Source organism: Triturus cristatus, chromosome 4_1 (genome assembly GCF_964204655.1).
Source record: "Triturus cristatus chromosome 4_1, aTriCri1.1, whole genome shotgun sequence".
In the NCBI taxonomy this organism is placed as follows: domain Eukaryota; kingdom Metazoa; phylum Chordata; class Amphibia; order Caudata; family Salamandridae; genus Triturus; species Triturus cristatus.
Window position 1 is genome coordinate 126,221,353 of NC_140585.1, and position 144,179 is coordinate 126,365,531.

Genomic DNA, 144,179 nt, shown 5'->3' on the forward strand with positions numbered 1-144,179 from the left:
TAGCTTCAGGGATTCAGATTCAGTGAGGTGTGTTTCTTGAATCATGGCTATGTCAGCCTTCAATTTAGACAAATGAGATAATACACATTGCCTTTTAATCGGAGAATGTAAACCTCGGACATTCTAAGTAACAACATTTAAAGTCATCTAAAAGTGATTGAGAAAACGAGCAAAATAGGACCAGATAAAAACAGTAACCTTAAAACAAAGTACCCATGAATGACTGCAGATAACTGTATACTAAGTTTGAAGATATTGAAAATCAAAAACAATGGAGAAAAATTGTTGAAGAAAGAGAGAAGAAAAGAATAAAAGTATGAAAAGAGAGATAGATGATATAATACTACATAAGGAAAGGGAATGAGAAAGAATACAAGAAAAGAAATGAGTACTGTGAAATATGGTGTGATTAAATAAAAGGTTGCAGGCTAGGATGAGAAAACAAAAGGGACATCCAAGAAGGAAGTAAAAGAAGAGATCAAAGACGAAAAGGAAAGAAACAGAAAGAAGAAATGGAGGAAGATAACATACCTACAAATATCGACCAAGGATGGGGAGGAGGGGTGAAACCACATGGAACAAATGGCATGGCCAAAGTCGACGGAACGAAGGGCGGGGAGGAATCACGCCATTAAAAGACAAAACAACTGTGAGCGACAGACATCCACAGATCTAAAAACAAGGATAAAACAGAATCAATGAAATAAAAAATAAAAGTTATCATAACAAAATACACATTTAATCAATTCACCTAGGCAACAACACATTATAACAGAGAACTTCAAACAATAGGAGAAAACATAAACAACCAAGGACCAAGAAGGTCCTAAAACTCTAATAAAATTAAGAATTATTTGAAGATAAGGCTTCCGTAAAATCCATGTTCTCCAACTTGCATGAATTGATGAAGCTCTGTAGTCTTACTGGATCCTCGTAGGTAGTCGTTCTATTTTTGTAGGTGACCTTAAATAGGCAGGAATGAAAGAATCCATAATGAGCTCCCAGAAAGCGTGGAAAAGGGCTCATATTTAGAAATGCCTTATGTCTGTTAGCTGTAGCTTTAGCATAATCCTGTGAAAAGAACAAGGTCGAGCCAGAACATGTTATGCGTCGAGATGCTTTGGCAATAAGTCAGTGGATTCAAGGAAATACAATATGACACCTCTTGGTCTCTATGATGAAGAAGCAGTGGATGGTAATCGTCCAAGTCTATGAGCGTGTTGAATATTTAGAATGGGGTCCTCCGGCAGATGGAGCAGCTTAGGGAGAAAGGATCTGAAAAATGCGAGGGTATCTTGACCCTCAACCCCATCTGGAAGGTCATAAATACGTAGGTTATTCCTCCTGTTGCGAATTTCGAGGTCTTCAACCTGTTTCTGGAGGATGGATACTTGAGATTGGAGTGCATTGACTTTAGTGTCCGTGATCCCAAGAGAAGACATGTTACGCTCAACTGCTGAGATTCTCTCATCCATTAGGGACCAGTTGTCAGTGAGGAATTGTAACTTAGTGTTGGTTTCTTCAATAAAGGGACGAAGGGCTCGTATTTCTTCCAGCCATATCTCCAATGAAACAGGGGAGAAAGATTTTGGTGGAGACGGAGGATCTTTTTTAACACGTTTTACACTAGTCTTTCCTGCCGCTGAAGAAACATTAATTGTTGGGTTAGGACTTTTTGTTAGGGAAGATGCGGAGTCTTTCATCTTGGAGAATTCAGTGAAAATCCTTGAATTTTTAGTGAAGGATTGCTTGGAATGCGAAGAGAGGGGCTCCGATCTCCTATGTCTCCCCATGATATACCAAGTGCTTGTTAGTGTAAGCACTACGACCGGACTGAAAAGTGAAAAATTCAAATATGGGATAAGAATTACTAAGGGTTTCCGTCCAGTGAGAGCATTGTAGGCAGATGAGGATAACAGTTGTCAGCGCTATGTGGCAAAAACATAGTGCATTCTGTGAGGAAAATACGGGAGGAGCTGAAATAAAACGGCGGTAGTCGATTTATTACACTGGGATCAAAAACGTCTTCATCTGGGAGCAGGTTAATATCGTCTACAAAAATAGCAGGCGAACAGAAACTGTCCCATACTGAAGAGAGAGACTATGTATCACTGGTAACAAAAGTGCTAAAAGACAGAAATGCGGGTTGTTTTATAGTTTTCCTAATGGAAGCACAACGCCGTGAATGAACGCATAAGCATAAAATGGCGAACGTAGTGTTTCCACACCATTAATGTCGACACTCTCAGGGGAAGGCAGAGTTCCAAAATAAATAAAAAATCAGAGTTACCAGGAATCCTAGTCCAATGAGTTCATAATCAGCACTGAAAATTAGCAGTTCACAGCATTACGGGCCAAGGTAACATCTCACGCTGTGAGGAAAATGCGGAGCAGAAGAACGCAAAATGGCTGCCGTAACTTTACTGCAAGGGGACTGGAACCAACTTTGTAGAGGAGCAGGTATGAAGAGCTGAAACCAGAAGCGCTGGGGATTACAACATACTGCAAATATCTTCCGACGCTCTCAGCACTCTTCTAATAACATTGAGGTGGTGAGATAGTGCAAAACCACCGCGTCGCTCCGAGGAGTCTCACTCGGGTGCTGCCATGTTCCTTGGGCATCAAGCCACGCCCCCCTAAATGCTACTTTCTAACTATGCCTACAGAGGTAGGACATGTGCAGAAAAAGGAAGAAAGGTGCAGAAAGAAGCAAGAGATATGCAGAAAGAACCAACAAAGGTGCAGAAATTGGCCTTGTTGCAAAGTCATCCGGTGCCCACAACTTTTTGCTGACTGGTACTGGTGGTAATTGACTCTGACTAACCAAGCCCAGAGCCAGTGCTATGCTGAAAGACACTTAGAATAAAGTGAAATCTCCTACATACACTAGGGTACACTATGGGTTGGGGTACCCCTGTGATTGGCATGCCCTCCCCTTTAAGGCCCTAGTACATAATAGGGCAGAGGCATTAAAACTACCTCTAACTCAGAGGTGCAGAAAAAGGCAAGAGAAGTGCAGAACGAAGCAAGAGAGGTGCCAAAAGAGGCAAGAGAGGGGCAGAAAGAAGCAAGTGAAGTGCAGAAAGAGGCAAGAGAGGTTCACAAAGAGGCATGAGAGTTACAGAAAGAGGCATGAGGGGTGCAGAAAGAAGGAAGAGAAGTACAGAAAGAGGCAAGAGAATTGCTGAAAGAAGCAACAGAGGTGTAGAGAGAAGCAAGAGAAGTGCATAAAGAGGCAAGAAAGGTGCAGAAAAAGAAAAGAGGGGTATAAAAAGAGGCAAGGGGGTGCAGAAAGAAGCAAGAGCAGTGCAGAATGAACCAACAGAGGTGCAAAAGGCGTGCAGAAAGAGGTAGGAGAGGTGCACGAAGAGGCAAGAGAAATGCAGATAGAAGCAACAAAGCTGCAAAAAGAGGCTAGAGGGGTACAGAAAGAGGAAGAGAAGTGCAAAAAAGAAGCAACAGAGGTGCAGAAGGAGGCAAGAGAAGTGCAGAAAGAGGCAAGAAAGTTGTAGAAACAGGCAAAAGAGGTGCAGAAAAAAAAGAGCAGTGCAGAAAGAACCAACAGAGGTGCAGAAGGAGGCAAGAGGGGTGCAGAAAGAGGCAGGAGGGGTGCACAAATTTGCAAGAGAGTTGCAGAAAGAAGCAAGAGCAGTGCAGTAAGAAACAACAGGGGTACAGTAGGAGGCAAGAGGAGAGCAGAAAGATGCAAGAGCAGTGCAGAAAGAACCATGAGACGTGCAGGTAAAGGGAAGAAGGGTGCAGAAAGAGGCATGAGGGGTTCAGAAAGAAGGAAGAGAAGTGCAGAAAGAAGCAACGGAGGTACTGAAGGAAGCACAAAGGGTGCAGAAAGAGGCAAGAGAAGTGCAGAAAGAAGCAACAGAGGTACAGAAAGAGGCAAGAGTGGTGCACAGAAAGAAGTACGTGAGGTACAGAAAGAGGCAAGAGAGGTGTAGAAAGAGGCAAGAGAGGTGCAGAAACAGGCAAGAGAAGTGCAGAAAGAGGCAAGAGAATTGCTGAAAGAAGCAACAGATGGGTAAAAAGAAGCAAGAAAAGTGCAGAAAGAGGCAAGTGAGATGTAGAAAGAGGCAACAGAGGTGCAGAAAGAGGGAAGACGAGTGCAGAAAGAGACAACAGGAGTGCATAAAGAAACAAGACAGGTGCAGAAAGAAGCATAGGATGTGCAGAATGAAGCAACATGGGTGCAGAAAGATTCAAGAGAAGTGCAGAAAGAAGCAACAGAGGTGCAGAAAACAGCAAGAGAGTTGCAGAAACAGGCAAAGAGATGCAAAAAAGGGAACAGGGGTGCACAAAAAGCAAGTGAGGGGCAGAAAGAAGCAAAAGGGGTGCAGAAAGTAGAAGAGATGTGCAGAAACAAGCACGAGAAGTGCAGAAAAAGAAAGAAAGGTGCAGAAAGAAGCAACAACACCCACATTTAGCAATAACTGACAGATGACCATTCTAGGTTTGCAAAGGACCTTCCACCAGGCTGTCACACTTTTTGCTGCATTTTTGGTAACGTTTGAGCCTTTGGAGATAGAAACTAGGCTTTTTTTGTTCAAATCTACAGATTAGGCAGCAGATGATGGATTATGTGGCTAATGCGGAAAATGTATAATTGTGCGAAAGTCGGTGCAGCCAAACAGTCGCACAATTCCAGTGCCCCTGCTCATACTTCTGACTAGGTCCAGAAGTGCTCCTCAGTGATTCCTTCTTTTTTTGTCTCATTGACTTCACAATTTAGCTTCTATGGAAATGAGGAAGATGAAACCTGAGGTTACCACTCCTCAACACAGACTACCATACCACATAATTACTCTCATACCACATAATCCCACTCCACATAATTCCTATACACTAAATACCACATACTTTCAATCCACATAAGTTTACTGCACAACATACCACATAATTCCACTACACACAAAGTACACCCACTCCACTCCAAAAAACATTAGTAAAAAACTTTTTGATTTACAACGCCAATAGCTCTAACTCTTGCAAATTTGAGACCCATTACATTACAAATGCTTCTTTAACTGGTAGTCGCATTGGTGGAGAAATGGGGCTGGGCTCAGGAATTCCGCTGAGCAGGACTTACAGGAGGTACCAGGGGGGATTCTTAGCCCCAAAGTCACTCAGGAGTATCGTGGACTTCATCCTTAACCAGTACTGTGCCAGGAGGCGCGTTTGCAGAGTGGTGGAGAGAGGGGGCGTGGCCTCCGTAGACCTCTTAGCAAATCCACTGTGTGGGACTTAGTGGCAGTAACAGAAGAAGTAGTTGGCCCCCAAGGACAACCTTGTAGGCCAACTACCCCTCCTATTACCTCCAGTAAGTCCCACACAGCACCACTGCTAAGTTCTCATAGCAGGCCATGCCCCCTTTCCCCACCACTCTGCAAACGCACTCCCTGGCACGCTCTTGGAAGTGGATTAAAGTCCACTTTGCTGCTGGGAGTCCTTAGGGGACAACAAGCCTACCTGATACCTCCAGTATGCCCCAGATAGTGGGATTGCTGATCGGTGGACACAGGCCACGCCCTCTTTGTCCACCACTCTGCAAACAGGCCTCCTGTTGCGCTCTTGGTTGGGGGATGAAATCCCCTTGTCTCCTGAGGGTCCCTAGGGGCCAACTAGCCCATCAGGTACCTCCAGTAAGCCCCACACAGCTGGATTGCTGAGAGTGGTCTGAAGCCATGCCCCCTTTTTACACCACTCTGCAAACGCACCGCCTGGCGCACTGCTGCTCGGGGGATGACGTCCACTTGTTTCCTGAGTTCCTCAGGAAACAAAAGGACCTCATTGCCCCACCAGCAGTACCCCAAGAGGCGCATCTGCGAAGTGGTGTAAAAAGGGGCGTGGCCTCGGACCACCTCTCGGCAATCCACTGTGTGGGGCTTACTGGAGGTTTTTGGTGGACTAGTTGGCCCCCAGGGACCCCCACTAGCAACAGGGACTTAATCCCCCAAAGCAGTGTGCGCCAGGAGGCGCGTTTACAGAGTCATGCAGAGAGGGGGCTGGGCCTCCGGCAAGTTGCCAGTTTATTTTTTCTATTTTTTTTATGTTATGGGTGGGGGGCTGAAAATTTCTGGAGAGTGGCCGCAAGGCCCCCCTCCAGAGGCCAATTATGGTCTCGGGGACCCCATTCCCCGGGGCTTGGCCAGTCTTCTGTTAAAACATTGTCTTTAAGGGGGGGCCGTGTGGCCCTCCTCCTCAGGCCAATTATAGCCCTGGGGACCCCATCCCCCGGGGCCGGCCTTCCATTTAAAAAAATATATATATTTTAATTAAAGTGGAGAGGGGCTGGGTGGCCCCCCCTCCCAGGCCACTGAACATAATTAAGATTGCCCCAGGGAGGTGGCAGTCCCTGGGGCAGCATGGGGGGGGCAGGAGCCCCGCATGCATTCTTTCAAACAAGCCCCGGGGAGGTGGGGGTCCCCGGGGCTGGGGGGGGGGGGAGTGTGCCCTCCGCATATTATTTCAAAAGCCCCGGGGAGGTTTCGGTCCCCAGGGCTGCAGGGGCCTGCGTGGCCCCTGCATACATTATAAATATTGCCCCTGGGACCTGGCCCACCCGGGGGCCTAAGTACAACGAAGTGCTTGTTTTTTTGTTTTTTTTCTCTGCCGGATTACGGATGATTTTTGGGGGGTTTTTTAAGTGCTTTTTTTGGGCCTGTGGGTCCTTGTAAGCAGGTCTAGGGGGCCAGGGTATTTCTACCTTGCCCCCTTTTCTTGTTTTTATACATTTTGTTTACTGTTTTCTTATGACTTGGCTCCCCGTTTGTGCTTGAACGAGTCACCAAGACTTCGAAGAGTCACGAGTTATAGAACTCTTTAGAGCTCTTTTCACCATATTGGATTGAAAACGGCAACAACGTGAAACTTTGAAACCAGATTCTTCGCCTTCTACTTTTTAGTCAGTTCAGTTTGAAAAACACGAGACCCCGAAAATGGAGGCAGCCAGTGTGTGCAGGAGCTGTGAGGATTAACCGCACCCACCGCACCCCACAACTGTACAGCCCTGAACCCCACTCTGAGCTGAGCTGCACCCACTGAGTCCGCACTGAGCTGCACCCAGGCCCGGCTGCAGGAAATTTTATTTGGGTGGGCCAAGGGTGCATTCGGGTGGGCCACTGCGGGCTCGATTTGTCTCTTATATGTCTAGGCAGGCCTGCTTCAAGGCCCTCCTTTATCTCTTCTTAGTCTTACAAGGCCCAGAAAAACGTACTATTTTCCAGATCTTTTTCTAAATATTTTCACTCTCAAAAAGTGTTTTTCCATGTAATGTTCCTTTGACGGGAAGACGAGGTTTCTGAGGAGGGAGTATCAGGCAAGTAACACTTCTCGGGCTCCCTCTGTGCGAGCCTTCAGGGAGACTCCCTCTTCATTACTACCTGCACCTGACCCCGGACTCTGCAACGCACTCCCTTACAGGCTCCCTCTGTGCGAGCCTTCAGGGAGAATCCCTCTTCATTACTACCTCCACCTGACCCCGGACTCTGCAGCGGACTCCCTTACAGGCTCCCTGTGTGCGAGTCTTCAGGGAGAATCCCTCTTCATTACTACCTCCACCTGACCCCTGACTCTGCAGCGCACTCCCTTACAGGCTCCCTCTGTGCGAGCCTCCAGGGAGAATCCCTCTTCATTACTACCTGCACCTGGCCCCGGACTCTGCAACGCACTCCCTTACAGGCTCCCTCTGTGCAAGCCTCCAGGGAGAATCCCTCTTCATTACTACCTCCACCTGACCCCGGACTCTGCAGCGGACTCCCTTACAGGCTACCTCTGTGCGAGTATTCAGGGAGAATCCCTCTTCATTACTACCTCCACCTGACCCCTGACTCTGCAGCGCACTCCCTTACAGGCTCCCTCTGTGCGAGTCTTCAGGGAGAATCCTTCTTCATTACTACCTGCACCTGACCCCTGACTCTGCAGCGCACTTCCTTACAGGCTCCCTCTGTGCGAGCCTTCAGGGAGAATCCCTCTTCATTACTACCTGACCCCTGACTCTGCAGCGCACTCCCTTACAGGCTCCCTCTGTGCGAGCCTTCAGGGAGAATCCCTCTTCATTACTACCTCCACCTGACCCCGGACTCTGCAACGCACTCCCTTACAGGCTCCCTCTGTGCGAGCCTTCAGGGAGAATCCCTCTTCATTACTACCTCCACCTGACCCCGGACTCTGCAGCGGACTCCCTTACAGGCTCCCTCTGTGCGAGTCTTCAGGGAGAATCCCTCTTCAGAACTACCTGCACCTGACCCCTGACTCTGCAGCGCACTCCCTTACAGGCTCCCTCTGTGCGAGCCTTCAGGGAGAATCCCTCTTCATTACTACCTCCACCTGACCCCAGACTCTGCCATGCACTCCATTATAGGCTTGATTATCCACTACTCCTCTCCAGTGCACCTTATTTCACAGCTGACCTAGGACCCCAGCCCCATATCAGACACTATCGGGCTCCACTTTCATCTTTCCCAGTAAAAACATTAGTAAAATCACCTTCAAACTTAAAACATTGAATATGGCAGTAAACATAATGAGCACGCACTTTAAAGTATGTTCCACAGTAGCCCTTATGACCCGACTGCTAATTAAATAAACAAAAACAGAAAGGCCATGACCGGGCCGGCTTTAGCACTGATGCGAAAGTCTTTTTTGGCGCCGCACCAATAACCTCTTTCTCCGTAAATACCTTCACTACCACCTTCCAACAGTGCCCCTCATCCCTCCATGGCCCCCTTTATTAACCTCCTCCTCGGATTCCCACACTACCACTCTCCACTAGTGCCCCTCATCTCTCTGTAGCCCATCCTCCTCATGACCTCCTCCTCAGACTCCGTCACTACCACCCTCCACCAGTGCCCCTCATCTCTCCCTAGCTCCCCCTCCACCCAATGACCTCTTCATCGGATTCCCTCACTGCCACCTTTCAACAGTGCCCCTCATCCCTCCATGGCCCCCTTTATTAACCTCCTCCTCGGATTCCCTCACTACCACTCTCCACTAGTGCCCCTCATCTCTCTGTAGCCCATCCTCCTCATGACCTCCTCCTCAGACTCCCTCACTACCACCCTCCACCAGTGCCTCTCATCTCTCCCTAGCTCCCCCTTCACCCAATGACCTCTTCCTCGGATTCCCTCACTACCACTCTCCACTAGTGCCCCTCATCTCTCTGTAGCCCATCCTCCTCATGACCTCCTCCTCAGACTCCCTCACTACCACCCTCCATCAGTGCCTCTCATCTCTCCCTAGCTCCCCCTTCACCCAATGACCTCTTCCTCGGATTCCCTCACTGCCACCTTTCAACAGTGCCCCTCATCCCTCCATGGCTCTCCCTATTTACCTCCTCCTCGGATTCCCTCACTACCACCCTCCACTAGTGCCCCTCACACTGCCACCCTCCAACAGTGCCCCACATCACTCCATAGCCCCTCCCACTACCTCCTCCTCATATTCCCTTACTGCCACCCTCCAACAGTGCCCCTCATCTTTACGTAGCCCTCTCTCTTATGCATTTCATTTGTTGTATAGCGCTACTCATATCAGGGTAGTGTGGATTAGTACTTTACACCACATACACATTATACAGAGACAATGAATCATACAAGTATGTAAATCAGTCTACAGGGAATGTCACATAAGCCAATGAGGGGTACTATGTGTAGGAATTACATGTCATCCATACTGGTGGCCAGTATATTTTAAGAGGGTTTGGTCTGGAGAAGCACAAACTCAGGATTTAACGAGTATTCCATGGGGGTTGGCTTTACTGATAAAAATGTATATCTGCACAAACATACTCATTTTAGCAACATTAGAATAAGGAAAGACTGAGAAAGTTCTAACTATATCACAAAACAAAAAAAAGGAAAGTTCTAACTATAAATGTCATGTTTGTATGCAGCTCTTTGATGACAGTTCATTGGTCACTGTCCTGTGTTAGGATTGTAACTTCTGAACTGCAAGTAACACAAGGATCTCTGTGACAAAAGCAGTAACCCACTGAGCTTCCACATAATATACAGTTAATCTGCATTTAAAAACTACCAAAAGACAAATGGTTGCTCTCCAGCGGATCATTAATCACCAGAGTTATCGGGGCATTCTGTATTGTCTTATTGTTGTCCTGCATCGGCCATGATAATGATGAAAACTGATTAAATGAAGCGCACACGAAGTATGTGTCCTGCTGGGCCTGTGCAGATTTTAAAAAGAAAAACAAATTGTAACACATTCTCTTACCTACCCCAATAAGTCAAACTTTGTGTCTCAGCCTGATGTGATAAGCAGCTGCAGGGGTCAGGAAAGGTGAATAGGAATAAACAAACTTATTTTCTCTGCTGCATAGAAAAAGAAATATCCACGCAGCAGAACAGTAGACATAGATTACCCTTGTCGTGGAAGCAAAGCCTCGTTAACATGTAAATGGTCTTTTAAAGACCTTTGAAGTACTCGCCTGCGACTGTGATAATCTCTAAAACTGCCTGTGTGTGTGCGCCCGGGAAGCTGTCTCGGTGCGGCCTGGGCTGACACACACGACGGGGGTAACAAAGGGGGGGGGGGGGTTAATAGTGTAAAAGGTCTTTGCATCCAGGGTCCTGAGTCATCTTTAGAAACATCTCTGACCCCCCCCCCCCCTCCCCCCCCAGGAAGTTTTGTAACTGTAAAGACAGAAGTCATAAATCTAGAAGAGACTCTGTGGGAAGCTGCCTTTTCATAGGTTGGAGAGTGCGTAGGAGTAGCTATGGAGTATGTCAGGATGGCCGAGCGGTCTAAGGCGCTGCGTTCAGGTCGCAGTCTCCTCTGGAGGCGTGGGTTCGAATCCCATTTCTGACAACATTTTCTGCGACTCGTATTCACTGTTTTTTACCCCAGACAATGACAATATTACTGTTATTACACAAGCATTGGCAAAGACAATCTGCCTATCCGAGATCTATTGGGAATGTGTCATATCCTTGTTTCGCGTTAGTTTGTTTCCTCGACCTCACTGCGGGACTATTCACTGCTGGAGCAGAGTTGATTTGGTTCAAAGGAGATCGAGGGGACCCAAAAATTCAGGAAAAGGACTGCGCACCCATGTACTCTGTCAAGCTATCATTTGGCGGGCAAGGATTCACACCATCTGTGGCATGTCCCTCACTCCTGGGTAGAGAGATGTTAACGGTTAATAAAGCCCTCAGCCGGGAGATAATCCTAGAATCGTCCAACAAGGCAGGGCCTGGAGTGCTTGCCTAAAATACCAGCTCGAACACTTATAATACAGAGTACTATGGGAGGCAGCAAAGGGCGGGGTGCTTCATTTATCCGAGCCCCAGTCTGCCAAAGGCCCACGGGCGTGCAAGCGAACACGTCATATGTACGCACAGGCAGGCCTATTTATTCTATTTACTGAAAATATGGCGAAGGTCAAAAAAAGATTTTACCTCAAACATTGGAGCTAGAATAGTAAACCGCCCTGTCCTCGAACAGCTGAGGGTAATTCTGTGGGTATACTCAGCGTAGCCACTGTGTCATGGGCCCTACTCACCGCAAAGCAGGAAAGGGAACCCTTTGCTGCTGCTTGAATGATAAAATACAGCAGTAACCAGAGCCTCTGTGCCCCGGTGCCACCGCACCTGCTGCACCAATGAAAGCTACGCCCTTGCCACTCCTCCGAGTTTCAGGGGAGGAATACAAAAGGAGGCTCCTGCAGGAGGCATCGGCAGACAGTAGTTAGAACTGCGGAACACCTCATTGAAACATTGATTGTAGTGCAGGCCTGGAGTGCCGAGTTACACTACGGATTTATATACAGAGCGAGGACGTCGCTTGTGAGCCCTTTGCGAATAATATTCATTTTCCCTGTTACAGATGCTTGGCAGCACCCGGACTGCCCTGTCAAAACGTAATACATTCTTGCCCTGTCCATAGAACACTACTCTCCGTAATTAATGAAAACAGGGCTTCTAAGGTGTCTGAGCCATGCTCCTGTCACCCATCCTTAGACATTCCGGCCCCGGTGTGCGCGCCACGCCCTGAGCGGCGGCGCGCGACCTGTGACACAGAGGCCCTTCCGCCTGTATCCGCTCCAGTGCTCATGGCATCTGTACATCACCAGTTTATTGCCGCTCAGCTCTATTTTCCATTGTTTCTACCAATTGCCAGGGGGGTAATGAAACTTGAGGGGGCCCCCCTGCAAAGCACATGGAGCCCCCCCCCCCCCCAGCGGCCTGGCCCACCACCTACCACTTTGCCCCACTGCCCAAAAATCTGGTATATTTTGATTTGAAACCTCCAACATTTAATGAAATGCCTCTAAATCGTCTTGCTCAAAGTTCTAATGAGAAAGTGGAAAAAGCTCATAACATATCATCTACGCCATTTGTAACAATACTGTCAAAAGCAGATTATTTAACTGCGGCAGCAATCAGAACAATGCCAAAGAGCGGTCTTATTGTCTCAGGAACTGCCTGTAGCTGAAGAGCAAAGAACAGCTATGAAGGGCCTGAAATAGAATTGACATGAATGGACAATAACGCGAAACTATGACAGACAAACCCAAACCTGCAATTCCATAGACTCGACTGACAATATACATGAGAAGTACACAAGCTATCACTCCGTAGCCTGTGAAATTCAAGAGAAAAAGACTGGTGAATTATCTGCATGTCACACACTAGCGACTGTCAAGGGTCACAGAAAGTGTCGCAGACACAATAGTCCAAATTCTAAATGTGTTTCCATGTAATATCCAGGGATAGTGATGTGTGTTTTCAATACTGTAACATAGCAGCTGATCGCTAATATTACTGCAAATAATCTCTGTGACACCCTCCCATTTCTCATGTGTGAGGTCCTGATTTGATCCATAAGAAACTATTTTATAGATGTTGCATTAAACACAACATTCCTCTACAAAATGTCTGTAAGACACACATATCACCAATATTGAAAAAAAGCAAAAGTAAGTTACATTTAAAACAATCTGTTCAAGAATCATTTAATGCCATCAGGGCAAGACTCTGCAGAACAGAGATGGTATTATCAGGGGCCCCCCTGAAAGTCTGGTGCCTCATGGGAACAGTCCAGACCGAATTGCCAAGCCAGGTCCTCCCTGGACTGTAAAAATGCATCCTGGGACCGGTTTTTGGGTGTGTCACCCTTCATCAGCCATGCTAGCTTGAATCCAGTGGCACAGTGAGCAAGGGACCCATGTCTGGGCATACCCGTCCGAGCAGGGGAATCCTATAACAGCAGTGGGGTCAAGGAGTAGTGTGGGCCAACGTGAAGAGCTTCCCACCAGGGTAGAATGCAGGCTCAGAGTGGACGATGCGACCTGCTTCTTGATACTAGAACCAGCTTGAGGCTTAAAACTGAAGGATCTTGAGACAATAGTCAGAGGAAGAAACTGCTGTGCCGTGTGAAAGCCTTACGCAGTGTGTGAAGTCATAGAAATCACCATGTAAAACATACATTGAAAAACAAACTGTGCTATTTCTACACGCAGGAGACAAAGGGAGATAGCAGGAATAGTGGAGTGTGAAATATTCCTTTTGTGAGACGGGATTCAGTACACTAAACTGTCAACTTCCCAGGTGCGCTGTGGCAATTTCTTTCAAAATATGCAGGAGCCAAACCAATGTTCCCGATGACTGTACTTTTCAAGTTCTCATAACCAAAAATTAGTGCCTAATTATCATTGAGTAATATAGTCAACGACTGGCAAAATCCTGCGCTTCACTGGCTCACGGCCATGTGCCTAGATTACAGCAAGATCACAAAATAAAATTATGGACGGAGTATTGAAACATTTCAAACACTCGTCCCCAAAATCCATCCTTATTTTGCTCGCCACGTCACCCCATTTTGGACCCAGCCATATGCAAATCACTCTTGACCCTGCTCTCCATAGGGACAATCCAGCCCGAACTGCCAGGCCCGGTCCTTCCTGGACCGGAAACAAGCATGCTGGGACTGGTACCAACCCTCAACTGACAACACTAAGGCCTAAGCGACAAGATTTAAAGAAATTAGGAGGCATATTAACATGGGCTTAATCTCCGCTTTTTTGGCTTTAAAAGCCAGAGAAGCGGAGATAAAAATATCGCCCTATCAACAACAGGGTGCTAACATGCAAAATCTTATGGAAGCTCCCTTTTTCACTACGCTTCCCCTTGCATCTCTAATGAGATGCAAAGTGGGCGTTTCAGAGCAAAATAATAGTAGAAATGTCGCTAAGCGACATTTCTCCTATTATCAAGCTTCACGCTAACCCAGTTAGAGACAAAAAAAGCAGCGCTATCCACGGTTAACGCTGCTTTTTTACGTCTGATAATTTTCAGACTTAGCCATGTAATCCAATGGAAGGTGGATTACATGGGCTATCAACAAGGATATCCCTATCCTTGTAGTTTTATCGCTGCATTACCAGAGATAACCTCCCAAAATGCCGCTATCGCTGGATTTTTTATCGCCTAGGCGGTTAGCGTTGTTAATAACGCGATAACCAGGCGATATTATCCAGCGATAGCGGGCGTTAAAAACATTAACGCTAAGCGCCCTTAGCGTTAATTTTCCCTGTTCCTTGTTAATATGCCCCATGGTTTCCTTGTTGAACCTAACTTCAGTTCTTCATATTGAGGAACATTTACTGCTTTTAAAAAGAAGAACGAGGACTCAGTTGCTTTAGTTAGTGAGTATAAAGAATATTAAAAACGCAAACAAAAAATAAATTGAAATACTTTTTGCTTTAGCTAGACAAAAGATTTAAAGTATCAGGAAATAAATGCTATTTACTACAGGGCTCCATCTTGGGAAAGCTGCAGCTGGTCAGCCAGCTGAGAGAGAGATACAAATGGGATTGTTGATAATCTGGGGGCCCTTTTTCTTTCAATATACACATCTCTGTGGCAAGATTCACAGGTGTCTCGTTCACTACTACTGCCCCCTGCTCTCTTGTTGACTGTATCCGTCAACTAAAAGGGATTGCCCAATCAACCCAGAGAGTTTGGGTCATTTAAAAAACAGGCACATCCCTGGGGGGCTCCTTTTCAAACAGCTCTAAGCAAAAACAGCTTTCGATACCCAGTCTACTATCACTAAGGAAATAAGGACTAGACATGAGTAAAGCAGAACATGGATCATGTGGAAATGGTTACTATATATTCTGTGCAGCCTGTCTTCTATTGGTTTTTGCGAAACAAATGACGCAAAAGCAAATAAAATGAACGCAAATATTTGATAATTTACTTGTAGTATATTTATTGGTATCCCTGTGTACAGATTTGCTCTCACCTACCCCTGGTTCCTTAAATATAGCAGCAGAACCAAGTAATCTAAACACAAAGAAGGTCCCCAAGGAACCTGAGAGAGTGAGTTGAGCTGATGACGTGGAGAGGTAGAGTTCAGTTAGAGGCGATCATTGATAACTTTGGTGAAATGAATACGCCCCATACTATCTTCAGCTGTCTCCTACCTCTGGCGCAAGCATGGTGTCCCAGTCACAGGGTTGCAAGGCTTCTTATATCATTTGTGTATGATTTCATAGCTTGAGGCGTCGAGGTCCTTAGAGGAGAAGTGTGGCTCAATGGTTAGAGCGGCAGACCTCGATGCACAGCACTGGTCCGGGACCAGGGTTCGATTCCTGCTGTGGCAGGGTCTCAGGCTATAAATTCCTCGGACCGGATATTCTCGCCTCAGTGCCTATTCTAATCATGGGTCCCATGCTGCAACTCTGGGCAATAGCTTGCTTAATCCAGCCCCAACAGCGCTGAGATGCCTGGCTTCACCAGGAGTGGACACTTCACATGGAAAGCCAGGAAGGGTTCCTTCAGCGGTATGAGTGCAGCGCTGAGATGCCCGTAGTGGTGATCAGGTGCTATGTAAATACCTATACATTTATGAATCAGCTGACCCGGTTCCTTCAGTCAGTCCTCCAGCATGGAGTGCGTTCGGGTTCTCATTTTTGTTTTATCCTTGTTATGGTTCATGATATTGGGCCTCTCACTGATGACAGTCACAGAACAGGAGTTAGCTAGAAACTAGTAGGCATAAATTCAAGGGATCAAAATTAAAAAAAAGAAGAAAAACATTAAAGTCCACCAACAGCAATGTCTTGTTTTTAATAGTTACCATTTCTTTGACTGCCATGAGCTCTGCTCTCCATAAAAGATTTCTGAATTGGACTGCCACAGGCTTTACTCAAGAAAGTAATTAAGTAAAACAAATCTAGAACCTCGTATCTTAACAGGGTTGGAAGAGTGACATCTCGCTTTCAGTCTGAGTTGGAGCTTTTGTTACATTTTAGTTTTTTTTAGTAGTTGCGACACCTGTACAGATCTTGTCTAATCCAATTGCAAAACTCTTACACGTGGCAGCTAAACTCTTGCATGTATGTTTCTGTTGCACGGCTCCATGCATGGCATGTGCATTACAGCTCTGCGGATGACAGCAGATCAGCATGACCATCTGTGCCCAATGTAGGCTCAGGGGGCGTGTCTATGCCAGCATTACAGGAACTATGGAAATTATTTCAATTCAAATCAATTGTAGGTGCATTTATCATGTGTTAACATCTGAGGTTGGTTACGTATTGTAAGTTAAAGACAATTGTGGCCTCATTTATGGAGGTAGTAAAATAAAAAAGTTTTTGGGAGGTGGTGCACTATACAATGGCGAAGACAACGTTATGGGGCACAGGGCCCCCACCAGGAGTTTTTATAAATCGTCCATCGGTCGACTCTACACAAACAAGGGTGATGTTTTTAGCTAGTTCCTTGCCGTTACTCAAGTTGGGTACATCTGGTCCTATAAGGCCAAGTCTGATGTACTCGGAGGCTTTGGTCTTTCTTCTATGCTAATGAAGCGGGACAAGTCTGAGAACCCTTTTCAGCAATATACGTGCTGGGTGATTTAAATCGTGCGCAGCCACTAGGATTAAATGTGGTGCATACAAAGATCAGACTTGATGACGCTGCCCTTCTGTGCGTGAGGCAAGGATGCTGACGGAAAGGCCCTTTTGTAATAATCCCATAAACAGAACACCCACCTCATAACGGGTGTGCATGCACTCAGTGGCGTCACTAGTGTTGGTGTCACCCGGTGCGGGTAACTCATGGTGTCACCCCCTCACGACTTACCGCATGGACCTCCTCCGCTCCGAGTCCACCAGTGGACACAGTTGGCAAATAACGGGACCATACAGAATCCTTAGTAACGTTCGTAAATGTAGGTCCTATATTTACAAAATGTGCCTGTTAACAACAGTGTGATAATGACTCATTAATCAGGTTGTACAGTGGGCTACCTGCTAGTCAACAGTTTATTGTAATTTATAATATCATAGGTATGGTACTTTGTACTGGTGTGGTGTTCCCACAAACTGGCCAGATTTATTTTATTCACACCCAAACACATTAGCGCCACTTTTACAGAGTTAGCCAGTGAAGTGCTATTTTTGTTGTCTTGGCTTTGTTTTCCCTGGGCTTGGAACTAGTGCACCAATCCTGGAGGTACTGCAATGTGAGGATTGAAAAACAAAATTTGTACTGCTGCTCTGTATCTAGGGATGTTGTCTGTTTTTTTTACCAACCTGCTTACGTTTTGTAAGGATATAAGCAATGGCCATTGAAATGGGTCCATTCAGGGCCCTGTTGTCATGTCCTTAACTTTTCAGGCAAAAGCACTCACTGATTTCTGAACAGTGAGTGTAAAAGCGTTAAGGTAACCATGTTGTTCCTGCTTACATTTCACATGGTTTCCAAAATGTAGCATTCCCTATGATTGTTTGCTTTTTCCAGGATGCTGTCACTTTTTTTTGTAGGCCACATATTGCTCTTGCCCAGTGCGTAATTTAAATTAAGCCGCATCCAGGTGTTTATAGCCGGCAACAATTGGGTTGTAGTTGAAGGCAGTCTGAGTTTTTCTCAGTGGGGCAGTATGGTGTTCAGTGGGGGAGAGGATGTGGCACTATGGCCAGAGCTGCAGAATTTGGAACTGGGGAACCAGGTTCAGTCTTAATAACCAGTCCGCCAGACCACTCTCCTGAGAGAGCTCTATCTCATGCTAGACCTTAGAAGGCTTCGCAAGACATTAGAAGCCCCGGTGTTGTAGCACCAGCAGGTGGACCCTAGCATGACAAGTGTAGGTTAACCTTCAAGGCTTGTCCACCACTATTCATACTGAAGTTCACCTCCAGTCTTGCGGGCAGGCCTATGAAGCAGTACACCCTAGAACAACAGTGACCCTGTCACTGAGATCACAGGGCCCTAGAGAAGGGCCAGCTCTAGGGCGGTGCAACTGGTGTGACCGCACCAGGTGCTGATTTTAGGTGGAGGCATCATTTTTGCAAGTATATTATGGTTTTAAAAGCACTTGGTGCCTCCTTCCTGGCCTCCAGTAATTTTCGGTAACAATAAAAATGTCATGATGACTGAGGATTAATGTTCTTCCTAGAGAGAGATCGGAATTTTGTCTGATGGAAGATTTGACTCATGGAAAGGTAGCTCAGAGGGTTAATGTACCTGCTGCAAAGAACATGTACCATGCAGATCACAAAGTGCACATAATGTAAATAGGCCAGTGGGCTACTGCTTTTGTCAGAGAGATCCTTTTGTTACTTGCAGTTTATAAGTTAAAATCCTAACATAGAACAGTGAGCTATTAACTGTCATCTACTCCGCAGCAACACAAGTCACATTTTTTATTAACTTTTGATACGTTTGAGCTACAAACAATTTATTAGTTTAAATGGTCAGATCATGCTGCAGATCTTGCATTATGAGTCAAATATGGCAGAGCCATTATTATTTAGAAAACATTTGCAAACTAGGATTTTTAGCCATTCATGTTTGAACTGCTGCTTTGGAAAAGGGAGAAGTGCTGATGACAGAAACTCCATGGCTCAGAGACAAATGGCTTGTGCTTCCACATTTTATCGTATTTGGGGACATTCTACGATTAGAAGCTTATTCCACTTTGTGAACACATTTTACTGTCAATAACTCATTATAACCTTAAATAATCATGCGTATCCATTGGTTGATAAAACTGGGCAGTGAAACCAAACAAATACAAAAAATTGGGATGTTTGCGCATTCTGGCCACGCCTCTGGCTCTGCCCACTGATCCAATCCTTGGGTTATTCCCGCCCTCTGATTCTCCGCCCACAGTTCCCCTACTTTTTTCCCCCCACTTCGACCACTGATATATCGTGTTGCTGGATAGTGGGAACACCACACCAGTAAAAAGTACCATACCTATGATATTATAAATTCCAATAAACTGTTGACTAGCAGGTAGCCCACTGTACAACCTGATTAACGAATCATTATCACACTGTTGTTAACAGGCACATTTTGTAAATATTGGACCTACATTTACAAACGTTACTAAGGATTCTGTATGGTCCCGTTATTTGCCAACTGTGTCCACTGGCGGACTCGGAGCGGAGGAGGTCCATGCGGTAAGTCGTGAGGGGGTAACACCATGAGTTACCCCCACCGGGTGACACCAACCCTAGTGAAGCCACTGGGGACAGGGCAGCCACAGGGCAGTAACCGAGTCGGCTGCGGCAGGGCAGTGACTAGAGCGCTCACCCTGGGGCTCATTTACAAGCCCCTTGCGCAGCCGGTACGTCATTTTTTTTTCTATTTTAAAGGTGATGCTCCGGTTGCGCAAGGGGCTGTAGATAAGCCCCCTGTCTTTAGATTCCCCGTCTGCTCTTATCTGCCCCACCTTCTCTGTGCCCCCCCCTCTCACTGTAAAGTGCCTTATCTCTTCCTTGTTTCGGACCCCCATCCTACTCGTCTCAGTTATTAAAACCCGCCCCCCGCCGCCCCGCCCCAAAACTTGCAGGGAAAAGTGTCATTGTGTCTCTGGAGTGCTCTGGTGGACCTTGGGTAGAAGCACTGGCCCTCCCCCATAAAAGTTTTATGTGTATTTCCTACCTACCAGTAGATCCACCCGGCAGAGCTGGCTTGTGTGTGTGTGTAAATATTTACTGCTTTACTAAGATTTTATGTCAGGGTTGCTCCACTTGGCGCAGCCCTGATGCAAAATCTATGGGGCAGGTTTACAAACCCCTTGCTACAGTTTTACGCCACCGTTGCATCACTTTTGTGACGCATCAGTGGCGTAAACAATGCGCCTCTATGCGATATACTTACAACGTGACGCATCTAGTGAGATGCGTCACGTTATAAAGCCCTGCGCTACATTATAGCTACGTCAGGTATAATGTATGCAGGGTGGGCGTTCCGTCGCAAGGAAGCCCCGTAAAAGTGACGCAGTGAAATCTACAAGATTTCACTGTCACTTTTACGTCCCAGCTGCCTCAAATCCTTACGCCTGCTTGAAGCAGGCGTAAGGAGAGACGCAGCATGTATGGTATAGGGCACCCCTGAGCAGTGCTGGAGTTGCGTCGCGCTCCAGCACTGCGTCACCCTTACGGCGACAGATGCGTCATGCATCTGTCTATCCGTGCGCCATGGTGCGCCTCCATGGTGGCGCAAGGGGGTTTTTGAGTCACGCAAAATAACTGGCACATCCCTGCTAATATGCAGGGATGCGCCAGTTATTGTAAATCTGCCGCCTTATTGGGATTTACCAAGACACACAATTCAAGGTATGCGTGGGATTGTATCCCAAAAGTAACTCAGTGGGATGCATAGCGCCGCCTTGTGTTTCCTTGCATCGGAGAGGCACTGCATGCATGGAGCCTGGGCGTCCACAGCATTCACCCCTGCATTCTGACGGAAACCCCTTGCCAATGCTTGTTTATCTTGGGTGTACCTGTATTGAGTTCAGAGCACCTTAGCCTCCCTTCGCCGCTTTAATAAGTGTTTATTGAAGTTACCTGCCAGCAGCCTTTGACAGACACTTTCTTCCTTTTCTATTCTCTTTCACTAGACTGTGAAGTGGAAGTCACGGACCCTCGATATCTCATAATAAAAAGTGTTTCCGCCCGGTCTCGAACCGGGGACCTTTCGCGTGTGAGGCGAACGTGATAACCACTACACTACGGAAACGACATGTGTGTACCTCTCAGAGCCCTGTAAATAAATCTCACAAAAGCGTAGGGCAGTGTTCTTCTCACATTATTAAAAGTTCTGATTGTATCTCTTAAGGCGGGTTTGAAAATTATTTCCTAAAATTATTTCCTAATTTGGTTTTGGCTCCTTTCACCTCAGTCTCCCTTTGTGGTCTTTGTCTGCTCCTGTCCTGCTGCAGCAGAGCGCTCAGCCCATTCCCTCAACAAAATGAATTCTATTCTGACTTTTTATGAAGAAGCTAACTTTTCGCTATGATTAGTAAGTACACCGCTCAGTTTAGGAGACAACTCCGCTCCCAGTCAGCAGGGTGGGAGGGGCTGACGGACCCTTCATCATTCCAGTGCCCTGAAGGCTGCACCGACCCGATCTGAGAGCTGCAAACTCCGAGCCCAGACTGAGCCTCAGCTGCGGGGTGATAACAAGGACTCCGGTCGGTGGTTCTCTCTGAGGTCGTTTCTTTTGCTGTGAATCACCCTCAGAAACTCCCGATGAGTCCGAGGCGTGAGCTATGGGGTGAACGGACTGAAGACCACGGAGCAGCGGGGGGCTCAGTCACCATCAGTGCTTGAATGAGTCCCCAAGACTGAAGAGTCACGAGTTATAGAACTCTGTAGAGCTCTTTTCACCACATTCATTTAAAAGGGCAGAAAGTGGAGGCAGCCAATGTTTGCAGGAGCTGTGAAGATTAACCGCACTCACCGCGCCCCACAACTGTGCAGCTCTGAACCCCACGCTGAGCTGAGCTGAGCTGCACCCTCTGAGCCCAGAGTGAGCTGCACCCAAGGAGCCTGGACTGAGCTGCACCCTCTGAGCCCGGACTGAGCTGTACCCTCTGAGCCCGGACTGAGCTGTACCCGCGGAGCCTGGACTGAGCTGCACCATCTGAGCCCAGAGTGAGCTGCGCCCAAGGAGCCTGGACTGAGCTGTACCCACTGAGTATAACGCACAATCTTTCTTTGAGGGATCTTTTGTAACTTTTACAATTTCCCGTTGCAGTGACACCTTTGCAGTAACAATGCAAAGAAAAAATATGTTTTCCTCGCAGAAGCCAAAGACGACTTTACACACACTATCCGGAGGGTGTGGGGTAGTAAATGACGGAGCTGTGTCCAGTGACGACCCGAGCCTGCAGACCCAAGCCTGCAGTGTAGAAGCTCTTCGTATCCAGGTTCAGAAGTCATCCTTAGCAACATCTCTGACCCCCACCAGCTCCCTGGACAGGAAGTCTTGTTAACTGCAAAGACAGAAATCCTAACGCTGCAATGCACTCAGTCCTTAGATCAGCTGGAACCACGCCCCCCCTGCATTGCTGTGTATGTCAGGATGGCCGAGCGGTCTAAGGCGCTGCGTTCAGGTCGCAGTCTCCTCTGGAGGCGTGGGTTCGAATCCCACTTCTGACAGTATTTTTTGCGACTCGTATTGACCCTGTTTTACCCCAGACAATGACAATATTGCACAAGCATTGGCAAAGCCAATCTGTCTCGCCTATCCGAGGACTATTGGCAATGTGTCATATCTTTTTTCACATTTCAGACATGTTGTACAACAGCTGGTGTGCAAAAAAACGCTGTGACGTGGAACTTTGCTGCGTCATGACACTTTTTTAACATAACCTTCCGACGCAAAGAGGATTAGGATGTCTCAGTCAGTGTCCCCAACCCCCTTAGAAAGCACAGTTTCAAATATGTCCTTTATGCCGGCCCCTGGAGCACTCTGTGTACTTTCTGAAATGCTGTTAACATTGTGGCATCTCTATGACAACAGACTGAGGTATCTAACGCCAATAGGGTCCATGGTCTAACTCCTTAATAAACCCATTTTTAAACAGCTTTTAATATCCCAACTCTATGACAACAAATCATAATGCTGTAAACATACAATTTTTCACATGTCAGATACAGAACCCTGTTGTTACACAGAACCCTGATATTACGCAGTTACATATGCATTTGCTACTTCACGGTGTATGGTGTATCCTGTAAATCAGGGGTGTCCAAGACTTTCACACTAATGCCAGATTTGCATGCAGCATAAGTGCAAGCTTTGTAAATGAGTTCTATTTAGGTTCAATATACGCGGACTTACTGTATCTGGATATCCTCGTAATCAAACTATGATCTTACCACCCTGAACCTACATTGGACACCAATGCATAATAAATATAAATTATCTGAGCCCTGACTAAGTTATCACCCACTGATCCCTGACTGAGCTATCATCTGCTGAGCCCCAACTTGAGCTATCACCCGCTTAGTCCGGACTGAGCTATCACCAGCTGAGTCCGGACTGAGATATCACCCGCTGAGCCCTAACTGAGCTATCACCCCCTGAGTCCGGACTGAGCCATCACCCGCTGAGTCTGGACTGAGCTATCACCCGCTGAGTCTGGACTGAACTATCATCCGCTGAGCCCGAACTGAGCTATCACCCCCTGAGTCCCGACTGAGCCATCACCCGCTGATCCCTGACTGAGCTATCACCCGCTGAGTCCGGACTGAGCTATCACCCGCTTAGTCCGGACTGAGCTATCACCCACTGAGTCCGGACTGAGATATCACCCTCTGAGCCCTAACTGAGCTATCACCCGCTGAGTCTGGACTGAACTATCACTCGCTGAGCCCGGACTGAGCTATCACCCGCTGAGTCCGGACTGAGCTATCACCCGCTGAGTCTGGACTGAGCTATCACCCACTGAGCCCTAACTGAGCTAGCACCCACTGAGTCCGGACTGAGCTATCACACGCTTAGTGTTGGACTGACCTTTCACCCGCTGAGTCCGGACTGAGCTATCACCCGCTGAGTGTCGGACTGAGCTATCACCCGCTGAGTCCGGATTGAGCTATCACCCGCTGAGTCCGGACTGAGCTATCACCCGCTGAGCCCTTACTGAGCTATCACCCACCGAGTCCGGACTGAGCAATCACCCGCTTAGTCCGGACTGAGCTATCACTCGCTGAGTCTGGACTGAGCTATCACCCACTGAGCCCTAACTGAGCTATCACCCGCTGAGCCCTAACTGAGCTATCACCCACTGAGTCTGGACTGAACTATCACTCGCTGAGCCTGGACTGAGCTGCAGCTGCTGAGTATAAAACACAATCTTTGTGATGCATGTTCTGTGACTTTTCTGATTGCCTGCCTCAGTAAATATTTTTTATCCGCAGAAACCAAAGACGACTTTTACACACACGATCCAGAATGTTGGGGGGAGAGTAAATTACGGAGCTGTGTCCAGTGACGAGCCGAGCCCACAGTGTAGAAGCTCTTGGTATCCATGGCCCTGAGTCATCTTTAGAAACATTTCTGAAACCCACCAATCCCCTGGACAGGAAGTTTGTAACTGTAAAGACAGAAGTCATAAACCTATAATAGACTCTGAGGGGGACTGTCCTTTCATGGGCTGGAAAGTGAGCCACAGAGGTACAAGGAGTATGTCAGGATGGCCCAGCGGTCTAAGGTGCTGCGTTTGTTGGAGGGAGCTTTATTTAAGGTTCAAGGGGGCTGAGCACAGAGCTCTGGGAGCCTTCACGGAGTGAGCGAGGGAGTGAGTTAGGGACAATCCTAGTTACTATTGGTCTTACTAAATACATGAAAGGTCGGTGTGCCAGGCACAGATGCTTAAAAGGACAACCACAATGCATGCTAAAAAAGGCCCATAATAAAGACATTTGACCGTAAAATATTCGCACTTCAATTATACAAAATGTGAAGCATATTATGTACACGTCTATTTATATATATAAACCCACAGCGCTATTTGCGCATTCTCATCTGCTGGCCTAAATGCGCACAGAAGGACGTCTTAAAATAACATAGCAAAAAATAAACGTCTTTACATTTCATTTTAACACAGGAAGAGAACAAAAAACCACATTGGAAGGTGTTCTGTTCATAAACCATAATCACACAATACTCATTTCTGAACCACACCAACCCCCAGGACAGGAAGTTTGTAACTGTAAAGACAGAAGTCATAAACCTATAATAGACTCTGAGGGGGGACTGTCCTTTCATAGGCTGGAAAGTGAGCCACAGAGATACAAGGAGTATGTCAGGATGGCCCAGCGGTTTAAGGTGCTGTGTTCAGGTCGCAGTCTCCTCCGGAGGCGTGGGTTCGAATCCCACTTCTCACAGAGTATATTGCGACTCGTATTTAGTTTTTTCCGAAGACAATGTCAATATTACACAATCTTAACATACTTCCGTAAATTGTCGCTCAGCGCCAGGGCACAAGTCCTAAAAAAAGAGGCGGGGGGACTGACCTAGTTTGGCAGTATGCAAGTGACATCAGGCAGTACCCAATCTGGGAGTCAGCTTTGACTGTAAACTGAGTCTAGAGTCTCAATAAACAAAATAGCTGGCAGCTGTTTTGCTCTGATTAGAGTGCTCCAAAGGATCCTCCCGCTTCTTCCTAAACAAACTAGATCATTGGTAGTGGGGAGTCTCCTAAACAGCTGATAGGGAGAGTCCAGAGAATCCAGTCCATGGCGGGCAAGCTAGCTCTAATGAGGCCACGTCAATCACCGGCATCTCCGAGCTCCACTGGCTTCCAGTTACGCAGAGGGTACAGTTCAAGTCGCTATGCATAGTTTTTAAGGCTCTGAATGGTTCTGGGCCCAAGCCACTACAAAGAAGATTTGAGTGGAATGTCCCCTCACGTAACCTCCGTTCCTCCTCAGCCAAACTGGTGAGAGTGCCCAGGTTCAGAAGAGTTAGATCAGGAGGAAGGGCCTTCAGCGTTGCAGCAGCCTCGGCTTTGAACAAACTCCCAGCCGAACTTAGGCAGATGGAAAATCTGCTGTCATTTAGAAAAAAGCTGTAGACTTGGCTCTTTGCTAGTATATTAGTTTTAGCTCTTTTGATCCTTTGCTCTTCAATACACTCAGAGTCCAGCTGTTTTTTACGTGTTCAAGCGCCAGGATACCCGTAGGGTCACAGTGCGCTCTATAAATGCTGATTACTTCACATTACATTACATCACGGCGCTTGACATCACAGCTCACGATATCCCATGTGGCATCACAGAAATTGACATCATAGGAAGTGGCATCACAACCCACGACTTTAATGTGTGCGTGTGATGTAAATCGCACTGACACTCTGCTTTGGGATGAGTGGGCTATACAAGACATGCATTAAAAATGCAATAGGTCTCGCCTTTCATTAAGTTAAAGCCATTTGCTTTGTATACAATACCATTAGCAAAGCAAATGGCTTTAGCTTAATCAAAGGCGAGACCTATTGCATTTTTGATGCTTGTTTTCCTTTTGGTTCCAGTTCTAACCTTATCTCTCACCTCACTTCAGGTTTCCTTGTCCTTCTACGGCCTTGCATCTTTTCAAATGGATATCCCCCCATTGGGTACTCTCCACCCCTGCTGACGTGTTGTTTTATTTATCTAAGAAAAAGGGAGGTTCTGGAAAACCAGAGCCTATGTGAATCACTTTGGTCAAATTGCTAATTGCCGGCTCACCTGTCACTTACTTGGACCCTGTCTACTTCTCGGCGCACCCGCTTCGCGGGTGCCCCTTCGCCCGTCTTGTGGAGGGGATCTCATCTGACACCTGTGAGGATCACCGAGGAAGAAAAGCGGCATCTGGCGTGTAGTAGCAGCAGGGCTGCGAGCGTGCGGGGACTTCAATTCCCAGAAGTCCCTGCAAGACCGACGGAGAGCTTCCGGTCCGCTCTCCCTGCTGGCCCGCCCCCCGCCCTCCTGAGGCTTCAAAACACCAGTCTGTAGTTAGACGAGTGGGTCACTTTGGTCAAATTGCTAATTGCCGGCTCACCTGTCACTTACTTGGACCCTGTCTACTTCTCGGCGCACCCGCTTCGCGGGTGCCCCTTCGCCCGTCTTGTGGAGGGGATCTCATCTGACACCTGTGAGGATCACCGAGGAAGAAAAGCGGCATCTGGCGTGTAGTAGCAGCAGGGCTGCGAGCGTGCGGGGACTTCAATTCCCAGAAGTCCCTGCAAGACCGACGGAGAGCTTCCGGTCCGCTCTCCCTGCTGGCCCGCCCCCCGCCCTCCTGAGGCTTCAAAACACCAGTCTGTAGTTAGACGAGTGGGTCACTTTGGTCAAATTGCTAATTGCCGGCTCACCTGTCACTTACTTGGACCCTGTCTACTTCTCGGCGCACCCGCTTCGCGGGTGCCCCTTCGCCCGTCTTGTGGAGGGGATCTCATCTGACACCTGTGAGGATCACCGAGGAAGAAAAGCGGCATCTGGCGTGTAGTAGCAGCAGGGCTGCGAGCGTGCGGGGACTTCAATTCCCAGAAGTCCCTGCAAGACCGACGGAGAGCTTCCGGTCCGCTCTCCCTGCTGGCCCGCCCCCCGCCCTCCTGAGGATTCAAAACACCAGTCTGTAGTTAGACGAGTGGGTCACTTTGGTCAAATTGCTAATTGCCGGCTCACCTGTCACTTACTTGGACCCTGTCTACTTCTCGGCGCACCCGCTTCGCGGGTGCCCCTTCGCCCGTCTTGTGGAGGGGATCTCATCTGACACCTGTGAGGATCACCGAGGAAGAAAAGCGGCATCTGGCGTGTAGTAGCAGCAGGGCTGCGAGCGTGCGGGGACTTCAATTCCCAGAAGTCCCTGCAAGACCGACGGAGAGCTTCCGGTCCGCTCTCCCTGCTGGCCCGCCCCCCGCCCTCCTGAGGCTTCAAAACAATATCCTACTCCCGCAGCGCGGGACGCAGCCCGGACGAAGACCGGACAAAGAGCGGGCCGTTTGTGGCCGTTCGTGGGCGGCTGTGGTCGGGGCGGGCCCCCTCCCTAATTTGAGCCGACTCGAACAGGTCACATACCCAGCTGGTACTGTGAGTACAAGCGCCTTTGCCAACCGGTGTCCTGTTTACATAGCATTGGTCGCTCATATCTTGTGTATAAACATTGTAGTGTGTGCTGGACATTTTTAGTGATATTTATCTTCCTGTTACAATCGGAGGTTCATCTGTTTCCTATTCTGTGAGTTTGTTCGCCTGTTTGTTCATTCCCCAAATCATGACCTCCTTAAGGTCTGGCAGGAAGGTGGCCAGGAACAGCGTAGGGGGTCAGGTTACAGGGACCCTTGACAATTTTATTACTAGAGCTGCTCGTGTTCTTGAACACGAAATTTTGTTAACGGAAAAAAGACTGTCCCTAGAACTTTCTGCCAAAAGATCATCCCTTGGCAATATTATGTTAGCTGTCTCGCCTGAAAACAGCCAACCTCAACTTCCTTCCACTTTGTCTGGTGATACTTTAAATGCACTGCCGGAAACCCTTGATCATTGCCCGTTGGTGGATATCCAGGAGATAACTAGCATCCCTGATACCAGTGGTGACCAAACCACTGATAGTACTGATATCCCGCCACGTACCACTGACCAGCAAACTACAGGAACAACGATCCAGGTCCCCAAGCCCAGGCACATCCCAAGTAAAAGGAAACGTATGGGAGCACCCCCTAAGGGGAAACGAGCCAAAATCCCCAAAGTGTCCAATCCTCACAAATCTGCACCTACCTGTGAAGCTCAAAACCCTGCTACGTCTGCTAGTTTACATTTGGCATCTGGTGGATTGAAGTCCCCGTTCCCTCCCCCCGTTCAATCCAACGCAGACTCCTTTACCTTCGATCTTCTCAAGCCTATAGAGAAGTTATTTAAATCACTACTCCTCCCATTATTAGAGCGAGTTACGCGTCTCGCCTCCTCACTTGAGAAGCTAGAGGGTATGGTATCTGCTAACACGTCCCTGCTAGAAAAGATTGCAGTGTCTTCTATTGACCATGCAACTTCCTCTAACAATGACATTGTAGATAAATCTAGGCTTGCCTCCACTGCCCATACACCCTTGGATGGAGTACTACCCAGTATCCCGACACACAATGTCCAGGCGGTGGACGTTCCATGTCCTCAGGTTAACATTGAGGTCCCGAGAGAAACAGATTGTAATATCAACCCTGAGGCTGCTGTTTCATATCAAAACTTTCCGTCTATCAATCTCCCACCTGAGTCGCAGCCATATACCATTATAATGGTGGATGTACCCCGGCTTCCTCAGACAAAGTCCGAGTGTCATAGCGACCTAAAGAATAAAGTCTCTCACTGGCTAAATACCAACAGGCCTTTACCTATTGGACTACGGACCGAAATAATGACCGTCCGTAGGGTATGTTGGTTGGGCAATAGAGTTAAACAGGTGCAGGGAGATTGTGTGATCATAAATTTTCGCGACCCGAGGGTTGTTAGGCATATCTGTTCCTTTTCCAATACCCTGAGAGGGACTGGCATTTCTACAGTGGATTTGTCATATTTTTTTCCACACAAACCCACTGTCACTACACGTGATATGTCCTATGTTGGGGAAAGGGTAAATAGGCCTTCCTACCACCAGATAAGGCCGGATTTCCATCTCCCCCTGTCAAACTTCTACACACCTTTGAGTTCATTAGATGGGGTTGACTGACAGTTACCCCATCTGGTAGATTCGAATAATTTGTGGGAAGTTTGTTTTGGCTCAGTTAACCCAGTGCAAGCAGGGAGTGGGTGTTTCCGGGGGGCTCAAGTTGGCTTGGTAAATATGTCTTCAAGTACCCCGTTTTCCCACCCAACTAGTCCGTCCCTCCCCCCCATTGATCCTTCCTTAACTGATAGCGAGACTAGGGGCCCCATTAATATCGATACTACCCCAACTACTAAGGGTCCCGCATCTGAAGTACCATGCATAATGCCACCTAGTTCTATGCCCCTGACCCTGGTTTCGTGGAATGTTGCGGGCCTTGGTACCAGGGTATCTTCTGAAGAATGGGTAGGCTGGGTCGACACCCATGATATCCTGGTTTTCCAGGAGACATGGGCTGTGGACCCGATCTATCTTCCAGGGTATGTGAACTTTTTTAAGGGGGCAATTCGTGGCACAAGGGGCCGCCCGTCCGGTGGGCTCTGTATCTGGGTTAAGCAATCCCTTGGGTATTTACTCAAGGAAATAGCTATTGATAGCCCTGACCTACTAATTATTTCCTTGCAACACGACAATGATCCTGTAGTCCTAATTGTAAACGTCTATAACAGAGGCCTCCCCGGGGGACGTGGCACAAATACCTTTTTATTACTAGATGGGTTTCTGGACACTATTGACACGCATACAAATGTTTTGATTGTGGGAGATCTAAATTGCTGTTTTGAACCTCTGCTCTCTACTCTAGACTCATTAACCTGGGAAGTAGATGCAATTTTAAATATTCCTCCCCTCGATCTCCCTCCTATCAAGAGGTGGACAGAGTCAGCCACACAGTGGATGGGACTATGTATGGAGCGGGGATTCAGGGCCGCCAATGGGAGGACTGCCTCTGACAGGGGTGGAAAGATGACTTTCTCAGATGGCCGACGTTGTAGCAGCAGAATTGATTATGCCCTTGTTAAAATCGAGTTCTGGTTCACTCTAAGGGATATGGCGATATTAGACCGCCCGGAGAGTGACCACAACCCGTTGGTTTTAAGTCTTTTACTTTGCCCAGCCCAGAGAGCCAAACCCTCAGAAATAGTCACTGCGGAAGCCGTTTTAACTAATGATCTACGGCGGGTACGCTGGGACAAAGTTGCAATGGATGCTGAATTATTGTCCAGGATTAGTTCCATGGTATCCGGTGCTCTGGTTGACATTCAGTCTCTTCAGTACACCGAGGATGTGACTGATAAAGCTACATGCATACATGATCATCTTTTCACTGGCCTTAAATCCCTTTTTTTAAAACCTTGTAAGGCCAAGAAATCCGTCACTCTAAAACCATCGTCCTGGTACAATAAAACATGTCGAGAATCTTTTAGCAAATTAAAATCTGCCATTGCTAATAAAGAACCAGATAATGTCAGACTGGCGAGGATAAACTATAAAAAGGCTAAGGCCAAGGCCAAACAGGAGTGGGATAATGATCACTGGAACAACCTTTTGGCTGCCAGTAAGCACCGGAACCTAACCCTCTTCTGGCATACTGTTAAGTGGGGTAACTCCCAGAATAGCCAGGTCCCTTCTAATCATGTCCCCCCGGAAGCCTGGGTGACCCATTTTGAATCCCAATTTTCAGATCCCACAGTTGTCGAGGGGCCTGCCCCAGCTATAACGGGGGACCTCTCCTTTCCCATAACCTTAACTTTTGACTGCGCTGAGGTCAAACAGGCTTTAAGTAAGGTTTCAAGTGGCAAGGCGCCGGGCATGGACTGTGTTCCTGCGGATCTCTTTAAATCTGATACAGTGAACTGGGTGCCCTACATCGCACATTTTGCCAATGCAGTAGCCAGAGGGGCAGATATTCCCGATTCTTGGGGGGGGGCTGAGATTCTCCCCATTTTCAAAAAAGGTGATCGTTCATGCCCGGGGAACTACCGCCCAATTAGTCTTATTGACTCGGTCCAGAAAATTATCGCTAGAATGATCTTGGCACGAATCCAGGCTTGGATTGAGCAGGAGGACATCATCTCTCCTCTCCAAGCCGGTTTCAGACCGTGTACTAGTACCATCGACCAGGCATTCAAATTCCAACTGATTGTCTGGAAAACGGTCTATTTGTGTGGCGGTACTTTATATGCTGCCTTTGTAGATCTCCGGTCAGCATTTGACCTAGTCAATAGAACTAAACTTTGGAGCGTATTGGCGGAGCTAGGGCTTCCTCCAGATCTTCTGAATATCATCATTAGGCTCCATGACAATAACTACGCACAAGTCCGCTGGGGAAAACAGGGCCAGGTTACTGGTCGGTTCAGGGTCAATCGGGGTGTCAGGCAGGGGTGCGTCCTTGCTCCCACTTTTGTTTTTATTGTTTATCAACAGTGTTGTTAAGTACTACTCCAACACATCGACGGACGCTCCTACGCTTGGAGGTATTAAAATCCCACTCCTTATGTTCGCTGATGACACCCTACTTCTCTCTCAGACCCTATCTGGACTACAGGCGGCACTTAATGTCTTTACGCATTTCTGTTCTGATTTTGACCTGGCGGTCAACGTGTCCAAAACCAAATATATGGTTTTTAATAAAGGGAGAGGCATTAAGGGACATGTTTTTATGGACAAAGCTTTGCTTGAGCGTACACACGTTATGACCTATCTAGGGGTAGTTTTTGAAAATAAGTTGGACTGGAGGCCGCAAATTGATGTTCTATCTCTAAAATTTGCCCAGCTTTCTGGTTGCCTAGTTAAAGAACATAAGCAATCCAAGTCGAGAATGATAGGCCCCCCCATCAAAATCTTTAATGCGAGGATAAACTCTGCGATCCTCTATGGTGCTGAACTCTGGGGCTTTGCAGATCTTTCTCCTTTGGTTAAGGCACAATACAAATTTTTTAGATTACTTACGGGCCTTCCATGTTCTACCCCAGTTAAACCCCTCCTGCTGGACCTTGGCTGTCATTCGTTTGAAGATATTGCGAGGTTTAAGCCACTGGCCTTTTGGAGGCGTTTATGGACAGTCCCTGAGCTGGACCTCTATGCAAAGGCCTTCCTTGATGTGCGCTCTATTCTGGGGGCTGGCAACATTCCTTGGTTCAAACAGACCAAGCAGCTCCTGAAATCCATGGGGTTGGTCAACCTATGGACCGACCCGGTTAACAACCCCTTTCCCTCTAAGAAAGACTTCAAGAGTCTCTACTGGTCTATGGTGCAGCAGAAACATATTAATTCAGTTACTGCAGAGTCCTTGACAGGAAGGTTCCTGGCCCAAAAAAGAACCCCATTCCTCGAAGTATACTGGGATACCATCACCAGACCTTGTGACAGGAAACTTTATCATCAATTTAGGGTAGGCACACTTCAGACTAACTCTTTCACCAAAAAGTGGAAGGGTATGTCTAGTGACTCATGTAAAAGTTGCCCTGACTGTATTGATTCTGTTGGTCATATTTTTTTTGCATGTCCCGCCTATGCTGCACCCCGAGCTAAATGGCTCAAGCCTTTATGTCGAACATTGGGCACTAGACAAGGGTCAGAAGCTCTAGAAATGTTGAGATTTGAGCCTAGTGAATATGTTGCTATTGCTGTTGCTAAGTTTTTGGCCTGGGTTTGGTTTATTAGAAACAAGAGGCATTAAGACATTGGTCCATTTTTAAGCACTTTGTTCATGTTTCTTTTTAATCGTGTTTTTTAAAATAGGTATTTTTATCTTTTAATGCTTTGTAAATGTCTTTTATGATGAAATGCATCGACAATAAAGACTAATGAAATGAATCACAGCTGAGACCTAAGGTCTCAATATTCGTAAAGCAAAGTATTTGTCAAATGTAAATTTACATGAAACGCAAACAAAACATGATTTAGTATTCGAAATACAGAAACACCATGATTGTTTAGAAACAAAAATATATTGTTTGTGTTTTATAATTCAAGATATTTGGTATGCATTTGAAGTTTCACATCACTTATAACAATGCATAGCTATTCAAACTAAAGAAAACATACAATGTTAAAAATCCCAATGCATTTCGGGTAATGCCTACCCTTCGTCAGGGGGTAAATACGTACAACACTAACAGTAAACAATTTAGAAAATTTCTTGTGTTGTGTTCTTCTTGACCTCCATACGGAACTACAACAAAAGGCACATATGTGCTGTTAGACATATTTGTAATGACAATAGAATGTTGTAGAATTTGCACTCGAAATAAAGGAAATTAGGGGAAGACAGGAAAACCTGTAGAAAGATTCCCATGCGGTGATGCGGTTCGAAGAAAGAGAAAAATGGGGTATCACCCAAAAGTGAGAACGCAAAATTATGTTTCAAGCTTACCGAGAATATCGGCGTTACCAAGTGTTGGAAAAAGGTCTCTGGGCAATAATGGACTAACCGTCTGCAAGAGGTTATATTTGATTAGAAGGGCAGGTTGCGTTAGCCGTAATGTGTTGCAGAAAATCAAACTGCAAATTTATGTTTCAAGCTTACCGAGAATATCGGCGTTACCAAGTGTTGGAAAAAGGTCTCTGGGCAATAATGGACTAACCGTCTGCAAGAGGTTATATTTGATTAGAAGGGCAGGTTGCGTTAGCCGTAATGTGTTGCAGAAAATCAAACTGCAAATGTTACGTGTATTATAGACTCACCCTCTTCAAGTGTTGGTTGTCGAGAGCGGCGGACGCTGCTCCGGAAATGCGCAAAATGCCGTGTCTGTAAAAGAAGCGACCAGAGAGATTACTCTCGGTTGCTGTAACGTAAAAAGGTTCAGCGGTTTCAAGGTTACTGCTCCGCAAATTAGCGGAACGAATCTTACCTGCTATTTTTAGTCCGTGTATGTTGAAAAAAGCCTCCAAAACTTCTCCCGTTAAGATTTGGCGCATGCGCGTCTGCTGAAACTAGGGGGTTTAAAAAGTGAAAAGGGTCTAGAACAGTGATGATGGAAAGAGGACTGCGGCACAAGTAAAAACCGACGTAATCGGAATAAAATGGAGTGTGTCTAAGAAGATGTGACTGGTGGAACCACCATGTGTAAATTCCAAAAAATAATGCTCTTAGTAGAAGCTGCTTGTCTTCCAATTCACTAGAAATGTGAGAGTTTATATGAGCGAAATATGAAGTGAAAGTGGATGAGAACCTTCACGAGTGACAAAAACAAAAATAAAAAAAATAAAAACTTAATTGCGAGTGCAAATCCTTTACAGATGTACAATATGTTAAAGCCTAAATAAAGCATAATAATTCATAATGATCATTTAGACCATCCGGACACACTGTTCCTAAGAATTTTATCCAATGTGTTTCTCTACGGGCAAGAACATTATTCATGTCTGAGTCAGTATGTACATGAAGACGTTCTAAGATTGTGAAACGTAGTTGTGGAATAGTGTGAGAAGTGTTCACCCAATGTGTTACCAGGGAGGATGTCAAATTACTGTTACGGATCCTACTCTTGTGTTCAATAATCCTGGTTTTAATTTTTCTGCTTGTTTTCCCTACGTATACAAGGCCACACGGGCACTTGATGGCATAGATAACCCATTCCGAGTTGCAGTCTGAAGTATGCTGAAGTTTAATGCCTTTGCCTGTATGAGGATGTGTAAACACATTTCCTGTGATTACGTTACTGCATTGTCCGCAATTGTAGCATTTTCTCATGCCGATGTTCTTGGATATTACAGGACGAGTGTGACTTTTGAGAAGATCCCTCAAGTTCTTTGGTCTGGTATGTGCAAAAAGAGGCGGATCCTTAAACAAGTCTTGAAAATCAGGTTCCTGATCAATTATATCCCAACGTTTGCGAATAACTGACTTGATCTGTGTCGCTTGAGTGGAATGTTTTAGTACAAAAACTTCTCGTTTAGAAGAATTTTTAGGAGTGCTCTGAAGTAGATCTTCTCGTTTTTTTTGGTCAACCTGATTCTTTGCTTCCTTAAGAATGTCCTCTGGATATCCTCTCATTTTGTATCTCTCAAGTTGTTGTGTGATGTCAATATCACACTGCTGTTTGTCCGAAGTGATTCTTTTGATTCTGGTGAGCTGAGATACAGGTAAGTGCTTCTTCAGGGAATACGGATGGGCACTCGAAAAGTGAAGTGCGTTGTTTACATCTGTAGGTTTTCTATACACCATTGTTGATAGGCCACGTGTAGATTTTTGTATCTCTATGTCGAGAAAATGAATTTTCTCCAATTGGATGTCATAGGTAAACTTGATCCTCGGGTTGCATTGGTTTAATTCATCAATGCATTGTTCCAGAACTGTCTTGGATCCTTTCCATATGATGAGAATATCATCAATGTATCTTAAAAAAAGAAGTAGATTAGATTGCCATACTGGGTTTTGCAGAATATGTTGATATTCAAAGTGAGCCATAAAGGTATTGGCATACGCCGGCGCTCCTGGAAAACCCATGGATGTTCCAGTAATTTGTAGGTAATATTTGTCCATCCACGAAAAGTAACTGTGATACAGTGAGAAGTGTAGAAGCTCCAATAGAAAAATGCTTTTGTCTTTAGACTGTGATGAGTGAAGGAGTCTCCATTCTACTGCCTCGAGTCCTTCATTGTGTGCAATAGAAGTGTAGAGAGCCACTACGTCGATTGTGCAGAGTAAGAAATCTGTGTTAAGATGAGGTATGATGGCTTCCAATTTCAAAAGACAGTCAGTAGTGTCCCTGACGTATGTTTGCCAAGATTGAACCAACGGTTGCAAATGAAAATCCAGATAGCGTCCAATAGGCTCATGTAGTGATCCACAACCCGCCACAATTGGTCTGAAGGGTGGGTTCTGTCTGTTTTTGTGTATTTTTGGAAGCATATATATATGAGGGACTTTTGGTGTGGAATGACATAGGAATTTCTTGGTGTTATCATCAATGTTGCCCTCATCCAGACCTTTCTGTAAAATGGTGTTGAGTATTTTTAGAAATTCTTTGGTAGGGTCTTGGTCCATAGGAATATACGTGAGTGCATCTCTTACATGTTCGTTAACGCTTTTGATATAAAAGTCTGTGTCTAGGATTACCAAGGCTCCCCCTTTGTCCGCTGGTTGAAATGTGATAGAGATATCTTGACGTAGGGCATTTAAAATGCGTGATTCATTGATTGAAAGGTTAGAGTATTTAGGTTTCCTGTACGAAATGGATTCAAGGTCTTTTCTGACCAACATTTCAAAGGTGTCAAGAGTTTTATGCGACACAGGAGACATGTATCTACTTTTAGGTCGAAATCGTTGTTCTGTTTGAGGTTCCTCTTCTGTTCTGGGATTAATGGAAAAGAACCACTTCAATCTTAATTTCCGCATGAACTTAAAGAGAGAAATTTCCGTTTCCAAACTGTGAGATGTGTAGGTGGGTACAAAAGATATCCCTTTGTTAAGAACCTTCATTTGTTGAAGACCAAGTTGTTTGTGAGAAATATTCACTACTAAGGAATTGTCTTCTTGGTTGTCCTCTGAGGTCTGCCTGTTTCGGCGGTTTTTTTTGATGTTTTTTCCCCTCCGGGTATGTTTTCGCTTGGTGTGGTGGATTTGTCTGGAGGTGATTTGGAAGAATGGCCCTCGGCTAAAAAAGAAGATGTGCCAGTTGAGGTGGTAGTAGTTTCTTCAGTTTGTTCAGTGGCGCGAGGTCTTGATGTTGCCGCCGGTCTGTGCAATAATAGATCTTGATCAGTTGCCACGCTTTCTTCAGAAGAAGAAGCGCCAGTTTTTTTAAAGGGACGTTTTTGGGCATAAACCTCGGCCCACGAATAGACCTCATCAAGTTTGTAATCTATTGTGTCCCTTTTAAATTTTCTGATTTTTCTTTCGTGTACTTCTTTTGCATGTACATCAAGTCTGTTGTTTATGTCTTCCAACACTTTATGCCAATCTTCTTGTTCAATTTGATTAGATATTTCATCCTTGAGTTTATTAATATCTTGATCTAATTCTTGTAATATGGTGGAAATTTCTTCTATTATAAGAAGTATTAAGTCCAAAGAGCACTTATTTAGGATGGCGTACCACCGAGACATGAATGACTTATTGTATTTAAAGAGCATGGGTCTGAGGGCTATCCTGAGGCCCCGAGGAATCCTCTTCACTTTGTGGTACTCGATAAGCGTAGTAGCGTGGAGACGTTGATTAATCTCTTTTCTCATAACATATTCCAGTTGTCTTAATTGTTGTGCTGTGGTTCCAGAGGGAGAAGAAAACGTGCGTGTGTCCTTAACAAGAGAGTAGATGGATGTGGCTTCATCCAATGAATATGCTTTCGTTTCAGCCTGGTTGGTTGTCAGATCTGCTATGTCTTTCCAAGACATATTTTAAAGAAGGGTGCGGACTACCGGTGACTCAAAGCAGTGATTCTACAGTGGTTGAGTGAGTCTGCACACCTATATGTGTATTCAAGCGTGTGAGTGTTCTATAGCTATTTTATAGTGTTTTTAGCGTGCTTTCACATTAAAGGGGTGTGAGTCTACATCCCAGAGTATAACATGAGAAAAAGGGAGGTTCTGGAAAACCAGAGCCTATGTGAATCACAGCTAAGACCTAAGGTCTCAATATTCGTAAAGCAAAGTATTTGTCAAATGTAAATTTACATGAAACGCAAACAAAACATGATTTAGTATTCGAAATACAGAAACACCATGATTGTTTAGAAACAAAAATATATTGTTTGTGTTTTATAATTCAAGATATTTGGTATGCATTTGAAGTTTCACATCACTTATAACAATGCATAGCTATTCAAACTAAAGAAAACATACAATGTTAAAAATCCCAATGCATTTCGGGTAATGCCTACCCTTCGTCAGGGGGTAAATACGTACAACACTAACAGTAAACAATTTAGAAAATTTCTTGTGTTGTGTTCTTCTTGACCTCCATACGGAACTACAACAAAAGGCACATATGTGCTGTTAGACATATTTGTAATGACAATGGAATGTTGTAGAATTTGCACTCGAAATAAAGGAAATTAGGGGAAGACAGGAAAACCTGTAGAAAGATTCCCATGCGGTGATGCGGTTCAAAGAAAGAGAAAAATGGGGTATCACCCAAAAGTGAGAACGCAAAATTATGTTTCAAGCTTACCGAGAATATCGGCGTTACCAAGTGTTGGAAAAAGGTCTCTGGGCAATAATGGACTAACCGTCTGCAAGAGGTTATATTTGATTAGAAGGGCAGGTTGCGTTAGCCGTAATGTGTTGCAGAAAATCAAACTGCAAATGTTACGTGTATTATAGACTCACCCTCTTCAAGTGTTGGTTGTCGAGAGCGGCGGACGCTGCTCCGGAAATGCGCAAAATGCCGTGTCTGTAAAAGAAGCGACCAGAGAGATTACTCTCGGTTGCTGTAACGTAAAAAGGTTCAGCGGTTTCAAGGTTACTGCTCCGCAAATTAGCGGAACGAATCTTACCTGCTATTTTTAGTCCGTGTATGTTGAAAAAAGCCTCCAAAACTTCTCCCGTTAAGATTTGGCGCATGCGCGTCTGCTGAAACTAGGGGGTTTAAAAAGTGAAAAGGGTCTAGAACAGTGATGATGGAAAGAGGACTGCGGCACAAGTAAAAACCGACGTAATCGGAATAAAATGGAGTGTGTCTAAGAAGATGTGACTGGTGGAACCACCATGTGTAAATTCCAAAAAATAATGCTCTTAGTAGAAGCTGCTTGTCTTCCAATTCACTAGAAATGTGAGAGTTTATATGAGCGAAATATGAAGTGAAAGTGGATGAGAACCTTCACGAGTGACAAAAAAAAAAAAAAAAAAACTTAATTGCGAGTGCAAATCCTTTACAGATGTACAATATGTTAAAGCCTAAATAAAGCATAATAATTCATAATGATCATTTAGACCATCCGGACACACTGTTCCTAAGAATTTTATCCAATGTGTTTCTCTACGGGCAAGAACATTATTCATGTCTGAGTCAGTATGTACATGAAGACGTTCTAAGATTGTGAAACGTAGTTGTGGAATAGTGTGAGAAGTGTTCACCCAATGTGTTACCAGGGAGGATGTCAAATTACTGTTACGGATCCTACTCTTGTGTTCAATAATCCTGGTTTTAATTTTTCTGCTTGTTTTCCCTACGTATACAAGGCCACACGGGCACTTGATGGCATAGATAACCCATTCCGAGTTGCAGTCTGAAGTATGCTGAAGTTTAATGCCTTTGCCTGTATGAGGATGTGTAAACACATTTCCTGTGATTACGTTACTGCATTGTCCGCAATTGTAGCATTTTCTCATGCCGATGTTCTTGGATATTACAGGACGAGTGTGACTTTTGAGAAGATCCCTCAAGTTCTTTGGTCTGGTATGTGCAAAAAGAGGCGGATCCTTAAACAAGTCTTGAAAATCAGGTTCCTGATCAATTATATCCCAACGTTTGCGAATAACTGACTTGATCTGTGTCGCTTGAGTGGAATGTTTTAGTACAAAAACTTCTCGTTTAGAAGAATTTTTAGGAGTGCTCTGAAGTAGATCTTCTCGTTTTTTTTGGTCAACCTGATTCTTTGCTTCCTTAAGAATGTCCTCTGGATATCCTCTCATTTTGTATCTCTCAAGTTGTTGTGTGATGTCAATATCACACTGCTGTTTGTCCGAAGTGATTCTTTTGATTCTGGTGAGCTGAGATACAGGTAAGTGCTTCTTCAGGGAATACGGATGGGCACTCGAAAAGTGAAGTGCGTTGTTTACATCTGTAGGTTTTCTATACACCATTGTTGATAGGCCACGTGTAGATTTTTGTATCTCTATGTCGAGAAAATGAATTTTCTCCAATTGGATGTCATAGGTAAACTTGATCCTCGGGTTGCATTGGTTTAATTCATCAATGCATTGTTCCAGAACTGTCTTGGATCCTTTCCATATGATGAGAATATCATCAATGTATCTTAAAAAAAGAAGTAGATTAGATTGCCATACTGGGTTTTGCAGAATATGTTGATATTCAAAGTGAGCCATAAAGGTATTGGCATACGCCGGCGCTCCTGGAAAACCCATGGATGTTCCAGTAATTTGTAGGTAATATTTGTCTATCCACGAAAAGTAACTGTGATACAGTGAGAAGTGTAGAAGCTCCAATAGAAAAATGCTTTTGTCTTTAGACTGTGATGAGTGAAGGAGTCTCCATTCTACTGCCTCGAGTCCTTCATTGTGTGCAATAGAAGTGTAGAGAGCCACTACGTCGATTGTGCAGAGTAAGACATCTGTGTTAAGATGAGGTATGATGGCTTCCAATTTCAAAAGACAGTCAGTAGTGTCCCTGACGTATGTTTGCCAAGATTGAACCAACGGTTGCAAATGAAAATCCAGATAGCGTCCAATAGGCTCATGTAGTGATCCACAACCCGCCACAATTGGTCTGAAGGGTGGGTTCTGTCTGTTTTTGTGTATTTTTGGAAGCATATATATATGAGGGTCTTTTGGTGTGGAATGACATAGGAATTTCTTGGTGTTATCATCAATGTTGCCCTCATCCAGACCTTTCTGTAAAATGGTGTTGAGTATTTTTAGAAATTCTTTGGTAGGGTCTTGGTCCATAGGAATATACGTGAGTGCATCTCTTACATGTTCGTTAACGCTTTTGATATAAATGTCTGTGTCTAGGATTACCAAGGCTCCCCCTTTGTCCGCTAATAGACTCTGAGGGGGACTGTCCTTTCATGGGCTGGAAAGTGAGCCACAGAGGTACAAGGAGTATGTCAGGATGGCCCAGCGGTCTAAGGTGCTGCGTTTGTTGGAGGGAGCTTTATTTAAGGTTCAAGGGGGCTGAGCACAGAGCTCTGGGAGCCTTCACGGAGTGAGCGAGGGAGTGAGTTAGGGACAATCCTAGTTACTATTGGTCTTACTAAATACATGAAAGGTCGGTGTGCCAGGCACAGATGCTTAAAAGGACAACCACAATGCATGCTAAAAAAGGCCCATAATAAAGACATTTGACCGTAAAATATTCGCACTTCAATTATACAAAATGTGAAGCATATTATGTACACGTCTATTTATATATATAAACCCACAGCGCTATTTGCGCATTCTCATCTGCTGGCCTAAATGCGTACAGAAGGACGTCTTAAAATAACATAGCAAAAAATAAACGTCTTTACATTTCATTTTAACACAGGAAGAGAACAAAAAACCACATTGGAAGGTGTTCTGTTCATAAACCATAATCACACAATACTCATTTCTGAACCACACCAACCCCCAGGACAGGAAGTTTGTAACTGTAAAGACAGAAGTCATAAACCTATAATAGACTCTGAGGGGGGACTGTCCTTTCATAGGCTGGAAAGTGAGCCACAGAGATACAAGGAGTATGTCAGGATGGCCCAGCGGTTTAAGGTGCTGTGTTCAGGTCGCAGTCTCCTCCGGAGGCGTGGGTTCGAATCCCACTTCTCACAGAGTATATTGCGACTCGTATTTAGTTTTTTCCGAAGACAATGTCAATATTACACAATCTTAACATACTTCCGTAAATTGTCGCTCAGCGCCAGGGCACAAGTCCTAAAAAAAGAGGCGGGGGGACTGACCTAGTTTGGCAGTATGCAAGTGACATCAGGCAGTACCCAATCTGGGAGTCAGCTTTGACTGTAAACTGAGTCTAGAGTCTCAATAAACAAAATAGCTGGCAGCTGTTTTGCTCTGATTAGAGTGCTCCAAAGGATCCTCCCGCTTCTTCCTAAACAAACTAGATCATTGGTAGTGGGGAGTCTCCTAAACAGCTGATAGGGAGAGTCCAGAGAATCCAGTCCATGGCGGGCAAGCTAGCTCTAATGAGGCCACGTCAATCACCGGCATCTCCGAGCTCCACTGGCTTCCAGTTACGCAGAGGGTACAGTTCAAGTCGCTATGCATAGTTTTTAAGGCTCTGAATGGTTCTGGGCCCAAGCCACTACAAAGAAGATTTGAGTGGAATGTCCCCTCACGTAACCTCCGTTCCTCCTCAGCCAAACTGGTGAGAGTGCCCAGGTTCAGAAGAGTTAGATCAGGAGGAAGGGCCTTCAGCGTTGCAGCAGCCTCGGCTTTGAACAAACTCCCAGCCGAACTTAGGCAGATGGAAAATCTGCTGTCATTTAGAAAAAAGCTGTAGACTTGGCTCTTTGCTAGTATATTAGTTTTAGCTCTTTTGATCCTTTGCTCTTCAATACACTCAGAGTCCAGCTGTTTTTTACTTGTTCAAGCGCCAGGATACCCGTAGGGTCACAGTGCGCTCTATAAATGCTGATTACTTCACATTACATTACATCACGGCGCTTGACATCACAGCTCACGATATCCCATGTGGCATCACAGAAATTGACATCATAGGAAGTGGCATCACAACCCACGACTTTAATGTGTGCGTGTGATGTAAATCGCACTGACACTCTGCTTTGGGATGAGTGGGCTATACAAGACAAGCATTAAAAATGCAATAGGTCTCGCCTTTCATTAAGTTAAAGCCATTTGCTTTGTATACAATACCATTAGCAAAGCAAATGGCTTTAGCTTAATCAAAGGCGAGACCTATTGCATTTTTGATGCTTGTTTTCCTTTTGGTTCCAGTTCTAACCTTATCTCTCACCTCACTTCAGGTTTCCTTGTCCTTCTACGGCCTTGCATCTTTTCAAATGGATATCCCCCCATTGGGTACTCTCCACCCCTGCTGACGTGTTGTTTTATTTATCTAAGCATCCACGAGGTCACCCCGGGGTCAGTCCTCATTTCAAACTCTGTTTTCTTCTGCTCAGAGAGATGTCAGATATGCATCTTTATCACCCCTCCTCCTCTCACACCCTTAAAAAATCTTCCCTGACCAGACCACACAAAAGAGAGGTCTCTCGTGCCCCATTCCCCAGAGCCCTACTGTCAACAGAAAACCCCACATCGGGAACCCCAGTGACTGCTTGTCCCACCAACAGCAGACCAAGGAGAAGCCACGAGAGCGCCTAAGACGCAGAGTGGTAGCAAAGGAGGGGTGAGAAGACAAGAACAGAGGAGGGTAGATAACACAAGAAAGGGTAGTAAGAAGACAGATACAGTATAGAGGGAAGCTGGAGGGAGGAAAGAAAACAAAAGAAGAGGTGGAGCAAGGGCTGGGAAAGATGAAGAAAAAAGGAGAGCCAGGATATGGAGTGAAGAAAATGAGGGGGCGAGAAAGAGAATTATAAACCAAGAAAGGTGAGGGGTAAAAACAGGGGGAGAGGGGATGTAAGAATAGGTGAGATGAGGGAATGGAAGGTGGGGGTGGGTAGGAAAGAGTATGGATGGACACAGCGTCCCGAAAAGAGGAAAGGGGGCAGACACTACGGACATAGCACGTGCAATGGAGGTGGGAGGAGGCCACGGAGGGGCAGCCTGCATAGGGGTGGAGAGGTTGGTACCAGGAAGTAGAGAGGGTGGTAGGAAAGGGTGAGAGGAGGGAGCAAAAGCGAAGAGGTATGGAATGAATGAGGCAGAAAGTGAGAAGAGGAGAAGAAAGTGAGGCAAACTGAGATAGGTAGAAGAGTAGGGAGAACTACAGTAAAAAGAAGATAGCCTTTGGAGGCATTGGGAATTATTTATTATTTTGCTGAATTTATTTAAAATCTTTATTTCCAGGGGAAACTGAAGATCTGCCAGAGATCACAATGCGTACTTGTACCGACGACGCAGGGACTCTGCCGTGGTTACCCAGTTTCTGGGCAGGCTGCTCAGCCTCTTCCGCCCTGGAAGGAGGTTCTCCATGCCAAGCCAGACATTGGCAACTATACAACGCGTTGCGTATATAAGCTGTGTAATGCACCGTTAGACGTTTTGAATCCGTGTCGTGTTCGTACCTGTAGGTGTAAGTACCGAAGCAATCCTTTCACATTCCCCATAGTGTGGTGAACTGCCGTTTATGGACACCACATTGCAGGGATCAGCAGACCAGAGGCGTAGCTACAGCTTGTGGCGCCCGGGGCTACCCCTCAGGTTGCCGCCCCTCGGGGGACGTGGGGGGGTGCTGGGGAAAAAGGACGGCGAACACTTGAAAGAGGTCCGAGAGACACGTAGTACCGCTTCTAATAGTTACCTCGATCATGCAAGTTACATGCACATACATGACACGGTCCAAGGCTACACAGTTGAATACACTGGTGACCGGCAGTACAAAGGAGAACACACAGACTGCATGATCTATCTGGGGACTCAGAAAAACCGCATGTGAAATCCATCAGAGAGCTGCGTGAACAATTACCTGGTAAGCCCCTCAGCACAATGCAAACATGCACATACATGACACTGTTCGGGGATCCATCATCTACAGCTGACATTAAATGACCAAACATCATGGTCCCCCCATTAAAGCAGTGGGGACGTGCACAAACGTGATGTGCTCTGACTTGAGGTACAATAATGCAATGACGAACTCAGAATAGCATGAACTAGTGAGGGAAGATGGGGGCGGGGTGGTACACATATAGCCTGGCCTTAGTCACACCAGTCTCAACAGTCAGACCCACACCACTGCAGCGAGAGAGTTTCCGCCAAACTCCTAGTGCGTACTGCTTGGTGCCGATCTAAGTCTTAGTGTGTGCAACAGCTAAGTTCAATTCAAGTCAAGGGAGACTTCTAAGATCTCACTATCTTATCACCAGCCTGCATTAATTGAGAGTCGCACTGGTGGCCCACCACAGCAGCAAGGCACTATAGCAACAGCAAAGTATGACCCTGCAGGGTTACAACGTCACCAGCCACCAAAGCATCCAGGCCTATCAACAGTGCCAGCTTCTTAACTGATGTGTTCTCATTCCTTGAGAATCCCAGGCTCCGCCAACTTGCCTTACCAGCACCACCTCATTGCTACAGGACCTCAGCAGTATGGCCTTACCACAGAAGGGCCTTATCAGTGTTGAGGTACGCATGATCTTCCTCCACTAATGCCTTATAAGTGCTTTTGGATTTGAGGTACCATTAGCTTTCCCCAACAATGCATTATCAATGCCACAATAACTACCAAAATCTCCACACTGTTGCTTCCCGAAAATTTTCAGATTTTACACTCATGACAGTGACATGTCTTATAAATAAAAGGATGTTTGTGGGATTACCGATCCATATCATGGTAAATCTCGAAAATGCCTTAATGGTAAAGAAAACTAGAAAATAGCAGACTGGGACCCATGTTAATGAATGCTTGCATCCTTTCAGGTGCCAACCATCACGTGTGGTATTGAGGGGCAAAACTGCCATTTGCATAATTTTCAACATGCGTGTCGGGTGGACTTACCTGTCTGTTCCTCTCCTTTCTTTCCTGTCTTCACACGTTCCAAACAAACAACTGTGGAGATACCTGTGATGCACTGTAGAAGTTCCTCTCGGGTTGGCTCTGGTCCTCCACTGGGCCCTGGGACAAACCTACGAGCAATCACAACAAACGGGGTACTGGTTTAAAACTTTGTCAGCATCAAGTGTGACTAATATCGCTTGCGCTTTCTCAACAAGGTGGACAATCTTGTGCACATTATTGTGTCGGTCTTTTCCTGATAAACGTTGACTGGTCCAGAGGAACCAATCCCAGTGCAACTTTTAACTCTAGAGGCTAATGATTTTCTGTACAGTTTTGATCAATGGGAAGAGCACATTTATGGGTCCTTCGAAAGTTGCAGTGTTAATGCAACATCAATTTCGCACATAGATGGTGTGATGGGTCATGATATTGGAAAACAATTATATAATTTAGCTACATTTTGGGTCAAATATTTCCTGGAAACCATCTGTATAGCCATTTTGCCCGGAGCTTTGTTTACTTTAATAGTTCTAATAGCCTACCTAACTTCCTCATCAGTTACTGGTACCACCAAATGCTCAACCTGTATGTGTCGGGAATGTAATGAAGCCTTTGCTTACCACACCCAAACTAGCTAGAAAGAGATAAAGGTATCACTGTCTAGGACAAGTCTTCATCCTGACATCGGGATCTGTGTAACTAGAAGTCTCAAGATGCCTGCTAACAAAGAAAATAATCTTTAACACCTAAAGAGTAGACAAATACCTTTACCCCCATAATGTGTACTAGAAATGCCAATCAGACTGTATGGCCCAGTCAATCGTTGTGCATAATCTCCGGTCTAGAACTTTTTTCATAGCCTCAAGCCTCCTTTGTGTCCTAGTTGCATGTCATGGTCCACTACAATGCAGTGTTCTGGTTCATATCATGGTGCTTAGAGTAGAGTGCTTAGCGGAAGTCACACTGGTGCACGACACAGTACCTCTGGTGCAATTAGTCAGACTGCAAATCAAAGCGACATTTGTCTTCTTTATACATTGAGAATATATTTCATCACCTTTTTACTTTGTTTAGCCGTGGAAAAGGTTTATGTGGCAGTCAGTCTGAGTAGAATGGTTTAGTGCTAACCAGGACTAAACCTTCCTGTGATGTGATATAATTGGAATGATGAAGCTGTGGCTAAGGTGAAGGAGAACGTTAGTCAGTTGGGTGAGAGTAAGAGTGGACATCGAAGAGGTCTTCATAAGCGTGGTCTCTGGTTAGTACTTAAATAGAGAGCAAGCACTACTGCAGGCGTCTCTCAGGCTTATCCTAAGAGAAATACAAAGTTCATGACATAATAAACTGTTTCAGGAGACTAGACTCAATTCCTCAACTTGAGCACTGCAAACTGAGAGGTGGGCCCTCAGATACCTAGCGCTCAGGTGTACCACCAGTATTCAATATTTTGGCAGCATGGAGGTTACAGGGTTTACCTTGCTTCCCTGATTTGGCACTAGACATGTCTGTAGCACTGAGAGAAAGTGGTGAATGATAGAACTGTGTGGGAAGAGAGCTGAGAGTAGCCCCAGTAAGTGCATGCACTTTCAGGGTGACTGGATAGAAGAGACAGACGAATACTGAGTGCCCTGAGAGAGACTTACTATCAAACAAGCAGTTCATTCACTGCTGTTTAAAGGAAGAGAAATTTGAATAAGTGAACTGAGGGATTTTCACCATGAAGTGAAATTAATGAAGTAGCACACCCAGACTGTAGCCTATTTACTGTACATTAAAAATATTTTGGATTACAACAAGGAGTTATTGGATTAAATAGAACGGAGATTGGGTTGTTCTGATGAGCTGGCAATTTTTAAATGACTCAAGTCAGTAAAGGTATAAATACACCCGATAATCCTCAGATTCTGGGATTTTTTTTCTTGTAACTTTAGTGTACACAATTTTTGATCCCACCTTCCATTTATCGGGCATAATAATGACTAATAATTTGCCTTTGATTAAGTCATAAATTGTTGTACAAATGCATTTGACATAATCAACATATCCTTAATGTTAAGTCTGTAAAGGGCTTAGAGCAAACATACACTTCAAAGAATATTAAGGAACCATCTCAATTAAAGTGTTCAGCTTAAGTATTAGACTGTTTATGCCTTGTTAAGTTAAATTCAGTTTTGAGTGTTTTGTTCCGACTTCAGGAACAGGCAGGTCTTTAATAACTAGTCTGCAAGAATGACACTCTCACTATATGTTTGGAATTACGCCTTTGCCAGTTTTGTAAATGTGAAAAGAGTTTGAGTAGGTACAGCCAGAGGGGTGGTGCTTTATTTTGTTAAGAAAATTTAAACTTGTGTAGATTTTCGCATGGGTTCAATGAGTTTGGTAAACTATGTATTACCTCGGCTCTCGTGCACTGCCAGCGAACTCTCACAATTCAATAATGAGATCACGTACATCCAGGCCAAAAATGATAGAAGAAGCTTTTCACAAACCCTTCGCTCAAGTTGTTTCGGAAATCTCCAGGGGGTGTCAAAGGACGCGGGTGTACATTCAAACAAACTCCTGGCCGTTTCAGCAGCAGATCCGCAGACTCGACAGGGCTTTTCCAAGTTAGGAATCTAAAAGATTTCAGAGCTCAACCCTGGAGAGATAGGGTTGCTGGAAAGATATAAGGAGGCCGACGGCGGGGGGTGTTTGCTGCTGCGGTTAGTGGCGGGTTGTTGAGAGCACAGAACACATCCGGCCTTTTTTGCTGTGTCTGCTGCTGACATTCACTGGCCTCTTGCATGCTCTGGCGCGAGGGCTGGCCAAAAATTATGCCCAGGGCCGTCATTGGTAGCGCTCGCGCGCTACCAATGACAGCCCTGGGATGGACCTTTAGCCAACCACAAACGCGGTACATCGCGCACCGCACTACCACTAAGCTAGGTGGTGGTGCGTGCGCTGCAGGCAGCATTTGCGTTTTGCAAGCAGGTGCGCTTGCAGTTCAAACATGCTGACAGTAGTGTCAGTGAGTGCTGTGTCCCCAAATAAATTATAAAGGCCGCCACCATGGGCCAGTGCCACGCGGCAGCCGCCCTCCAAATAGTGCCGCCTGGGGCGGACCGCCCCCCCCTAGCTACGCTGCTGCAGTAGACACCCCTACCCTACACCTACCCGCCCCCCCCACGGGGACAGCGTGATTATACTTCTTAATCCTTCCACTTCCCATGGAATGCATGCTCCCCGCTTTATGGAGCAGTGCATTCCAGCAGTGGAGCAGTGCCATCTGGTGGTCAAAATACCTGACTCTTTTGCAGATGTATCTTAAAAATAAAATCAGCATGAAATTCCTTCCGTGAACACAACACATACAGTGGTCCAGACCCGGGGGAAAACCACGTGCATTATCGGTGGTGATAGTGTAAACAGAAACAGTGGAGCAGTGGCAACTGGTGGCTTTAATGCCTCCTGGCACCATAGAGGATTGTTGAATATTATGTGCACCAATGTTAGTACGCACGTAAGCAGCACCAAGTTTGTTGGGGGAAGCGGGGCAACCTTATTTGTGACTGGTTGGAACAACATTTTTCACCCCTCGTTCACTCATCTAAGAGCTCCACAGTAATATGGCACAAAGCCACCCTACGTGCACTTGAGCATCATTGGTGTTTGATAACGTAAACAAAGCACTTTCAACTATGAGCCGCCATTTACTATATGGAAAAAACCTCTTCAAACAAACTACCACGAGGCCACATTCCTAGCAATATTTTCTCTCCCACTGCCGGATAACACAAGCACGGCCCGCCATGGAACAGACAGAAGATGTGCACGGGGGACTGCCTATACTGGCGGTGAAAAAAAAATCCCCAGTGTATCACGCCGCCAGTAAAACATCCAATCCCCGCGTGCACATCTTCTGTCTCGTTTGTCTCCCTGCATGCACGCTGGAATCGTATCGATTCCAAAAGGCCTCTGCATGGCAGAGCAGCGCATGCGCTGCTTTCGCCAGGCTGAGACCTAAAAAAAATAGTAGCACTTACATTATTTCAACGCCTCCTCAGGGCTAGTAAGGGCTAAATAAATTACATTAATTTTGTATTAATACTGGGAATGACCAACACATCTGACATTCTTACAGTGCATGCATATCTAGTAAACAGAGCCTGAACAAAGTGAAAAGCTGCCTCTCTTAAGTCAGTGTGAAGTGCTAACCTTTGTTTCCCCTCTGCTGCATTTGCATTCGCTGTGAGGCTCCTGACTGCTTCAAGCCAGGAGACTTAAACAAAAGGGTGCCTGTGACCCCTCAGATTCGGCCTTTGTTATGGACCCAGCAGGAGTCTTAACTAAGGAAGCCCGGTCCCCATCTGCACATTGTTGCCTATGGAAAGCAGACAAAGTGTAGACGCTGCTGAAAGTGTCCCAGTGTTTGAAAATTACACCGGGACGAGTTCAGCACATTATTTAGTGGAGCCCAACATCGTGGCAAGGTGGACGGAGTTCACCCTGTGAAAATAGTGGGTGGACGCCGTCCACCCGCGTGTACCCCTGACTTGTGCCCTGCTCAGCTCTATTTTCCATTGTTTCCACCAATTGACAGCATGGGGCTCTTGAGGCGGCAAATCCAAGAATATTCATCAAATCGCTCAGGAGGGACTGCGAGAAAGGGCTTAACTCTCTCTATGAAGCATAGCTATCTATAGTGCAGCAGGTGAAGTGGCACCAGGGTCCACTGCGTCCCAATTATAGCTGTGCTTTTTACTTCCATATTCATGGGATGGGAAACCCTTTCTACGCCCCTACCTCGTATTGAAAAAAGCCGCCCTAAAATGTGGCACATGAATGGGGGAGGGGGACACAGCCGAATACATACAGTCCTCACTGCTGGATGTGCCACATATGGTGCATGGTGAAGGTTTGGCAACTGTTTGCCTCCATCACACACATTTGAAAAGAATAGCAATTGCAACACAATTAAAAGACAATTATTCTGTGTGCTTGACAGAGTGGCCAAAGAATGGATGATCATGTGTTCTGAAAACCTTTGTAAGCCACTGTGAGAAGCAGGCACTGGGATCAGCCTCCACTCCAGAGCACCTGTCCATGGCCTGTTATATACACCTGGAGGCGGCCCGGTTCAAAGTGTGCACTGTTTAGGAGTAGGGCGCTGCACGGAAAAAGTACAGAGACCCAACATCCTGGAAATAGCAAACACTCCTAGGAAGTGCAAAATTAGGTAAAGCATGTAAACTATAAACAAGAACTAAACCTCTGTTGAGGATTACCTTAATGTTTCCTATCTTCATTGTTCAGAAATGGATCAATGTTTTTGACAGAAAAAAAGTTAAGGATATGAAAGTAGAGCCTAAAAGGGATCCGTTCCAATGTCTGTTATTAATTACTACCGGGAGTGAGACCCAGAGGGACCCGGCCCACTTAAAGCCATCCTCTGAAGATCTCTCACTGTAGAGTGAGCCCTGTTATTAGTGCTCTGAGGCTGTCTCAGTGTAGTTTGAGCCCTGTTATTAGTGCTCTGAGGCTGTCTCGGTGTAGTGTGAGCCCTGTTATCAGTGCTCTGAAGATCTCTCACTGTAGAGTGAGCCCTGTTATTAGTGCTCTGAGGCTGTCTCAGTGTAGTTTGAGCCCTGTTATTAGTGCTCTGAGGCTGTCTCGGTGTAGTGTGAGCCCTGTTATCAGTGCTCTGAAGATCTCTCACTGTAGAGTGAACCCTGTTATTAGTGCTCTGAGGCGGTCTCAGTGTAGTTTGAGCCCTGTTATCAGTGCTCTGAAGCTGACTCGATGTGTTGCGAGCCCTGTTATCAGTGCTCTGAGGCTGTCTCAGTGTAGTTTGAGCCCTGTTATTAGTGCTCTGAGGCTGTCTCAATGTAGAGTGAACCCTGGTATTAGTGCTCGGAGGCTGTCTCGTGTAGTTTGAGCCCTGTTATCAGTGCTCTGAAGCTGTCTCGATGTGGTGCGAGCCCTGTTATTAGCGCTCTGAGGCCTTCTCACTTTGGTAGGAGCCCTTTCGTTACTGTTCTGTGGCTGTCTCAGTGTTGTGCGACCCCCGTTATTAGTGCTCTGAGAATGTCTCGGTGTAGTGTGAGCCCTGTTATTAGTGCTCTGAGGCTGTCTCAGTGTAGTGCGAGCCCTGTTATTAGTGCTCTGAGGCTGTCTCAGTGTTGTGCGACCCCCGTTATTAGTGCTCTGATGCCGTCTCAGTGTAGTGTGAGTCCTGTTATCAGTGCTCTGTTGCTGTCTTCAGTGTGAGCCCTGTTATTAGTGCTCTGAGGCTGTATCAGTGTAGTCCGAGCCCTGTTATTAGTGCTCTGAGGCTGTCTCAGTGTAGTTTGAGCCCTGTTATTAGTGCTTTGAGGCTGTCTCAGTGTTGTGCGAGCCCTGTTATTACTGCTCTGAGGCTGTCTTGGTGAAGTGTGAGCCCTGTTAGTTTGAGTTTAAAAAAAAAAAATTCTTATATAGCGCTCTTACACCAGGATATCCCTTATATCAGGGATGTGACATCAGTGCATGACGCTGATCTATATAAACTTCTAGAATTCGGAAATGCATTTAATTGGACACATGAATTGACGACAGGGAGTCACCGGCTACAGAGTCAGATGTACCCTCTTATCTGCCCCACACACCCTTCCCTTCCCTTCCCTTCCCTAGACTGTTCCTCAGGTCCTGACTGCAAGCAGAGAGCGCTGTGGGCAGAGAGCGCTGGGGGCCGGCAGCCGTCTCAGTCCCCAGCTCCTGACTGCAAGCAGAGAGCGCTGTGGGCCGGCTGCAGTCTCGGTCCTCTAAGCCCATCGTGCAGAGAGCGCTGTGGGCTGGCAGCAGTCTCGGTCCTCAGCAGTCTCGGTCCTCAGCAGTCTCGGTCCTCAGCAGTCTCGGTCCTCTAAGCCCTGTGTGCAGCGAGCACTGTGGGCTGGCAGCAGTCTCGGTCCTCAGCAGTCTCGGTTCTCAGCAGTCTCGGTCCTCAGCAGTCTCGGTCCTCAGCAGTCTCGGTCCTCTAAGCCCTGCATGCAGCGAGCGCTGTGGGCCGGCAGCAGTCTCGGTCCTCTAAGCCCTGCATGCAGAGAGCTCTGTGGGCAAGCAGCAGTCTCGGTCCTCAGCAGTCTCGGTTCTCAGCAGTCTCGGTCCTCAGCAGTCTCGGTCCTCAGCAGTCTCGGCCCTCTAAGTCCTGCATGCAGAGAGCGCTGTGGGCCGGCAGCAGTCTCGGTCCTCAGCAGTCTCGGTCCTCAGCAGTCTCGGTCCTCTAAGCCCTGCATGCAGAGAGCGCTGTGGGCTGGCAGCAGTCTCGGTCCTCCAAGCCCTGCATGCAGAGAGCGCTGTGGGCTGGCAGCAGTCTCGGTTCTCAGCAGTCTCGGTCCTCAGCAGTCTCGGTCCTCAGCAGTCTCGGCCCTCTAAGTCCTGCATGCAGAGAGCGCTGTGGGCTGGCAGCAGTCTCGGTCCTCCAAGCCCTGCATGCAGAGAGCGCTGTGGGCTGGCAGCAGTCTCGGTTCTCAGCAGTCTCGGTCCTCAGCAGTCTCGGTCCTCTGCAGTCTCGGTCCTCTAAGCCCTGCATGCAGAGAGCTCTGTAGGCAGGTAGCAGTCTCGGTCCTCAGCAGTCTCGGTCCTCTAAGTCCTGCATGCAGAGAGCGCTGTGGGCCGGCAGCAGTCTCGGTCCTCAGCAGTCTCGGTCCTCTAAGCCCTGCAAGCAGAGAGCGCTCTGGGCTGGCAGCAGTCTCGGTCCTCAGCAGTCTCGGTCCTCTGCAGTCTCGGTCCTCTAAGCCCTGCATGCAGAGAGCGCTGTGGGCTGGCAGCAGTCTCGGTCCTCTAAGCCCTGCATGCAGAGAGCGCCGTGGGCTGGCAGCAGTCTCGGTCCTCAGCAGTCTCGGTCCTCTAAGCCCTGCATGTAGAGAGCGCTGTGGGCTGGCAGCAGTCTCGGTCCTCAGCAGTCTCGGTCCTCAGCAGTCTCGGTCCTCTAAGCCCTGCATGTAGAGAGCGCTGTGGGCTGGCAGCAGTCTCGGTCCTCTAAGCCCTGCATGCAGAGAGCGCTGTGGGCTGGCAGCAGTCTCGGTCCTCTAAGAAGCCCTGCATGCAGAGAGCGCTGTGGGCCGGCAGCAGTCTCGGTCCTCAGCAGTCTCGGTCCTCAGCAGTCTCGGTCCTCTAAGCCGTGCATGCAGAGAGCGCTGTGGGCTGGCAGCAGTCTCGGTCCTCCAAGCCCTGCATGCAGAGAGTGCTGTGGGCTGGCAGCAGTCTCGGTTCTCAGCAGTCTCGGTCCTCAGCAGTCTCGGTCCTCAGTAGTCTCGGTCCTCTAAGCCCTGCATGCAGAGAGCGCTGTGGGCTGGCAGCAGTCTCGGTCCTCAGCAGTCTCGGTCCTCAGCAGTCTCGGTCCTCGGCAGTCTCGGTCCTCAGCAGTCTCGGTCCTCTAAGCCCTGCATGCAGAGAGCGCTGTGGGCTGGCAGCAGTCTCGGTCCTCCAAGCCCTGCATGCAGAGAGCGCTGTGGGCTGGCAGCAGTCTCGGTCCTCACCAGGCTCGGTCCTCAGCAGTCTCGGTCCTCTAAGCCCTGCATGCAGAGAGCGCTGTGGGCAGGCAGCAGTCTCGGACCTCAGCAGTCTCGGTCCTCAGCAGTCTCGGTCCTCTAAGCCCTGCAAGCAGAGAGCGCTGTGGGCCGGCAGCAGTCTCGGTCCTCCAAGCCCTGCATGCAGAGAGCGCTGTGGGCAGGCAGCAGTCTCTGTCCTCAGCAGGCTCGGTCCTCAGCAGTCTCGGTCCTCTAAGCCCTGCATGCAGAGAGCGCTGTGGGCAGGCAGCAGTCTCCGTCCTCAGCAGTCTCGGTCCTCAGCAGTCTCGGTCCTCTAAGCCCTGCATGCAGAGAGCGCTGTGGGCAGGCAGCAGTCTCCGTCCTCAGCAGTCTCGGTCCTCAGCAGTCTCGGTCCTCTAAGCCCTGCAAGCAGAGAGCGCTGTGGGCAGGCAGCAGTCTCTGTCCTCAGCAGGCTCGGTCCTCAGCAGTCTCGGTCCTCTAAGCCCTGCATGCAGAGAGCGCTGTGGGCAGACAGCAGTCTCGGTCCTCAGCAGTCTCGGTCCTCAGCAGTCTCGGTCCTCTAAGCCCTGCAAGCAGAGAGCGCTGTGGGCTGGCCCTGCATGCTGGTGATTGACAGGAGCAGCCATGGCTCTCCTGCCGTCGTCCTTCTGATGAAAATAAAACACAGAGTTGTGTATGGGTTTGTGTGGCGGGGAGGGTGAGCTGGGGGGGGGGGGGTGGAGAACAAGAGATAAACCTTTCCGCAAGAAGATGGTATATTTGCAACATTGTGGGTAAAGGGTTGTAAAGCACCATGTTCTACTGCATGACTTCCCATCACACAGTGCCGTAGGGGAGTCAGTAAAAGGAGGGTTTTGGTGAGTGGTCTGTGTATTGTTATCTATGTTGTAGAGTTTGGGAAATGTGCATTTTTAGTAATATGGGGTGCAGGGAAATAAGGGGCGTGGCTCCCTTTGGTGCAGGCGAAAAAAGTAATTTTAAGTAATTCAAGGAAGTGCAGCAGGGAGCTTGTTAGCCCTCAGAAATAGATAAGAAAGTGAAGATAGGAACAGATATGAAAGCACTGTATGCTTAATATAACAACTCAAAAGCAACTCAAAAACATTCTAGAGACGTCAAAAACCACACAATCTATGACAGTTTTATTTAAAAAGAGGCTCAATAAGTAGGACCTGGTAGTGTCGTCGGGTATCGTCGGAGAGAGGGCTTGTTTCTCTTGTTCCATGTGCAACGATAAAGGCTTGGTGGCTGTATACATGTCTTGCTTAAAAATGTTTTTTCTAATTGGTTTATAAAAAATAAGCAATCCGTGCATAGTTTAAATCTGAGTTCAGCTTTGTTTGTGACCTGTTATGACCATAAATGACAGAGTAGCCCTCACGCACTGCACGTGAACAGCAGCTTGCTGTTTTTTCAGGTGACGCCTTCCTGCCTGCATGGTCACTCTCTGGTCAGTCAAATTAAATACAGAGTTAATCAGTATATTAAAGGGCAGAGCTGCCAGAGTCAGAAGGTACGGAGGGCAGGGATCCAGAGGGGAGCCTGGTCTGGCTTTTTCAATGATCAGTTCTGATTCTCTCCCATCTAACTAGCGTAATCAATGAATCAATCAGGCGTCTTATCGAGCGTGATTACTCACCTGTGAGCATCTCAAGGCGGTGGAGGCGTTTAGGGCTAATGCTCATGAGTTTGCAATCCTGCCCTGACCTGGTGTCCCTCAATTGTCACGTTTTCAAAATTAGCATAAAAAGTTTCCACCTTCTCTTAAAAAAAAAAGTCAAAGGGTTGTCACAAGGAGTTTGGGGAACTGGTGCAGCTTGTTTGCCTGCCTCGGGGTTCAAGAAAGACTTGACTATCTGAAAGTTTGCTCTAGGAGTGTTGTCTGCTGCTGCAATTGGCTTAGCAAACATGTCCGCTTTGGCACTTTTAATGTATTTGCAGAACTTTATGAGAGCTGCTTTACAGATCAACTTCTCATCACGTGGAAACATCCTTCCCAATTTTGTTTCCAGCTGTTTACATTTACGTTTTTCAGCTTCTAAGATGGAGAACTGCAGGAGCCGAATTTCTCTTCCACCCTCCCCTCCCCCCCGTTACGGGGGCCAGTGCCCAGCCCTTGAACCAGCCAAGATTTGAAGGAACCCACCCCTCATGCACTCCGTCTGTCGAAGCGAGATGTTATGTGTTGTTGCAGGAGCTTGTGGAGCGCTCCTGCGCCAGGTAGGTTTCTTGGCGGCCACTGTCAGTGGCGTCAGCCGGATGATTGAAATAACCGCCGGGATTTCGGAGTTTCCTGCAGCTCGCGTAGTTGGACGCAGACATAAACTTGCAAACACATTCTCAAGATTAGGAAAATGCCCTCGGGAGTGACCTGTCCAAAGTAGCGGAAAGGGTTTAGTCGGCGACGGCAGCTCAAGCGAGTGGCCACATTTGTGTGTGAGGCCCCTCAGTTTTTGATACAAATTAAGATGTGACAAGGCCTCCACTAAATGTCACCCTATTTAAAGCTGGGATCGCCTACGTGAAGGTTGCAGTCACTAAGAGTTGTTTTCTGGTGTTACAACTGGAGACGCATTGAGATGCGCACTCAGTGGAAGAGTTGCACCGTGTCTAATCAGGGAACTGTGGTTCAAATCCTGGCTTCTTCTTCACTTGACCACATTGTGTGATTCTGAGCTAATCTAGTTACTTTCCTGCGCCACATTGAACTGGACTCGACTGTGGGGGGAACCGGAGCACTCATTTAAATACTATGTGTGCTTTAGAGATACTTCATTCATGTCTGGTTTCACAGATCATAATGTTGTCCTTCTATAGGAGGAATATTGGCCGCATATGATGTACACAGGACTCGCTTATCTCTCGGTGGACCCATGGCAGCGGCGGCGGCTGGGGACTGGAAGGGGGCTGACTCTTGGATGTGTCCAGTTTCACGCCCAGAAATGATTCTTTTAATTATGTCTCATTCAATGCTATGAAATACTGTACTAAACTAAGACAATCACAAATGTTAACTGATACGTATTATTGTATTTCTCGTGAGTGATTGTCATATTTTAACATTATATTTCAGAGGTTCACGAGGCAGGTTTTCTGATGGCTCCGAGCACGCCTGGCTCTTAGGGCGAGGGCTGCAGGAGGCGTTCACTGTCAGTTTTCTCTTTTACACACCTGTAGTCCTGTGTCACCTGTGTGCCAACAAGGGCCCAGAGCTGCAGTCTAATGCCAGAGCCTGTGGGGCTTCATTTGAGGAGTAATAGTTCAGCTTCTGAGATAGCCTGAAGGCAGGAAGGGGTGAACAAGTACAGGATGAGGGATTATGGGGCCCCATCCTGGCTCCTTGTAGGGGCGCTTAAGGTTTTGTTACCCCACTGTTGTATTCTTAGACATTCCTCCGCCAAACATACTGTTCTTGCACAAACTTCAGCTTCACCAAAGAAAGATATTATGACATTCATCCTCCTCAAGGCACTGCCCTCCCCTCACTTTTCGTTCCAAGAGCCTGATGGGTATTTGATTCAATGTCAGTTTGAAGGGGGAGAATCATCAGCCAGGGCCCACAGCCAGGTCAGGTCCCCCGCTCCGGAGAGTTCACTCCCTGAACACCACGCTCTCCGCGTCATCTAACCACCTGGACAACCTGTGCTGCATATTGTGGCCTCTTACAGATGCTGTGCAGCATGGCTAAAAGGCTTGGACAAAGCCCAAAGATCCCAAAGGCGAGACCTAGTGATTTTGCTAATGCTTGTTTAGGGTCGAGCCGACCAGACAGTGCCAGCTGTCTGGATGCAACAGACCAATTGTCGTCTTACCAAGAGTATACAGCGGCTTAAAGCCCACCCATTGCTTACCATTGGTTTGCTTTTTAGAGACTCTCATTTGCTAGATACGTATTTGATGGCTTGCCTTGGCCCTCCTGAGCATTTCCTCTTTAATTATACCCTTCCAATTTTCAATTTTAGGGATCTACTTTTTTCTTTTTGCTTAAGCACCACACAAGAGTGCATGTGTTTGCCAGCTATCTTCAGTGGTGGCCCGCATGGTTCGCGGGTGGGGTAGCGGGAGCCTGGAGTTGTTTGTGTTTGCGTGGAGGACACGCGGGGGGTCGCAATTGCAGGGGGGAGAGAGAAAAATAAAAAAATCACTTGCCTTACCAGTGCCAGGTCCTGCGTCTCTGCTCCTGCTCTCTTGCCTCTGACTTCAGGAACAGGAAGCAGGCAGCCTGCTTCCTCCCCTAAGCCAATCACAGTGCTGCAATGCAGCGTTGTGATTGGTTGAGCGCCGTGACACGGCACTCAGCCAGGGGCTAGAGGGGTGGGCCTGTTCTCCATGCAGGCTGAAATGCAGCCTGCATGGAGAAGGGGGAAAGTGCGCATGACTGGTTTGGGAAAACCACTCCTCCACTGCCCTGCTCGCAGAGCAGCCCCGCCCACCCGCCCACCCGCCCACCACAAAGCAGCACAAACATAAAATGATAATAACTGAAAGATATGTGTTTGCTTCTCGCACTGTTTGAAAGCTGCGCGGCGACGCTCCTCCACCATAGCAGAGGAGCTGCCACGGTCGGTCTTGCTTGTGCTTTTAGAGAAAGTATTGGAGAGCTTTATATGAGCACGAGACACATTCATTTTTTTGTACAGGCACGGGGAGATTACCTGATTTGCCCAGATTCACAGGATGTGGAGTCGACCTCGAGGCTTAAACCTTGATTTCCCAGCTCCAAGGTCGGCAGTCTAGCCGTTAGACCACATCCTCTCCCTACTTTGTGCCCACCTTGACATTTAACACTAAAAGCAAGTCTCTAGGTGACAAAAAATGACTCAAAATGAGAGGCCCCCACCGCGCCTAGGGGTGGGGGGCCCTTAGTGGCATTTCGTGCGAGAGGCAACAGAGAGGCTGGGCCAGGACACATCTGGGCAGGGCGAGTGGGAGGGGCGACCAGGAAATATTAGGAGGTAGGCAGGCATGTAGTGCGTCATCTAGGTACGCAGGCGGCCCCTCCAGGGAAAGTGATAAGAAAGCTGTGCACGAGGGAGAAGCCCTCTTTGTCCTCTTGCCTCGGGTGCCCAGCAGGTCGCAGCCAGAAGCAAAGTTGCCCACCCACCCATCCCTCATTTTTTAAGGTAGAGCAGGCGGGGTCCCGGGCCAGAAAATGGCGGGGGCTCCTGTTTGACGGGGACTGGCCAATCCTGGAACAAGGAGGGCAGTCAATGGGGCTCCGGGCTGGCGGGAGAGGGCGCCGTCCTGCTGGTGGCCCTGGACTCTCCGACCCTACCCGAGATGCCGGTGCTTGGAGGAAGCAACTTGGTATAAAGCTGGTGCGCAAGGAAAGGCGCAAAGCAGTGCTCTGGTGGCCGCGTCTAGGAGGTAGACGACGGGTAGTTGCCTGAAATGGAAGCAATGGAGATGGGTTGTGTCCTGCTGGTACAACTCGAATACCGTGTGTCTCGGGAGATCCTGAACTGTAAATACAATTGCAACTGTAACCTGTGGTTCAAACGAATACTGTGCAACCCAATGTTATCAATGGGTGTTGGATTGGTTAATAAAAGTTGGTCTAATGTTGACAGTGCATATACAATAAAGATGACGTTATCTGAGAATTAATAAAGACTACGCAGTGAAGACCATCCACTGGTATGGTGCCTTTTGTGGTGGGAAAAGAGGGGACAAGTGTGGTGGGACGAATCGCACGTTATATGCCTACTAATAGAAAAACCTCTTTAGCAAATAAGCCACTAAGTTTCAAATTAGCCCAAGGATCCCAAAGAGCTCTCATGGTTCCCTCATGAGTGCCTGAAGTGTAGAGAATTCCTTTCTGGGGTTAACTTTCTGGCTCTGCTTTCTTCCTTATCTCACTTTGCTTTCCATCAAATAATTATAATCCATGGTTTAGGTGTCATGGGCAGAAGAGGTGGTGCAGGAGGCGGCTGCAGTTGCAGTTGGATGTCTAAGGTGCAAATAGAAAGAGGAAGAAATGAGGAAAAATAAAGATACTTCCCCTCTTTATGCCTCACTTCGGGAAACGTAAGCTTTTGGGGCATTCCCAGCTTTGCATAGTCGTGTAAATCTAGGGAAGAGTCAAAATCCATGGGTGTTGCGTATGAACACCCACTGTACCACCCATGGAACTCCTCCCGAGCCTAGAGTAGGGCAACGTAGCGATTTGCATTGACTTGCCTCACTTCAGATCTATGAGGCCATTCAAAGCCACTCAAAGGGGGATGTGTACAAGGAAGTGGCAGAGCACAGCATTAGCCTCCTTGGCTTAACGCCGCACTCCGCCACTTCTGAAACGCAAGGCTGCACCATATTTACAAGAATGTGCTGCAGCCCTGTGTTTCCCCCTGCAATGGCGCTAAGTTTAGCAACCTAGCGGCAACACAGGCCCCCTTGCACCATAGTACAAGGATGTCTGCGTGCAGGGGAGGATTGTTTATGTGTAGGAAGGTATCCATAAGCAATCCTAAAGTGCCATTCTGTCACTTTCATGGGTGCTGCTTAATGCACCATACATGAAAGTGATAAAATTGCCTTTTTTACAGGTTTGTTTATGTACAGGAAGGGACACCTTGCTGTATATAAACAAACCTTGGCATTTTGCTTTTTCCATGTGTGCTGCTGCACAAGGCAGCACGCATGGAAAAATCAAAAACAAGGAGAAATGATGCATTTCTCCTCGTTTCGCCAACTTAAGACCAGGATTTACCTGGTCTTAATTTTGGCGCTGCCTCCTATGTACACCACCCATGTACATAGGGGCAGTATCAAAATGAATGTGTGTGGAACGCCCACCGCAACACCTACTGCCCACCCCTTTCATGCTAACCATAGCGTGAAAGGGGGCCTTATGTAAAAGGCAGCGTTAAGCCATGTTAAGGGGTCTATTAGAATGGCGGTCGGAAAATCACTCTGACCGCCATGGTAGTGGGAATACACCGCCCGCTAGGACCACGGCATACTCGCCGGTCCAATTAGTATGCTCCGCAGTCGAAATCCGACCATGGCGGTATGATTGCGGCATTTAACATTGCGGCGGTTGCTGCTACCAGCAGCACCGCCGCGATGTCCAAACAAGCATGTCCAGCATATCCCTGCACTGCGTGGCAGGCACTGCACAGTGCCTGCCACCTGGTACAGAGACATGTAGGGGGGGTACCATGGGACATTCGCCACATGCCTTTCCATGGCAGTTCCACCGCCACGGAAAGACTGGCTGCCGCCGGCATCATAATCATGCCGGCGGAGCCGGACTCTGCACCGGCCCCATTTTAGTGGTCCAACTCCAACCGCCAGGCAAGCGTGCGGACTGCTACAGGCAGAAAAGAGACGGGTTGAAAATCTCCGCGCCGCGGTCGTCACCGCCATGCTAATGGGACGGGCAGTTTTCTGGGTTGCGATCGCGGGCGGATGACCGCCTCCGGCAGTGGTGGTGCGTCCATTAGGGCGCTGGGGCATTGCCCCACAAGCCGCCCGTGCCCGCTGATGAATACAGGCCCCAGCTAGGCCCGCAGGACACAAGGGTTTGCTCTCCTGTAATGGAATCTATAAGGAAGTTGGCACGGAAACTGCAAAGTATAAAGACAGCATTTATTAACCCTTAAGGGTGGTCCTACAATCCACACAACACTCTTCAGTATTGCATAGAGTAGCACAAAGAACTTACGTACATGGTCCCCTTTTATACACAATAGAGGGGCTCATAAGTGGGTGGATACAACATGAGGCCAAAGAACATTACCATTTATGGTCATTTTCGATACTGAATCAATATGTGGGCGGAGCTAACACACTCCTTGAGCCCGCGAAAACATGGTCAAGCAAGGCTAACTGATAACAGATGTGGTCAAGTCTGGGCATGCGCCAGATGGACAAAAGAGCTATTTATAGACTGTTACTAGGCAGATTACAAGAGCAACTAACACAGAGGTTGGACTCTTCTCGTGGGGAACACGTGGAAGCATGACAATACAAAATGGAGTCCGAACTTCGGTCAACATAACAGAGGAAACATGATCTAAAGTAAGGGAATTAATGTCTTTAGTGAATGCTTAATCACATCGTTGTTTCAATTTACAACAGACGACCCTTTCAGCATTTACTGAAGACATCCGGTTTGTTAGGATAATCATCATATATGTCAATTGTCATCATTTCTTCAACTTCTTTAGCTAGACGTTTCTGGTGAGCAACATCGGCAATAGCTTTCTTATCAGGGATACAGAATGATACGCATAAGGAGCAGAGCAAGGGACCACATTGAACGCAGATACAGCACGAAAACAGAACTGCTACAATAACACAGAGACCAGTTAAAACCTTCCATCCCCAGGCAGTAATTAATGCCCAAAACCATCCAGAAAAGGACCAAGTGCCGTTTTCTGTATGGATTTCAGCTGCAATTTTATGTAGTTTGTTGATGGCATTATAAACTGATGGCGTATGATCAGGGATAAACACACAACAGCTACTTCCAATAATTTTACATGCTCCTCCTCTGTCAGCTAGCATAACGTCTAATACCATACGATTCTGCAATGCAACAATTCTAGTAATTTGCAATTCCTCCGTAAGATTCCCAAGAGCAGCAGCAGTCTGATTTGTCACAGCCTCTACCACTCTTGTTAATCTTCGGATCTTCCTACTGTTCAGGGCAGCTCCAACAAAGAAAAACAGTCCTAAGTGTAAATCAATATACTGTTGCAAACTGGTATCAGTCTGATCTACATCATCAATTGATAAAGTACGTTTATACCTATTTACAGTCACATTATTCAACAATTTCAGATCCTTATGATAAGATGCGGGTGCTAGGAATACAGGAGGTAATAGAAATGATACATAGCATACCCCGGACCACCCAGCCGGCAAACGGTAATAACCTTTATTTCCACACACAAAGTACGTATTATGGGAGGCTAAAAAGGTACTATTGTTCAACCCATCAATGTTCAGAACAGTAATACAATCACTAACACCAACAGGAATAAAACCCACACTCTGGACACACAGGTCCGCTTGAGCTTGTGCTACTTGAATCACAAATTTGTCCTTTCCCACAGTGTCTCTTGTGTTCGTGAAGATGTAGGGAATGGATTCATTGTCTGGTCGGTACTCTTCCCACTCCCAAATTGTCCCATTCGCTTGCGGATACCCATTTTTATCTTGGTGGCATTCTTTATTGAGTCTGAAGAGCAATCGTCCCACTGTCGGTTTCCGAGTGGCAAAAAGCAAAGTATACCATGCTCTACAAGAGCCATTATGAGAGAAAGGAAGTGGTATAAATGGCGTTCCTCCTTTCTTCTGATGGGCTGGCATCATCCCACATATCCAACAGTTCGTAGCGTTCGTAGCAACGTGGGTATGATGCAACATCTGAATGAAAGTGTTATTCAAATAAGACTGTCGATGCTTCAACTCTTGATACGGTAATGTATAAAAGTAGTGCTCCTCAGGCACCGGAGTTGTCAACACAAGTATTTTCCGAGCGGGAGTTACATCCTCCACAAACCATGTGGTTATCCCAACAATAGCTACTGTCAACATAAACCCTAATGCACAAAGGATTTTCTTTTTCTCCATGTCAAAAAATAAAAAAAACACAATATCTTCCTGAAACTAAAAGTCTGTCAGAACTCTTCCCCTTGGGCAGCGGTCGATTTCTTCACCAGCGGGCCAAGACGGGTGTTGCTACACTAATGCAGGGCTGATCCCCCCCCCTTGCCTCATCGGCTCTCCGTTTCACTAACCCAAGGGCCGTTCTGACAGTATGTCCCGGTACTGGAGAACTCACTTCCTTGGTCGAAGATGATATCGCCTTCCTCCAGGAGTCGCGTGGTCCGGAAAGAGCTCCTCAGTGGCGTTTGGCTCCGCAGCACGGCCTGTCTCTGCAGCCAGAATTTCTCGTTGATCGGTCAGCACGGCAGGTTCCACCAATCCGGGCGGCACCTTCCTACAGTGCAGGGAATGGATCCAATTCTTTCTGTTGGAGACTCGCACAGCCGTCCTCGTTGCAAGGAGGACCTGCTCAGGACCCACCCATCTCGGTTCCAAGCTGTTTGTTCTGTCAAAGATTTTTACCATCACGTGGTCACCAGGTCGGAGACCATGTCCTTCACCGGTGGACCGATCAGGGAGCGCCTCTCGGACCTGTTGATGAATAGAAACCAAGTTATCCGTTAACTGTGCCAGATAATCGTTCATCATTACACAAGGTACATAATACACAGCTTTAGGTTTTGGTAGACCCCAAATATTCATTGGGCGTCCAAAGACAATCTCGTACGGTGTAAGGCCAGTTCGAGAGTGTGGTACCGATCTAATTGACAATAACGCCAGTGGTAGAGCATCTGGCCAAGTCAAAGACGTTGAAGCTTGAATTTTAGCGATCTTGAGCTTCAGTGTACCATTATACTTCTCGACTAGTCCCGCAGACTGAGGGTGGAATACCGCGTGAAACTTCTGGGTGATGCCCAGGCCCTTCAAGACATACTTTATAACATCCGCTACAAAGTGAGGCCCATTATCACTCCACAGAAGTCTACAGACACCATATCGAGGGAAGAACTCTTTCAGCAGCAGCTTCGCAGTAGTCATTGCGGTATTGTCTTTCGTAGGGTACGCTTCAACCCATTTGCTGAAAGCGCAGACCACTACTAGAACATACTTCAAATTGTTACAGCGCTCAAGCTGGATGTAATCCATCTGCAAAACCTCGAAGGGTGCAGTGGGTGTCACGAATCCTCCTGCTGGAGTTCGAGTACCCTTTCCTGGGTTATACCTCAAGCAGATCATACAAGTCTGCACCACCCTCTTTGCCGTGCTAGCAATCTCTGGATGCTCCCAGACTTGGGTAAGCAATTTTACAATTGCGGAAGCTCCAACATGTGCTAGCCCATGTGCCATCTGAACCATAGGCTGTACAAAAGCCGTAGGTAATTTCCATCTATTCATCTGCTTATTTCTCCAGCAGCCCTCATCATCCAGCTCTCCGTCATTAGCCCATTGTTCCCGCTCTTTGTCAGAAGCGGTCCTTTGCATTTCCCGCACTTCCTCCTTCGCATCATGCCATCTTTCCACCTGTGACTTTACTACATACATGACAGTAGCACCGGGCTGCATCGCAGTCTCCCGTGCTACTCGATCTGCTAACGCATTCCCTCCTCCAACTTTGTCAACTACTTTCCTATGGGCGCTACACTTAACGATGGCAATTTTCTTTGGGTATGTCAATGCAGTTAAAAGATTGTGAACTAACTCTCCATGCATTATCTGTACTCCATGTGACGTTAAGAACCCTCTCTCCTTCCAGAGTAGGCCGAAGTCATGCGCTACTCCGAAGGCATAGCGGCTATCTGTATAAACATTCACACACAATCCTGTACTGAGCTCACATGCTCGTGTTAATGCTATCAGTTCCGCTGCTTGAGCTGATTTCTGTGGTATGCGTGCAGTCTCCACTATCGTTTGCAACGTGGTAATTGCATACGCTGCTGAAGTCGTACCATCTGGTAGCTTCAGACATGATCCGTCCACCCACAGTTCTCCATCTACATCTGGAAAGGGCGTATCCTGGAGATCAATACGACCCTTTGTTTGTTCCTCGGTCACGAGAATACAATCATGTGCTCTCCGCGCCTCAGGCTGGGTTTCGGGGTATGGCAACAATGTTGCCGGGTTTAACGTTACGCACCTTTTCAACGTAATATGAGGAGCCAAAAGCGTCAACTCATATCCCGTTAAGCGGGCACTGGTCAAATGCTGCGTCTTTGTTTGATTAAGCAGGGCATCGACAGCATGGGGGACTAATACCAACAGCTTATGGGATAACACAATTCCCTCACTTTGGCGTATTGACACAGCTGTCGCCGCAACCGAGCGAAAACACCCTGGTAATGCTCGGGCGACAGGATCAAGTACAGCCGAAAAATATGCACAAGGGCGCTGCTTATCGCCGTGCATCTGCACTAAAACTGACAATGCACATCCATCTTTCTCATGCACATACAACGAAAAGGGTTTTGCATAATCAGGGGTCCCTAACACTGGTGCTGAACAAAGGGCCTGTCGTAGTTGCTGAAAAGCAGTATCACACTCATCTGACCAAGGGATTGGGATAGGCGTGTCCTTTGTCAAGAGGGCTAACAATGGCTTAGCTATATGTGAAAACCCCAATATCCACTGTCTACAAAAAGAAACAAGACCCAAAAATGCACGCACGTCCTTCTGCGTGGACGGTCTCGGTGTGTCCAAAATTACTTGGATACGATCCGGTGTGAGTGCACGTCCCTCCTTAGACAAAAGGTGACCCAAATAAGTCACCTTTGGTCTACAGAATTGCAATTTCTTCCTAGATACCTTATGATTGTGGGATGCTAAGAAGGAAAGTAAAGATAACGTACTTTTTTCACACAACTCCAGGGTGTCAGCCACCAGCAAGATGTCATCGACATATTGAATGAGGGCGACCCCCTCGAGTAGAACAAAGGAATCCAATTGTCTTTTCAAAGCCTGACTGTAAATGCTAGGGCTTTCTGTGTAGCCCTGGGGGATCCTACAAAAACGATAAGATCTATTATTTAATGTAAACCCAAAAAGATATCGGCTATCAGGGTGAATGGGAATGGAAAAGAAGGCATTCTTCAAATCGATCACTGAGAACATAGTCGCCGTAGGCGGGACCAAAGTAAGCAACGTCGTGATATCGGAAACCACTGGGTACTGAGGTATCACGATCTTGTTTACTTCTCTCAAATCAATTATAAACCGATAAACTCTGGCATCCATATCCTTTTTCAGTATGGGAAGAATCGGACTGTTACAGAGGTTGTAGGGAACCTCCTCCACTACCCCTACCGCAATCAAATCCTGCACTATCTGTATGAGAGCCTCCTCGCCCTCCTGGGAAATACGGTACTGTGGGAGGCGTGGTAACACCGCCCCCTCCTGGACACTAATGTGGACCGGCGGAATCACCATTTGTCCCACATCAGTATCTGACGTCGCCCACAAAGCACGAGGGAGGGTAGCTAACAGCGCATCCTCTGACATCGCACACATCCGTTCAGACCGGGGGTAATTGTCATTCAATATTACCCGCACACCAGCAGGGGAGCAGCGGATCGTAGCCCTAAAATGCTTTAACATATCAAGGCCCATAATGTTGTCCGGTGTGTACGGGGCAAGCAGAAACGGACAGGGTGCAGAAAAAGAATCAACCTTAAACAGGAGGGGCTGCGAAAGAGGGCTTCGGGAGAGTGTACCGTCAAACCCTACCGATGTGACCATTAAGCCGGATGGGGGAGCCCCCGGAACCAATTGCTTAGACAGCGCACTACGTGTCGCTCCTGTATCCACTAGGAACTGATCAGTAGAGCCCAAAACCTCAGCCGATACATAAGGACCCTTCTGATCGACCGGCACCTCAACTGATTCTAACCCCCATCCAACGCATTCCTATGCATGCTGAGAATCATGGTACCCCGATCGGTCAATCCCCGACACTTGATACTGATGCCGGCGATCGAAAACATTTGATCTATCTCGGTGCTGCCCAGCAGAGTCAAAACGAGCCTGTTCGTTAGAATTCCCTCTAAAGTTCGAGAAACCCCCTCTACCTCGCGGGCCACCCTGAGTATGCCCCTGACGCGAAGCATGCAACACCGGGCAGTCCCTAGCCCAATGACCCGATTGCTTACAATACGCACATTGGTTCCTATTCAAATCAGATCGGCCCGAGGGAGGACCATAAGATCCTCCCCTACCTCTATTACTACCCCGTCGGGGCGGGCCATATACTTGTGCCAACATCACCTTTGTTTTTAGATCTTTCGATTTCTTTTCCTCCTGGCCCTTTGCTTCTTGCTCCTGACGCTCATAATACTGAGCGATAGTCAGGAGGGCCGTCGGGGTTGCGGAAGACCAAGAACTTTCGCTCGCTTTTAAACGGGCCGCAACTGCCGGCAGCAGATTAGCCACATATTTATCCGCAAAGAGGTGGCGACCCGTATCATCAGTAAGCGACTGGCCACTAAAATCATGAAACGTCTCCTTAAAACGCGTAAAGAAGTCCGCAACGGACTCGTCAGCTTTCTGTTTACATGAAGCTAACATATTCCAGTCAATCTTTTTAGGGGGGATAATTGTCTTCAACTTAGTCAGAATAGCAGCAGGGAGGTCTAAAATACTCTGGGGTGGTTTCTGCGCGGGCTTCCGTTCCCTATCCTCATCCTCAAGGTCAGACCACCGAGCCTTAAAGGCAACTATATCATCTACCTTTCGGACAGATCGCCACATATCCGGTGGTAGAATAAGGCCAAAGAACAGGTCTATATCTGCTAAGGTCATAACGCAAGAATTCAAGGCCCCCTCGACTTCTTCGTAGAAGGCCGCTGGATTCTTGCGGGGATCAGGCAACGCATTCTTTAAGGCCATAACATCAGCTCTATGCCAAGGAGTATAAACCCAATTATACACAAAATATCCCTTGGCATCGGCGGAGGTAATGTCCGAGCTAGTCCCCGCTCCTTTAGGAGGAACATACAAAGGCGCCGCCTCTCGCATTGGTTTAACATGCACTATGCCATCCTTATCTGACTGGGAGGTGGATGAGTGGCCTTCTGCTGTACATGGATCCGACTGCTTCACCTCCCCTGCTTGTTGGCGCGCTTTTCCTTTAAGGGTCAGCACCGCGTCCCGCAAAGCGAACAGCCGCCGAGCCGTGTCAGGAGCCTTAGAGGGAGAGAAAACACCATTATGCAATGCTTTAGCATCCAATGTCACATCATCAGGCTCAAAAACACTGGAATATTTCCGGTAAGCAGCAGTCACTTCATCAGCAAAGTGACCCAAAAAATACAATTTCTCTCTCTCCTGCCACGGCCCCCAAGTATGAAACAATTCATCCAGGGACACCTTGCCCTTAAGTGCACGGAAGGAAACTTGCCGAAGCTTAGCCATTTGCTCGGCCGACAGCATGGACCGCGTATCTACCTTACCCGGAACCGGGTCAGAATCTTGTGGCCTCGGAGCAGATGCGCCCACATAAGGGGGCGGAGAGCGATCTAATAAATAAAAATCATCATCAAGATTATTAAGGACAGGATAAAGTGGCTGCCGAACAGCATATTGACCCGAGACTTGCAGCCTACGCTCTTTCTCTTGTCTCTCCGTTTGTTCTTTGTCCTCCCGACGCCTCGCTTCCTGTGCTCGCACATGATCATTCTTCCGTTGTTCTTTATCAAACAGCGCTTTCTCACGCTTCTCTCGCTCACGCACTTCCTTCACCCACAACCGCACACACTCAAACATATCCTGCCGAGCACGCCGTTTACACATACACTGTTCCACATACTCAATCTTACGTATATCAAACGATCCATACAAAGGCCATCGCAACTCAGGATCTTTCTTAGTATATTTCCTCCATACTGTGCTGTACATTATGGAAGAAAGACCATGCTTCACATACATATCCCTATTAGGAGTCCCCTCTGGGGGAGCCGGAGCAGATTCCTCGAGGTTCAACCGGTTTCCAAAGCAGCAACACCACTTACGGAGTGCGCTAAAAGCAGGCATGCTCAGAAATAATGCAAAATATGCAATATTATGAAGAAAATGGCACTTAATCGTTGCGCCGTTCAAGGTTACACAGCCCCGGAGAAATCTCTCCACATTACCTGCCTATATGTGTTGCAACGCATATATTTTCACAAAGACAAATACAAAATATGACTAGTCATCACAAATCAAACTCAAAATAGCCAGACCAGGCTTCAAAAACTGGGAGCAAGTACCGTACAACGGTTCTTACCAATCAAGAGTCCAGATTCCAACTGCCAAGCTCCAAAATCGCCCAAACGGCTTTCACGGCAGGACCGACAGAAGAGGTCTCAGTCGAGGACCGGCGCCACCCAGACGGTCAGCTCGGAAGGGAAGGAAGAAAAACCCTCGGGATGCCAGGGCTAAGACGCCGCTGGCAGTGATCACGTCCCTGGCCAAATTCCTCACCTTCGTCGCGACCAGTCCTTCGAGCATCCGAGTCGCCGATGAGCCCCACGTGACGGGCGCCAATTGATGAATACAGGCCCCAGCTAGGCCCGCAGGACACAAGGGTTCGCTCTCCTGTAATGGAATCTATAAGGAAGTTGGCACGGAAACTGCAAAGTATAAAGACAGCATTTATTAACCCTTAAGGGTGGTCCTACAATCCACACAACACTCTTCAGTATTGCATAGAGTAGCACAAAGAACTTACGTACATGGTCCCCTTTTATACACAATAGAGGGGCTCATAAGTGGGTGGATACAACATGAGGCCAAAGAACATTACCATTTATGGTCATTTTCGATACTGAATCAATATGTGGGCGGAGCTAACACACTCCTTGAGCCCGCGAAAACATGGTCAAGCAAGGCTAACTGATAACAGATGTGGTCAAGTCTGGGCATGCGCCAGATGGACAAAAGAGCTATTTATAGACTGTTACTAGGCAGATTACAAGAGCAACTAACACAGAGGTTGGACTCTTCTCGTGGGGAACACGTGGAAGCATGACAATACAAAATGGAGTCCGAACTTCGGTCAACATAACAGAGGAAACATGATCTAAAGTAAGGGAATTAATGTCTTTAGTGAATGCTTAATCACATCGTTGTTTCAATTTACAACACCGCAGCTCCCTCAGCGTCTCTGAACTTAAGTAAACTGACTCAGTTTACTTAAGTTCAGAGACGCCGAGGGAGAACTGACATGTCAGTCAGCATGACGTCGGACCGCCCACACCCTTCAGAGTCTGTAGGGGGTGGGCAGTCCGGCGTCATGCTGATTGACATGTCAGACCAGGGGCAGGCAGCAACACAAGTGCGCATGACTGCTGAAGGTCGGAGAATTTTTACGACCAGCCCAGTCATGCGCAATAGTGTCTGGCTAGCGTGGCAGCTGCGCATTAGGAGAGCGAGGGTTGATCAATGCTGAAACCCTCGGTCTCCTAATTGGCAGGCGGGCAGCAAGTGCCCCTGCTAATACAATCCTGGCGCTGCTGGAGCAGCGTCAGGATTGGCTGAGAAGGGCTGCTGTTCCTGTTCAGAAGTTGAACGTTGGCGAGGGGAGCCGGCCCAGGAGCAGAGGCGGCGCGGTCCGGACTCGGTCAGGTAAGTTTAGTTTTCTTTTTTTAATTTTAAACTCCCCCGCGCGACTCACCCCCTCCACCGCGAGTTTTACAAGCTGCGACTGGCTGCCGGCCATCTGACCGCCATCCTAATAGACCCTTAAGTGTCTTTGCATGATCGCAAGGATGTAATTTTGTAGTTTGCGTCATCGGAGCATCGCAAAAAGTAACGGTCCGGCGCCGCAAGGGGCTCATTATGCCCCCAAGAGCCCCTTTCATTTGTGAGCAGCCTTAGACCAATCATCAACCTCTAATCAGTTCATAATGACCCTCTGACTCTTAAGTGATGAGATTCTTCTCTCAAGGAGACACAATAGGTCTTGTATCTGTTCAGGATGCACCGGTAGCGGGGGCCGCTCTTCTCTTTCAAAACGGAATTTCCACTGAAATCACAGAGCACTTTAGTGCACTGCGAACTGTGACTTTGCCCAGGTGTTTTCATTAACATGGTCCGGGAACAATAACACGAAGATATTAGATTCCAAACAAAACTGCAGCTTCTTAAGACCACGTTGACAATTGAGTCTGCCTGCTTGATTTCTGTGTCATTAAGAGGTATAACATGTGCACCAATCCTTATCAATGTGTCTCATTAGGGCACATCATAAAGTAATCAGTGTAATTAAGCAAAATCAAAGTCTATGTAAAAATATGAAAAACGCAGTAACCGCTCAAGAAAAAAATGGTTGCTTCAAAAGTGCACCTTCCCTGACCGGGAATCGAACCCGGGGCACCAGAGAGCGAGGCAGCACTGGTAGCGGCAGCGGTGGCGGCCTGAGGCTTCACCGGGTCTAATGACGTCACTGATGCAGCACGTGCCGTGTTCTTACTCTGTGAATTCTGCCTAAGGGTGCAGTTTCTTAACGTTTGCTTTCATGCTACGGGTGCTTGTATGGACAATCCAAACAGAGAAGTATCACACAACAGTAAACATCCGTCTATTCGTCAGACTGCGCAGTGAGGACAACAAAGACAGACTCATCAGAAGAGAGCAGTTCTGGGGCACGTGGGAACATTCGAAGGAGCGGAAACAGTGCGATTGACAGGAAGAGTACAGTTTACTTTCACTCACAGAACAGTATTCTGTCAAGAGAGATGGACACACTGCCCTTGAGCTCTTTTACTTGTAATTCCAAACACAAGGGAGAGAGGAGAAGGGCGAGTCACCCTCCCCTGAAGACATCAAAGAATCACAAAGTAGGGTTCGGCGGTTGTTGGAGCACATTACGGATACACGCATCACATACAAAACTTTACACAAACTTGTGTCTGTTCCAGTCAGTGTTCCAGGAGCCGGTCGGGTGCTCTGCGGCCTTTCAGCAATCTTCAAGCGACCCGTCATTCCCCAAGAGGTCCCTAGCAATATAAAACCAAAAGGCCCCATCACCCCAGCAGGCCCCCATCACCCCAGCAGGCCCCCATCACCCCAGCAGGCGCCCATCATCCCAGCAAGTCTCATTCACCTCGGCAGGCCCCCCATCACCCCAGCAGGCCTCAGTCACCTCTGCAGGCCCCCATCACCCCAGCAGTCCCTCATTCACTCCAACAGGCCTCATTCACCCCAGCAGGCCCCCATCACTCCAGCAGGCCTCATTCACCCCAGCAGGCCCCCATCACTCCAGCAGGCCTCATTCACTCCAGCAGGCCTCATTCACTCCAGCAGCCTCCATCACTCCAGCAGGCCTCATTCACCCCAGCAGGCACCCATCACTCCAGCAGGCCTCATTCACCCCAGCAGGCACCCATCACTCCAGCAGGCCTCATTCACCCCAGCAGGCACCCATCACTCCAGCAGGCTTCATTCACCCCGGCAGGCCCCCATCACCCCAGCAGGCCTCATTCACTCCAGCAGGCCTCATTCACCCCAGCAGGCCTCATTCACCCCAGCAGGCCCCCATCACTCCAGCAGGCCTCATTCACCCCAGCAGGCCCCCATCATCCCAGCAAGTCTCATTCACCTCCGCAGGCCCCCCATCACCCCAGCAGTCCCCCATCACTCCAGCAGGCCTCATTCACTCCAGCAGCCCCCATCACCCCAGTAGGCCTCATTCACCCCAGCAGGCACCCATCACTCCAGCAGGCCTCATTCACTCCAGCAGGCCTCATTCACTCCGGCAGACCTCCAGCTGTGCAGCATTCAGTCCTATGGGTTCAATGAGAGACAACTGCCCTGTTCAATATTCAGTTCTAGGCTATCAGTGAGAGACCTCCAGTGCAGCATTCAGTTCTGTTCATTCCGTTCAGATCTATAAGGGCAAAAGCCCTCTTATCTGTGCACTATTCAGCACACACCATTGACTGGGTGGTAGTCAGCGATAAGCGCTTATAAGACTCCACAGTACTGCAAAAGACCCCATCTGGGTTTCCGTAGTGTAGTGGTTATCACGTTCGCCTAACACGCGAAAGGTCCCCGGTTCGAGACCGGGCGGAAACACTTGTTTTCTTTTCCACACGAGCTCACTACAGCTTATTCTTTTATTATTCTCACGCGCTGTAGGACTCCTCCGATAACATCGCCACATTTCAAACCGTTTGCATTTCCCCTGTGCGCATTTAGACATCCAGCTAATTCAAGGACAGGCTGACATCGGACTCCTGTCCCTTTACAGCCAGACAGCAGGACAGCTGCTTGAATCCATCACTCACAGGCACTGCACATGCTACAGGCACTGACACAGGCAGACACCAATGTTTACACAAACACAGGCACAAAATGTCCAAACTCTAAACATAGAGATAGACTCAGGCACCAGGAGTGAGTTAAGAGAGTGTGAGAGAGTGAGAGACTCGGGTACTGGAAGTGAGTTAAGAGAGTGTGACAGAGTGAGAGACTCAGGCTGTGGGACTGGGTTAAGAGAATGAGAGAGTGAGAGACTCAGGAACTGGGAGCGAAGAGAGAGTGAGAGAGTGAGAGCCTCGGGTGCTGGGAATGAGTTAAGAAAGTGTGAGAGACTCAGGTGTTGGGAGTGAGTTAAGAGAGGGTGAGGGTGGGAGGCACAGGCACTGGGAATGAGTTAAGGGAGTGTGAGAAAGTGAGAGACGCAGGCACTGGGAGTGAGTTAAGAGAGTGTGACAGAATGAGAGACTCAGGCTGTCGGACTGGGTTAAAATAATGTGAGAGAGTGAGAGACTCAGGCACGGTGAGTGAGGTAAGAGAGTGTAAGAGACTCAGGAAGCAGGAGTGAGTAAGAGAGTGTCTGTGAGAGTGAGAGTCACAGGCACAAATATTAAATTAAGAGAGAGAGTGAGAGACTGAGTTAAGAGAGTGTGACCGAGTGAGAGACACAGGCACTGGGAGTGAGTTAAGAAACATTGAGAGAGTGAGAGACTCAGGCATTGGGAGTAAGTTGAAAGAGTGTGAGACTCAGGCACTGGGAGTGAGTTAAGAGAGAGTGAGAGGCTGAGAGACACAAGCACAGAGAAGACACACAGAGGTAAAGAAACAAAGCGTGTTACCCAGGCAGAGCGAAGAGTGATGGAAGGATTTGTAATAAAGGCATCTACATATGATGCGCATGCACTTGTTTTGTGTCGTACAAGTGCCTTCCTTCATTCTTTGGAATTCCCAGTTCACCAGCTGCAACTGGTTTCCACTAGATCCTGGTCCATCATATGGGCACTAGGACCTTGACCTCAATATATAAGAACCATTGTATGGATCTAGTAACATTCCAATAGACACAATTGGCCAGTTCCGCTATGCAGCAGGAATTGCGTAGAATGTCTCCTTTGCAGTTCATCTAAAGTCAAACTCCCACGTCATCAAATGAATCTAGAAGAAACCACTTGTAACTGGTTAACTGGAATTACCTTCATGATCTGAATGTTCCGCTTCCTCCACCCTGGGAGCAAGGACTTCTGGGAACAGCAGCGATTATAAATACACACATTGTGTAGTCTCCAAAATACACACACATTGTGTAGTCTTCAGGATCAACCCCAATTGGTTAGTGGCCTTCAATGAGTTTAATAAATACTTTATTTAAGTTTAACCAAACTATAAAACACCTTGCTTATAAAAAAAAAGAATAGTTATAACAGGTAACAAAAAATCTATTAAAATTGATTCACCCATCTCCTTCCATTGGATTAAGAACCACGTGACCTGATGTCACAGACCTTGCATTGTCTGAGGCACCAACATACAGACATGTTTCCACGTTACAAAAAGCAATCCTCCTGGCTACATCACAATAGGTTACCTCGCGTGCCTTCTTCTCCGATAGGATGTCCATCAAAACCTGTGCGATACATCTGGATTGTCTGACTTTTACTCCTGCGCACATCAGCACTGGGCGCTCAGTGGTTTCACTGTTACTGGCAGGTGAGTGACTTCTGTGAAATCACCGCTCCTAGGTTGAAGCCAGAGTCCCTTTATCGAGGGCTCTTTAAATCCCCTTGGGTTGCACCATCACCACATCCAGGTTGATCTCATAGATCCTTTTCTCAGGAGACGCAGACTTCCTTGAGTTGTGTCGTTTCCATTTCATGATGGACCACGTAGACCATTATTCAGTGTTCTGTGGATCTTCTTTGGTTGTATCTTCACCACATCTGGGTGGTCACCGGAGACCATGCACTGAGGTGTCTTTTCATTCTCTTTGGATTGAACCATCACCACTTCCAGGTGCACTCAGCGCACCTGGAAGTCTAGCAGTGCCCTCAGAGATTCTTCTCTGAGGACACTGCAGAATTCCTTGAGTTGTGTCGTTACCATTTCACAATGGACCACGTAGACCATTATTCAGGCCTCTGTGGATCTTCTTTGGTTGTAACTTCACCACATCTGGGTGGTCCCCACAGACGATGCCCTGAGGTGTCTTTTCATTCTCCTTGGATTGCACCATCACCACTTCCAAGCTGACCCCATATATCCTTTTCTGAGCAGACGTCCTTGGGTTGTGTCGTTACCATTTCACACTGGACCACATAGAACATTATTCACGTGTCTGTGGATCTTGTTGTGTTGCATCTTCAGCACATCTGGGTATCCCAAAGACCATGCACTGAGGTATCTTTGCATTCTCCTCAGATTGCACCATCACCACTTCCAGGCTAACCGCATAGACTCATTTCTGAGCAGACATCCTTGGCTGGTGCCTACACCATTTCACGGTGGACCACACTGATCATTATTGAGGAGTCTATTGATATTGTGGGGTTGCAGCTTCACCACATCTGGGTGGTCCCTTCAGACCATGCACTGAGGTCTCCCAGACTTTCCTTGACTTGCTTCTATAAGGAGTAGCACAGATGGAGAAAAAGAATGTGGAATCTTTACTGTGGTGTCTGTCCTTCTCCTTCTCCTTAGGGGGTGCTCCTTCACCACTTCTGAGCTGACCCCGTTAATTCTTTACTGTAGTGTGTCATTTTATCTTAGGGTGATCCTTGATCTTTCACCACATCTGTGGGGACCCCTTGAACACACTCTCTTGTGTCCTGTATGCGTTTCCTTAAATTAAAACTTCACCACTTCGGGCTAAACTCATACATTCTTTCATGTCGTCTCTGTCAATCACTTCACCATCTCGGGTGGCCCCTTTGGACTCATATACTTCTGGTCTCTATGGATTTTCTTGGGATAACCCTTCATCACTTCTTGCTTGGCTCCACACATCATTACTTAGGTTTCTTATCAGTCTCCCAGGGTTATGTCTTCACCACCTTTGGGTAGACACATAGTCAACTTTACAGGTGAGTGCCGACCTAACAGCCAACGTGCGCCACAAATATACATTCTTTAATTTAGATAAACAAATCAAATTACCAGTAACAATAACGGGGGGTGTGGCTAACCACTGAGCATGGCGACTACACCTTAGTGGAGCTCCTGGCCGGAACCCATTAATTCCTGCTTTTTCCACGACGGAACCTGGGGGAACCTCCTCCCCAATCCTCCCTCAGGGTGTAGTATAGCTGTTGGGAACAGACGGCCGCACCAGCGACTTTCATAAACCCTGTGATCACCGAGAATCGACGTGGGATCTGACTCCGGACGCCGCGGTCTACTGTGGCTGCCCTGGTGGGGTCTGCTGTTGGGCGGTGCTCGGAAGCCTATTGCGACTCGCGACTGGACGCTGTCTACGGCTGTGTCATGGCCGCATCACGAGAGTCATATGGACTACCACCAGAAGCGGAATCCTGTGGGAGCTGAGGCTCCAAGCGCAGAAGCACATTGTGGAACTCACTGTGACGCACCTTCTGGGAGCCTGTGTGCGCGGCCCTTCCTGAGTCTGTCTTCCCCGTGCTGATATCGCCAGAAGTCTTGCACACCATTTGCACCGTCCTCCCTGCAGCTGGCTGCCCCCCCAGGCTATCTGTCGAACCTATTGCGCCTTACTGATTTGGTCCGGCCTGCGGGCGCCATTGCACCCTGTGACGGAGGCGTGCTTCCAGCACTGCGGCGGGCGGCGGTGTATCTGGGCCTGCGCTGTTGCTACTCTGCAGGGCCTAGTTGTCTTTCCTTGGGCCTGCAGCCACAGTTCGACCTTCGCGGGGCTGGCCGGTGATGGAGCAAGGTTTTATTAACGAAAGAGACTTGCTCGGATGCAATCCTCTCAAATAACGTGTAACACCATAATCAACTTGTTATATAAATACTAATATTGAATTACATATATTAAATTGTATCTAGGGGAAGCTTACCTATGTGTATTAGTAACAAGTAACCAGAGTATCTTAAAATGGCCGCCAAAAACGCGGGAATTTCATTGCACATGCGTCTACTGCACCTTCTGTCAGGAAAGGCAATCTGTGCTCCTCCTCTGCTCCCAAACTTGTAGTTTATAGGAGAAAACAGCTGAGTTACCCATGGAGCAGACTCCGTCATTTCCCTTCCCAGAAACACTTTAAATGGTAACTAGTGCTCCTTCCGCCCCTTCCATCATGGCGTCTTCTCAAGAAGCGATATTGTAGGTTAGCGGTCTAGTGTTCCACGAATATTTTCAAGTTCGTGCGCGCGTTCCTCTAGCGCGACGCATTTCAACTGAACTTTCTTGTGAGGAGGTAGTGTCTCTCAGTTTATCCTCTCACAACAAGATTTTCCCTCAGGGGCGAATTATTTCTTCAGCAATACTTCGCCGCCTGACTACCTGGAGATGAAGAGACTTTTGGCAGCGCTTCAAGTCTTTCAGAGACTCGTCCTCAAGAGCAAAATTTGAGGCAATTTCTGTGATGTGTTTAGAGTCCTGTTTATGTACTGGCTATTGGTGAGTCTATTTTTGTTTATGCTCACCTGATAATTTGGAGGACAACGCGTAGGAGTTAGCCCCAGTTACTCAACGTATTTTTAGTGAGAATTTCACGGCGCTTCAAGTGAACGTTTTTGAATATTAAGTCCTGGTCACTTTGAACTTTGCAATGATGTGACTGACAGCTTTTGGGGCAGAGCAGTCTTCCTTGAACATAGAACTGTTGCAGCGCAGGAAGGCTATGAGAATCTCTAGGCAGAGACAGTACTTGAATTGATACCGCATGTATGTAGAAATATATATATATATTATGCTTACCAACAATCTTCAACTGCCAGCCTAGAAAGTACCTACTTCAACTTCTTCAGCTCTGCATTATCTACTATATCTCCAGCATCGTATTCAGAGAGAGGCTATGCCACTGTTAGTTAAGGTAAGGGTGTGGTGAACGTGGGTGGAGGCAGCTTGGGGTCAGGAGAATTACTTTAGTAATATGTTTATTTGTAATTACAGATGCCAGAGCAGTCCTAGATAGAAATTGAGGAAGCAGGCATTGCAGTGGAGTCTCTCTTGTTATCCCCTCTTCCCCTCTTCCCCCTTCCCCGTCCTGCTGGAAGTGAATCTAGCGGGGCAGAGGAGTTGGGAAATATTTCATCACATTTGAGTCCTGGTTCTCCGAAGTTTGCTGCTCCTGTGGAAGTCAAAGAGTTTCAGGTGCGTGGTACCTTCCTTCTGATACTTACGACACCTACCTAGTATGATGTATTCTGTCGCTTGGTGGGAAAACCTTGCAGCTGGGCAATAGCTTTAAATATGGCCACTTGAAACTCACACATTTACGCATATGCTACTGTTTGGACTAAATCTCGTAAGTTCTATTCATCACTAATGCAAAAGATTTAAATAAGTAAATGGGGCTAGAGTAGAGATAAGTGGTATACAGTGGAAATCTTTTATTGTCACATTCTTACGTGTCTTTTTCTGACTTTATTATTAGTTCATGTTTGGGCCTCGGAGGGTGACTGAAATCCCTATTCCATCTGACCAGTGCGCACACACATAAAGACCGTCTGGAAACCCATGAAGAAACTTGAATCACAGCCAAGGCCACATTGACCGAAGATGCCTGGGAACATGAACCCCTGAACTAGACGAATGCAACAATTTTAAATAAATTTTATATATTTCGAAATGATCATAATGAGAAATGTGGTGGGAATAAAGCTATGGGAAAGTAAATTAAGGGGCAGGAACATAGAACAATAGTTCACAGTAAAAATATTACTTTTTATATGGTGTGATGAACTCACCTCTTGCCCTGACCAATTAGAATAAGGGAAAACACACACTTGAATATATTGGGGGTGGTACATGAATAAAGAATAATATAAAAAAGGTAATTTAGTTATATAGTTTGTTAGACTTGTCAGATCCGTCATTCCTACATGTCACCGACCCAACGTGTATGCTGCTACCCTGACTGAGACGCTTTCTCAGATCCTGCTGCTTCCAGAAACTCTGCTCGTGAAACTGAGATACTGATCGCTATTCTAATCATCTAGAGGGAATTGCGGAAGAGGGAAACCCGAGGAGAGTAGTGTCAGAGAGGGGTGCGATGCTGGCGTTGCACTTAGACGAGGTCACCTTTGCAGATCCGAATCTGTCCAATTCTACATCTGCATCTTGTCCTGGCAGATTCTTTCTGGCTTATCTTCAAAGAGTTGGGTTCATCTATCACCTTAGGTAAATATAAATCTGAAAAGTCTGTCGTTATACCTGCTCTCTCTTTCCCTTGTTCAGGTACCGTCTTCATTGATCCTTATTTTGATTATGTTTTTGTTTGACTTAATTGTGCCTCTTGAAATAATGTGTTTAAGCTGTGATTGATTTTGACTCACAAAATTAATAATTTAGATAAAGGTTTTCCAAACTTTCTGAGGTTGTGGTCATTTCAAGTATAAGATAAATGTAATTTTTCTACCTTAAACTATCTCAGACACCTGATTCATCGAGAAAGGAATTATTGAGAAGATAAAAATTGGTAAGATTTGGTAAAGGTGAAGTTAAATTGCAGGTAAACTCCAATATTGATATCAGCGGGGTTTTGCCAGCTCATTTGTGTGCATGGATTGGACCCAGGTGAGTATTAGGTATGTATGTGTTTAACCTGAGCTGGTAACCCGCGCGCAATCAGTATTTCTTTTGGTAGCAGAGGCATGGTTAGGTTCTGGTTAGTTAGGTAGAAAGTATTGTGGATTGAATTATTTTGATTTAAGCTTTAACAACCACTATTCGTTAAACGTTATGTTTCATGTTGTCTAGAAGTTCCCGGGAATATTTAGTGGGTGGCGAATGGAAGCCATACCGCAGTGAGGTTACTTGTCTGGATCAGGAAAGTGCTGAAAGTTACGCAGGACTAGAAGCACTGATTTAGGGATTATTATCTTTCATATAAAAGTGAGAGTAATTGGTAGCAAAGGAGTCCGCTGGTGAAAATTTGGTCTTATATCACCTAGAAAGGGCAATACTGAAGGAGTAGCAGGTTCTCCGATGCTTGTGTGAAGAGTAAGCGGAAAGTTTTACTCGTAGTGTATGAAGAGTAAGTGGAATGGTTTTACTCATAGTGTGTGAAGGGTAAGCAGAAAAAGGTTTGCTCGGAGTAAAAGTTGACTAATCTTTGAATTTAGAAGATCAGACACAGTAGCAAATGTTTCTATGTTGTTGATTAATGAAAAATGTATGTAAAGTTTTGAGAAAAATTTGTTTTCGTATTACCTTGTAAAGGAGCGGCAGTTGCGGGTGCTACACTGACGTCACAGAGGGCCGCGCTGGGATTGGTTAGAACAGCGGGCTAGTCACTAACGTGATCAATTGTAAAGGAGGGGACAGTAGAGAGGAGTGATACTGACGTCATAGAGAGCTGCGCTAGTATTGGCTAAACGCAGAGCAAAACAGAAACTGATTGGTGAGAAGAGAAAGAAAGCCGTGCTGGTATTGGTCAGTTGTTAAAATAAAAGCAAACATCTGATTACTTGAAAATAAAAGCCATAATAGTAATTGATAGTGGGTCTTGCATGTGGAGACACAATCCAACATTAATAGGAGATCGCCCAGACAGAAAGCATTTAGGTTTCGCTTACGAGCAGTACATAAAAGGAAGATCACGCAAAATGTATGGAGAGAAAAGAAAAATGTCATTTATGTAGAGAATTAAGAATTATTTTAAAAAGGATAAACCCATTAAGACTAGAGAGGGAATTCTTATTCCTCCTCCGAAAACTCCAGCATCCTATATGATGATGGAAAGAGGTTATCATACTTGTGTATGGATAGAAAATTGGATAGAATATACAAAAGACGATGGTATATTGGCGTTCCCAGAGAACGGAACATTTAATGGAAGAATTTTGCATTACCTATGCACTAAAATGAATGAGTTAGAACCAAGAGCCAGATTAACTCAGTATGAAGCCCTAGAAGAGTGGGAAACTGAGGCATTTGAGTGAGATAGACTTAGGAGAGACTGAAATTTGAGTAGATATTATCCAAAATTTCCACGTGAAACTCGAGATAAGCAGATGAAACATTGGAGACAGTCCATGTTAACTGAAGGGTTATATCCTCTATTAGTGACAGAAGAACCAACAGGAGGCAAGTGCACGGAAAAGAAACAGCATTTAACGTTATCTGGTTGTGGGGAATCAGAAGATGATTATTTAGAAGACATTTTTTTTGTTATTATTATTTAATTTTATTAATCCATGAACATTATCACAAGTTACAATATTTTATAAAAACGATGGTTAGAGATACAATAAAATATCTTAAAAAAATACACAAATTTCATAATACATAGGAAATAGTAGTGGTACTAAATACATATGGTACTTTAAAGTGCGAGTGCAGGTATTTAAGCTCAAATATATATCTCCTCTAGCTATGCCATCAATCATTCATATAGGACACCACTGGGCCCCATATCTCCATGCCCAATTTCTTTTTCCGGATACCTTTAATTTCATATAGACTATATTCTATGTTAAATATAGACAGGAATCGAGCTCTCCCAAGTTCAAAAGAGGGCACATCTTTCTGGAGCCACATTGAAGCAATGCACAGCCGAACCACAGCTGTTGCAGGAAAAATCAAATACCTATACCTATAGGCCAGTTGATTTGGGTCCTCTCTCTCAGTTACCCCCAACAATACCTGAGCGGATGGAAAGCTTACCGGGCCCCCCACAATTTCCGTGAAAAATTTCTCTAAGTGTACAAACAGAGTCGTTAAGTGTCTACATGCATAAAAAATATGTACAATATCCGCATCGTCTGATCCACATCGGAAACATTTCCCATCATTTGTCCCCCCCATTTAAAAAGCTTGGCTGGGGTGTAATAAAGATTAAACAAAGTCTTGTAGTGTTGTGCATGGAGGTTCGCAGAAATGAACAATTTCCCTGCTAATTCAATAGATTTTTCTATCCGCATACCCGTACATCCCAGCCTGTCATCCCATTTGGTATTGTGAGACTCTATATCGCTACCCTTAGTATCCAGCAGTGTATTATACAGTATCCCAATACGTGCCTTCCTCCTTACAGCTTCTATAACAGGGTTTACTCCTAATTTCACTTGATGTTTCCCTAAAAAATCCCGGATTTGTAGATATTTAAAAAAGCCAGACCTGCTAAGATTGAAATTTGTCTGATAACATTTCAAAAGACATTAAGCAGCCATTAGCATATAGGTCCCCTAAATGATAAATCCCTTTAGCTCACCATCTGTCTACAATCCTATCCCAAAATATCGATGGAAGAAGTGTCGTAGCTGTGATGGGGGTATACTGAGATAACCTCTCTAACCCATACTGCCTTCGCACTGCTTTCCACACTTTATAAGCTGTGTTCACAACCTTGAACCTGGTTTTCTTGTAGTAGCTTGGGTCTACGTTAATGAACAATCGATTTTTGGCCTCACTCCCAAGTAGCATTTGATAGCTTGATGGGGCTTCCGCAACACTAATTGGATTGTCACCAAGTAATAAAATATTCATATGTTGCAGGATGCAGACATAATGATAAAAGGTCAAATCTGGTACGGCCCAACCTCCTTTCTCATGAGGGAGAGTCATATAATGCATAGCTCTACGAGATTTACCATGGGAATATAGCACATACTGACTGTAATATTGCAAGTTGATTACGGGGGATTTCAAGCGGTACTGATCTAAAAAAATATAGGATCTTAGGTAATATCAACATTTTCAAGACATTACAGCGTTCCACAATTGAAAGGTGTAAAGACTCACATCGATCCAGTTGCCTCCGTACACTGTTTAGTATGCTGCCCCAGTTAACCTCAACCAATGATTTTAAGCACGCCCTTAACCTGACACCTAAATATGTCACCTTAACCACAGCTTGTGGATCTTGGAATACAATATTAGAGCATAAAATCTGTGTTTTTGCCAAGTTAAGTTAATATCCCGAGGCAGCCCCAAACTCTCGAGCCAATCGTTCAATTTCTGGCATGGCCATACTGGGATTCGGTGTTACTACTGCAACATCGTCTGCATACGCAAACACACGATAATGCTCCTGTTTCCATATTATCTACTCTATCCCTGCACTTTGTTCTAACATTTTTAAAAAACGGGTCTATATAGAGTGAGGACAACAGCGGAGAACAGGGGCATCCCTGCCTAGTTCCCCGCGAGATATATAGCGGGTTTGATTCGAGACCCATAATGCAAACCTTGGCTGATGGAGAGCGATATAGCGCTTGTATGAAGGTAATGAAGTTCTGTTTAAAACTTACACGGTGCAACACGGCCCATAAAAATTCCCATGCGACCCGGTCGAATGCCTTTTCGGCGTCTAATAGTTTCAGGCTAAATTCACTCCCCACTACATTAGCTATGTCTAGCATGGTTACAACTCTATTAATATGATTGGTTGTCCCCCTCCCAGGGATAAAGCCATGTTGTCTCACTGATACTAAAGGTGTTATTACTTCAGCCAACCGGGTCACCAGGGTCTTGGTGTAGATTTTGCCATCTACATTTAAAAGCGATATCGGTCTAAATGAACCAGGTTGATCAGCCGGTTTATCTTTTAAAAAAAATACTATAATTTTGGCTTCATCCCATGATAAGGGGGCAGCTCCAGCTTGGACCTATTGCACAGTGACTAGCATATCAGTCTTTAAAACTCCCAAAAATGTTTTATAGACTTCCAATGGAAGTTTGTCGGGCGCAGCTGCTTTGCCCATAGCTAAGCCATTAACGGCTCTTTCCAATTCCTCCATTGTAATGGGGAATTCTAGTAATTCTGCATCTTGCTCGTCCAGTTGGTCACGACAATACTGTAACATCGATTCCCCTACGTGGGAATCCTAGCCCTCACTAGTGTATAGTGCCTCGTAGAAGTCCTGAAACACCTTTAGAATCCCTGTATCAGTTTCTACTATGTGCCCCTGTAGATTCGTCATGGAGCAAATCCTTTGAGCTGCTTCTTTAGCTCTAAGCCTCTGCGCCAGGCAGCGCCCAGATGCTTCCCCATATTCATAATATAATTTCGTGTTTATGGAGTGTTTCCTCGCTATCTCTTTACTCCAATATAGATTGATTTTTGCTTTGCCCTGAACTACTGCCGTTTGGAAGTCTGTGATATCCTGCCCCGTATGTATGCCCTGCATACGTTTTTCCTCAGCTACCATTAATGACGCATATAATCCCTGCAGTTCCGCTCGTATTTGCTTTTGCTTGTATAAGCCAAAGCTAAGCGTCTCTCCCCTAAACCCCACTTTAAAAGCATCTCATACACTCCCAACCCCAGCTGTGTTGCGATTTATGGAAAAAAATGCTCGATCCATATCTGCATGTGGGTCACATAGTTGCTATCCAATAATAGTTTCTTATTGAATGAGTAAGATCGCGGCTTAACCCCCATCCTAGACATTCTCAAGTGCAACACTAAGGGTCCATGAGCTGAGGACACCCGTGGGTACACCTGTATTTTGGCTCCTGGAAGCAACTGGCTCGTTACAAAACACTAATCAAGCCTAATCAAGCCTTACAAGTTTCTTGTGTGGATGTGAGTAAAAAGAGTACCCTGGGTCGGTGGCTCTCAACGTATCGCAAGGCATCCACCAGTCCATGATCCGCCAACAGTGATTGTAGGGTCTTAAATACCCTTGGTTTCGCCCTTTATATAATTTATTTCCATCTTGTAGTATGCCAGGCTCAAGATGTATATTTAGATCCCCACATACAATTAATAGGGTGGGTCATAATGCCAGCTCAACATTTAGGTCTTCAATAATGAGTGCCTCATCGAAATTTGAACCATATATAGAACATATTGTATGGATCTGGCTTCCGATGTAACATTCAGCTATAGCCCATCTCCCATATTTGTCTGCCAGTTTTCTTCCTGTCCCTTGTATATAGCTCTTCGTAAGAATTGCTACCCCCGTGTAGTAGTTGATTGTTCAGTACATACTAAAGTTGTACAGCCTCATTCCGCCAGTATTTTCTTTTTGGCCCATGGTATATGGGTTTCCTGTACACAAATCAGGTCGGTCTGTAATGCCTGCAATTCATTAGCAACCCTTTGCCTTTTATTACGATCATTCAGACCGCTTACATTCAGAGAACGTAGCCGAATGCCACCAACTATACCACTATCCCCCATCTTTGTGTGCGCATGATGCATGCCTATAACCATCAAATTTCCTAATTTTCATTTGCCAACCTTCATGGATTATTTTACTGCTTTCCACCCTCCTCCAGCCACCCCCTCCCCATTCCAACCCCATTTACCAACCCTTCCCCACCCACATACGGTTCCAGCCGGAAACCGTGTCGTCCCCCCAACCTTCCCCAGATATGAGGCTTGGAGACACACGGTCTCCAAGATGGATCTTGTCCCCGGCCCCCACCCCTCTAACCCCCACCAAAGTGTTAATTGCTGCCTTTTAAAATATTCACCACCCACCACCATATACCCTCAATGGGGCACTATCTCAACGAGGGGGGAAAAAAAACCAGAACGAAAAAATAGAGCAGCATTACGTTCAGTTTTTTCATGCTATTCCCCTCTTGTTTTTTGTTTTTTTTCCCACTTTTTTCACTACTTTCACTTCTTCACTATTCCCTCTGTATTTACTTTTAGAGGGATTGTAAATCCTCTTTAGCGGCTATCTCTGTTGTAAAGAACCGGACACGTTCATTGTGTATTATCTTAAGTTTAGCCGGATTCAACAAGAAGGCTTGTGCCCCCTTGTCCCGAAAAGGAGAAATAAGTTGGCGTAATTGCCATCTCCTTTTAACAGTCAGGGGGCAATAATCAGGGGGCACAAAAAAGTCAATCCCCTTCCCAGTTTTTTTTTCTATCCGGACGTGCAAGGTCATACACCGCTTCTCTAGCAAGATAATTATTGACTGATATTAAAATCGCCCTCGGTCTAGAGGAGCTCTGGCCCGGCCTACTGCGTTGCACAAATGGAAATCTATGTGCCCTTTGGATTTTGCGATTGGAGCCGCAAAATTGAAAGGGCACATAGATTTCCATTTGTGCAACCCATTTGGGAAATTGCTCTGAGAAAAGTTCAACAATCCATTTCCGAGGGTCTTTCCCCTCTGACCCCTCGGGAATGTCTAATAAACGAAGATTGTTTCGCCGTAGGTGGTTTTCTAGGTCAGTCATTTTCCAGAGGGTATCATCCTTGTCAGAGCGCACAGTCTCTGTAGTTGTATTTTGAGCCATCAGTTCATCTTCCAAGTTCGATATGCGGGTCTCTGCCTCGTTGAACCTTTCGGCAAACTCAGAACAAGATTTAGCAACTCTCCGAACTGCGTTCTGGAGCTTGCGACAGGTCCCTTGTGTGTGCTGGCTCTCTGTGCGCGTCTCCTCTCTATGGGCCATGATGCTCTGATAAATGACAGCCAGGGATATATCTTCAGGTTTCTCTATGGTTTCAAAATTGGGCTGCACCCCCACTGGCTGTATCGGTTGCTGCCATGAAAGAATAGTCCCATTGAAAAGAGTCTGCACTCCCAGCAGAAAGGTAACCAGCACACAGACCCATTGCCCCCTGCTTGCGCACAGTTTTTGGGCTATCGAAACCCTTATGCTTTTCTGATTCAGAATCATCCCCAGATGTATCAGAGGGGTCTGACATTGAATAAAAAGGCAAATCTCCTGAATCGCACTCCTTCATTAACTCCTGTTGCTCCCCTTTTTCATTATTTTTTGCCAAATCAACCTTGCCATGGCCAGTTTTTGATTTTGTTCTATTTACTTCCCTCTGGACTATCAGTACATGGGTTTGTGAGATATCCCCCACTGTTGTAATTTCTGCATTATTTCTGATGCGCTTGTCATCTTGTGCCCCACTCTTGTCATTTTCTACCAGGTTTTGGTGACCGCTGCTTGGGACCCCATCCTTATTAGCCACAGACTCAGGCTGAACATCCCCCCTTGTACCTCTTGATCGCGCTCAGGTTCAAGCTCCTGTTCGGGGGTAGCTGATGGGGCGGTATTATTCTTTTTAGCTTTCATAGCTAAAAATAACACAGGCAGCTATCTTACCACCTTCTAACCGTGGAACGTCCTTCTTTCTCACCATTGATGTCAATTTCTTGCCTTCGGCACCTTCCGAGTCAGCCTTCGTCCCCGTGCTAAGCCGTTTTCCAGCCGCCAGCATCCAACCCGCAGCCCGGGCTGCGCACGCGGGAGTCTGCCGCATCAGCACCAATAGTCAGACCACAGCCAGGTGAGGGACGCCGAAAACAGTCCACAACATGCCGGCTCCAGCAGCACCTCACCTTCCGAACCAGTAGAGCGTCTTAACAGACGCTTACAGCCACATCAAAATCGCGGTGAGTGAGACACGGGAGCAGGGAGACTCCGGGAGCTCAGGCCCGCACGACCGAAATCACGGCTGCCATCTTGCCTCATTTAGAAGACATTTGAATGAAAAATCCTCCGCCTTATCAAGAAAGACCTAATAGAACTACCCGAGTGCTCCAATACTAGACACACCCTTAGTGCCACAAATAATACATGAGGGAACAATGGAAAGGGTACTTCAGGAAAAAGAAAGGGAAGCAATAAATAAGAATAGAGACAAATTAATACCGAAGATAACACAGTTAAACGCACATCCCGAAGCTCTGACTATACCAGTGACTATAGGTCCTGTAGTCCCATTGCATGGGGATAAATCGAATTGTACTAAAACACCTGTCATGACAACACCTATTATTGAGCCAAGAAAAGAGAAGTTAATAATTGATGGCCAAGCTAGCGATTGCGAGTCTGTAATTTCATTATTGGACTTACAGATAAGAGGGCAAATAAATGACACACCCAGAAGAGTCACACCAAGTTGCTCAAAAGAAGTACGAATTGAGACAGCCACTGGATCGAAAAATGCCACAATTGTAACCCCAGAAGAAATAGAAAGCTGAGCACAAGAAATAGAGAAAGCAAATTCACCACCGAAAATATTAGACATATTCAAATTGAAAGTTGAGTTAAAAGAAATCATAGCTGGGAATGTAGGATTAGATAGGTTAAATACCTATAACGAGGAACAATTGCTATTCATTTGCAGGAGCATAACACAAAACAAAAACATTTCATGAAAAATTGGTGAATTTGGCCTCTGAAATGGGAATAGAAATAGGGCGATCCAAAGTATTGCAAAAACCTTATAGAGCAGATTTTTCAGATAAGGATTTAGAAAATATGAATATATCAGGAAGAAAATTACAGGTTAAAGAATTAATGACGATATTGCAGAAATGGGGAGATTTGGACAGATGGAAAGTTCGGTGGTCAAAGAAGAAAGAAGAAGCTCAGGCAAATCGGGTCACATCTTAATATTTAGTAAAAGAAACAGAAAAGTCAGAAAGGAAATGAAATGAAATGAGAGAGGTTCCAGGAAGGGGATATGTACATGTCCCATGGACCCGACAGGATATATAATAATTTACAAATATTTCCCAAAATTGAGAGAAAAACCAGTGGAATGGTATAGGCAAGTTGAAAGGTTTGTGAAAGTATCAGAAGTTTTTTTGAAAGATTTCGATGGTCTCTTTGATATAGTGGTGCCTGCTGATTTGTGGACTGAATGTAAAATTACAGTTGATTGGTCTAATGATGAGTACCCGAGAAACGAGAAAACAGGAACTCCCTCATAGGAGGTCATGAAGAAATATAACCAAGTAATAACTTTCTTAAAAGTTAACATTCCCCCAATGGAAACAGATTGGATAAAAATACTAGAAAAACTCAGGAAAAAGACGAGTCTGTACATGTGTGTTATGAGCGCCTTCTACAGGTTTTCAAACAGTATCGTGGATTTGAGAGTATTGTGGACAAAGACATGACGCATTTTGTGTATCGATTTGTGTCAGGTGTTACGAAAAGTGATATCTGAAATGATTAAGCAGCATAATTTGTGCTGGCAAGCAAAGGCAATAGACGAGATTTTAAAATATGCGAAATATTGTGGTGATGAAATTGACAATAGAAGAAAGAATTTAGAAGAAAAAGTGATGTGGGTTCAAGTGAAATTGGCAGAACAGCAAGAACTCCAGTTACAGAATCAAGCGGGAAATGCAGGTAGGGGCCAAGGTTAGGGGGAAAATAATGGGGGTAAACCAAAAGGGCAGTTAAGTAGGAAAGAGGCCAAAAAGAGGTTTCCCTGTCATGGGTGCGGAAAATTGGGGCATTGGAAGTACAAGTGAAAAAGCATACAAAGTAATAATGGCCCAAATCTAAATTTAAATCCACAGACGCAAAATGTGGTGCTAATGAATCAACCCCAGCAGCTTGTAAACCTACATAGTCAATTGCCACCTGCCCCTTTGCCAAATTTTGAGAGTCAAGCCAAATACGGTGCAGACACAGGATTCCAAGAAGGTAGTGGTAAGAAAAACTATGTAACATCGCAATTTCTTTTGCAGGAGACGTATTTTGGAGATCAAGATCAATGACGGTGCCTGAGAGGGGGGAAAGAGGAGTGCGTGCTTGGCGCATCCTTACTGGTAGATCAGTCAGGTCCGTACATTGACAGAAAGGTAGAAGGAAATGACATTACCTTTTTGTTGGACACTGGTGTTACCCGTTCTACTGTGAGAACAGCAGACATCCCAAACCTACTCCTCTCGGAGAGAAGCGATCCAAGTAGTGGACGTTTCTAATAAGCAGATTAGGACTCCTATTACAAAAGCTATGGAAGTGTGTACTGGAAACTTTAAAGAAATGCACAAATGTGTAGCGTGCGATTCTAGTCCTGTAAATTTATTAGGAAGGGACTTGTTGTGCAAAATGAATTGCACCATATTTTGCACACCGGACGGTGTTGCCATTCAGACCCCTGATGAAGATGGAATATATAAAATTATGCCAGCCAAGGAAGGAACTGGGGTAGATTAATTATATTCAATAATAACCAAAGACGATTTACCTGATGAAGTCAGAACAACCGTAAATCCTGAAGTATGGGATTTTACAGGGAAAGAAGTAGGGTTAATGACAAACGTAGACTCTGTTAAAGTGACTGTGAAAGAAGGTGCAGTCTATCCAAATACTCGACAATACAAGATAAGTCCCGAAGTAAAGGCAGGTGTTGCTGCAGAAATTGATCGAATGGTCGAACAGGGCATTTTAAAGGAAATCATGAGTAGTTCCTGTAATTCCCCTATAATTGGCATTAAGAAACCAAGTGGAAAATATAGGGTAGTTCAAGACTTAAGAAAGATCAACAAGATTGTTGTGCCATGTTGCTCTATAGTACCCAACCGTGCAGTGATTTTGTACCAAATACCATGGAACGCAAAATGGTTCACTGTAATTGATTTATGCCATGCTTTTTTCTCTATCCCATTACATCCTGAAAGTCAGTTTTTATTTTCCTTTAAATTTGAGGATCGTATCTATGTTCCTCAAGGGTACACAGAAAGTCCGTCAATTTGTAACCAAATGCTGTGAAACATTAGTGCTGCTTCGGGAATCAGTTTTGGTGCAGTATATTGATGACCTATTGGTCGCGTCTAAAACAAGAAGCAATTGTGTAACTGATTCCATTGCCTTATTAAACCATCTAGCAAAGGGTGGACATAAAGTGTCCCCTGAAAAATTGCAATTCTACAGAAGCGAAGTAAAATATTTAGGACATCAAATAGAACGAGGAGTAAGAAGAGTGACCACTGAGAGAATAAAAACAATAAAGCAAATGAAGCTACCACAGTCACAAAAAGAAATACGAATGTTTCTTGGTGTTGTGGGATATTGCAGGCAGTGGATTATAGGGTTCTCTCTACTGGCAAAAACCTTGATACAAATGACAAAGAAACAAGCAAAAGACCCAGTAGAGTGGGATGATCTGAGCATGAAATCTTTTGTAAAATTGCGAAATTGTTTGTGTGAAGCACCTGCTCTAGGTATGCCAGATTACTCTAAAGAATTTGCATTGTTTTGTTGTGAGAGTGAAAAAGGTACCCTCTCAGTTTTAACGCAGAGACATGGTCTCATGCGACGTCCAGTGGCGTATTTTTCTGCTACCCTAGATCCTATAGCGTCTGCATTGCCAGGATGCTTAAAAGCTGTAGCAGCTACATGTGTAAGTATAGAGCAAAGTGAGTCAATTATAATGGGACATCCTGTTAAGGTATACGTCACTCATGCAGTTGAAATTCTGCTAACAAGAACACGTACTCAGTATCTCACCCCGAACAGATTGACCAAATATGAAAGGGTCATATTAGGAGCAGAAAATCTGACCGTAATCAGATATAGAATTCTTACTACAGCTACCTTGTTGCCAGACCCATACAACGAGGTTGTGAAAGATGAAGCTGAACACGAATGTCTTGATGTAACAGAACTCAGTACCAAACCCCGACCAGACATACAGGATGAGCTTTTTGTAGATGGCTCATGTATGCGTCATGAGGAAGGAGGGTTAAGTGCTGCCTATGCTGTATGTACATTGGCTGGAATTGTTGACACATCCTATTTACCAGGAGTCAAATCTGCACAACTAGCCGAATTGATAGCTTTAATTAAAGCCTGCAAAATTGGGAAATATTGGAGAGTGACCATTTACACTGATAGTCAGTATGGTTACGGGGTTGTGCATGACTTTGGCCAGCTTTGGATGCAGCGGGACTTCCTGACTTCTTTAGGGTCTCCCATTAAAAACTGAAATTTTTTAAAAGAGTTGCTTGAACAAAAACAATTACCAAAAGAGGTGGCAGTGGTCAAATGTGCCGCACACAAGTCAGGAAATGACCGTGTGACTGCAGGCAATTGATATGCTGACCAGGTTGCCCAACACTGTGCTAAATATCAAATGGCAGTGAACAGGAAAGTTGAAAATTGTAGAATAAGCTGCCAGCATTATGCTATTGTCAGGATTACAAACATGGAGAGAAATAGGAGAACTCCAAGATGAAGCAGAGACAAAAGAAAGAGAAGAGTGGGAAAAGATTGGTTGTCAGAGAAGGGCAGAAAATGGTGTATGGGTTTACTTAGATGACCGACCTGTATTTTCAGACTGTATGTTTGCACCTATGGCTAGGATTTATCATGGAGACACCCACATAGGTAGAGATGCAATGATTAGACTCTTTAGACGAGATTGGTTTAATCCAAGGTTCAGGAACATTGCAGAGAGCCTTTGCTAAAGATGCTTAACATGTCAGCAAATGAATCCTGGTAAAAGAACAAAAGTCTATACAGGAAAAATTGGGGAAGCTTAAGGTCCTTTTATAAGAATTCAAATTGATTTCATTCAGTTACCTGTTTGTCGAGGATTAAAATATGTACTTGTCATTGTTTGTCTATTTTCAGAGTGGGTAGAGGCATACCCCTCCAGACGAAATGCCAGCCTGACAGTGGCCAAACTCCTATTAAGAGAGTACATACCGCGTTTCGGTTTTCCAGTAACTATTGAATCAGACCGAGGGTCTCATTTTAATAATTAAATAATTCGATTGCTTTGCGAAGCCTTCAAAATTGAACAAAAGCTGCACTGTGCTTCCCGCCCAGAAGCATCTGGAGTGGTAGAACAATTGAATGGAACAATTAAGTCAAGACTGGGAAAGGTGTGTGCATCCACTCCACTGGATTGGCCTGATGCTTTACCTCTTGTTCTGATGGGACTTAGAAGTATTCCAGACAAGAATACCAGATTGAGTCCCCACGAAATAATCATGGGAAGAACAATGAGGAAGGCATGTATACCAGGACACAAGCTGTTAAATGTAACTGATGATTTGGTACTGGAGTATTGCAAAGAGTTTGCTTACCAAGTGTATTCTATATCTCACCAGGTTGGAGAAGACGCAGTCTATAGGCAGCCGAACCCAGCACATGATCTGAATCCCGGTGACTGAGTTGTAGTGAAGAACCATACTCGAGAATCATGCCTAGCACCAAGGTGGGAAAAGCCACATCAGGTTATATTAATTACAACAACAGCAGTAAAATGTGCAGGTTTACCTAATTGGATTCATGCAAGCCATACAAAAAGAGTACCAGCATCAGACGAAGAAGAATCTCAACAGACTCAAGGAGGAGAAGGTGCGGAAGGTTGTACAGCTGAGGGATCACGAGTAATAAATCCTGAAGAAGCTGAGCAAGAACAACCAAGCACCAGTCAAGATGATTGGATCCCAATAGTTGAGATACCTGAAGAAATAATAAGGACAAGGAGCTAAACTAGATTAGCTAGTAAGATAAAGAGCGAAGACAAGGTAGGAACAGAAGAATGCGCTCAGGTAAATAAAACCACGATTGCTAGGAAACCTGAGCAGGACCAGATAAGGAAAGAGCAATCTACTCAGACAGACGAAATTGAAGATACAGCCCCAGTGTCTGAAGAGGGACAGTGTCAGTGTCTGAGCAGGACCAGACAGGCAAAGAAAAACATGTTCAGGTAAAGAAAGAAGAAAACGCAATTAAAGCTGAACCTGAACAGGGTCAGATTAGGGCAGAAGAACGCATCCAGGCAGAAGACATCAAGTTAAGAAGCCCTGGACAAGGTCAGGTGGAGAGGAATTCGGAAAACGAAAATAACCAATTTGTGCCACAACTTAGTGAAAATAAAAGAACACTTGAAGAAGGTGAAAGCGCAGTGCAAGCTAAAAGAATCACGAGAAGCAACAAATGGCCTAGTGTCATCAAGAGAGTGAAGTACCGTTTTAAACCCATAACAGAGGAACCAGAACAAGTAGACGAAGTATCCAGTCAGTATGGACCGTCAACTGAAGTGCCAAGAAGAAGAAGTCCAAATTTGAAAATAATCAATAACAAATTCAAGGGTCCTGAATGGACATATGTTATTCTAGAAGATTTTGAAAATTTGGAGATAATTGGAGAAGATGATGAAAGCTTAAACGCAGAACCAATTGATGAAGAGGTGAGACCAACCTGAAAGAGTTTCCTTTTGCACTCTGTCACGAAATTTGATATCAAAGTAAAGAAGAGAAATCTTCTTATTCCATTGAAAAATGGCTGACAATAGAGCCTCTGGAAAACCGAATTGTATAAAGAAATGTTGTAGAATATGTACAGGTAGTATATTTTTAATACTCATAATATGGTTAGTATTAACTGTGACGATTCCTTATTTTATAGTTACAAATGTACAAAATAGCACTAATACACATAGAAAGGTAGATACCATCAAAGGAGACAAAGTAGAATTAGAAGCACCAGATGTGTTAGATTTATATCACACAGTTAATAAAAATGTTACAGATTTGAATGTTTTTACCAATTTGTTAGTACAATATGTAGAAACTATGGAGGTTAGTGATTGTTATGTATGTATGAAATTACCCGAATCTGTAGCAGAAGGAGTAACATATCATAATTTACCATTGACATATGGTATTTCGTGGAGAGTTTTAGCTAGTTTATTGTATAGAACAGGAAAATTGCAGTATTATTATTCTAATGTAGATGTGATTTTTTCTGAGGTTCCTATGCAAAAAAACATGAACCCTGTCCTTAGTACAAGAGACTCATAATTTATGGGTGAATATTTTCTACCAATGAAAGCAATAGATATAGCAGAAGCACACAAGAAAAATTTAACTTGTAAATTGCATGAAGAAGAGAAAATATTTTTGAATTTATTTGAGGGAAGGAGACAGTATTTTCAGAAGAGAGCTGCTGAACCTAAACCTCAGATATCGAAATGGGCTGAGGAGGAAGAGCATTATGCAAATGGCAAGACTCATGCTGCAATGTCTTTGGATCTTGAAAAGAAGGGAACAATCTGTTTTCAGAGGTTAAGGACTGAAAATAACCATACGTTTATTGGTTCCAGTGAATGTGAACCTAATTTCTTAGTAATTGGGGGATGGGGACTAAAAGGAGGGACGGATCCAGTATTTCCTGGAATCTATTATGTATGTGGTAATAAAACCTACTAAATTTTATCATGTAAAAAGAATCACTGGAAGCAATGAGGACAATAATGAACTAACACGGGTAAAGAGAGGTAGTTTTTCAGAAATAGTAGGTGATATATTTGGTGCATTGATACCTTCAGTGGGAGTTCTTCTGAAGTCACAAAAAATGTGTCCGTTTTCTACAGTAGTTGATCTGTTATCTACGGACACTGCTGGAGGATTCTTGATGATTAACACTGAATTAGTTGCGGTCAGATCTATGGTTATGCACAATCGACTTGCTCTTGACATACTATTGGCAAAAGAGGGTGGAGTCTGTTAGTTATTGAAAGCGCAACATTGTTGCACGTATATTCCAGACAAAAGCGTTGAAATTGGGAAATACATTAAAAATGTTACGAAATTAGAAGAAGAGTTGAAACCACTGGAAGTTGAAAATGTTTGGACGAAATTAACAAATAGCATTTCTAGTGTACATAGTTGGGTTTCTAATATAGGTAATGGTATTCTAGGCCAGTGGTTCCCAAACTTTTGACTCCTGAGGACTCCTATTGAGCCACTACTGGATGCCGAGGACCCCCAAACAATTTGTATGATTTAAATTTTAAACATTAAAACAGTAGTTTGAAAAAAGTAAACACACACTTGTGCACACCAAACAAATACTCAAATCACAACATTTTTTAATATTTTATATAGAAAGAATTAACAAAATCGAAAACTTTTAATGGGATGGTTAGTGCTGTATCTCAGCGACTAACTTTTCAATATTTGGTTCTATTTCGCAGTATGAGGCTCCTGCCTGGGCCAGACTGGAAACCCAAAGCAGCCCTGACAAATGTTGTCAGACCAGTCCTGGTACTAAGTGCAGTGAGTGAGCCGGGACACTGCAAAGCAAACTTTGGGGGGCTCTCCCACCAAGAAAATTTGGGGAAAAGTTGTGAATTCTGAAACACATTTGTCATTATATATTGAAATGTATTTGCTTTTAAAGTATAGTAAATTATGACCTTACTATGCACCAATACAACAATCTTTTTGGGGGTCTTCTATGAATCCCTCACTATCACTCTTCAACAGTGCCTCTCTTCTCTCAATAGCCCCTCTGTCACCTGTATTTCATTTGTTTTATAGCATCTCTCATACAAGTGTAGGGTGTCAGAGCACTTTACATCACACACACACAGAGACAATGAATCATAAGTGTGTAAATCAGTGTATAGAAAATGTTATGTTATATAAGTCAAAGTGGACTTCAAGGTGTAGGATTCACATGTCATCCATACTAAGGAGCCTTTTGTAAGAGTGCTTGGTCTGGAGAAGCACAAAATCTTGATTCAGAATGTAACATAGCGGTTAGCTTTCACTTTAATTCTAACAGTTTAATTCTACCCAAACAAACCTTTTTGGGAATATGAGGATTATGAAAGACTGGGGAAAAAAGATAGCATACTAACTTGTACCATGCAGTTTGCATGCAGCTGTTTGATGGCAGGTCATAGTTTAAGGTGCTAGATTATGATTGCAACTCATACACTGTACAATAACAAAATAATCTCTGTGACAAAAGCAGTAACCCACTGAGCTATGCACATAAACTACTGTTTTTTAAAAAAATGCATGGCACACGTTCTTTGCAGCAGGCATATTAACCCTCTGTACTACATTAGATGAGTCAAACCTGCTACTGAACAAAACACCCATCTCTCTAAAGCAGGTACATTAATCACTGGATGTTATCTTGACACTTTTATTGTTGCCCGAAAACTACAGATTATGCAAGGAACTTTGAAGTGCTTTTAAAACTGCTGCTTGCGGACCCCCTGGGAATGTCTCACAGACACCTGGGGGTCAGCAGACTACAGTTTGAGATACACTGTTCTAGGCCATATAATACTGCCCATAATGGGAATAATGCTCTTAGTATTACCTAAAATGTCTGGCATAAATGCTGCAAAGGGAGAAAGTAATATGAAATGAATGAAAGAAGTAAGAAAAGAAAATTAGAGGAAATACAACTGGAAGAAAAAAAAGGAGATTTTTACAAGAGAATGAGGGGATTACAGTGTAAGAAGGAAAAAGAAAAGAATGAAAGGGTTGAAGAAGAAATTGAGATGTGCTAAAGTTGGCATCTGGTTTAGTAGAAATTATTGATGGCATTAAATGCCATCAGAGAGGGGATTGATGGAGCAAGGTTTCGTAATGAAAGAGACTTGCTCGGACGCAATCCTCTCAAATAAACACCATAATCAATTAGTTATGTAAATACTAATATTGAATTACATATATAATATTGTATATTGTATTCCAGGGGAAGCTTACCTATGTGTTTTACTAACAAGTAACCAGAGTATCTTAAAATGACCGCCAAAAACGCAGGAATTTCATTGCACATGCGTCTACTGCACCTACATAGTATGACGTATTCTGTCGTTTGGTTGGAAAACTTTGCAGCTGGGCAATAGCTTTAAATATGGCCGCTTGAAACTCACACATTTAGGCATATGCTACTGCTTGGACTAAATCTCGTAAGTTCTACTAAACACCAATGCAAAAGATTTAAATAAATAAATGAGGATAGAGTAGAGATATTTGATATTTTGATATTTGATATTTGAGGGGGTATTTCTAAAGCGCAGCGTTCGCTCCGGAGGGAGCATCATGGCGCTGAAAATTCCTGAGGGCCCAGTCGAGGTAGCAGTAAGAGGTTAAATGGCAGCTTTGGTGAAATCGTCGGGAAGGCAAAAAATCCAGGTCTTTAGAAGTTTTCTGAAAGGTTTTTCAAGAGTTTGTTGTCTAAGATTTTTGGGCATGCTGTTCCAGGCTTTAATGGCCAGGAAACTTAAAGTTTTTCCACCTTTCGTCTTCAAGTTGTACCTAGCGGGGAGCATGAGGTTGTCCTGGGCAGATCGGAGAGATCGGCTCGAATTGTAGTGGGGGAAGCGTCTGGTGAGATATTTTGGACCAGTTTTGTTAAACGCCCGAAAGGCGATAATCAGTATTTTAAAAAGTATTCTTTTATGGAGGGGGAGCCAATGTAGGGATCTTAGAGCTGCGGAGATAGATGATTTTCGGGGCAGTTTTAGGACCTGTCGGGCAGCCGTGTGAAGAACACTTTGAAGTTTGGTCAGTGTGGACTTTTTTGTCCCGGCCAAGAGGCCATTACAGTAATCTAGGCGTGAGATTATGAGGGCTACTGTTACTGTTTTCCTGGCGTCAAGTGGAAGAAAGTCAAAGAACTTTCTTAGCGATTTTATTATTCCAAAGCATCTGCCGGCAACATTCCTGGCGTGCTGGTCGAATGATAAATCAGATAAGTGTTATACAGTGAAAACTTTTATTGTCACATTCTAACGTGTCTTTTTCTGACTTTATTATTAGTTCATGTTTGGGCCTCAGAGGGTGACTGAAATCCCCATTCCATCTGACCAGTGTGCACGCGCATAAAGACTGGCCGGAAACCCATGAAGAAACTTGAATCACAGCCAAGGCCACATTGACCGAAGATGCCGGGGAACATGAACCCCTGAACTAGACGAATGCAACAATTTAAAATAAATTGTATAAACTCGAAATGATCATAATGAGAAATGTGGTGGGAATAAAGCTATGGGAAAGTAAATTAAGGGTCGGGAACATAGAACAATAGTTCACAGTAAAAATATTACTTTTTATATGGTGTGATGAACTCACCTCTTGCCCTGACCAATTGGAATAAGGGAATACACAAACTTGGATACATGGTGGGTGGTACATGAATAAAGAATAATATAAAAAAGGTAACTTAGTTAGATAGTTTGTCAGACTTGTCAGATCCGTCATTCCGACTCCTCACCGACCCAACGTGGATGCTGCTACCCTGACTGAGACGCTGTCTCAGATCCTGCTGCTGCCAGAGAAACTGCTCGAGAAACTGAGTTACTGATCGCTAATCTAATCATCTAGAGGGAATTGCAGAAGAGGGACACCCGAGGAGAGAAGTATCAGAGAGGGATGCTACGCTGGTGTTGCACTTAGAAGAGGTCGCCTTTGCAGATCCAAATCTGTCCAATCCTCCGTCTGCATCTTGTCCTGGCAGATTCTATCTGGCTTATCTTCAAAGAGTTGGGTTCATCTATCACCTTAGGTAAATATGAATCTGAAAAGACTGTCATTGTACCTGCTCTCTCTTTCCCTTTTTCAGGTACAGTCTTCATTGATTTTTATTTTGATTATGTTTTTGTTTGACTTAATTTTGCCTCCTGAATTAATGTGTTTAAGCTGTGATTGATTTTGACTCACAAAATTATTAATTTAGATAAAGGTTTCCCAAACTTTCTGAGATTGTGGTTATTTCAATATAAGATAAATGTCATTTTTCTACCTTAAACTATGTCAGATCCTGATTCATCGAGAAAGGAGTTATTAAGAAGATAAAAGTTGGTAAGATTTGGTAAAGGTAAAGTTAAATGGCAGGTAAACTCGAATATTGATATCAGCTGGTTTTTGCCAGCTCATTTCTGTGCATGAATTGGGCCCAGGTGAGTATTAGGCATGTGTGTGTTTAACCTGAGCTGGCAACACGCACGCTATCACCGGTGCCGGGCCGTTCGTAAATACATCCACAACGGCCTTTTGGCCCCAAGATGAGGAGCCGGAGGTGGACTGTTCCCAGCAGAGACCCCCATTGCGCCCGCTGCCTGCTTCTCCTTTCCGGCGCTACCTCCGCAAGCGGCTGTGGCTGGTAGGGGGCACAACTTACTGAGGCAGCTGGGCCTCGGCAGCGGCTTGTCCTCTACTTCCCTGCGGATGTCCAGTGATCCACCTTGGCACAGCCGGTAAGTCTTCCTTGAAGTGCAGGCCTACTCCCTCTTGCCATGCCGAATCAGCCTACACACTGATTATAACTATTTACCAGCGCGGGGGTGAGCCAGAGAGATTCCCGGAAGCTTGAGGGGTCTAGGAGCCTCTGTAACCTCCCTGCTGCAGTGCCCCATTCATGTAATGGGAGTGAGCGGACTATCCTAACGGTTTGGCAGGGTGCATGGACTGTTGTAACACCCCTACTGATGAGGCATTTAATGGACGGTGGGCTACGGCGGTGGTGGCTACATCCTGGGAACGGAAGGTGGGGGTGCCTCATCTGCCTGTACCCTTCGAGCGCTGCTCTGCTGCCGGTGATCACCGGTTCGCTGTGCGCCTACCCACTCTACACCACTGAGTGACAGGTCTCTGGCTGCTGCGCAGTCCCGCGTCCGTTACATATCACCTGTGGGTACCTGGAATGTCTGACAGAATATCGACGGACAGAAAATCGTCCTACAAAAATATCGACACAAAAATATCGATGACAAGAATATCGAGATCCTATCTACAACATGGTAAGTACAAAAATATCGAAAATAAAATATAGAATGTCAAAAATATCGTTATTAAAAATATAAAGTATTTTTTAGTTAAAAAAAATATGTAAAATAAACCAAATAATACTTATAAATAAAATAAACATAAATAAATATATGTTATAATGTTTAAAATTAATAATTAATATATATATTGTAATAAAACATTAATTAAACATATACATATAATATATAACATATATACTTACTTAATAATACATTTTAATAATTGTTTAATAATTTATAACTTGTTAAAAATTATTATAAATTACAAATACATCATACACATAAAACAATAACATGAATACAAATTAAATAATTATATATAACACATTTAAAAAATTACATTTAATTTGAATATTGTTAAAATTAATTATATATTACATTAGCTAAAATAATACAAAAAATATTAAATATCAGAGAGAATAAAACTACTACTCCAGCTCCAAAAAAAAACAGTAAAGAAAATGTTGGATAGCGTAGAGCTAAAAATTACTATTTCCACTCCAGGGAGTGTAACAATAGGGAAAGTGTTGGATAGCGTAGAGCTAAAAATTACTATTCCCACTCCAGAGAGTGCAACAGTAGGGAAAGTGTTGAATAGCAGAGGGGTAAAAATTACTATTCCAACTCCAGAGAGTGCAACAGTAGGGAAAGTGTTGGATAGCGTAGGGGTAAAAATTACTATTCCAACTCCACAGAGTGCAACAGTAGGGAAAGTGTTGGATAGCGTAGGGGTAAAAATGACTATTCCCACTCCAGAGAGTGCAACAGTAGGGAAAGTGTTGGATAGCGTAGGGGTAAAAATTACTATTCCAACTCCACAGAGTGCAACAGTAGGGAAAGTGTTGGATAGCGTAGGGGTAAAAATTACTATTTCCACTCCAGAGAGTGCAACAGTAGGGAAAGTGTTGGATAGCGTAAGGGTAAAAATTACTATTCCAACTCCAGAGAGTGTTGGATAGCGTAGAAGTTAAAAATAACATAGTTATAAATAAAATAATTATTTAAAATAATTAGTGATTTAATTATTAAATAACTCAAAATTATTTACAAATACCAATAAATAATTATTACAAACATAACTACCAAAGAATAATTAATTAACAATACATTAATAATAAATACCAATAAATAATAATTAATAAATATTAATTACCAAATGATAATTATTAAACGATACAATATTTTTCATAACCAAAAACATATGAATTATTAAAAAGTAAATACCAATTAAAATATAATTAACCATTTAAAAAAATATATACCGCAAAATAATAATTATGAAACATGAATTACCAATTAAAAAATATTGAACTATTAAATATTTTTCATACGCCACACATTACTTACCAATTAATAATTACTTATTAATATATTAATTAGAAATATCAATGCATAATATTTAATTATACTTAATTCACAATTAATGAATAATCAACAATTAATTATTTTTCATAACCAAAATATTATAATTTAAAATATTTACCAATTAATAATTACTGTCCAATTAATTAATTATCAATACCCAACAACTAATTTAATAATTACTTAATTTGATTTCAATTACTTCCAACACTATTCCCCTATAAACGCACGACACACTCCACTAATAAAATAATACACTTAACATAATTGTCAATTAATCAACTAATTAAAACTAATTGCCAATTAATAAAAATTAATTACCAATTAATACTTAATTAACAATAATATAATGATCAATACCAATAAATGAAAATAAATTATTAATGAATTACAATTAAATTACTTCCCACCCTATTCCCCTATAAACCCACAACCCACTACGGAACTTAAACGCAAAAATGTATTAAAATCAATTTATAATTCCTAAAAATGTATAATTAATTCCATATAATTAAATTACTTCCCACCCTATTCCCCTATAAACCCACAACCCGCTACAGAACTACAGAACTTAAACGCAAAAAATAATTAAAATTAATTTATAATTCCTAAAAATGTATAATTAATTCCATATAATTAAATTACTTCCCACCCTATTCCCCTATAAACCCACAACCCGCTACGGTACTAAAACACAAAATTGACTTAAAAAACCATTGTTAACATATAAAAATTGTATACATATATGTTAAAACCAGTAGAACACTTAACTAAAAACATATAACACATACATATTAAATACATATTAAAATACATAACAATAATATAAATATCGATATTAGTAACATCAATATTAGTAAAATCGATATATTTGATGTCGATATTACTAACTTCGATATTACTGACATCGATATTAAAATACTTACCTTAGGATTGATATTCTGTCCATAGATATTATTGACATCGATATTCTGTCCCTTCGATATTTAAAACTCGATATTTGTGTAGGTAGATATTTTAGTTTCGATATTTTGGCTGCTCACAGGTACCTGGATTGTCTACTGTGACGCTGTAGCCCCCCCTCACTTTTGGTGATTGGATGTGCTGATTTCGCGGGCCTAGGAAGAGGGACTGTCTCAGGTGGATGTTCATGAATCTTTGTGTGTTGTGGGCTGCCACGTGGACCACCGACTGGCTGATTAGTGCCGGTCCTGTTCTCCAGCCGGAGCTGGATCATCCCTCCACTACACAGCACGAGAGTGGTCTCAGTAACCTGGCACATTACCAGTTGGAGCAGCGAGCTCACCTTTTGCTCCCCTTTGGTATCTCTTTGTTCGCCCTAAGTTGGCAGGGTATGCCCAGACGTGGGTCCCTTGCTCACTTTGCCACTGGATTCAAGATAGCCTGGCTGATGAGGGTTATGAACCCAAAACCGGTCCCAGGATGCTTGTTTCCGGTCCAGGGAAGACATGGCTTGGCAGTTCGGGCTGGACTGTTCCCATGAGGCACAGGGCCAGACTGATTTGCATATGGCAATGTCTGAACTGGGGTGGTGGAGTGAGCTAAAGAATGATGATGGATTAAACCCAGATCAGTTGACTGGGGGTGAGTGTTTGATTTGCTCAAACACTACGTAGAATCTTCCCCTTTGGTACCCCTTTCATGAGCACGTCCCATTGCCACTTAACTCAATTATTACACCGGGCACTTCTCCTACAGTCTGCCCCAGGGTGGCCCTTCCTAGTGTAATACTGCGCCACACTCATTGGGATGGGGCGAGGAAAGGGACGTACCCACTGTGGAGACACCATCCCAGGAAGATGCTGAGGAAGCCTTGAGATCCTCGATAAGTTGTGTCCCGCCGACGGCCTTATCCCCTCCCCCTGATCAATTGGACCAAATCCTTCTTGAAATCAGGGAATCGCGTCAATCTCTCGAGCAACAACTTGCTACACTCACTACTGGTCTTACCCTCCTGCGTGCTAACCATCATAAACTCTCTGACACGGTCAAACATCATGCTAGATCTTGTACCACAGGATAAGGACCATGCCGCCAGGTGTCACAAATGCAACAGCAATTGACTACACTGCAAGATAGAGTCGAGGACGCAGAGGGGCGAGCCAGACGCAATAACATCCTCATTATTGGGCTGCCGGAACACTCGGAGGGCCCCAACGTGACCCAGTTTGTCGAACATTGGCTGAGAGAACATATCGCCCTGGATGGCCTCTCTTCCTACCTCTGTGTGGAGCATGCACATCGGATCCCTACGGGCAGGCCCACTGCTGGTAAACCGCCCAGACCACTTATAGCTCGCATCCTTAACTATAGGGATCGTGATCATCTATTACAAAAATTCAGTGGAAACGCTCCCATACAATATGAAAATGCCCGGATTTCTCTATACCCAGACTATACGGTGCTGGTGCAGTGGCATAGATACTCATACCAACCACTCAAACAGAAACTTCAGGCCCTCAGTATGCCCTGCTATTTCCGGCATTCCTGAAAATTACTTACAATCAGAAATCTTGCTTCTTTGGCGACCCGGAAACAGCAAACGCTTGGCTTGAGGCCACTCTACCTTCCCAGGCTCTGGACAATATTGAGCAACACTCACGACATGTGGTGAAACAAAGAACAGAACTGGGCTTCGCCGCCGTAGGCTACCGCGATCTTTGTCGACAAAATAAACAACAACGGAGCAGGTACTGCTGGAATGATATTCCGCCTGGTGGTGGCTGCCTCCATGCGTGACCCGACGCGGGTCATATCTCCGAATCCTTCTGATGACAACCTGCTGCCGTCGGACTCTGAGAGCAATGATATCCTGTTCCCCTCGATTACCCCGCAGATTGTAAAAGACCACTATGGCTGACGTTGCACTGTTCATTGAGGGAACATTGGCAGATCATGAGAATTTTATTCGTACCCAGGGGATCCCCCGACCATTTTTCTCTTATATGCAACCATTTCCCATTACATCAAACTCCGTGGGTCCCCTGACAGGATTGAACCCTCTAAGCATGAACTAATGAATACAATGTATCTAATGGGAGAGGGACGCCATCTCACTCGCTGGCTGTACAGAGGTATTCGTTCACATTCAGTGATACTATTGAGCCCACTCCCTGTTAAGTGGTCTCTTGAACTGGGACAGGAAATGAAAGACAAAGAATGGGCATCTGTTTTAGAATTCTCTCTTGTGTGCTGTATGCGTTTCCTTAAGTTAAACCTTCACCACTTCTGGGCTAAACTCATACATCCTTTTCTGTCGTCTCTGTCAGTCTCTTAGGCTGGTGACTTCACCACTTTGGGTGGACCCCTTAGACTCACCTACTTGAGGTCTCTATGGATCTCCTTGGGTTAACCCTTCGTCACTTCTTGCTTGGCTCCACACATCATTACTGAGGTTTCTTTTCAGTCTCCCGGGGGTTGTGTCTTCACCACCTTCGGGTGGACACATAGTCAACTTTACTGGTGAGCGCCTACCCTACAGCCAACGTGCGCCACAAATACACATTCTCGAATTTTGATAAACAAATCAAATTACCAGTAACAATAACAGATTCCAAGATCAAATATATATGCTTCCAGACAAAAAGAGGGCCCTTCCATTTTACTCAACTTGTATAACAGTGAATATAAATCTTAGAAAGTGCAATTGTGGGCCCCTGCTGACTGGGCAGCCCTCGAGAGTTGAGACGGCACCTATCTGCTTTACACAGGAGTCTGTGGGTGGGTCATGCGGCGGGATAGACTTCCTGGAGCTCCAGGGGCTAAGGGCCCGATCTACGACCAGCAATTTTGCGACTTACAAATTGCGTCACAATTACGACTCGCTGGATGTACAACAGTGTGTTTAACACTGTTTGTGGTTCCCAATGGGGTTGCACATCGCGAGGCTCATGAATATTAACAAGCCTCTCGCAATTTTCAAGCCCATTAGGAATGGCAGACCCTCCCAGGTATGGTGGCCTACTGGGCTCAGCAGACCACCATATCTGGGACTGCTGTTAAATAAAGCAGTTTTTTTTAATGCAGCCCGTTTTCCTAAAAGGAAAACGGGAGGCATTAAAAATAAAAATGAAACGTTTTTGTTTCATTAGGTCTCGCCTGGCTATCACGTAAGCGATCGCGAAGCGAGACTATTGTAAGCGGGTTTTAAAAGTGCTCCCAAAAAGCGGATTGCATGGCTAGCACGCGCACAATCACGCGCATCGTGCCGCCATGCAATCCGCTTTTTGGGAGCACTTCAAAGGGTCCGCTCCCCCGCCTGGAATGCGCTCCCCCGCCCCCAAGCAGGCGCGCGCCACGCTCCGCCGGCCTTGTCTTATTTTGACAAAGTGAAAGAGTTACTGTGGGCGCCGTTGGCCTACGTGAGTATTTATCTTCTTCTGCTCCCTCAACTGTGTCCTTGCGTTTTTCTGTCTCACACTCACTACAGGCTTCAGGGGTTTCTCTTGCACCACTGTACATGTTCGTAACACTTTGCTTTAACAGCTGCTTTAGCAGCGAGTTGTCTTGTTTACTTATCATTTACTCCGGCACTTCTGTGGGTGTGCATGCTGCTGTGCTCCTTTTATCAGCACAGCACCCGCTTAACGACGGCCATGCTTCATGTTTCATGAAGCTCAGTGGCCATGAAGTGGGCGCCGTGTTGCTAAAAGAATGCACTATGCTGCTGCTCTCCCGACTGCTCTGTAAGTCTTTCTTTTGATCTAAACATGTCCGCATTATGCGGTTCGTCTGTTTGCAGGTACGTATTATGTGGGCTATGGCAGGGATTGGTCCGACCAACTATTGTAAGATGGCCGGAGTCACTACACCTCGAACCACAGACTCTTTAATTAAGCACCAGGCTCGAGCTGTGCAGGAAATGCCTCGGGCCGTTTCTCAGCTCTTTTCATGAAGCTCAGCAGGCATGAAGAGGGTGCTGTGGTGCTAAAACATTGCATATCCTTGCTGTTTCAACTGCCCTGTAAATCTTTCCTTAAATATAAACATGTCCGCCGTGATGCGGTTCTTCTGTTTGCAAGTACATACTATGTGGGCTGTAGCAGGAATTAGCCTGACCGACTCTTGCAAAACAAAAACGTTATCGAGGAGGCAAGCACTGAAAACATTCTAGTTGATAACTTTTTCCAAAATTTTACCCCACCTCTCTTGTGCCTTTTTTGACACCCCCTCATCATAACTGCTATTGTGCTTTCACTTGTCTTCTTTGTTTGTTTTTCTCTTCGCCCCTCCCCTCCCTTCACCTCCAACTCTCGACTGTTTCTCTTACCATTTGCTCCTTTCCTCCTTATCTCTTCTCCTTCACCCTTGCCCCCTCCCTCTGATTCTTCTTTCAACACTCACAAACCTTTGTACCTCTCTGCCGTTTTACCCCTTCTTTCCCTTGCACTCCTTCGGTTCTCTTTATCTCTCCCGCTTTTTTCTCTCTTTTATTTCGAACACCTTTTGCCCGTCCTTCCTTTATGCGTCTCTTACTTCCTTTTAATCTTTTCTTCCTTCTTCTACTCTATCCCTTCTCTTTCCATTCCCAAATCACTTTCTCCCTTTTTTTCATCTTCCCTCGCACCCTGCAACCCCTTAACCTTTACCCCTTATTTCTCCCCACGCTGTTCGCTCCTCTTCTCCCTCCCTTACTCCTTCCCCTGGTATCCTGGAAATCCCCAATTTGAGGGACGATCTCCAGCCTCTCATGCTAGAAGAAGAGGAGGCTAAGGGGCCGGGTAGCCCCAACTGCCCCCTCAGTAGTGTTAGCTGGATCACCACCCCCACCTCTAATGCAAGTTCATTCCTTTCTTTAGGTGATGAGTACAGGCCCCAGCTAGGCCCGCAGAATACAAGGGTTCGCTCTCCTGTAACGAAAGCTAGAAGGAAATTGGCACGGAAACTGCAAATCCAAAGACAGAGTTTATTAACCCTTAAGGGTGGTCCTACAACCTACACAACACTCTTCAGTATTGCATAGAGTAGCACAAAGAACTTGCGTACATGGTCCCCTTTTATACACAACAGAGGGGCTCATAAGTGGGTGGATACAACATAGAGCAAAATTCATTACCATTTATGGACATTTTCGATACAGGATCAATATATGGGCGGAGTTAACAATTTCCTGAGCCCGCGAAAACATGGTCAAACAAGGACTAACTGATAACAGATGTGGTCAAGTCTGGACATGCGCCAGACGGACAAAGGAGCTATTTATAGACTGTTACTAGGCAGATTACAAGAGCAACTAGCGAAAAGGTAGGACTCTTCTCGTGCAAAGCACGTGGAGACATGACAATACAAAATGGAGTCCGGACATTAGTCAACATAAGACAAGAAACACGTTTTAACTAAAGAGAATTCATGTCTTCAGTGAATGCTTAATCATATCGCTGTTTTAGTTTTCAACAGACGACCCTTTCAGCATTTACTGAAGACATTCGGCTTATTAGGATAATCATCATATATGTAAATTTTCATCATCTCTTCCACCTCTTTGTTTAAATGTTTCTGATAGGTGACGTTGGCAATAGCTTTCTTATCAGGAATACAAAATGACACACATAAAGAACAGAGTAAAGGACCACACTGAACACAGATGCAACAGGAAAACAGAACTGCTACAATAATACAGAGACCAGTTAAAACTTTCCATCCCCATGTAGTGATCAATGCCCAAAACCATCCAGAAAAGGTCCAAGTGCCATTTTCTGTATGGATCTCAGCTGCGATTTTATGCAATTTATTAATAGCGTTATAGACTGATGGCGTGTGGTCAGGAATAAATACACAACACATTGCCCCACTGGTGGGGTCCATAGCAACACCACAACCATACAACAATAGTCAGTGAGCTTGCAGCGGTCCCAGGCGGCCTCGGAGTGGGTGGAGTTATCCCCTTCTTCTGGCCAAGGGCCCTTTACATAAACTATTAGGTCCCCTGGGGAGCGTGTCAAAGTCAGGGTGACAGTCTCCTCTATCTGCATCTTGGTACACCTGGACAGGCACCAGCGATAGGGAAAAGTGAAACCGAACAAAGACAGCTTCCCTTCAATACTCATAAAGCCAGTAAAATGCACCCCATCGATCATGGGCAGCCTCACAGAATGTCCATGAGGTTGTTGAGGATCCAGACATTAAGACACTGTTGCTTACTATGCAGAAAACTGTCACTCTATTGATACTAAGCTTGACGCCTTCATGACCACAGTGGACAAAATGACCAGCACTATAAATAATCATGAAAAACCAATAACCACCACAGAGACCAGAATATCACTTCTAGAGAATGATGCCACTTATAGCAATGAAAGGCTCTTTGACATTGCTGAGGTCCTTTAACTTATAAAATAAAAAATTGAAGATCTGGAACCCAGATCGTGGTGCAACAATTTGCATACAGTGGGCTCCCCTGAATCTACTGACATGACCCCATGGCTGAATATAATGAAGCCCTCCAAAAGACGCAGTTTGGTGCCAACTGTTTCTCTCCTCTCTCTGCTGTAGAATGGGCCACCACTCCCTTGGACCCAGCCTCCCCCCAGGGCAGGGCCAGGCCCCGTCATAGCTCATCTCTTGACTACCGAGATCACGACGCAGTTCTGTGAATGGCCCTGAGAAGTACTCACTGATAGATGGCAACTCTGAGTGGCTCCAAAAATGTGGAGTAACGCAACACACTGCAAATCGATGTGTTGCGTTACTCTGCCCTGAGAAGGCACTCCATGGACATTGTATGGGTTGTTCCAGGCAACTGTAATGGTTTTTGATGCATTCCCAGATTTACAAGAACTTGTAAACCTGTGAATGTGCCAAAGTCTTACATCTTCCCGGGGGAAGTGTAACGAGGAGAAATAGCTCTTTTTTTGCAATTCTTTTTCAACTCATATCTTCCCTTTTTTATGTGTGCTGCATTCGGCAGCACAGATAGAAAGAAGATTTTTTCCTACTAGGATTGTTTTTGTGCTGGAAGGTGCTTCTTCCTGCACAAAAACAATCATGCATGCAACACAGGCACCCTTGCACTATGGTGCAAGTGTGCCTGCGGTGACGGTAGGTATCCAAAAGGGCGCCAGTGCAGGGAAAAATAGAGAACTCTGCTGTATTGCCTTAAATACAGTGCATTCCTGCCCATTCAGCAGCAAGATGACGTGTTGTGCTGCACTCCATGACTTCCCCAGAAATAGGCCCCTCAGAGCTTATCAGGGTTGGCTGCTGTGGACTCCACAGATGACCATGATGAGCTCGAGGATGGCCCTAAGGTTGGAGTGTGTGCTGTTACTGATAGGCGGGGGCAGGGAGATGAGTGGACAGAGAGACAATTTCAAGGGGGTCTCTTAATGGCGAATATGGTCAGGTGTTTGAAAGAGGATACATCTCAGGAGAAGTTAGTGAATGGAGGAGTGAAACATTATGGATTGGTTACGGATAAACTCTCCAAGAGTGTTCTAGATTGGGGGTCCCTATCTCTTTACACACAAAGATTGTGGAGTTAGCTCATTGGAGGCATTCTGTAGGGGTCAAAATGAAGGGTAGGATTCAGTCCTACTTCTGGTGTCTCAGAGCTGACCTGGAGGTGGAACGGGCTGCGAGAGATTGTTTTGAGTGCTGCAACAGTGACAAGGTGCTAAAACTCAGTGCCTCATTAATGGGGATTTGACGTAGGGCAGCACAGCAGGTCACCGTGCACTACGTCAAAGTGAAAGGGAAGCAATTCACCGTATTTCTCTATTAAGGGTCATTCCTGTCATTCCTTCAATGCTGGCGCTGTTTCTACAGCATAACGCCAACAAAAGGCACCCATGAACCAGTGGCGGCTGCTAGGGAACAGTGGTGGTTCAGCAGCGGGGTTGGGGTTTTGAAAAAAAGAAAAGACTGCTTACCTGCCAGACGCCACCTCTCCTCCATTCCTGGCATCCAGCAGTACCCAGGCTCCAAGACTCTCCTAAGCCAATCACGACACAGCTATCACCAGCATGACTGCAGCATCATGACTGGTCTGAGCAGCCTGTTTTGCTGCTTAGATAGTTCCTGGGACTATTCTCCACCCGGCTGTGCAACAGAGCCAGGTGGAGAAATGCGGAGTGTGCATGCCTGTTTGGCCGGCTCCAGGCGGCCGGCCAAACCGGCATGCGAACTTATGGTGAACCGACCACTCCTCTTCCCTCTGACGACAGCCAAGCCCTGCCCTAACCTGGCTCCATACTCAAAATAAAATTACAATAATGGTGTGTTATTATCATTTTATTTTTTTCCATTTGCACTGCAGTGGAACGGCCCCTGGTTGCACCATGATGCAAGGGTGCCTGAATTGTCGGCAAGATTGTTTTTAAAAAAAAATCCTGAGAGGTATTTCCTCTTTCTATGTGTGCTGCATGCAGCACACATAGTAAGAGGAAGAAATGAGGAAAAATAAAGATATTTCCCCTCTTTATGCCTCACTTCGGGAAACGTAAGCTTTTGGGGCATTCCCAGCTGTGCATAGTCTTGTAAATCTGGGGAAGCGTCAGAATCCATGGGTGTTGCGTATGAACACCCACTGTAACACCCATGGAACTCCACCCAAGCCACTTGGTACAGGGACATATATGGGGGTACCAGGAGTACCCCCCCAGTGCACCCACACACCAACACATTGGGGACCCGCAATGGCCCCCCGGAGACATTCTCCGCATGCCTTTCCATGGCGGTTCCACCGCTGCAGAAAGGCTGGCTACCGCCGGCATCATAATCATGCCGGCGGAACATGACCCTGCACCGGCCCCACTTTAGCTGTCCAGCTCCACCCGCCAGGCAAGCGTGCGGACTGCTACCGGCAGAAAAGTGACGGAATGAAAATCTCCACGCCGTGGTCGTCACCGCCATGCTAATGGGACCAGCCGTTTTCTGGGTTGTGATCGCGGACGGATGACCGCCGCCGGCAGTGGCGGTGCATCCATTAGGGCGCTGGGGCATTGCCCCACAAGCTCCCTCAGCATCTCTGAAATTAAGTAAACCGACTCAGTTTACTTAAGTTCAGAGACGCCGAGGGAGAACTGGCAAGTCAGTCAGCATGACGTTGGACCTCACACCCCCTTCAGAGTCTGAAGGGGGTGGCGGTCCGGCATCATGCTGACTGACATGTCAGACCAGGAGCAAATGCAAAATGAACTATTGATGGACAGAATGCAGAACAATGTCATACATTCACCCCAGTACAGAGATCTGGGCCTAAATCCATCGTTTTTCTGCTGGAGCAGCGTCAGGGTTGGCCGAGAGGGGCTGCTGTTCCTGTTCAGAAGTTGAACGTTGGCGAGGGGAACCGGCCCAGGAGCAGAGGCGGCGCGGTCCGGTAAGTTTAGTTTTCTTTTTTTATTTTTAAACTCCCCTGCGCGACTCACCCCCTCCCCTGTGAGTATTGCGAGCTGCGACTGGATGCCGGCCATCGGACCGCCATCCTAATAGACCCCTAAGTGTCTTTGCATGATCGCATGGATGTAATTTTGTAGTTTGCGTCATCGGAGCATCACAAAAATTAACGGTCCGGCGCCGCAAGGGGCTCATTATGCCCCCAAGAGCCCCTTTCATTTGTGGGCAGCCTTAGACCAATCATCAGCCCCATATCAGGGCATAATGACCCTCTAACTCTAAAGTGATGAGATTCTTCTCTCAAGGAGACACAATAGGTCATGTATCTGTTCAGGATGGACTTGGTAGCGGGGCCCGCTCTTCTCTTTCAAAACGGAATTTCCACTGAAATCACAGAGCACTTTAGTGCGCTGCGAATTGTGACTTTGCCCAGGTGTTTTCATTAACACGGTCCGGAAACAATAACACGAAGATATTAGATTCCAAACAAAACTGCAGCTTCTGAAGACCACGTTGACAATTGAGTCTGCCTGCTTGTTTTCTGCGTCATTAAGAGGTATAACATGTGCACCAATCCTTATCAATGTGTCTCATTAGGGCACATCATAAAGTAATCAGTGTAATTAAGCAAAATAAAATTCTATGTAAAAATATAAAAGACGCAGTAACCATTGAAGAAGAAAATGGTTGTTTCAAAAGTGCACCTTCCCTGACCGGGAATCGAACCCGGGCCACCGGGGAGCGTGGCAGCACTGGTAGCGGCAGCGGTGGCGGCCTTAGGCTTCACCGGGTCTAATGACGTCACTGATGCAGCACGTGCCGTGTTCTTACTCTGTGAATTCTGCCTAAGGGTGCAGTTTTTTAACGTTTGCTTTCATGCTACGGATGCTTGTATGGACAATCCAAACAGAGAAGTATCTCACAACAGTAAACATCCGTCTATTCGAAGACAGACTAATCAGAAGAGAGCAGTTCTGGGGCACCTGGGAACATTCGAAGGAGCGGGAACAGTGTGATTGACAGGAAGAGTGCAGTTTACTTTCACTCACAGAACAGTATTCTGTCAAGAGAGATGGACACACTGCCCTTGAGCTCTTTTACTTGTAATTCCAAACACAAGGAAGAGAGGAGAAGGGCGAGTCACCCTCCCGTGAAGAAACCAAAGAATCACAACGTAGGGTTCGGCGGTTGTTGGAGCACATTACTGATACACGCATCACATACACAACTTTACACAAACGTGTGTCTGTTCCAGTCAGTGTTCCAGGAGCCGGCCGGGAGCTCTGCTGCCTTTCAGCAATCTTCAAGCGACCCGTCATTCCCCAAGAGGTCCCATCACCCCAGCAGGTGCCCATCACCCCAGCAGGCCCAAACACCCCAGCAGGCCCCAATCAACCCAGCAGGCCTCATTCACCCCAGCAGGCCTCATTCACCCCAGCAGGCCCCCATCAACCCAGCAGGCCTCATTCACCCCAGCAGGCCTCATTCACCCCAGCAGGCCCCCATCACTCCAACAGGCCTAATTCACTCATTCACTCCAGCAGGCCTCATTCACTCCAACAGGCCTCATTCACTCATTCACTCCAGCAGGCCTCATTCACTCCAGCAGGTCTCATTCACTCCAGCAGGCCTCATTCACCCTGGCAGACCTCCAGCTGTGCAGCATTCAGTTCTGTTCATTCCGTTCGAGATCTATTAGGTCAATAAGCAGTTCAATGAATTCACTGAGAGCCCTCTTATCTGTGCATCATTCAATACACACCATTGACTGAGTAGTCGTCAGCATGAGCGTTCATAAGACTCAACAGTAGTGCCCAGATCTCCATCTGGGTTTCCGTAGTGTAGTGGTTATCACGTTCGCCTAACACGCGAAAGGTCCCCGGTTCGAGACCGGGCGGAAACACTTGTTTTCTTTTCCACACGAGCTTCACTATAGCTTATTCTTTTATTATTCTCACGCGCTGTAGGACTCCTCGGATAACATCGCCACATTTCAATCCGTTTGCATTTCCCCTGTGCGCATTTATACATCTAGCTAATTCAAGGACAGACTGACATCGGACTCCTGTCCCTTTACAGCCAGACAGCAGGACAGCTGCTTCCATCCATCACTCACAGGCACTGCACATGCTGCAGGCACTGACACAGGCAGACACCAATGTTTACACAAACACAGGCACGAAATGTCCAGACTGAACACAGAATCCTAAAGCACAAGAGAGCACAAGAGAGGGTCCTCAGGGAGACTGAGGCACCAGGAGTGAGTTAAGAGAGTGAGAGACTCAGGCAGTGGGAGTGTGTTAAGAGAGAGTGAGAGAGTGAAAGACTCAGGAGTTGGGAGTGAGGTAAGAGAGTGTGAGAGACTGAGAGATTCAGACACTGGGAGTGAGTTAACAGAGTGTGGCAGAATGAGAGACTCAGGCACCAGGAGTGAGTTAAGAGAGTGTGAGAGAATCAGGCACCAGGAGTGAGTTAAGAGAGTGCCTGCGAGAGTGAGATACACAGGCGCTGGGAGTGAGTTAACAGAGTGTGGCAGAATGAGAGACTCAGGCAGCAGGAGTGAGTTAAGAGAGTGTGAGAGAGTGAGAGAGTGAGAGACTCAGGCACTGGGAGTGAGTTAAGAGAGAGTAAGAGACTCAGGCAGCAGGAGTGAGTAAGAGAGAGAGATACACCGGCACTGATAGTGAATTAAGAGAGAGAGAGTGAGAGACTGAGTTAAGAGAGTGTGACAGAGTGAGAGACACAGACACAGGAGAGACAATAATAAAAAGCAGCACGTGACCTGATGTCACAGACCTTGCATCGTCCTAGAGGGATCAACATACAGACATATTTCACTTTACAAAAAATAATCACCCTGGTTGCATCACAATAAGTTAATGCACGTGAATCTTCTCAGATAGGATGCCAGCCAACAGCTGTGCGATACATGTGGATTGTCTGACTTTTACTCCTGCGCACATCAGCACTGGGTGCTCAGTGGTTTAGCTGTTACTGGCAGATGATCAACTTCTGTGTTATCACCGCCCCTGGGTTGACGCCATAGACCCCTCATTGAGGGCTCTTTGAATCTCTTTGGGTTGCACCATCACCACTTCCAGGCTGACCTCATAGATTCGTTTTCTCAGGAGATCGCACACTTCCTTGAGTTGTGTCGTTTCCATTTCATGATGGACCCCGTGGACCATTATTCAGGGCTCTGTGGATCTTCTGGGATTGCATTTTCACCACATCTGGGTGGGCCCCGGACACCATGCACTGAGGTCCTTTTCAATCTCCTTGGATTGCACCGTCACCACTTCCAGGCTACCCGCATAGACCCATATCTGAGCAGACATTCTTGGCTGCTGCCTACACCATTTCACTGTGGACCACGCAGGTCATTATTGAGGAATCTGTCAATGTTGTTTGGTTGCAGCTTCACCACATCTGGGTGGGCCCTTCAGACCATGCACTGAGGTCCCCCAGACTTTCCTTGACTTGCTTCGATCAGGAGTAGCACAGTTGGAGAAAAAGAAAGTTTTGAAATGCTACTCAGAGCGATTGACAGTGGTTAACACTATCTGTAAGCATCCCTCCCATCACCTTTTGCTTCTTTCCTTGTATTGCACATTGACCAGCTCTGATTTGACCTGAGCTCTTCTCATTGGGATGCCCCCTCACCACAAATGGGTTTACCCTGTGGACCCTTTACTGAGTGTCTGTCCTTCTCCTTTGGGTGCGCCTTCACCACATCTGTGGGGGCCCCTTAAACCCACTCTCTTGTGTGCTGTATGCGTTTCCTTAAGTTAAACCTTCACCACTTCTGGGCTAAACTCATACATCCTTTTCTGTCGTCTCTTTCAGTCTCTTAGGCTGGTGACTTCACCACTTTGGGTGGACCCCTTAGACTCACCTACTTGAGGTCTCTATGGATCTCCTTGGGTTAACCCTTCGTCACTTCTTGCTTGGCTCCACACATCATTACTGAGGTTTCTTTTCAGTCTCCCGGGGGTTGTGTCTTCACCACCTTCGGGTGGACACATAGTCAACTTTACTGGTGAGCGCCTACCCTACAGCCAACGTGCGCCACAAATACACATTCTCGAATTTTGATAAACAAATCAAATTACCAGTAACAATAACAGATTCCAAGATCAAATATATATGCTTCCATACAAAAAGAGGGCCCTTCCATTTTACTCAACTTGTATAACAGTGAATATAAATCTTTGAAAGTGCAATTGTGGGCCCCTGCTGACTGGGCAGCCCTCGAGAGTTGAGACGGCACCTATCTGCTTTACACAGGAGTCTGTGGGTGGGTCATGCGGCGGGATAGACTTCCTGGAGCTCCAGGGGCTAAGGGCCCGATCTACGACCAGCAATTTTGCGACTTACAAATTGCGTCACAATTACGACTCGCTGGATGTACAACAGTGTGTTTAACACTGTTTGTGGTTCCCAATGGGGTTGCAAATCGCGAGGCTCATGAATATTAACAAGCCTCTCGCAATTTTCAAGCCCATTAGGAATGGCAGACCCTCCCAGGTATGGTGGCCTACTGGGCTCAGCAGACCACCATATCTGGGACTGCTGTTAAATAAAGCAGTTTTTTTAATGCTGCCCGTTTTCCTAAAAGGAAAACGGGAGGCATTAAAAATAAAAATGAAACGTTTTTGTTTCATTAGGTCTCGCCTGGCTATCGCGTAAGCGATCGCAAAGCGAGACTATTGTCAGCGGGTTTTAAAAGTGCTCCCAAAAAGCGGATTGCATGGCTAGCACGCGCACAATCACGCGCATCGTGCCGCCATGCAATCCGCTTTTTGGGAGCACTTCAAAGGGTCCACTTCCCCGCCTGGAATGCGCTCCCCCGCCCCCAAACAGGCGCGCGCCACGCTCCGCCGGCCTTGTCTTATTTTGACAAAGTGAAAGAGTTACTGTGGGCGCCGTTGGCCTACGTGAGTATTTATCTTCTTCTGCTCCCTCAACTGTGTCCTTGCGTTTTTCTGTCTCACACTCACTACAGGCTTCAGGGGTTTCTCTTGCACCACTGTACATGTTCGTAACACTTTGCTTTAAGAGCTGCTTTAGCAGCGAGTTGTCTTGTTTACTTATCATTTACTCTGGCACTTCTGTGGGTGTGCATGCTGCTGTGCTCCTTTTATCAGCACAGCACCTGCTTAACGACGGCCATGCTTCATGTTTCATGAAGCTCAGTGGCCATGAGGTGGGCGCCGTGTTGCTAAAAGAATGCACTATGCTGCTGCTCTCCCGACTGCTCTGTAAGTCTTTCTTTTGATCTAAACATGTCCGCATTATGCGGTTCGTCTGTTTGCAGGTACGTATTATGTGGGCTATGGCAGGGATTGGTCCGACCAACTATTGTAAGATGGCTGGAGTCACTACACCTCGAACCACAGACTCTTTAATTAAGCACCAGGCTCGAGCTGTGCAGGAAATGCCTCGGGCCGTTTCTCAGCTCTTTTCATGAAGCTCAGCAGGCATGAAGAGGGTGCTGTGGTGCTAAAACATTGCATATCCTTGCTGTTTCAACTGCCCTGTAAATCTTTCCTTAAATATAAACATGTCCGCCGTGATGCGGTTCTTCTGTTTGCAAGTACATACTATGTGGGCTGTAGCAGGAATTAGCCTGACCGACTCTTGCAAAACAAAAACGTTATCGAGGAGGCAAGCACTGAAAACATTCTAGTTGATACCTTTTTCCAAAATTTTACCCCACCTCTCTTGTGCCTTTTTTGACACCCCCTCATCATAACTGCTATTGTGCTTTCACTTGTCTTCTTTGTTTTTTTTCTCTTCGCCCGTCCCCTCCCTTCACCTCCAACTCTCGACTGTTTCTCTTACCATTTGCTCCTTTCCTCCTTATCTCTTCTCCTTCACCCTTGCCCCCTCCCTCTGATTCTTCTTTCAACACTCACAAACCTTTGTACCTCTCTGCCGTTTTACCCCTTCTTTCCCTTGCACTCCTTCGGTTCTCTTTATCTCTCCCGCTTTTTTCTCTCTTTTATTTCGAACACCTTTTGCCCGTCCTTCCTTTATGCGTCTCTTACTTCCTTTTAATCTTTTCTTCCTTCTTCTACTCTATCCCTTCTCTTTCCATTCCCAAATCACTTTCTCCCTTTTTTTCATCTTCGGCGGCCAGGATGCTGGTTGGCCTGCCTAGATTTTGCTCTGCCCGCCAAACTATCCAAAACCTGCATTGGCTCCCGGTGGAGCAGAGGATTAAATTTAAGACACTTTGCCTTACTTTTAAAATTCTAAAGCTGTCCTCTCCTCCCATCCTCGCCCAGACCATTTCCCCCTATCTCCCGAATAGAGCGCTTCGCTCTGCGGGGTTAAATTTGGCCATCGTCCCCCGCTTTAAAAGAGCTAGAATGGGCGGACGCTCCTTTTCGGTGCTAGCCGCCTCACTCTGGAACACCCTCCCCCCCTCACTCCGCTCCATCCCTAATCTTCTTCCTTTCAGGAAATGTTTGAAAACCTTCCTGTTCTCCACGGTTTAGGTCCTTCAGCTTCATTTGTGATCTGTATTTTTTCCGTCGTTATGTTGCACCATCTCCTCAGCGCCAGGACGCCACTTTGCTGCGGCATCTGTGCGCTTTACAAAAACAAATAACATAACATAACATAACATAACAACTACTTCCAATAATTCTACATGCTCCACCTCTGTCTGCTAACATAACATCTAATACCATACGATTCTGTAACGCAACAATTCTAGTGATTTGCAATTCTTCCGTAAGATTCCCAAGAGCAGCAGCAGCTTGATTCGTTACAGCCTCTACAACTCTTGTTAATCATCGAACCTTCCTACTATTTAGAGCAGCTCCAACAAAGAAAAACAATCCTAAGTTAAAATCAACATACTGTTGTAAGCTAGTGTCAGTTTGGTCAACATCATCAATAGATAGAGTACGTTTATACCTATTTACAGTTACATTGTTCAGTAACTTCAAGTCTTTATGATAGGATGCAGACGCTAAGAATACAGGGGGTAATAAGAACGCTACATAACATACTCCGGACCAGCCGGCTGGTAAGCGATAATAACCCTTATTCCCACATACGAAGTACGTATTATGGGAAGCTAAGATAGTACTATTATTTAATCCATCTATATTCAACACAATAATACAGTCACTAACACCAACAGGAATATGACCCACACTCTGAACACACAGGTCCGCTTGAGCTTGTGCCACTTGAATCACAAATTGTTCATTTCCGACAATGTCTCTAGTGTTCGTGAAGATGTAGGGAATCGATTCATTATCTGGTCGATATTCTTCCCACTCCCATATTGTCCCATTCGCTTGTGGATAGCCTTCTTTATCTTGATGACATTCCCTATTAAGTCTAGAAAGTAGTCGTCCCACTGTAGGTTTCCGTGTGGCAAAAAGCAAAGTATACCATGCTCTACAAGAGCCATTATGAGAGAAAGGAAGAGGTATGAATGGCGTTCCTCCTTTCTTCTGATGAGCTGGCATCATACCACATATCCAACAGTTCGTAGCATTTGTAGCAACATGGGTATGATGCAACATCTGGATAAAAGTATTATTCAAATAGGACTGACGATGCTTCAATTCTTGATACGGAAGGGTGTAAAAGTAGTGCTCCTCAGGCACTGGAGTAGTCCAAACAAGCAACTCACGGGCAGGAGTCACATCCTCAACAAACCACGTGGTTATACCAACAATAGCTACAATGAAAATAAAACTTGTCACACAAAGAATCTTCTTCTTCTCCATTTTGTAGTAAAAGTCAATATCTTCCTGAAACTAAAAGGTTGTCAGAACTCTTCCCCTTAGGCAGCCGTTGATTTTTTCACCAGCGGGCCAAGACGGGTGTCACTACACTAATGCAGGGCTGATCCCCCCCCCCTTGCCTCATTGGCTCTCCGTTTCACTAACCTAAGGGCCGTTCTGACAAAGTCCTGATACAGAAAGAAAATCACTTCCTCGGTCTGAGATGATATCTTCTACCTCCAGGAATCGCTTGGTCCGGGAAGAGCTCCTTAGTGTCGTTCGGTTCCACAGCACGGCTTGTCTCTGCAGTCAGGATTTCTCGATGGTCGGTCAATACAGCAGGCTCCACTAATCCAGGTGGCACTTTGCGACAGTGCAAGGAGTGGATCCAGTTCTTCCGATTGGAGACTCGCACAGCTGTCCTCGTTGCGAGCAAGACTTGCTCAGGACCAACCCATCTCGGCTCCAGACTGTTCGTCCTTTCAAACACCTTGATCATAACATGGTCTCCAGGCCGGAGGTTATGTCCTTCACCTGTGGACCAATCAGGGAGCGCTTCTCGAACCTGTTGATGAATAGAAACCAAATTATCCGTTAACTGTGCCAGATAATCATTCAGCATTACACAAGGTACATCATACACTGACTTCGGTTTCGGTGGACCCCAAATATTCATTGGGCGTCCGAACACGTTCTCATATGGCGTGAGACCGGTCCGAGAATGCGGTATCGATCTAATTGACAATAATGCCAGCGGTAAAGCGTCTGGCCAAGTCAAAGAAGTCGAAGCTTGGATCTTAGCGATCTTAAGCTTCAAAGTACCGTTATATTTCTCAACCAATCCCGCAGACTGAGGGTGAAACACTGCATGAAATTTCTGGGTAATTCCCAGTCCTTTCAGGACATACTTGATAACATCTGCTATAAAATGAGGTCCGTTATCACTCCACAACAATCTACAAACACCATATCGAGGGAAAAACTCCTTCAATAGCATCTTGGCTGTAGTCATTGCAGTATTCTCTTTCGTAGGGTATGCCTCAACCCATTTACTGAAGGCACAAACCACTACTAGAACATACTTCAGATTGTTACAGCGCTCAAGCTGAATGTAATCCATGTGCAAAACCTCAAAGGGTGCAGTAGGTGTTGCAAATCCTCCTGCTGGAGTTCGTGTACCCTTTGCTGGGTTATACCTCAGGGAAATCATGCAAGTCTGCACTACCCTCTTTGCCGTACTAGCGATCTCCGGATGCTCCCAAACTCGTGTGAGTAATTTGACAATTGCGGAAGCTCCGACATGCGCTAGTCCATGTGCCTACTGAACCATAGGTTGTACGAAAGCTGTGGTTAACTTCCATTTATCCATCTGCTTATTTCTCCAACACCCTTCATCATCTAATTCTCCATCATTGGACCATTGCTCCCGTTCCTTATCGGAAGCGGTTCTCTGTATCTTCAGCACTTCTCTCCTAGCATCGTGCCATCTTTCTGCCTGTGACTTCACAACATACATTGCAGTAGAGTCAGGCTGCATCGCAGTCTCTCGTGCCACCCGGTCTGCCAAAGCATTCCCTTCTCCAACTTTATCAACCACCTTTTTATGGGCACTACATTTAACTATAGCAATCTTCTTTGGATATGTTAATGCAGTCAAAAGGTTGTGAACTAACTCTCCATACATTATCTGTGCTCCATGTGACGTTAGGAACCCTCTCTCCTTCCAGAGTAGGCCAAAATCGTGCGCTACTCCGAAGGCATAGCGACTATCTGTATAAACATTCACACACAATCCTGCACTGAGCTCACATGCTCGTGTTAATGCAATCAGTTCCGCTGCTTGAGCTGATTTCTGCGGTATGCGTGCTGTCTCCACTATTGTTTGTAATGTGGTAATTGCATACGCTGCTGAAGTCGTACCATCTGGTAGCTTCAGGCATGATCCATCCACCCATAGTTCTCCATCTACATCTGTAAAGGGCGTATCCTGGAGATCAATACGACCCTTTGTCTGTTCCTCAGTCACAAGAATACAGTCGTGTGCTTTTCGTGCTTCAGACTGAGTTTCCGGGAACGACAACAATGTGGCTGGATTTAACGTTGCACACCTCTTTAACGTAATATGAGGAGCCAAAAGCGTCAATTCATATCCCGTTAAACGAGCACTGGTCAAATGCTGCGTCTTTGTCTGATTAAGCAGAGCATCAACAGCATGGGGAACTAATACCAACAGCTTATGAGATAACACAATTCCCTCGCTTTGGCGTATTGACACAGCTGTCGCCACAACCGAGCGAAAACAACCAGGCAATGCTCGGGCAACAGGATCAAGTACGGCCGAAAAATATGCACAAGGGCGCTGCTTGTCGCCGTGCATCTGCACTAAAACTGATAATGCACATCCATCTTTCTCATGTACATACAATGTAAAAGGCTTCGTATAATCAGGGGTGCCTAACACTGGTAGCTGAGCAAAGGGCTTGTCGCAATTTCTGAAAGGCCATTTCACAACTATTTGACCAGGGAAGAGGAATTGGGGTATCTTTTGTCAAAAGTGCTAACAATGGCTTAGCTATGTGTGAAAACCCCAATATCCATTGCCTACAGAAAGAAGCAAGACCCAAAAATGCACACACATCCTTCTGTGTGGAAGGTACTGGCGTGTCCAAAATTGCTTGAATACGATCTGGTGTGAGTGCACGCCCCTCCTTAGACAAAAGGTGACCCAAGTAAGTCACCTTTGGTCTACAGAATTGCAATTTCTTCTTCAACACTTTGTGATTGTGTGATGCCAAAAAGGAAAGCAAGGATAACGTGCACTTCTCACACAGCTCAGGAGTGTTGGCCGCCAACAAGATGTCGTCAACATATTGTATAAGGGCTACACCATCAGGCAGAACAAAGGAATCCAATTGTCGTTTCAATGCTTGACTGTAAATACTAGGACTCTCTGTATATCCCTGAGGGACTCTACAAAATCTGTAGGACCGATTATTCAAAGTGAAGCCGAAGAGGTACCGGCTATCAGGATGAATGGGAATCGAAAAGAAAGCATTTTTCAAATCGATAACCGAAAATGTGGTCGCCGTTGGCGGGACCAGAGTAAGCAGCGTCGTAATATCAGAAACCACTGGATACTGTGGTATCACTATCTTATTCACCTCCCTTAAGTCAATAATAAAACGATAAACCCTGGTATCGGTATCTTTCTTCAAAATGGGTAAAATAGGACTGTTGCAGACGTTGTAGGGAACTTCCTCCACTACTCCCACCTTTATCAAATCCTGCACAATCTGTATGAGTGCCTCCTCCCCCTCCTGGGAAATACGATACTGAGGGAGGCGTGGTAACACAGCACCCTCCTGGACACTAATGTGGACAGGCGGAATCACCATCTGTGCCACATCAGTATCCGAAGTGGCCCACAAAGTACGAGGGAGAGAAGCTAATACAGTATCCTCTGCAACCACACACATCCGTTCTGACATAGGGTGATTGTCATTCAATATCACACGTACTCCAGTAGGGGAGCAGCGGATCGTAGCTCTGAAGTGCTTAAGCATATCAAGACCCATAATGTTGTCAGGCGTGTTCGGAGCAAGCAAAAACGGACAGGGTGCAGAAAATTGGTCAACATGAAATACAAGGGGTTGGGATAGAGGGCTTCGAGAGAGTGTACCATCAAACCCTACCGATGTAACCATTAAGCCAGATGGGGGAGCCCTCGGAACCAATTGTTTGGACAGCGCACTGCGAGTAGCTCCTGTATCAACTAGGAACCGATCAGGAGAACCCAGAACACTTGCTGAAACATAAGGACCCCTCTGATCAACTGGCACTTCAACTGATTCCAACCCCCACCCAACGCTATCCTACGCATGCTGTGAATCATGGTACCCAGAACGGTCATTCCCAGACATTTGATACTGATTTTGCCGATCAAACACATTAGATCTATCTCGTTGCTGCACGGTAGGCTCAGAGCGAGCACGATCATTGGAGTTCCCTCTAAAATTCAAAAAGCCCCCTCTACCTCTCGGCGGTCCCTGACCATGTCCCTGACGGAGTGCATATAATACCGGACAATCCCTGGCCCAATGACCCAACTGTTTGCAATACGCGCATTGATTTCTATTAACATCCAACCGACCCGAAGGGGGACCATAAAATCCTCCTCTACCTTTCTCAACACCCCGACGAGGCGGACCATACACTTGTGCTAACATCACCTTAGTTTTCAAATCTTTCGATTTCTTCTCCTCATGCCCCTTCGCTTCTTGTTCCTGACGCTCATAATACTGAGCCATAGTCAGGAGGGATGCCGGATACGAGGTGGACCAAGAACTTTCACTCGCTTTTAAACGAGCTGCTATTCCCGGTAATAAATTCGCCACATATTTATCAACAAAAAGATGTCGACCCGTATCATCCGTAAGTGACTGGCCACTGAAATCATGAAATGTTTCCTCAAAACGCGTAAAGAAGTCTGAAACTGATTCATCAACCTTCTGTTTACACGAGGCTAACATATTCCAGTCAATCTTTTTAGGGGGAATAATCGTTTTCAACTTAGTCAAGATAGCAGCAGGGAGATCTAAAATAAGCTGGGGTGGTTTTTGCGTGGGCTTTCTCTCCCTATCCTCATCCTCAATCTCAGACCATTTGGCCTTAAAAACGGCTTGATCATCCACCTTCCGCACAGATCGCCACTATCCGGTGGTAAAATAAGCCCAAAGAACAAATCTATATCTGCTAAAGTCATGGTACAAGAATTCAAGGCCCCTTCGACCTCTTCATAAAAGGCCGCTGGATTCTTGCGGGGGTCAGGCAATGCATTCTTCAATGCCATAACATCAGTCCTGTGCCAGGGAGTATAAACCCAATTATACACAAAATATCCCCTAGCATCGGGGGAAGACATATCTGAACTAGTTCCTGCTCCTTTAGGAGGAACATACAAAGGTGCCGCCTCCCGCATCGGTTTAGCATGCACTAGTTCGCTCTTATCTGAATGGGAGGTAGACGATTGTTTCCCGCCGACGTGTGAATCCGATTGCTCCTTCTCCCCTGTCTTTTGGCGTGCTTTCTCTTTGAGTTCAAACGCCGCGTCCCGCAATGCAAACAGCCGTCGGACCGCATCGGGTACCTTAGAGGGAGAAAAGACACCGTTATGTAATGCTTTAGAATCTGATACTACATCATCAGGCTCAAAAACATCAGAATATTTCCGAAAAGCAGTAACCACTTCATCAGAAAAAGTTTCAACAAAATATAACTTTTCTCTATCCTGCCAATTTTCCAAAAATTCCAATACTTCAGGAAGAGATAGCTTGCCCTTAAGCGCACAAAAATAAATTTTCCGAAGCTCACCCATACGATCAGTTGATAACATGGACCGCGTGTCTACCTTATCCAAAACCGATCCAGAATCCTGTGACCTCGGGGCAGACGCGCCAACATAAGGGGGCGGAGAGCGATCTAATAAATGAAAATCATCTTCAAGATTAGTAAGGACAGGATAAAGTGGCTGGCGGACAGCATATTGACCCGATACTTGCAGCCTACGCTCCTTCTCTTGTCTCTCCGCCAGTTCTCTTTCCTCCCGATGCTTCGCTTCCTGCGCTCTCACATGATCATTTTTCCGTTGCTCTTTGTCAATCAGCGCTTTCTCACGTTTCTCCCGTTCACGCACTTCCTTCACCCATAACCGTACACATTCAAACATGTCTTGCCGAGCACGCCGTTTACACATACACTGTTCCACATACTCAATCTTACGCATATCAAACGATCCATACAAAGGCCATCGTAACTCAGGATCCTTTTTGGTGTATTTCCTCCACACTGTGCTGTACATTATAGAGGAAAGACCATGCTTCACATACATATCCCTATTAGGAGTCCCCTCTGGGGGGGCTGGAGCGGATTCCTCAAGATTGAACCGATTTCCAAAGCAGCAGCACCACTTACGGAGTGCGCTAAAAGCAGGCATGCTCAAAAATAATGCAAAATGCAGTATTATCAAAAATGGCACTTAAACTTTGCGCCGTTCAAATTTAAACAACTCCGGAGAAATATCTCCACATTACCTGCCTATATGTGTTGCAACGCATATATTCTCACAGCAATCAATACAAAATATGACCAGTCATCACAAATCAAACTCAAATAGCCAACCCAGGCTTCAAAACTCGGAGCAAGTACCGGACAACGGTTCTTACCAATCAAGAGTGTCCAGATTCCAACTGCCAAGTTCCAAAATTCGCCCAAACGGCTATCACACGGCAAACCGACAGAAGAGGTCTCAGTCGAGGACCGGCGCCACCCAGATGGTCAGCTCGGAAGGGAAAGAAGAAACCTTGGGATGCCAGGACTAAAAGACGCCGCTGGCAGTGATCACATCCCCGGCCAAATTCCTCACCTTCGTTACGACCAGTCCTTCGAGCCTCCGAGTCGCCGATGAGCCCCATGTGACGGGCGCCAATTGATGAGTACAGGCCCCAGCTAGGCCCGCAGAATACAAGGGTTCGCTCTCCTGTAACGAAAGCTAGAAGGAAGTTGGCACGGAAACTGCAAATACAAAGACAGAGTTTATTAACCCTTAAGGGTGGTCCTACAACCTACACAACACTCTTCAGTATTGCATAGAGTAGCACAAAGAACTTGCGTACATGGTCCCCTTTTATACACAACAGAGGGGCTCATAAGTGGGTGGATACAACATAGAGCAAAATTCATTACCATTTATGGACATTTTCGATACAGGATCAATATATGGGCGGAGTTAACAATTTCCTGAGCCCGCGAAAACATGGTCAAACAAGGACTAACTGATAACAGATGTGGTCAAGTCTGGACATGCGCCAGACGGACAAAGGAGCTATTTATAAACTGTTACTAGGCAGATTACAAGAGCAACTAGCGAAAAGGTAGGACTCTTCTCGTGCAAAGCACGTGGAGACATGACAATACAAAATGGAGTCCGGACATTAGTCAACATAAGACAAGAAACACGTTTTAACTAAAGAGAATTCATGTCTTTAGTGAATGCTTAATCATATCGCTGTTTTAGTTTTCAACATAGGAAGGTAATGCCCAGGCCGGCATAAGCACTGCTGCAAGCACCTGAAGGAGGGGTAGCATCTCCTAGCAGTCACCATGCGGGGCACAGCGGTTTGTAGCCATGTTTGTTGCTTTTAGTGTAATGTTTTCACTGGAAAACAGCCTTTGCAAAAACAGACTCAATAACAGACCGTGCATAAACATGTCGTACTTTAATCTCTGGGACCGCGTAAGGGACAGGGCCCCACCCCTGTCTATCCTGGTATTAGCAAACCGTAAATGGCTAATGCGGTATGTACAAGTGCTTTGTATAACGTTCTAGCTATGAATGCACTGTGTACACGTTGTTTTACGTTACTTCGTGGGTTCAATTTTGGAAGCGGTGGCCATCTTGTCATTGCCCTCACATAGGCTAGAATGGAGCAAATACGGGCCTCACAGTACATGTGCTTTCCTTTGACTTCTCTGTGACCTGGGCAGCTGGCTCTGCTGCCCCAGGTCAAACTGGACTCACGAGCTCCCCTTCCTCCGTCCACCTATGATTAGCATCAGGGCTTGACCCATCATAAAACCCTTTCATTCTACACGAGCCCCCGGCTAATCTCTTTCACACCTGACTGTTCCTGCTTTATGACTCGTTTCTATCAACAGGAGCTGCCCGAGTTTATTGGGGCCTATCGATATCTAATGTGGGATCTGAACCTTACTGTGTAAATCATTGTGGGCTGGCTTAACTGGAATGTGGGATGGTCATCATGACTCTGCTCTTTCGTTTGAACTGTACACTTGTTTATTGCCGTATCATAAAACCTAGGAATGTATGCTTGAGGCAGGAAAAAGCGTATTTAAGGTGAAGTCCGTTTCTATGATTTTCAGCAGTCTCCTGAGAACATACACGCTGTTGTACTTCTAGAATACCTGTAATTGGTCTGCAGCCAATAAACGATCTTTGACTTCACCCAGAAGACTCTGTGTTTCTGTAGGTCCGGAACAGGGAGAACCCAGAAGTCATAGGGTGTGTGCCCCTGCACCGCTGGGACTAAAATACCCAGTACTTCAGTTTGGCGCCCAACGTTGGGCCGATTTCAGCGGTACCAGTCCAAGCCAGAGGTTCGTGAGGAGCTTCGTGTGGAAATTCCGGAGGAAGCCCGCCACTTCATCGACCCCTGCATGTCGACGTGGTCCGAAAGTCTTTTCTGCGAGGTTCTCCGCGTCCCGACGGCTACGAAGGACTGCTGCCCTGATTAATCGACCTGTTTTGGACCCTTGACGAGTTTTGAGAGAGCGAAACAATCGAGAGAGTCTTCTGGTGACGCCATCGATCAGCAATATTCAGTTAAGTATAAGTGGAGCGTCTCCCATTTGTTTGGTATCCCTCGGGATCGTTTTATTTAGAAATTTGGAGTTTGCAAACGCCAAAGCCAGAGGACTCGTGTATTCACGAGACTATCGTAATCGATAATCCTTTGACGTTTAGATCTAGACTAGTGAGCAAAGATGCCTGGTTCTAGAATATTTGGTAGATTGTTCTGTTTGGGTTGTGGAAGAGATTTCCAGCTGGAGGAATCATGTCCGGTTCCTCCGGTTGGAACTCCAACTTATGAGCTCTAAGTCAAACATGGCGTAGGCCCTATTGCATATAACGAAGTGTGGATCCACTACACCAGAAAAGACGGTGTTTTAAAATGGCCCCAAAATGGTAGTTTCGATACCGATATTTTAGATAATTTGGAAATTAAATTGTTCAAAAAGAAAGCCCGGCCGGCAATGTTTGACTCTTTCCGCTTATGGCGAAAGGAAGCCAAACAGAAGGAAATTAAGTTAGCGAAAAAGAATAAAAGAGAAAAAGGTATGACAGTAATGCAAGCAGCTGTACAATTCAAAGACAATGAGGAGGAGCAGATGAATGAGCAATTGCACAGGCAGCGTAAGTTAGGGATCGACAAATGTTACCCAGCTTTACCACACTCTAAGCAGAATGAGTTAGAAGAAAAGGAGAAAGATCCCCTGATGTCGCATTTGTTGAGTTCGCCACCCCCGTATGCTCAAAATGCCACGGCACCTCCCCAGCTTGTGAATATGCCACCTCCAGTTAATATACTGCAAGCCTTGCCGCTACCGCCAGCTGCTGCGCAGCCGGCTCTTATCCATATAGCGCAGCCCTCTCAAGGGCCACCAGTTGTGTTTCCAACTGCCCCCGCACTTCCTGCAACTTTGTCTAATTCAGCAGCTGCCTCCCCTGACACTCTTCCTTGCACCACTCCAGTACCCATTTCTACATCCTCTTTTCTCCCCTCTGTTTATCCCCCTGTTTTCGCCTCAGCTTCTCCTTCAGCGCGACAGCGCTTAGCTAATGTGGTTACTACGTTAATGTCGCCTCTCTTTGAGTCATCCAGTGCGACTCCTGGTTTACAGCGTAAGCAATTGCGTAGTCAATTGCCTAACCCCGATGAGAAAAAGGTAATAGATCGCATGGCGCGTAGATGGATTGTTTTCCCTTCACTGTATGATGTGGAATCAGTTGTCAACGTTTTCCATCAATGGGATGCCCCAAAACAGAGATATGTGTTTGAGAAAATGTGTGAAATTCTCTGTGAAGAAGTGGAGGATAGTGGTAAAGACCCGAGCCCGCAGGAGTTGTGTAGAGTGAGGTTTGATTTTGGAACTGGTACAATTGTGGATCGTGAGGTAGATAAAGCAGTTGCGGTTGTATTGTCCTTCAGGAATGATGATTGTCAACAGTCATTGTTTGAACAAGATGGCCTTGTGGGGAAGAAGGTAAAAGCGCGACAATACCCCATGAGAGAAGTTCCCCCGGTATGGAAGGAAGCAGTTGCAGCTGATGCCGGTGCCGGTATCGCTGCTGTGCCAGCGCATTTCCAGCGTGTTTGGGTGCATGTGCCATGGAAGCGTTCTGAGGTGCTAGCGCTTAAGCAGACATTGCCTGATCCCCGTAAAAACCCTGCAGGTTATTATAAAGAGTTGTCACAGACGGCAGGGTCATGCGTTATGAATCTGGCCGACATAGACATGTTGTTTGGTAATGTTGTTCCACAGCCCCTATGGGGATCAATTCGTAATGCAGATCACGATGCAGAACTAGGTGCTACATGGGCTGGCATTATTGCCGCTGACGCTAGACAAACTGGTGGCGCGAAACCTGAGCCTTTAATAGCAGAACTCCCTGGTAGAATCATCACGTATATGAAGACAATAATGCCCGCGATGCGCGTAAATTGGGACAAGCTATCTGCATGCAAGCAGAAGAAAGATGAGACAGTGTCAGACTTCTTCACCAGGTTTGAAGAAACGTTTATTGACCACAGCGGGCAAGATATGAGTACTGAGGGTGGCCAACGGTTATTTGTGGATACGTTTGTGCAGAATCTACTTCCTGACCTGTGTAAAAAGTTAAAAGATTCAGAAAGTTCTTGGGCTGTTTCTTCTTCAGCGCAAATACTGGCTACTGCACAGTATTATGAAAACAGAGATAAAGACGAGAAAGATAGAACAGAAAAGAAAACGAAAGAACTGAAAACAAAGGTCCTTTTACAGCAGGCCTATCCGCCACGTGGAGGTCAGAATAATTATAGGCAACCCCAAGGTGTCTATCACCAACCCCAACAATTTCAGAACAATCAGCAAATGAATGGGTATTATCAACCACGTGTCCCTGTAGGTCCCAACCAATGTTCATACTGCAAAGAGGAAGGTCATTTTAAATATAGTTGTCCTAAATTAATGCAGCAGAACGGTAATGCGTATGGCGCAAGAGGTAGGGGTGGTCAGCAAGCTCCTAGAGGCAGAGGGCGTGGAAGTGTTCCCCAGAACGCGCGTCCTCTTCCGCCCCAAAGCGCCATTAATAGCTTTGATCAGCAAGCTAACGCGACTAATAATACAGCTCAGTATTACAATAATGATTATTATGCAGAGGACGGCGATGCAGAGAATAATGATTACTAGGACAGCCGCAGACAGAGAGAGGGAGTTGTTTCAGTGCCAGTGGATCAGAGCGGACCGTATGTTGAGTTGACTACAGCAAATGTAAAGGAGCCCTTTCTGCTAGACACTGGTGCTGCAAAGAGTTCAATCATGCATTCAAAACTCCCTGGCGCGCCTTTGTCTGGCGATATAAATGTTTCAGTAGGTTTTTCTGGCGCCCCAGTTAGGAACCCGATTTCTAGTCCCATGTCACTTTCTATTGGACCTTGCGAGCTGAAAGCACCCCTGATTCTAACAACAGGTTGTGGTGAGAATGTGCTAGGGTTAGATTTGTTGAAAAGATTGCATGCTACACTGTATTGTTCAACGTCAGGGGTACAACTTACATTAGGCAGGAAAGTGATTTCCCCGATGTACTTGTCTAAAAATACAATGCCACCTGAATTGTCATCCCTTCCGGATGTCCTTTGGGCTACTGGTCCCTAAGGGTGGGCGTAGTTCGCGAAGTAGCACTTCGCGAAGCTACGCAAAGTGAAGTTCGCACTACGCGAACTACGCGTAGCACTTCGCGAACTGCGAAGTAACATGTTCGCACTGTGCAAGATGTTGTTTTCAATGATTGCACAGTGCGGACAAGCAACCGGCACTGTGCAATCATTGAAAATGGCATCTTGCACAGTGCGAGCTGTAGTTTTCTGCTGCTCGAGTAGATTTTTACTCGAGCTGCAGCTTTCTCAACGCGAACTGGTAGTTTCTCATCGCGAGCGGTCGCGAGCATACGCGACCCCTCGCAATGAGAAACCTGACCTTCTCGCGTTGGGAATCTCGCCGGGAGGTTTATTTTCCATGCTCGCGATCGCGAACAAGGAAAAAGTCTCGCCAGGATGTCATTTTGCTTGCTCGCGGTCGCCAACTTGACGTTGAGGACCGCGAGCAAGCAAAAAATGACCGCAGCACTACGCAACACTACACTACGCGTGTTCGCACTGTGCTACGTGCAGTTCGCGTAGCGCGAAGTAGCGCGAACTTCGCAAACTACGCGAGCGTAGCGTAGTGCTTCGCCCAGGCCTACTGGTCCCAATGATGTGGGCCTCTTGGAGATACCGCCATACGTGGTAACTTTAAAGGCTAATGTCAGACTGCCACGTATTCCCCAGTACAAGATCTCTAATGAAGGCCAGAAAGCATTGTTAGACATTGTCAGCGACTTGATTAATAAGGGTGTAATTGAAGAGACAAGAGGCAACGTTTGCAATAGTCCGATTTTACCTGTCTTAAAACGAACGGACCCTTCACAGCCACCTGTTTACAGATTTGTGATTGATCTTAGAGAGGTTAATAAGATTGTTGTGCCACAGTTTCCAGTTCTCCCTGATATAATTGCCTTGTTAACGATGATTCCAGCCTCTGCTGCATGGTTTTCAGTGATCGATTTAAAGAATGCTTTCTTTAGCATCCCAATTGCAGAGGAGAGCAGGGACATTTTTGGCTTCAGTCTGGGAGGCCGAAGCTTTCGCTTCAAACGCGCTCCCCAGGGCTACTGTGAGAGTCCATCCATATACAGCCAAGCTTTGAAAGCGCAGCTTGATGCACTTGTTTTACCTAGTGGCGCTATTCTGATTCAGTACGTTGACGATTTACTAATCGCCGCGGATACTGAAAAGATTTGCAAAGAAGCTACATTGTCATTGTTGCGCCATTTATCTGCTTTCCATCATAAGGTGTCTCTCTTAAAGCTGCAATATTGTCGACAAGAAGTGACCTACTTAGGTCATCTCTTATCGAAGGAGGGAAGGAAACTGACCCCAGAAAGAATTCAAGCCATTGCACAGTTGAGTGTGCCAAGAACGCAGAGAGAAGTGCGCGCTTTCTTGGGCATCACTTCATACTGTAGGCATTGGATTCCTAATTTTTCCTTGTTGGCAAAACCTTTGTTAGCCTTAACATGCAAAGACACACCGAATCCTATCCCATGGTCTGAAGAGTGCCAGAAAAGTTTTGTGGAATTGCGTAATGCATTATGCTCAGCTCCTGTGTTGGGTACCCCTGACTACAGCAAACCTTTTACATTGTATGTTCACGAGAAAGATGGTTGTGCGTTATCAGTGTTAACACAGCCTTTTGGCGACAGACCGCGCCCATGCACATATTTTTCATCAACCTTGGACCCTGTAGCGAGGGCATTACCAAGCTGTCTGAGAGCGACAGCTGCTGCAGCTATGTCTATCCGACAATCTGCTGGTTTGGTAATGGACAACACATTGATCGTTATGGTTCCACATGCTGTAGACACATTATTAAACAGAATCAAGACACAACACTTGACTAGTGCGCGATTATCAGGCTATGAGCTCACATTGTTAGCGAACCACATACACATAAAGAGATGCAACACGCTGAATCCAGCTACGTTATTGCCGAATCCAGTAGACCTAGATGAGATTGAGCAACATGACTGTCTGTTCAGAACAGAAGAAGAGACGAAAGGGAGAGTAGATCTAAAAGATACTCCCCTGGCTGAGTGTGATGGTACTTTATGGGTGGATGGTTCGTGTTTCAAGCTCCCTAATGGTGACACGACTGCTGCATATGCTATCACGACTTTACACACGGTTGTGGAAACTGCACGAGTGCCACATAATTCGGCCCAAGCAGCAGAATTAATCGCCCTCACGAGAGCATGCGTGTTGTCTGAAGGAATGAGAGTGAATATTTACACAGATAGCCAGTACGCCTTTGGCGTGGCTCACAATTTTGGACGACTGTGGAAAGAACGTTGGTTCCTGACGTCGCATGGAGCTAAAATTCAGAATGGCAAGTTGGTGAATGATCTCCTTGAGTCACTGACCCTACCGTTGCAAGTTGCGATTATGAAATGCAGTGCGCACAGGAAAATCACAGATGATGTTGGACGTGGGAATGCGTTTGCTGATGAGATCGCGAAAGAAACAGCACAGAATGTAAAGACTAGAATGTATGTTGCAGGCCCCGCAAGATGGGTTGACGATGTTGGGATGTGTGAAAACACGATAGAGAGTGTGAAGTCCCTTCAAGCTGAAGCCACAGAGAAAGAGTTAAGCAAGTGGAGAGAAAGTATGGGTAAGTTGGATGAGAATGGTTGTTGGATTGATCTGACAGAACATAGGCGATGGTTGTTGCCTGACGCATATGTGCTTCCAGTAGTTACAATGGCACATGGAATGGCACATATCAGTACGAAAGGAATTTGTAAGTTGTTGGCTCCAGTATGGCAGAATGCTGGGATTCCCAAGGTTGCAGAGAATGTGGTCAAGAATTGCATGGTATGCTTGAAGTACAACCCTGGTAGGGGAACCCCAACTCCAGCTGGTCATTTTGCACCCCCATCATATCCATTTGAAGTTTTGCAGCTGGACTTTATCCACATGGAAAGATGCAACAACCTGAAATATGTACTGGTGGTTGTTTGTGCTTTCTCCAAATGGATAGAGGCTTATCCTCTAAAGGATAACACTGCCCTATCCACAGCCAAAGCCCTTGTGAAAGAATTCTTCCCTAGGTTTGGAATGCCAAGAATGGTGTGGTGTGATAATGGAAGTGAGTTTGTGGGTAAAGTGATGAAGAATGTATGTGAAGGTTTAGGCATAAAGCAAAAGTTCCACGCTGCAAATCACCCCCAATCAGCTGGATTAGTAGAACGCTACAATGGCGCTCTAAAACTTAAGCTGGCCAAAATCCAGGCGAGCACCGGTCTTAAATGGCCTGACGCTCTGCCTTTAGCACTCCTGTCCACCAGAATGACCATACACTCACGAGTGGGACTTAGTCCCTATGAGGTCGTCTTTGGCCGCCCGGCTAATGTATGGGGCGTGCCAAGACCGACGAAATTTAGTGAGATCGAGCATCCAGTACTACTCGATTACTTGTATGATTTGACTGTTAAACTACGTGTTTTGCACCAACAGGTACATGATACTCTTCCCCAAGCTTCTGAAGCTCCTGGACACCCTATCAACCCTGGCTCGTGGGTGCTGATTAGAAACTTCCAGCGCAAGAGCAACGACGAGCCTCGCTGGATCGGCCCTCACCTTGTACTTTTATCAACAAGATCAGCGGTGCGAGTAAAGGGGAAGAAACACTGGATCCATGGCACCCACTGCAAAGTAGTCCCCTTGCCTCTGCCATACGACCAGTGGGTCCAGGAGGGTATCGCCGACTCTGAGACAGACACTGTACCTCGTTTTGTACCATTCAGTGACGCACGCATAAGAGACACAGCTTCAGACCAAGAGAGTAACGATATTTTACAAGAAGCTGTGCCACCATCAAATCGACTGGACACCACAGAGCCTGAACTTTTGTTCCAAGACCAAACAGCACCTGGCCGTCTCCGCTATAATTTGAGACCAAGGCCTATGGACAAATAAAGATTTCCTTACTATTTCTTTTTTGACATTTTAGCTCTCCCATCTGAAGGACTTTCTTGATTTTTGTTTTTCGAACCACCATCCGGGTTCTGCCGCAGGGTCGCGGTGCCAAGACTTTGGGGTACAGGCCGAAGACGTTAGGTCAACGGTTCTGGTTGGTCTAGGGCGTTTCCCTGGACTGACAGGCGTACTCCTTAGCAGAAGAAACTCATCCGCCGCGAGCGGCCCGATTAGAGGATGGAGTTTTTTAAGATGGAGAGACCCGTTGAGGAAATGAACTTTAAAGCAAGGATGTTTAGAATTGTAAAAAGTAAATGTTTTGTATTTTTGTGCCTATTTACACTGTGTAGTATAATAATGTTCATCGTAGGATTTGTGTTTTTCTCCTCTCAAAAGACCATTGCGCCCACTGTACAGCCTATACCTCTTTCTACTGCCTCCTCTCACTCTTTTCACCCTTTGCCTGGACACGAACAAACCAGACGATCAGAATTTGTAAATAACTCGTTTATTCAGCTCTTGCACCAGCACCAACTAGTAATGAATACGACCAATTGCTGGGTGTGTGGGTTAATGCCACGTACCATTAATAAGGGTATTCCCTATTTGGTGCTGCCATTAAGTTACAATGGATCGTCATGGGCATTCCAAACTATGTTTCTCTATGCTCTAGATATGTACTCCCCTCGACAACCGCGTTCCATCAGGCCTATCACCAATAATAAGGCTTTGGTGAAAGGAGTTGCCGATATGAGCAGAGATATCGATGCATACTCGTCCATACCCAAGGAAGAATTAAGACCTTATGTGGGATGGAACGCAACGGGGTATAGTATTAGTCTGGGTGAAAGACAACGAAAAATCTCATCCCCAATCTGGGTCGTACCCCACATGGGTCGGTTCTGCTTACAGGGTAATGGTCAGAATCCTAGAGCTCAACTGGGGAGAAGTGACTGTACTGAAACGTACACTTTCCCGTCACAGTTTTCCCCTGTGTTTTTGGCTGCCAAGGGCACATATTTCATCTGCAATGACCGAGCATATACATGGTTGCCCCCTGATTTCTCGGGCACATGTTATATTGCGAACTTGCTACCGCCAACATTTACTGCTGCAGCTGACTATCACAAAACCAGAGTTGTGAGAGGCGTGATTAGTAAGGAGGATACTGCCGGTCAGGAAGCGGGAGACTTCTTTTTGGGTTTCCTGCCGTTTTGGGGACCTATGGTCAATAGTAGGAACCTGAGACAACTGACTCGTGTGGTTGAATCCACTGTCAATGTAACGGCTGGTGCCCTTGGTAATCTGACAGCTGAGCTCCAAGCGGATCGCCTTATGACTTTGCAGAACCGCATGGTTCTAGACGTTATCCTTGCAGACCGCGGTGGGGTATGTAAGGTTATCCAATCTAGTTGTTGCATTTTCATACCAGATAACGCTCCAACAGTCGATCAAGCCATCTCCAAACTCCATAAAATATCGGAATCCATACACGTGGATAAAGGAGATTGGTCACTGGTGGGGTGGTTCTGGGAACTGATATCTGCCTGGGGTTGGAAAGTTCTAATGGTCATTGGAATGCTCTTAGCCATTCTTTTCCTGTTCTGTCTGTGCATACAGTGTGCTCCTGCGATATGTGGCCTCTGTGCTACCTTATGTGTAAGGAAACCTGTATCAAGGGACGAGCTAAGTAATAGGATGATGCTACAGCAACATCTCCATGACTTCGTGAACATTGACCTAGACTCGGATTAAAGATGAGTATAGTGATTGCCTATGTAAGGGCAAAAGGAGGGTCTGTCGTACTTTAATCTCTGGGACCGCGTAAGGGACAGGGCCCCACCCCTGTCTATCCTGGTATTAGCAAACCGTAAATGGCTATTGCGGTATGTACAAGTGCTTTGGCTAATGCGGTATGTACAAGTGCTTTGTATAACGTTCTAGCTATGAATGCACTGTGTACACGTTGTTTTACGTTACTTCGCGGGTTCCATTTTGGAAGCGGTGGCCATCTTGTCATTGCCCTCACATAGGCTATAATGGAGCAAATACGGGCCTCACAGTACATGTGCTTTCCTTTGACTTCTCTGTGACCTGGGCAGCTGGCTCTGCTGCCCCAGGTCAAACTGGTCTCACGAGCTCCCCTTCCTCCGTCCACCTATGATTAGCATCAGGGCTTGACCCATCATAAAACCCTTTCATTCTACACGAGCCCCCGGCTAATCTCTTTCACACCTGACTGTTCCTGCTTTATGACTCGTTTCTATCAACAGGAGCTGCCCGAGTTTATTGGGGCCTATCGATATCTAATGTGGGATCTGAACCTTACTGTGTAAATCATTGTGGGCTGGCTTAACTGGAATGTGGGATGGTCATCATGACTCTGCTCTTTCGTTTGAACTGTACACTTGTTTATTGCCGTATCATAAAACCTAGGAATGTATGCTTGAGGCAGGAAAAAGCGTATTTAAGGTGAAGTCCGTTTCTATGATTTTCAGCAGTCTCCTGAGAACATACACGCTGTTGTACTTCTAGGATACCTGTAATTGGTCTGCAGCCAATAAACGATCTTTGACTTCACCCAGAAGACTCTGTGTTTCTGTAGGTCCGGAACAGGGAGAACCCAGAAGTCATAGGGTGTGTGCCCCTGCACCGCTGGGACTAAAATACCCAGTACTTCAAACATCTCCACACAAAAAGTCGACCTGCACTTAAATCCCTGTCAAGCACATGTCCCAAATGATTGCACCTTCTCCTGACTAGACACCCTTATTTATTTATTTATTTATTTATTTAGACATTTGTAAAGCGCGAAACGAAGGCCCGTGGGCATCTCGGCGCTAGGTAACTGCAATGTTTAGCCAGAAGGGAACTGGGAGGTCAGTGATTAAAAAGCCAGGTTTTGAGGTTTTTTCGGAAGGACCAGAGGGACGTGCTGGTCTTGATGAAGTGAGGCAGTGTGTTCCACAGTTTTGGAGCAGCCACCAGAAATCTTCTATCACCCCAGTTAACAGATTTGGTTCGGGGGATCACCAGATCCAGGGAGCTGGAAGAGCGCAGTGCTCTGGATGGACAATAGGGGATAAGGTTCTGAGTGAAGAACGCTGGGACAGCGTTGTGTAAAGCCTTGTATACCAAGCACAAGGTTTTGAACATGATCCTCTTCCTCACCGGAAGCCAATGGAGTTGTTTCATGGTAGGTAGAACCGGATGGAATTTGGGGATTCGCCCTAGGAGCCTGGCGGCCGCGTTCTGTATGGACTGCATTTTTGTTAACACTCTCTCCTGGGCCCCTAGAAACAAAGCGTTACAATAATCTAGGGTGGAAAGCACCAGGGAGCTTACCAGCGTTTTCGCCATGTTTTCAGGTAAGAAGGGCAGAATTTTTTTGATGAGCCTCAGTTTATAAAAGGCTGAAGAGGATATTTGATTGGCGTGTGGTAGGAAATTCAGACGGTTGTCAAACATAACTCCCAGGTTTCTCACTTTATCCACCGGAACTGGGGGCTGGCCCATAGATGACGGCCACCAGCGGGAGGACCACTCCGGAGAGAGATTGCCGAAGATTACAACCTCCGATTTGTCGGAGTTTAGCTTCAGACAATTGTGCGACATCCAGTTCCCGATGGCCGACATGCCCTGATTGAACATGTCGGCTTTCTGAAGGCCGTCATTTTTGACGGCTAGGACCAGTTGAGTGTCATCAGCGTATGAAGTAAGGCTCATCCCATGTGCCCTGATGACATTGGCAAGGTCCGACACATAGATGTTAAATAGTGTCGGACTAAGGGATGAGCCTTGGGGAACTCCACAAGGTAGTGACAGAGGGGAGGATTCAAAAGGTCCCACTGTGACGACCTGGGTCCTGTTGGCCAGGAAGGAGGCAAGAAGATTTTTGGCGTTACCTTGGATGCCTATGCTCTCGACACGGTCGACCAAGATGGTATGGTCGACCGTGTCGAAAGCCGCCGACAGGTCTAGTAATATCAGGACGGCGGTACCTCCCGCATCCCGGATAAGTCTGATGTCGTCCGCCGCTTTCACCAAGGCCGTCTCGGTACCGTGGAAGCGACGGAAGCCAAACTGTGATTCATCTAGGCATTTGTTATCCTCGATGAAGGAAGAGAGTTGGGCATTCATGATTTTTTCCACAATTTTTGCTAAAAGTGGGAGACTGGCGATGGGGCGGTAGCTTTTGGGTTCATCTTTATCAAGGGTAGATTTTTTGAGCAACGGTTTTATAAGGGTTTTCTTTAGTGTCTCGGGATAGATGCCAGTGCTAAACATGGAGTTACAGATGTTGGTTATGGAGGGTAGAACTGTATCCATAATAGGTCTCAGGACCTTCAGGGGACATGGGTCGAGGGCCGATCCTGATTTAATGGTGGATACCGTTGTTAGCACCTGCGGGCACGTGACCTCACTGAACTGCGAGAGAATAGGTCCTTCAGGTTGAGTAGATGGGCTGTGGGAGAGAGTGACGTTATTGGAGAAGACCCTGTAAATGTCGTCCACTTTACTGAAGAAGAACCTAGATAAAGCGTCGCAAAGGGTTTGAGACGGGGGAGGTGTGAGATCCACGGAGAAACCCGCCAATTGTTTGGTGGTCTCGTATAGACATTTATTAGAGTTTTGTGCTGTTTCAATTTTGTTGCAATAATACTTTTTTTTTGCATCCAAGATGAGATGTTTGTATTTTGCTACTGATTCTTTGTATAGGAGTTTGGCTTCGGGTGTGTAGTCCTTCCGCCAATGTCTCTCTCTATGTCTGCACTGTTGTTTTTGGGTACGCAGTTCCTCTGAGTACCATGGGGCCGAGGGGGTCGATCTGTTGCGTGACCGTTGTTTAAGTGGGACCAGATCTTTTGCTGCTGTGCTCACCCAGTTGTAAAATTGGGACGTAGCATTATTGGGGTCCGGAGATAACGCGGGGAGGGTATCTTTAAGCAAGGTTTCCAGCCTGTGTACATCTAAGTCATCCCATGCCAGGTAGGGGGGACAGGAGTTAGAATGGGGCTTGTCGGCCTGGGGGTCGCCCACTGGAAGTGAAGCCAGAATGAGATGGTGATCCGACCAAATTAAAGGGAGTATTTCTGTAAGTTTGAGGCCCGAGGCATTAGAAAAAATGCCGTCTAGTGTGTGCCCTCCTTCATGCGTAGGGGAATGGACCAAGGGGGATAGACCAAAAGTGGACATGTCTGCTAAAAACGTGGCTGTGTCAGGATTGTTGGGCACATCAAAATGGAAATTAAAATCACCTAGAATGGTGAAGGAGTTCTCCAGTGCGGATGTTTCTAGGAAGGATCTATGAGCCCCCAGGAAGTCACACCTGGGTCCCGGTGGTCGATAAAGAAGGATCCCTTTGAAGGTGTAGGAAGGGGTCAGTTTTATTGCGAATTCTAAGGCTTCGCAAGAAGTCTGAGGAATTAGCGTGTGCCTTACAATGTAGGTGTCTCGGGCAATGATAGCAATGCCGCCACCTTTTTTCTCGGTTTGCCTGTCCAGCCTATAAATGGCAAATCCAGCAGGAACGGCTATGACAAGATCCGGATCAGATGCTTGGCCCATCCAAGTTTCCGTCATGAACAGGATATCTATTTTGTGGTCCTGTATCAGTTCATGGATGTCCTGGCTGTGTTTGCTAAGTGAACGGACGTTTGTGAGCGCAATGGTGTAAAATTTCGTCAGATGGTGCTTACCAGTCTGAGAAGATTTGCAAATGACCGGTAAAATGGCGTGACAGCCAGGGCAGTATGCTTCATGCTTTGTAAGCAGGGCATTAGGATGGAATGTGCAGCATGAATGACTGGTCGGGGGGCGAAAAGCCTGTAGCTGAGCGGCTGAGTAACTGATACGGGGGGTAGGATGGAACAGACCAAGGGGGGTGGCCCTGGGCCCGGGCCAGGCGCGGACGGGCGCAGACGGGCTTGCCTTTGGCGCGCTTTCGGCGCGCCGCCGGCGCGCCCGCTGCGCCCGCCCGCTGCGCGGTTGGGCGGCTCTGTTGTTAATATACATAGCGGGGCGGGCAGGAGGAGGGTGGGAGGGGCGCCGAGCAAACCGGGCAGCCTTCCCAACACAAGATGGCGCCCAAAGTCAAGCTAATAGCTCCCCAGCGCGTGAACAGCGTCGCTGAGGTAAGAAATGAACCGGAGCCTCTGCGAATTAGTCTCGCCTGGGTGGGGGGGCGGTAATATAAAACAGCGCCTGATTAAAATAATTACAAGGTTAAAACGAGTATAGCAGTCAGTCGTTTTTCAAATACATCCAACAAACACAGAGCAAACCTCCGGCTTCCGCCTCAGAGGGAAAACATTGTCAATCACCCTTACTGTCATTCCTATGTTTCTCTCCCCATCCTTTCATCTCCTGTACCCAGCACTTCTACTTACTTTCCCCCTTCCCTTCTCGTGACCTCCACCACGTCAGTTCCCTCTCCCCGCACTCCTCTTTCTTTTTAACTTTTTCCTACCTCACTTACCATCCCGCCTTCTTCTCCTCCACTACTCTCCCCCTGCATTAGTCCATCCCCTCGCTACCCATCAACGCTCCCTCCTTCCCCTGCTGTCCCCTTTTCGGAGAGTTCCAATGTTTTCATCTCTCCTTTTATCACCTCTACCCTCAGCCCCCCTCTTCATCTCTTCCCTCTTCATCTCCTTCACCCCATAAGCCTCACTGACCTGCACTCTCCCTCGTCAGCATACTTCCCTCCTTTACTCTGATTTTATTTATGCTTTTTGCATTGTCTGGGGTGATGAAAGACGGCTTGTCGGCCTACTTCAAAGCGGCGAACTCCCTGCACTCATGAGCGGCTTCACAAAGGAAACAGGCAGCCTCCCCGGTAGATAATGGGGGGGGGCTCTTGTACTGTTGATGAGGACTTTGTTGGGGGAGGGAGCAGATCACCGACAGTTCGTTTTACCAGCGCAGGTCCTTAATACACATTTTTTTGCCCAGCCTTATTTCAATATAGCCTTTCCCCTGTGCCTGCTATGGCACTCTTCTGAAGGGCACAGTACTACCCCAGCAGTCCATAGGGAATACATTCGACACTTGTATGCACCTGGAATCGCTTTTAGGCGCTTCTCCTCGGGACAAGCTCTTTTTTTTTTCTTTTTACGGACATTGCATACTTACTAATTTTACATTCTAAATCCTCCGATGTTGGCAAGTTGTATAATTGGGGCAGAGGGAGTCAAAAACACACGCTTCTCGGTGCTATTCGGGGGTATGTAGCGCTATATCATTTAAATCTCGCAGCGCTTCGAACAAGCATTTGCAATGCAATAGGTCTCGCAGTTATACGAGTTTGAGCTATTGGCATTATAAATGACAGTGCCTTTTATTTATGTTTTAAAAAAACCAAACTTAAGTAAAAAGCATTGTCATTTACAATGCCAATAGCTCAAACTCCTATAAATGCGAGACCTATTGCATTGCAAATGCTTGTTTTTTAATTGCAGGTAGGGGTCCCGGGGACAACTGCCTGCCCTTAAAAAATATTTTCAGAGCCTGTCACAAAGGGGAAGGGGTCCCCTGGGGACTCCTCCCTATTTACGACTCCATTACCACCCTCTTGATGAGGGTGGTAATTTGCGAGTGTGTTACGACAGCAATTGCAGTCGCAACACATTTGTACATGGGTTAGCGATTCGCTATTTGGAAGTCAACGCCCCTTCCAAATAGCGAGTCTCCAAACACTTTTTGCAAGTTGCAAATCATTTGCGACGCGCAAAATTGTGTTTGTGCATGCTATTATTGGAATGGCCATACACTAACAGGTCGCTAACCAGTTTGCGCATGCCAAAATTGGTCGTACATCTGGCCCTCAGCATCGGGCACCTGGCGGGTCCCAGTGCTGAGACGCAGCGGGCGCTGTATATACTGACGATATACAGTGCTAAGACAATCTCAGCCGCTACTTAAGGAGCAGAGGTGTGGGGA

At 46.0% G+C, this 144,179-nt stretch overlaps 1 long non-coding RNA gene and 5 other non-coding genes across 6 annotated transcripts; 4 read left to right on the forward strand and 2 right to left on the reverse strand.

The window, feature by feature from the left end:
- Nucleotides 1–544: 544 nt before the first annotated feature.
- Nucleotides 545–55,841, reverse strand: LOC146847579 (uncharacterized). Its single transcript, XR_014980713.1, has 3 exons — nucleotides 55,821–55,841; nucleotides 45,675–45,802; nucleotides 545–672 (listed from the first exon to the last, which is right to left on the reverse strand). It is a non-coding gene; the product is annotated as an uncharacterized LOC146847579 (long non-coding RNA).
- TRNAL-CAG (transfer RNA leucine (anticodon CAG)) lies at nucleotides 10,751–10,833 on the forward strand. The gene has a single exon. It is a non-coding gene; the product is annotated as a tRNA-Leu (tRNA).
- TRNAV-CAC (transfer RNA valine (anticodon CAC)) lies at nucleotides 20,933–21,005 on the reverse strand. The gene has a single exon. It is a non-coding gene; the product is annotated as a tRNA-Val (tRNA).
- TRNAL-CAG (transfer RNA leucine (anticodon CAG)) lies at nucleotides 22,347–22,429 on the forward strand. Its single transcript has one exon. It is a non-coding gene; the product is annotated as a tRNA-Leu (tRNA).
- Nucleotides 55,842–73,710: 17,869 nt separating the features above from the next.
- On the forward strand, nucleotides 73,711–73,783 carry TRNAV-AAC (transfer RNA valine (anticodon AAC)). The gene has a single exon. It is a non-coding gene; the product is annotated as a tRNA-Val (tRNA).
- A 41,124-nt stretch (nucleotides 73,784–114,907) lies between these two features.
- TRNAV-AAC (transfer RNA valine (anticodon AAC)) lies at nucleotides 114,908–114,980 on the forward strand. The gene has a single exon. It is a non-coding gene; the product is annotated as a tRNA-Val (tRNA).
- Nucleotides 114,981–144,179: the final 29,199 nt, after the last annotated feature.